Here is a 144,179-nt window from a genome sequence, read left to right as displayed (position 1 = left end):
GGTTAAGATTTAGTCATTTTATTATGTGCTTTTGCCATCTTTATTAGTTTTTGTTTTATTTAAATATTTTTATTTGGCTCCAATTAATATTTATTGTGGTTCTTCTACTTAAACATTTTATTTCAGTTAGTTGCCAAAGCAACATTTAGATATTTCATTTGTTTTTGAAGTTTTTTTAATCTAATAATGATATTTTATTTTATTTCAGCTTTATTTCAGTTAACGCAAACCAATTTTAATAGTTTAAGTTAACAATAACAACACAGATCCATAGACACAATGGCAATGCACCAATAGCCAATCACTATTTAGTCTCTGAATACGCCCTGGTGATCTCAATGTAGCCAGTTGTGAGTCTATACACGTTCACTAGTGGGCTCATGTTTGTTAGTAATTCTATCCTGTAGTGACCTCTAGTGGCACAGTCACAATATGCAAGCAGATCAATGGAAACCAGCAGGTAACTAGTCTGACATCCACACCATTCTCTTGAGCGAAGCGTGAGGCCTCCAGGAAGGTGACTTCACGGTCAGCATCCAGATCCTTCTTATTTCCACACAGTATGATCACTATGTTCTGGCTGGCCAACATCCTGGCATCTGTCAGCCAGTTAGTCAGTGCGTTGTAGGTTTCTCGACTACCATCCGGAGACAGAAAGTGTGAGAAAATAATACACTTAAAGAGCTATAAATACATATCAGTGTAGCTCTAGGCAAACCTCCAGAAATCTCTGAGAGAATAGAGCCACACACATAATATTATGCAGAGACACTGGATACACAAGTGTGACTTTACCTAGTGATGTCATACACAAGCAGAGCCCCTGCTGCCCCTCTGTAGTAGCTGCGTGTTACAGACCTGAGGAGAAAAAAACGTTTGTACAATTAAACCTCAGCTGATCAAATCTAGTGATAAACCAATATATCAACCAACCATATTTGGTCATTTTAGAGCTACCCGGCATTGGCAATTAGTCAATAGATAATGGACAATTTTTTTTATTTTTATTCAGCAGGGATGCATTAAATTGATCAAAAGAGACAGTAAATGTACATTGTTTAATATTATTTAATTTTTTTTAAATGCTGTTCTTTGGAATTTTCTATTCATAAAAGAACCTTGAAAGAAACTGCATCACGGTTTTTCAAACATTGTTAATAATAAGAAATGAGGAGCAAATCAGCATATTAGAATGATTTCTGAAAGGATCATGAGACACTGAAAAATGGACTAACGCTGCTGAAAATTCAGCTTTGCCATCACAGGAATAAATAAAATTTTAAAATATATATTATTTTTAATTGTAATAATATTACACAATATTGCTGTTTTACTGTATTTTTGATCAAATAAATTCAGCCTTGGTGAGCATGAGACTTCTTCAAAGAACATTTTAAAAAATACCTTACCAACCCCAACCTTTTTAAGAGAAGTGTATATTTAAGTTCATTTTGAGTATATGTAATTTCTATTATAGATTACAAATATTGTTAAAATAATTCCTTGTCATTCACAAACACATTTAATGTAAAACAGAATAATCAATGAGAAAAAAAAGACGTTTTTATTCATCTAGAATTGATTGGATTGTGAACAGCGCATGTACAGAAAGACGAATGCAAGTTTGATAAAACATTGACGTCCAAATGAGGTTAGTGACATTAAATAGTACTCTGGATTGTATACTGGTTATTATATTAGCAATCATCCACCCTGCTCTCAGTCTAGATAACGCCACTGGGCACTGAAGAATCAATATTAACTGACCACTAGTCAAATCAAATCTGCTCACAATAGCAGGACTATATAACTCAGGCCTGCTTCAACATCAGCTCCTGACACGTTTCTGTTCAACCTATAGCATTTGTTTCCTGAATGACTACAACATAGAATCTTATGTGAGATATTAGGCCTTGTAATTCAGAAATGAACATGTAGGGCAATGTTTTACTGCACACGACAGGCTACATATAACTGATCCAACAAATCAAAGGGCTCTTTAAATATATAATAAAATGAGCTGCAGTTTGAATATTGATAATTAAAACTATTTTTAATAAAAAGTTTTCATTCAATGAAATAAAGCTGAAAAAAATATTAATTTTAGATGAAAAACTAGAAAAGATGCCTTGGAAAAAAAAATAAAGTAAAGCTAAATTAAAAATACAACAACACTTGGTGCCCTATGCAAGATAAGACATGATTAAAGATATATATATATATTACATCAACTACATTAACAAAAAACAGTTTGTGTGACATTAGCATATTTTCATTCTAAATGTAGTTTGGCTCTAAGAAGAAGCTGCTGGCAAAAGTTCAGTGCAAATTAAGCATTATGTTGACAGCGCTGACAAATGAATCTGTGCAAGGAACTATAAACTCCTACATGCAATCTGGAGTTTAATCAATCCCTCACCAAATGCTCCACCATCTGACTGCCTGAGAACAAACCTGGAAATTATCATCATAAGTCATATCTCACTGTCAGTGGTCATAAAAAAACACGGCCTATCTAAGAAGGAAGCCGCTTTAGAAAAATAACACAGCTGTTTAAACACACCTGAAACGTTCCTGTCCTGCTGTATCCCAAATCTGGAGCTTGACAAACTTATTGACCACACTGATTATCTTTGAGCCAAATTCAACCCCAATAGTGTGATTCGAGTCATCTTTGACTGGAGAAACAGGGAAAAGACATTAGCAACAGAACATTGTCAGGTGTAACATTTCAAACTAGTTTCTTAATGTTTATTGGTAGGATAACAGAAAATTACATACATCTTTTTTCTATAAACTGATGAAGCAGGCAAGATTTTCCAGTTCCTGCATTTCCTATCACAAGAAACTTAAACAGGAAATCTAGAGGGGAGGAAAACAAAAACAAAGATTTTTGTGAAAAATGCATAGAAATTTTAAATAACAAATAGGATAGTATAGGAATATATCTTACTATATCATAACATTAACCAGACTATAGGCCATCAATAATGTGTCATGATCTAATCTAGAGACTAAAGAGATTTATCCTAACATCTACGTTATATCCAAATAAATAACGTTCCTTTTCTATAGTAATTATTGCTGTCAGAACTGTTTTGAATTATAACACTTATAAGACTGGCGTCGAGAGATGAAACATATGGCAGACAGATAGCTGCTGCCTAGCTGGCACTAAACACAGCTTGTAAGCAAATACTGTGATGAATGAGCTCGGGACACCTGCTAAAAACATGCTATGCTGTCGACAAGAAGAGTGGCAAGAGAAAATAAAAATTAGTCACCCTACCGTATGTCTCCGACATGACTGGCGCTGTGTTTCTAGTCTTTTAATACTGCGTTTTTCTCTTTCACGGCAATCAACAAGGATATCAAATAAAGGGAAATCCCTTACAGGTTTCGCGCATCCCTGTCGGAAGTTTGTACAGCGACTACTTCCTGTTGAGATTTTCAAAATAAAAGTCAAGGATTCTTTAAAAAGCCCAGCGACACAAAATGCATGACAAGAATCAGAATGAACTAACCCGTAGTATATAATAGTGCATGTATTGTGTATTTGCATTATTTGAAACTCTTTTATACATAATGAACGTTTAGACTTTGCTGACTGAAAATGTGCTTTCAAGTAACCACTTGGGGGTGGTAGTTAGTTGTCTGCATGCATCTGCTCTGAAAAACCACACTAACTAATGACAATAATTTGTACCAGATTTTATAGGGCTGAGCTCTTTGTACCTTTCACAAGTCAACTAATACATTATATTTTGTTTTTATATCCACATTTTATAATTGTGAGTGTGTTTTACCCTTACACTAACCCTAGAATTCTATAAAGCTCTGATTGCAACAGACTACACAGGATTGATCAGGAAAATTGCATGGTGATGAGTCAAAACTTTCTAAATGAAATCAAGATTCCATACATGAAAGGATATCATGGATGCTTGGGCAACAGTTATTTATGACTGAAGTAAATTGCCCTCTATAAATTGTAGACCACATGTCATTCAGTAATGACTGATGAATGTTATTACACACAAACATAATGTGGAGCATATGAAACAAAGGGTATTACATACATTAGCTTTGTTTCATCTTTTCGTGACGGTACAATCAGTTCCTGCTTTTCTTTTATTTATAAATTAGTTCATTTGAAATCAACAGGCAAAAGGGTCAAAGAGTTCTTGTTGGAAGGCCAACAGTCAGTGTCATCAAGGCATTCCAGCTGAGACACTTGAAGCTCTTCTATAAAATCTAAAATCATGTCAACACCCAAGAACAGGGCTTGCAGAATAAGCGCCATATCTTCTCCAGATGTCTGTGCATTGGTTCTGCGTTTATTGCATAATGCCTCAGGATGTATAGGCAGCAGATTTCTGTTCTGTTCACATGTCCTGTTTGTTTTAGATCTTTCCTGGCTCTCTCTATATATGTCAAAGATACATGACTAAACAATGGGATCTGATCTTAAAGAACTATGTCAACATAGAAATGCATACACTCAGTTAACATGCTTTTATGTATACAGCATAAGTAAAAAAACATTTGGACACACATACCGGTACTTATTATTTTATATATATACACTCTAAAAAAAAAAGAGTGAAATCCTCAGGGATGAATGCAACCCCCCCTTTTTCTAAACCACAAACTCACAATGGCTTAGGAAGAACTTTTACATGCAAGACACAAAGCTTCTGGGATGCTGTGGTACTAAGTATTGCTGTATTAAGCACACATTAAAAAATGTTCCATCAAACAATTGTGCAAAATCTTTTAATATTTTGCTTAAAGGCATTTGTAGCATATACTGTACACTCTAAACAAGGTTAGTAATCATAGGGGAACCACTTTTGGTGCTAGCACCATACACTCTCAGAAAAAAAGGTACAGTGGAGGTACAATATTGTTCCTTGAAGAACAAAACGTATAACTGTACCTTTAAAGGTACACAATTGGTCCTATATTAAACCATTGGCAGGCAAGTTCGATACTAGTGAGTCGCTGTCCTGCAGAGTTTGACTCCAACCCTGAAAGACATCTATAGAAGCTCTTATTAAGAATTAACAGAGGTTTAGATGTTGGTTTTATTGAAAATATTTGGACACCATTATGGTGTTGAGTGTTTTCTTTAGTTGGGCAGTTTGACTCTTAGATTTTTATGCAAGTTTGTGGTTTTTGTTAGTGTTAACAAAACACAAATTCTGTTTGTGTCAACAAAACCATAAACAAAAATTGTCATGAAGAAAAATGGTTGACTAAACTCATCACTGACTAAAAATATCAATAAATAATATTCACCAACAATACTTTCTCAAAGATCAGGCATCCTGAATTTTGATTTTTAAATAATTCTGGGGAGAAAAAAGTTTAGACGCACACAGATATCAAGAATCAACATATGAATCTCAACGATGGTGACATACTTAATACTGAAATGCATGCTGGGAGCCATGAGTTTTATACTGTGGTGGCTTAACTCTCCAGGACATCAGCTCTCTAGGACCGAACTTGCCCACCCCTGACTTAGAGGTACAAAAATGTACCCTTAAGGGTACCACCGCACCCCAGTGACGGACACTTGCACTTGTACACTTTGAGAGTGTATCTTAAAAGGTTCTGTATATGGTATAGCGGTGCTATATAGCACCTCAGTCATCCCAAAGAACAGCTGAAGAACTACTGAAGCACCAAGATTTGGTGCTATATAGCAGTAATAGTAATCGTGTAAAAAATAGTAAAAAATAGTAATGATAGTAATCATAGAGGAACCACTTTAAGTGCTGTATATCACCAAACCTTGGTGCTTCAGTGGTTCTTCAGCGGTTCTTCAGCAGTTCTTTGGGATGACTGAGGTGCTATATAGCACCGCTACCATATACAGAACCTTTTAAGATATGGTGCTAGCACCACAAGTGGTTCCCTTATGATTACGAGCCAAGAACCACTTTTATTGCCATATAGCACCATTTGTTTAGAGTGTATATACACAGTATATGCTACAAATGCATTTAAGCAAAATATTACAAGATTTTGCACAATTGTTTGATGGAAAAATGTTTAATATTAGTGTGCTTAATACAGCAATACTTAGTACCACAGCGTCCCATCAGCTTTGTGTCTTGCATGTAAAAGTTCTTCCTAAGCCATTGTGAGTTTGTGGTATAGAAAAAGGGGGGGTTGCATTCATCCCCGAGGAGCTCTGCTATCACAAGAGTACAATGGTAACCAGGAAGAAGGGAAGTTAACTGTCCTTGGAATCTAAAATTGTCATCACACTGTCTGCACCAGGATGTTATTTTGAAATGTGGGAGGTTTTTTCAGCTCAAACCAATGATTAGAAAGGCTTGCATCTGTGCCAGGTTAAACCTCAGGGCAGAGAATGTGCGATAGCACAAAAACAGTATCACAACTGCTGTCACGTCAGGGCTTGAAATGCTATTGTTTAGTTTGTTTTGCCCAATTTTCTGTCGGAAGGTTTAAATGGAGGCGTGCTGACACATTTCATTGAAGGAATGAGATATAAGTATTAAATGTGAATGCAACTATTTATTTGCAGGTGTTGAAGAGTTTGTATGCTATGTAGATGCAGGATACATATTCAACAGATGTTGTGGTACGTCATGCTGCAGTACATTAAGGGTTTTCAATTACAGGTTGTTTGGATCTGAGCCCTTAAATATGGAATCAATTCATTCTTTATGACACTAATAGCATAAACAGCACAGACACAACCAAATTCCTGATTTTTTTCCCCCTGTGCCTTGCAGAACAACATATGGCTTGTTAGTTTATGGTGACTGGGAAAGCACACCAGAGAGCCATGCATTCAGGGATCAGTGTGTCAGTGTTTCTGTATTTCAAATGCAGCATGCTGTTAAGCAGTTGTTTATCCTGTAGCACAGTATCCTCTATACAGACAAATGCTAAAGATTTAACTCTGGGACCAAGTAAAGTAGCACACTCTAAATCACAACCACACTGAATACTGCCGTTGTGTTGCGTCCAGAAAAAGGAGAAAGCTGCTCAGAGACTTGACAGATTAACGTGGTGAAAAAGAAGAAAAGCTTCACTAGACGCTAAGCTTACACGAGCCCTGTGTTGGATATGCAGGCCTAAAGTTGTTAGGCTTTTTTCTTTGCGAGTTTGGGTTGTAGTGTTCATTTTTTCTTGTTCACTCGGTTCCACAAACTGATTCAAAAAATGTTTGTTCACTGAAGTAAAAAAAAATGTATCACTTCTTCTCTCATTCACTTTATACAGTGAATGACACATATATTGCATTATGGGGCGATTTCACGGCTTCTGCCTTTAGAAGTACATGACTTTTCCGACAATATATCATTTGAGTGCATTCTGTAAAGGAGCATGCCATTGATTAGACCTAATGAACATAGTATACACACCATTCATTGAATTATTTTTTTAACAGACTGAACAAACAATGTTTTGACGAATTGCTTGTTGGGATTATTTAATAACTAACTTATGACAAAGAATTCACCTATCGCCAACTTACAATGTACCCTGACGAAAGGGTCTTTTAATTAACAGATTCAAAACAGTAGATTTGGGATGAATCAAAATACCTGCTTGTTTTTGAAAAGTCTAGTTTTGTTTTTCTGTTATTGTATTGTATCATTCTATACTTTAAATTCACTAAATATCAATTTGGGGCTTGCATTTATTTTGTTAAAGTTGCGATGTAACGAACGTAGCGACAGATCTTCTCTTCCATATTGTGCATCCATGTGAAACAGATTATCAAAAATGAAAAAAATGTAGGCCGAGACTTGATTCTATCCATCTGTTGTTGACTGGAGGTAGGCAGATCTGAATGCAAGCTTTTATGGTCATTTGTAAGAAAAGGGCGGGGGTTTATGCAGACTAAATGATTGGAGAAGTCCAGCACACATCATGAGAAAGAAGTCTGTTGTTTCTCCGGAAGATTGACTTTATATATTTTTATATATACAGTCTTGCTCAAAAGTTTACACACCCCTTGCAGAATCTGTGAATAATTTTAACAAAATAAATGTGTTATTTTTTATTTAGTACTGTCCTGAATTAGATATTTTACATAAAAGATGTTTACATATAGTCCACAAGACAAAAAATAGCTGAATTTATTAAAATGACCCCATTCAAAAGTACGTTGATTCTTAATATTGTGTGTCGTTACCTGGATGATCAATGGCTTTTTTTATTTTTTTATACTGGTGTCTGAGGTCAACTTATGACGTTCGCGTGGTTTTTACATTCAAAAACATCATAATGAATAAGTAATAGGCTATTTTCTGCCCTGGTTTTGAGGCTCTCTGAAAAACGCTCGGTTTTGATGGGCGTGCCGCACTGAAGACTTGGAAGTAAACGCCCATGGCAAGGATTGGATAATATTTGCATATTTAATGAGCTTCAGCTCCCCTCAGTTCATGTGGGGATTGTTTTGAAAGCGTCTGGGGAAATGCTCACAGGGCTTGCAAAATGCCTTTATCAAACAAACACAATGATTCATCTCTCATCCACCCGCGATTGATTGGAATGTTATTTTTTTATTACTTGGCCCGCCCGATCATCAGTGAATATAACCGCAAACCGTACACACACACACGCACGTGCAAGAAAGGAATATTATTTCACTATTTAAGATAGCCTGTCGGCAGGCCGTTTTGGTAGCCCGTCTGAAAAACACATAGCCCCGGGACGTTGGACTTTGCGAACACTGGTGTTACAAGTCCAAGTCTGAACACGAATGAACCAATAACACCTTCTCCAGCCTGTGACAACGTGCTAACCAGCGAACCGGCATGTTTATTGCTCAGTAGCGCGACCCGTTTAGCTCCACGAGTCGGTGGGCGGGCTTGAGGCGGTGCTTCTGCATTCTATGACGTCAGTGGTCAACATATTCTGAGATCTCTTTGAAACTTACAGGATATTCTTATATCACGATGAACTTTTATATATCAAAGGCTCAAGGGAAAGTTGATTTCTCAATTCATCACCCCTTTAAACTGCCCAATGTGCTTCAGAAAAATCCTTCAGGATCTGCAATTTCTTCAAGTGACTCTATGATTTTGAGATCCATCTTTTACGGAGAACAATTGAGGGACTCAAACACAACTATTAAAAAAAGGTTCAAACTTTCACTGATGCTCCAGAAGGAAACACGATGCATTAACAGCCTGGGGATGAAAACTTTTTGAATTTGAAGATCAAGGTAAATTGTACTTCATTTGTTTTTCGGGAAACATGTAAGTATCTTCTGTTGTTTCCGAAAGGCAGTACTAAATTATAATTTTTTTTAAATAAGAAAAATTTGGACATCATCCTCCTGTTCAAAAGTTTTCATCCCCGGCTCTTTAATGCATCATGCTTCCTTCTGGAGCATCAGTGATTGTTTGAACCTTTTTTATTAGTTGTGTTTGAGTCCCTCAATTGTCCTCATTATGAAAAAATGGATCTCAAAATCATACAGTCACTGCTGGAAAGGGTTCAAATATGCACAGGAATTGGCAGGACCTGAAGGATTTTTCTGAAGAACAGCAGTTTAACTGCTCAGGACAAATCAGGGACTCATCTATCTATCTATCCTGCCCGGGTGGCAATCCTGGTCTGAAAACATGGCCTGCGTTTAAAAGTGATTTGTGGCCAGCTCTCTATTGTCAGCACGGAGCAGCCAAACTCACTTAATAATCTGATGTAATATGAGGGAGCTTGGTCATTGGACATTCAACCTAAAGGTCACAGCTGAGCTCAGCTACATAGGAGTTGATGTTAGCTACCTACTATCTCAGTTATTTCCATAATGATGCATGGCACACTTGTTATCAAAACTTCTAACATGCAAACAAGCTGCAATATTTTAGCAGAAAAATGTCTGCCTTCCTTTCTAAAAGGCTTTTCATTGAAAGCACTCTTTCATGCGGCCCTGCCTCCATAGCACTTCATGGTACAAAGAGTTCACCATTGTTCCAGGCACATCACTATTGGAGACAGACAGCCTGGGAGGCAGTGGACAGACGAAAGAGAGGGAGAAGGAGAAGGAGAGGATGAAAAGAGAGGGATGGAGGAGGCGGGACTTGGCCTTGTTTTGATCACTTCAGCGTTCATTAACCTGGCACAAAGCTGGGATCACTTGGCATGTCTGCCTTGGGTCAATGTGATTCTATGATCGCTGCACTGCTACATCACTGCGCTCTGGGTCAGAACATGTTAAACATTCACCTTAAACACATGGCATGTCAGTTCTTTATGATATAACTTAAAGGGTTGGTTCACCCAAAAATGAAAAACTTGTCATACTCACCCTCATGTCGTTCCATACCCATAAGACATTCGTTCATCTTCGAAACACAAATGAAGATATAAATTAACTCGGAGCTTTCTGTCCCTCCATTGACAGTCCACGCAACTACCACTTTGTCACTTCAAAAGTTCATAAAGGTATCTTACTGGATCTTACTTATCTGACTAGATCGTGTTACACTGATCAGGCATAACATTATGACCACCTTCCTAATATCGTGTTATTAGGAACACTTTTGTGTTCCTAATAACTTTTGCTGCCAAAACAGCCGTCACCCATCGAGGCATGGACTCCACTAGACCCCTGAAGGTGTGCTGTGGTATCTGGGACCAAGATGTTAGCAGCAGATCCTTTAAGTCCTGTAAATTGTGAGGTGGGGTCTCCATGGATCGGACTTGTTTGTTCAGCACATCCATCCCACAGATGCTCGAATGGATTGAGATCTGGGGAATTTGGAGGCCAAGTCAGCACCTCAAACTCTTTGTTGTGCTCCTCAAACCACTCCTGAACCGTTTTTGCTTTGTGGCAGGGTGCATTCTCCTGCCGAAAGAGGCCACAGCCACCAGGGAATACCGTTTCCATGAAAGGGTGTACATGGTCTGCAACAATACAAGTGGTACGTGTAAAAGTAACATCCACATGCATGGCAGGACCCAAGGTTTCCCAGCAGAACATTGCCCAAAGCATCACACTACTTGCCTTATTCCCATAGTTTGTGATGGTTGTTCTTGAGTCACTTGTTTGTCCAGACTCCAGAGCAGTTCAACTGCCCAATGTTCTTCAGAAAATTGCTTCAGGATCTGCAAATTCTTCAAGTGACTGTATTTTGGATTTTGATGGATTTTGAGATCCATCTTTTCATAATGAGGACAATTGAGGGACTCAAACACAACTATTAAAAAAGGTTCAAACATTCACTGATGCTCCAGAAGGAAGCATAATGCATTAACAGCCTGGGGGTGAAAACCTTTTGAATTTGAAGATCAAGGTAATTGTACTTAATTTGTTTTCCGGGAAACATGCAAGTATCTTCTGCTGTATCATTCACAGGTAAGCGATGCACACGCACCACTGCAGACCGGGAACACACCACAAGAGCTGCAGTTTTGGAGATGCTCTGACCCAATCGTAGCCATCACAATTTGGCCCTTGTCAAACTTGCTCAAATCCTTACACTTGCCCATTTTTCCTGCTTCATCAACTTTGAGGTCAAAATGTTCACTTGTAATATATACCACCCACTGGGATATAACAGGTGCCGTGATGAAGAGATAATCAGTGTTATTCACTTCACCTGATAATGTTACGCCTGATCGGTGTACATGAACAGATTGAATAACCATGAATCAACATAGAAGAGTGGGATATGACTGAAATGGTTAATGAATAAATGAAATAAGCTAATTTTTGACATCAATTGTATGAACTTTGTTGCTGTCATTAGGTGGACATTAGATGGACATAATACTAAGATATTTTAAAAATATATACATTTTTCACTCCAATTGCTATGCAGATAATACCATTTGTGGTGAAAGATTTTGTATTAAATTAGAAAAATGTAAAACAAAAAACTGCATTTTCCCTAGTGGTCTCAGACTCAAGAACTTTATCAGAAATGTCATCTTTATCTCCTCATTCTCTCAATGTTTGCATCACACAGCCTTTGAACCAGACTGGTAAATGTTTGATGGTCTAGGGATGGTCAGGACCAAGGACACCGTGATAGATGGACTTGATCTGTGAGTTGAATGCGTGTCTCTCTAGGAAAGTGGTTGTATTCATCAGGCCTTGAATTGAATACTAATGAGGTTAGCCCAGCTGTCATGATGCAGATGCACTAGTCAATTGTTCCACTGCATGACCCTTTTTGAGTCTCCATGGGGACAGAGATTCTGTCAGAATGTTATGTGCACTCAAGAACACAGAGGCTAGGACCATCTCTCTCAAGGTACCAGTGTATGAAGAGAAAAAATACACACCAAAAAGAATGAGGGCAGATAAAGTCAAGAAGCATGCAACAAATGTTAATGTGACTCGTAACTGTTTTTTCTTCTCAACAAATTAGCCCAGCTGCTGTATCTATTACAGCTGCAGCCCTTATGGTGTCCTCGGCAGAAGACATCTGTGGGAATTTCAACAGTATTTTTTATTGTTTGCTCAAAATTAAACAATAACAAACTACTATAAACTTGCACTCTTCAAATCCTTCCAAATGAAAGGGAAGAAAAGATCACATTGTCTCAAAATTAGTATCAGATTATTCACACATGGATACATTCATACTTGAATTAAACAGTCTGTACTCCAATGTCGACTAATCTTCCACCTCCAATGACGTGGACCGTAGAAAAATAGTGATCTTTTATTCATTGTGTCTTTCATGCCGAAGGGGCGAAACACAATCGCTGATAATTAGAATATAATGAGTTGAGCTCTTGGTAGACTAGCATAGTGTGGACAAGAGGAGATGGAAATGTTTCCTTTGAGACAACAGGGATTATTGAGGATTAGATTGTCTACCACACTGCAACTTATTCACCAATACAACCTCCATCTCACTGGATCTCATGTCACACAGTCTGGCCATTCGGTCATGTGAAAGTGAAAAAGAAGTGATGTGTGGCCAAGTATGGCCATATACTTGGAATTTGTGCCCTAGCTGCATTTAACCCATCCAAGTGCACACACACAGTAGTGAACACACACACCGTGAACACACACCCAGAGCAGTGGTATTATTGCCATATTGCTGCGGCGCCCGGGTATTGAGGGTGGATGAGGGTGCTGGTTATTCACTCCCCCCACCGACAATTCCTGCCGGACCTGAGACTCGAACCCGCAACCTTCGGGCAAGTCCGACTCTCTAACCATTAGGCCACGACTGCCCCAACTATCATGTGGGAGTGACTATCATTGACTCCCACACTATCATGTGGGAGTGACAGTGAATAATTTGGACATTCACTAAAAATTGAATAATTGAATAATTTGGATTAAATATCAAATGTCATTTACATCCTTTCCCTATGCAACGTATACATTTAAAGCGTATTATGCTCAGGGTATTGAGGACTCGTCCACACCTAAAGCTAGGGTACACAATAACAACTTTTGTAATACTGATTGAAACTCTCTTCACATCCGGATGGCATTCAATAATAGAAGTGGTACCATTTTTTACATATATCTTCTGTGGAAGTTCCAGGACCAAATAAAATTGTCCAATCATTGCATTCAGTCTGAATTTAAATGAGTTGATAAAAAATTATCTAAAGTAACACATTTATAAATTTTTTCTAACTTAATGTCATTGGTTCAATCCACTTAAATATATTTAGTGTTAACATTTACTTAATCTATTTGTGTATGGATTACATGAATGATTTTAGAGAATTTTCTGTTCCCAGCATGTGTAATTTAACACCGTCTCTCTTGACGCTTTGTAGACTCTGCTGCGTTCATGTGTTTTGGAGAGTGCTCTGAAGGGAGGATGGGATCCTATGCTTTCAAAGTCAGCTTGCAATTGTTAACCTTTCCAGAATTGTCAAGCTTTAAATTATAATATAAACACATTGGAATCCATGCAACAACTTATCACACATAGGCATATAGAAAATAGTATGCTTAAATTATAAGCATATTTAATTTGATTATAATTTTAACCAATTCATTATCATAATATTTCAAAATGCAAACAACTGAGGTGTAAAGGTTCAAGTCCTAATATACACTACTGATCAGTAGTTTTTGGGGTCAGTAATACACATTTTGTTTTAAAGGAATTAATACTTTTTTTCTGCAAGGACGCATTAAACTGTTGAAAAATGGCAGTAAATACATTTATATTGATAAAATATATGTCTATTTTCAAATAAATGCTGTTCTTTTGCACTTTATGTTCATCGAAGAATCCTAGAGGGAAAAATGCATCATAATTTCTACAAAAATATTAAGGAGATATAAAAATATCAAAATAAAAACAAGTGTTTTCCACATCGATAATAGCAAGAAATGTTTCATGAGCACCAAATCAGCATTTCAGAATGATTTCTGAAGGATCATGCGATGCTGATGTGATGCTAATGGCTGCTGAAAAATCAGCTTCACTCATCACAGAAATAAATAAAAAAAAATGTTCTAAAACTACACACTGACAAAGGCAAAGCGCCAAAACATCTGTACATCTTTATCTCATATTAATAAAGTATTTTTAGACTACAGACTTAAAGGGTTAGTTCACCCAAAAATGAAAATTCTGTCATTAATTACTTACCCTCATGTCGTTCGATACCCGTAAGACCTCCGTTCATCTTCGGAACACAAATGAAGATATTTTAAATGAAATGCGATGTCTCAGAAAGGTCTCCATTGGCACAATGCACTTTACACTCTCAATCTTTAGTACCCATAAAAGGTACTAAAGATGTCGTTACAAAGTCCATCTCACTACAGTGGTTCTACAATAATTGTATGAATCGACAAGAATAGTTTTTGTGCGCGAAGAAAACCTAAATAACGACTTATATGGTGATGACCAATTTCAAAACACTGCATCATGAAGCTTCGAAGCGTTATGAATCAGCGAGTCGAATCATGATTCGGATGGCGTGTCAAACCGCCAAACTGCTGAAATCACGTGACTTTGGCGATCCAAACCGCTGAATCGACTCACTGATTCATAACGCTTTGAAGCTTCATGATGCAGTGTTTTGAAATCAGTCATCACTATACAAGTCGTTATTTAGGGGTTTTTTGCGCACAAAAATTATTCTCGTCGCTTTATAAAATTATTGTAGAACCACTGTGGTGAGATGGACTTTGTAACGACGTCTTTAGTAGCTTTTATGGGTCTTGAGAGTGTAAAGTGCATTGTGCCAATGGAGGTCTTTCTGAGCAATCGGATTTCAACTAAAATATCTTCATTTGTGTTCCGAAGATGAACGGAGGTCTTACGGGTGTCGAACGACATGAGGGTAAGTAATTAATGACAGAATTTTCATTTTTGGGTGAACTAACCCTTTAACTCTAAATAATATTAATATTGCATTGAAAAAAGAAGAAAACTAGACTGGTGGTATATGAGATTAAAATAACTGTAAAATACAATATCCCAATGAATCACCCATTTAAAAGAGCTGAAATTGTGCAGTGTTTTTACAAAGAAATGGGTGGAAGGAGGTAGGGACGGCTCCATGAGATAAGGCAGATAAGTGGAAAATGCAATTGCAGATTTATCTCATTAAGAACGTGCTTGGATCCCTGTCATAAGCCATTGCACAGGCCTCGCACATTCACATGAGACGCAAAAAGGGGAGGCAGTTCATGCATGACAGACAATCTGCTGTCTTCATTATACGCCATTTAGTTTCCTGCACATTTTGAATGTGAGTCAGGACTGAAATACTGTCTAAAACAACAGTGTGATGTCTTTATCATTTCCTTGTCTATGTGCATGTCTGTGACCCCTCAAAATGTTTTGGACACACTTATACAGTTTGATACAACACTGTATTTATTTGAAAATGCCATAAGCTACTGATCATATGGTTAAACTGAATAGTGGGTAAAATCATAGCCATAGATTAATATGTTTTCCCATGCAATGTAATGGATAGACCAGGGAATATATTTGAGGTTTCCATATGCTGACGTATTCTTCTTGGCTGTCTCGAGCAATTACATAACTTATTCCATATAGCCATAGACATTTTTATTCGCAAAAATAGTTGACTGATGGTCATTTTCTAAATTGAACTAAATTCACTGTAGCTTGCCTTGAGTATTCTGCTCAGGTAAAAAGACGTACCTACCTAAGAAGAACATTGGAAAGATGGCTACTAAGTTTTTAGATTTAATTATGATTGATTTGATATTGATTTGATGTTTTCTCTTAAATCTGAGCAGTTAAGCCAAAACCATCTGTCGCAGAACAGATCATAATCTCATTCTTATACATTTTCAAAATAAAACATTTGAACATAGATACCAAGTAAACACAATGATTATTGAATGTGATCCATACCATTTGTTTCTGTTGAACATGCCAAGAAATGGTGCATTTAGACTTTAGATTTAATGCGGCACAGAGCCGGCTTAAAGGCACAATTGTAAAAAATAATGTTATTAATGAATTTTGTTAATGTAAAATGATGTATATATAAAACATTTATGAAAAAAGTTATGTAAATCTATGAATCAATATCTCTGCACTAAATTAGCATCTAAAGCATGTTAGCATGTGTGTGTAGACAATGTGATATAATGCTTTCCTTGTTTATTGCATTTTATCACTCTCTTAGCACTCATAATGACAACAAATCTGGTCACAGCCGGTTCTGCGCTGCTTTTCCATGTTGTTGACTCTGATCTGTTCTTTTTCCCTTCTGCCTTCTTTTCTCCAAAACATGGCCTGGGCCCACACCAACGGATCCGCTTATGTCACAGTGCTATTATCACTGGAGATAACGGCTGCTGTTCCTCTCCCGCACAGCCATGGTGAATAAATAACGGATCTGGGCAAGGCAACACCAATATACAATTATAGATGTGACAAAAAGAATAAGACCCAGAAACCAAACAACATTTGGAGAATTTTGTGAGGCTTAGGCTAAAATATAGAGTTTAAAAAAAATAAAATTGAAGGCCTAAAAAAGTCAAACAAAGTATTGAGGTTGTAAACTTTAAGCAATATGGAAATGTGATCATATAAACACTTCCATATCCTGTTTTTTTTTTTTTTTGTAAAAAAATGTAGCATTTAATAATAATAATTTGTTACATTCATATAGTGCTTTTCTGGGTACTCAAAGCACTTTACATATGGAAGGGGAAATCACCTCAAACCAACACCAATGTGCAGCATCCACCTGGATGATGCGACGGCAGCCATTTTGCGCTAGAACGCACCACACACCAGCTTATGGTGGAGAGTGATGAAGCCAATCAGTATATGGGGATGATTAGAGGAGGTTATGGTGGACAGATGCCAGATGCTGGAGTTATACCCCTACTCTTTTTTTCGAAGAACATCATGGGATTTTTTTTTTGGTCACAGAGAGTCAGTTTAAAGTTTCATCTGAAGGATGGTGCTTTTTGACAGTACAGTGTCCCCATCACTATAATGGGGCTTCAGGACCCACACAGACCACAGGATGAGCACCTCCTACTGGCATCACTAACACGTCTTCTAGCAGCAGCCTAGTTTTCCCAGGAGGTCTCCCAGGTACTAACCAGGCTCAACCCTGTTTAGCTTCAGTGGCCAACCAGTCAACCAACATTATATCAGTTCATGAAAAAAAAGTGTTTTTTTTACTGTAAATTTAAGATAAATCTGTAAAACCAAAAATGTTGCTACCGTAGTTTTTACTGTAAAGTTTTGGCAACCACAGCTGTTTTTTATCGTAAATTTCACCGATTTTTTTTCTGGGTTTTCAGGGTTTTTCTTGTCAACATAATTTTGACAAAGCGTAAAGTATATGAATATCTAAATCACCTCAACACTAAATGAAATGCATTCAAAAGTTCTTTTGATCAGGGTGTTGAGGCAGAACTGGGTGCGTTCTGCTCTGGATGTGTGTTGATGATTAATGCAGAGAGGGTGGAGAGGTCAGAGAGGGAAGTGAGTGGGAGAGAAACCGTTGAGCTTCAACTTAAATGTCCTATCTGATCTCTCCATCCCATCTCCCCTTTGAGATTTCAACTGTGAAACGCAGCTTATGGTCAAATGGACTACTTGCGATGCGAAAGGGAAAGTTTTGGAGGACAGATTTCTGGTAACAGTTATAAAGCTTTGGACGCATTCAGTAATGCAACTCACCTGTTAACTCTGGTTTAGTGTAATGTCTTTAAATTGACATTACACAATACAAGCATAGTTTCGGTATTCTTTACACGCTTCAACTCTCCTCCTCTCATTGCTCATCAGCCTCTCTGTGCAGCAGTGACTCCTGTCTGAACTCTGTGATGTACTTTTGATAAAAGGAGGGTTTTAGGCTGAATATAGTCAGCTGATCTGCAGTCAGGGGAGGATTTCTGAGGAAGCCTCTGTTAATGGACTGTATATTTGTTCTCTGGGTGTGACCTGGCTGAATCCACAATACCCAATGGATATATTGGTTTTAGAAAAGTCTCCCTAAATTGAGATGTTGATGTATTTTGATGTATTTTAATGTCATTTTCTAGTACTTCTAGAATGCATAAAAACAACACGTTTTTTCCATATATAATTTAAAAAAAAATAATATTTGTTCTTTTTTTATTTTTATAATTAACAGTTGGCATATAGTTTTATTTTAGTGCTGTTCTTGTGCATTAACAACTAATAATTTTGGACACTTCCAATTCAGAAAATCTGGTTCTAAAGAGTTTCCCCACTAGTAATTATAACTTTATGATGGTGGTGGCTTTCATGGGCACTCAACACATAAAGACGGTCATTCTGACAGGACTTAAACACAGCTTTGGGGTAAAACACAAATGTGCTTTAGCATTCATTCAGCAAATTTGAAGAGAGTCAATAAAGAAATGCTGTATTCGTAAGTGAAAAGAAAGAAGTTCTTGTTCCCGAGAATTATAGCGCTGCTCTTTATGCTGATCATGAGGAAGTATAAAAAGCTGTTTTATTCTCCACAGCACATCTCAAGGGTCATACACAAACGGCTCATCCAAAATGTGTGTCAGGCTTGGTATCTGTTTTAATGGGAAAAATGATTTACTGTTCCAATAAAACACTTGCAGTTTTTGTGTCAGCAGAGAAAACCCAAAAACAAGACAAAACACTTTGGATTAATGCCATTCATCTGACTAAAGCAGTTGAGTGGAAAGAGTGGAAACTCCTAAAATAACACATACTACAGTTCAGGCAGTTTTATCATCATATTTTGGGAATGTCATTGCTAAAACAGCTGCTAATGTCCAATCCAGTTGGTATTAACATTTTGTGGGCGAAACGTATATTTGTGGCACAAAAAAACACCACAAGACCCCCCACAGACCAGATTTAGGGGCCAGCAGGGATCAACGGACTTAACAAAGAGCTTTCATTGCTCTATACCACAACATGAAGGTGTATTTGCAAACAGCTGTGTGCAATCATTTGTGGCTTTGGAGGCATGGCTAATGCTTTCTCCGAGCCTGTGCTTTGACTCATTGGCAATGAGTGCAGATAGTCAGAGCTTAACTCTTGTTTGGAAGACTCAGAACACCACCAAGCCTTAGGATACACATACGCATGCACACACACTCCATTCACAGCATGCCACCATTTTCACTGTTTAGTATTCACACGCCGACCATCAATCACATCAACTCTCAAAGAGCTCCAAAGCAGTTTTATAGAGCTCAAACTGGGACATAGACACTTTGGCTAAGTCACTCTTTGTGGCTCCACTCACAGTAAACTAAAGGAAGTCAGTAGATGACGTCATTGGCGTCTCATTAAATAGATACTAGGTAGGTGGAAATAAAAGACACTTTTTTCTTGAAAGGTAAATATTGACTGTAGGTTTTCATAATGCATTACAAACTCATTGACGTGTCGTGTATATATATTGTCTAATTTGAATTGGATTTAGGAAGAAATGTCATATGAGCCCCTTCCCATTTAAGGTTACATAACTAACCCTTACCTGCAGCAGAAGAGTTTTCTAAAAATTGTTTCCTGAACACTCCAAGCCAAATGCTCCTCGACCAGCTCTAAAGGTGGTAGTAATTTAATAGTCAGATTTGTTCCAGAGTTACTTTGAAGCCAAAGTATTAAAACAGTTTAGAGTTGGAGTGCAGTTTGCATGGTTAAATTGATGTGATTCAAATATGTCTTTCCATTTTGTTAGGAATCATATAATACTTTTACAGGAAAAAGTGAACATCTCAAGATAGAAGAGCCTTAACAATTCTGGTGGATTTTAGGAACACATGTTCAGTTCTTATAAATTCATCAGGATCCTGATCACATCATATTTTACGATAGTGAATGCAGACTGACTTTACATTATCTTGCTTGTTGCACAACTATAGATAATGGACATGAAATACTGATTCGAGTTAAAATGATCTTATCTTACCTTATTTTAAAGCTTCTATTAAGAAACATTAGTCCACAACGTACAAAACAATACGCCCAGAAACAAGGCAAACGCTGTGGTCACATTTCAACAAATATTTGCGTGCAAAATCCAGTAATTTCAATAGGAATCAATGTGATTGACAATTTCATGTGAGGATGAAGGATTTCCCCATGCAGAGTTCGCAACGGGTTCAAGTTGGTCACATGGATTCACCACTTTAATCAACAAAAATAGAATGCTTGGTTTGAGAGTGAGCTATGCTACTATTGAAAATAGACAATGGATGTTTTTTGCCAGCAACATTTCACACTTGGAGGGGTCACATTTACCATTATTCAACAAATTTTCATTGGTGAAATTCAGTCATTTCAGTTGGAATTTTTTTTCAAGGATTCGCATTGGTCAATAGAAAGCTACTTGGTTTGAAAGTGACTTTAGTGCAGGGGTGTCCAATCCTGCTCCTGGAGGGCCAATGTCCTGCAGAGTTTAGCACGTGACTGCTGTACCACCTGACCACTGCAGATTCATTTTGGCATTGAAAATGTTGCCATAGAAACACATTATTCCAGAGTCCGAGCTCAGAGTAGAACTTCACGGGTTGTCAATTACAACATGGGGTGAACACTAATGAATGTAACCTTATTTTAAAGTGTTACCCAGAATATTTATTTCATAAATTAACTTTTATTTAAAAAATATTTGATTTTTATATTTTATATATGTAGACGATGGGTGGGATCACATCATATTCTTCACATGTTGCTTTCCTGATTGCAAGCAGCTCCAGAGCTTACAACTGAAAGGCCTGGACCCAATTATAGTCTTGTGGTGTTTAAAAGCGCTGGTCTGTAGCCAGAACTGTTACACATGATGCTGGTCTCTCCTGACCCCCCCATCACAAATAGTCAAACACACACACAAACACAAGTGCCCCCTGGTTAACAGCCCTGACAAAAGAGCGCTTACATAAGACATGGGATCAGGGTGTATTTCCCCTCTTTACAGTGACATGACTGGCTCGCAGCTGTCCTCTATACTGTAATCACACTGTTTAGAAACAATGCTCCATAGTAACACATGAGTTTTCATTCACTTAGCACATGTTCTCATAAAGAGGCTTTCTTTTTTCTTCTTACGCTCTCCTCCCTCTTTCCAGTAACTAAGCACCTTGACTAATTTCAGTGAAAATTTGGGTGACAGTATGTGGTTATGCAACTTAATAAGTGTAGGGGGATTGTAAGTCTACCCTGAGCCATTTTGTTCTGTAGTGCCCTCCATTCTGCTCTGCCTCCAGTATGTGAAGCTGTTATAGAGAAGAAGAAAAAACATGTAGTGTAGAAGAACAGGCTGCATCCAAAATCGAATACTTCCCTACTATATAATATGCGAAAAACAGTACGCCAAAAGAGTATGTCCAAATACATAGTATTTGAAAGGAGAAAAGTCCCCGAATGACTTACTACTTCTGCTGAGATTCTGAAGTGCGCATACACTATCCCATGAGGCCACAAGAAAGGATTTATGAATGGAAGTGAAGCGACGCAACGCTGGTAGGTCATGTCTCATGTGACAGTTATAACATGGCGAATATAGTACATCCTAAATTCATTAATACTACACATATTCATACTATATGGAGCATACTTTTTTTAACACTCGCAAAGTAAATTTAAATTCAAATGTAGTACCTTCTCAGACAGTATGCGATTACCTGATGTCGGCTAGTTGACTAGTTATTGGGAAAGTGTCACTAAAGTAACTATTAGGATTTGAGTCAAAAGTCTAATTGCATAAATTATTGTTTTCTCTAGATGGTTTTTAACCCTTATAAGTTAGAATAATTGTTGTGAAATCTAAATTCTTATGAATTCTTGTGAACTAAAATTGGTTAAACAGATGGACACATCAAAACTAATCTGGAATACACACGCACACACACAAATATATATATGTATATATATATATATATATATATATATATATATATATATATATATATATATATATATATATATATATACATATATACATATATACATATATATATATATATATATATATATATATATATATATATATATATATATATATATATATAAATATATATATATATATATATATATATATATATATATATATATATATATATATATATATATATATATATATATATATATATATATATATATATATATATATATATATATATATATATATATATATATATATATATATATATATATATATATATATATATATATATATATATATATATATATATATATATATATCCTTTAAGTCCTGTAAGTTGCGAGGTGGAGCCTCCATGGATCGAACTTGTTTGTTCAGCACATCCCACAGTCAAGTGTTGTTGTGCTCCTCAAGCCATTCCTGAAGCATTTTTACTTTGTGCCAGGGCGCATTATCCTGCTGAAAGAGACCACAGACCCCAGGGAATACCGTTTCTATGAAAGAGTGTACATGGTCTGCAACAATGCTTAGGTAGGTGGTGCGTATCAAAGTAACATCCACATGGATGGCAGGACCCAAAGTTTCCCAGCAGAACACTGCCCAAAGCATCACACTACTTCCGCCGGCTTGCCTTCTTTCCATAGTGCATCCTGGTGACATGTGTTCCCCAGGTAAGTGATGCACACGCACCCGGCCATCCACGTGATTTAAAAGAAAATGTGATTCATCAGACGAGGTCATCTTCTTCCATGCTTGCTCCGTGGTCCAGTTATGATGCTCACATGCCCACTGTTGATGCTTTTGGTGGTGGACAGGGGTCAGCATGGACACCCTGACTGGTCTGCGGCTATGCAGCCCCATACGCAACAAACTGTGATGCACTGTGTATTCTGACACCTTTCTATCAGAACTAGCATTAACTTCTTGAGCAATTTAAACTACAGTAGCTCGTCTGTTTGATCAGACCACACGGGCCAGCCTTCTCTCCCCACGTGCATCAATGAGCCTTGGCCGTCCATGACCCTGTCGCGAGTTTGCAACTGTTTCTTCCTAGGACCACTTTTGATAGATACTGACCACTGCAGACCGGGAACACCCCACAAGAGCTGCAGTTTTGGAGATGCTCTGACCCAGTTGTCTAGCCATCACAATTTGGCCCTTGTCAAACTTGCTCAAATCTGCTTCTAACACGTCAACTTTGAGGACAAAATGTTCCCTTGCTGCCTAATATATTCCACCCACTAACAGGTGCCGTAATGAAGAGATAATCAGTGTTATTGACTTCACCTAAAGTCATAATGCTTTTATTATTTTATTCTTGTGAACTCTTGTGAACTAAAATTACAATATTAGGTAAACAGGTGAACAGTAAAACACATTGGAAAATGTATATATATATATATATATATATATATATATATATATATATATATATATATATATATATATATATATATATATATATATATATATATATATATATATATATATATATATATATATATATATATATATATATATATATATATATATTTAAATATAGTATAATTAAATATAATATAATTAATATAAATTATTTTTGTAATACTTTTATAATACTTTTATTATTGTAATTTATAGAAAAATAATACTTTTATTATTTTAATTGATTGAAAATGATCATTGCTGTTGGTTTAAGTGTGAGCAAACAAACTCTAAATGATCACAGTTTTCTCATTGTGCTTAGCTTTCACACTAAAACATGTCTAAAGAAACAATAGACCTGGTGTTATATAACATGGATTAACCAAAACTGCAATTATGTCCCATCACATTTTCCAAACTTTAGCTGATGTGATAAAATCAAGCTCATTCTATTGTCTTGTTTCATTGTTTTTCATCCACAAACAGAAAGACTTGCATCCTGCCGTCACTAAAGTATGCTTTGCTCACTGCACCCAGTACGATAACCTTCATGCACTGTGATAAACCCTCACTTAGCTTTATTCTTTTTATATTGCTCCTCTGAATTGCTGAGGTAAATCCAGCAACCTCCCATTATCCAAGGAAGCAAAAGCTATGCGTAGGAGTTAGAAATGATCTGTCAAAGAGCTTTTTCTGTTGTTTTTCTTCTTTTAAAAGAGGTTGAAAGTGAAAATAGTTTCTCGTGGCTACACGGGACGTGGCAATGGCTTTCTCAGACACTGCGGTACTCTGGAATTCCTCAGCCTGTCAGCAGCCGTCAAAAGCCTTGCATTCACAGTGCGTTAAGTGCTTTGTGGGAGCCCTAACACTGGCATGTAGATCCTTCAACCCTGACCCATAATCGCACAAAGCGTCAGGCCGAGTGGAATGGCCACCAGACTCCGAGATTTTTGAATTAACCCTCACCTGCATTGTCAGCAGTCACAACACAATATAGGCCAGCGCAGATCTCATTTCATTGTGTTTGGAATGAATGCGCGCACGGACCCTGATAAACAGAACTACTTTGTGAAGTGATGATGTCACTGAGGGAAGTAACACTGGAATTTTCCCAAGGTCTTGAGCACATAACAAGCACGGAAGATTGATTTACTTCACGGAAACTTCATAGATCAGTTGCTGTCCCTGCTACTTCTGTCCCTATTGATAACGTTGTGGAAGAGGTTACTTGCACCCATAAAGGTCTAATTATAACCATGCTCAGAGCAATAAATAACCAAACAGCACTGTGATCATCTGAGAAAAGATCAGCTCTCTTCCTGTCTGTCCTCTTCAGCACTGAAGAATATGACTGAACCTTCATTTCCTGTTTGATCGGGAGTCTCTGGGAGGCAAATCCTCCTGCATCTTGTCTTGCTGTGTCATTATATTCCTTTCATATACACACAAACACAGGTAGAAACTTTTTTGACTTTATCTTGCATGCAGAAATATATAGAAGTTGTAGCCTTAGAGTGAACCAAAAAAAGTTATAATAAAACAATTTTAAAAAGATATAAAAATAAATAAATCTGATGCAACTGAAATACATAAAATACATCTGATAAATGTTGGGATTATAAGATTAATAAATGCTTTAGACGTAGTTTTTATTGTTAGCTCATGTTAACTAATATAGTAAAAAATATATGTAAAGTGTTACCAAAAGTTGTAACATTATGCGGTAACAGTTTGAGATATATAGTCACTTTGTGAGACATTCGCAATTGTGATATATAATGATAACATGTTGCAGGATATAAAGTCATATTTCGAGATTATAAGGTCACAATTGCGTGATATAAAGTTACAAGACTCTTTTTTTATTTTTTTTATTCTGAGGCAGAAACAGGATTCCCCATAAAAGACCAGTTTAGACCAGCTTGAATTCCTATAATAACTTAGTTAGGAAGCTTGCTGGGAAAACCAACATGAAGACCAGCCTCCAAAACAGAACACAATCCGGTGACTAGCAATAAATATCTCACTTATCAAAACTTCAGATCAATATGAACATCATATGATGAGAATGCAGCTTTTCTTTCTACAATTCATATTTCGCTTGTGTCTCCACAGCTGTGATGAAGTCAAATCTTCCATCATCGTGTTGTCAGAATTTTGAATACCGTCCATCAATGGACACCGAGTTCCAGCTTCCCTTCTCTAGAGCTCCAGAGGAAACTATCAAAGGTTGATCAGTATAGCTGTCATGTTTGATTCATTCTGGCCCAAATGTTAAAAGCTATTTGTAGCATGAGATCTTTTGGTCGAGAGGGCTGCAATTTGACATTTTTCTTTGTTCATCTGCCACACAGAAACATGCAATATGAAGCAACTGGATAAAAGCGGCCGGAGTATGTCATTGTAAGCAGTTAAGGCGTCTAGAGCTCAGAGAGAGCATGTCAGCTGTTTAAGAAAGCAGCTCAATGGAGCTAATGAACCCAGACGCCACTTTAATTGTTTTGAGTACTTGTGGAAATGTGATTAAAAGCCAGATAAATCAAACTCTTGGCAATAAAGCAACCAAAGGCATCACAGAGCAATAGCTTTCCTGCTTATATTAGTCATTTAACGCCTGCGGCTAAAGTCTAGTCTGTTTACATGAAGTACGTACAGTAGGATCTCCATGATTTCCTTATTAACAATTGACTATAATTTAAGGATTTTAAATATAAAATCACATTTTGAGATAAAAGTTACATTGCGTGATATAAAGTCACCGATACAAGAAACAAATTTGCCAATGTATAATGTCACATTGCGACATATAAAATAATAAGATAAAATATCACATTTTAAGATAAAATGTCACATTACAAGATATAAAGGTCACAGTTATGAGAAAGTTGTCATCGCGACGTATACTGTCACTAGATATAAAGTCATATTTTGAGGTTTAAAGTCACATTTTGAGCTATAAAGCCACATTGTGAGATATAAAGTCACAGTTACAAGAAACAAAGCTGCCATTGCAAGATATACGAATGGTCATAATTGTGAGATATAATCACATTTTTAGATATAAGGTCACATTGCAAGATATAGTCAGCTTATGAGAAACAAAGTTGCAATTGTGAGATATAAAGTCCAATTTTGATACATAGTCGCAATTGTGAGATCATGTTTTGAGATAATTCAAAAATAAATACTACAGAAAAAACAAATGTAATTTCTACATGAAAAAGTTAGTTCAGGCAAAAGTTCAAAAAAGAAATGTAATTCTATTTTAGTACTCAATTTAAGCTTGTAGAAAGCGTAAATATCAACGTTATAAAACTAAGTAGAACCTACTTAACTTTTCTGATACTGGTGTTCCCATCATGTAGGCTACTGGGGTACGAATAATAAATAAGGTTGATTTATCACTGTTTTCCAGCTGTTTTTACACTATTTTATCATTGCTTTTGTTGTTAGGTTTAGTAATTTACCATTTTGTGACATCTGGAATGACACATTCATCCTCAAAAAGGATCCATTAAATGTAACTGCCATTATATAATGGTCTCTGCGTTCAGGGCCGCATTACTTCTATTATGTAGATATGGTGTCTACACAATATTTATTGTAGGGATGTCACAAGTACCGGTACTTCGGTACCAAGTCGGTATTGAAATTATAAAAATCTGATTATACCAACATTTCTGTAGTACCGACTCCTGAGTATATTTGGTACCCACGGCTGTGTTCAGTCGCTTCTGTGTTTATCTAAGCGCAGGGCTCCAGACTGTAGCCGAATATACTATTGTCTGTGAAAATCAAACTGCAAAATACTATTTAAATATTACTCCTGCGCGTGACACTCGCTCGCTGTCTTTGTAGTCTCTGCCGTCCGAGTGTCACTTTTTTACAGTCTATGGTCACTATATGAGGACACGAACGGATAAACCGTCACTTCATGCAAATTTACGTCATATCATGAACACAGACACTCAAAGGTCTTCACGGCAACACGTCAAATTAAAATGTTTGGTTTAAAAAAATTTAAATTGACCAAATATTTTAGGCTACTGTTGTAGTCTAAAGTAGATTTAGCTATGTCTCTATATAATAATAATATCTCTACTAATAATAATAATCATGCCTAGATGGTTGATTATTTTTTATAGTATAATTATAATGTTCCCTTTTAAACAGCATACAGCCTTTACATGTTTGTATTATTTACTTATAATGATTATCATCATAAATAATAAACTGCATACATTTAATAAAAAAAATTTAAAGTAGTTACTTTTTTTTTTAACATTTAGCTGTGGTACCGAAATTGGTACCGAGTACCGTACATTTTTTATGGTATTGGTACAGACTACTGGAATTTTGGTAGCGTGACATTGTATTATTTACTTAGATGTTTCTAAGTAAAGCATACACTTAAAAAGCGTGGTTTAATTCAGTGTTATATTGAGTAAGAAGTATTGCAAAGTAAACTTCAACTAAGTAGAAATTACTCAACAAACTTTTACTGGCCAAGATAGATTAACTTTTTATTTTAATTTTCTTTCTTAATTTTGCTTAACTTAGTTAAGTAGTTTATGTAAATACATATGTGAAAAAATCTGTGTGCAAAAACTTGCGAAAGAAAAATTAAGTACATTTTACTTATTATTTTTTTCAGTGTATAAGTTAACCATACAATGGTATAATTTAAGCATTTATGAAAAGAAAAGATTTTTCTCAATTTCGATGATAAGACAACATAGAACCCCAGACAGTGAACTGTACACAAGCTTCAATGAAAAATACACCATTAAGCCTCATTATTCCTGCAGGCCAGACACTGTTTACCAATTATTAACTATAAAATGCAACGATATTATGAAATTATCCTCTTCACGGATAGCTTTTCATAACATATCCCAAGAAAATGAAAGAAGACGCACACAGACAATAAGTAGACAAAAAGTATATTTATTCTGAGAAAGATAATAATCTACAGGGAGGTCTCTGTTATTGCATGTCGGCTTTATCTGAACGACCACCAGATCCTGAACAGTTCCGTCTGGTGGGACGCTGCAGCAATGAGCTCACTCACACAGTAAATATACAACACTGCAATGCAACTCGCGTGCAAATCAGAGCAGTGAATAAACACACTGCGTGTCCGAAGTCATAGTTTGGCGACTTGTCAAAAGCCTCACAGTAATTGATCCTGCCCTGTGAAAGTACACAGCACTGTGGCGCTCATATGCTTTGGTCAGTCTGAACTTAAGGCCTGTTGTTTGAAACGCATGCAATTCTTCGATTCACAATAAGGAATGCCACCAAAATACTTCTTGATAAATGATTACAATATCGTTTAAACATCTCTTTGTTTTTTGAGCATGCTTAAAGAGATAGTTCATCCAAAGGTGAAAAGTCTGTCACCGTCTTCTCACCCTGATGCCATTCCAAAAGTGTAAGTATATTTTATATAACTGTTGAACAATTTGTCATGACTTTCCCACTGATTTTCACTGTATGGACAAAAAAACTAAAATCATATAGGTTTGAACAAAACATCCGGGCGAGTAAATAATGACAGAACTCTCATTTTTGTGCAAACTATCCCTTTAAAATCAATATGATTGTTTGGTTTGGGGTTCAACTCTCACTATGCCACCTATAACACTTGCGGTTTACAGCACTGTAATCACTTGCTGAGAGCCATTCACTTCTTTTTCAACGCCTTGCCGTATTCTGGCACAATCTACCAGTACAAGTGGCAAGCATAAAGCTCATCTTGATTTCATTCTTGGTTCATTCTGTGCTCATGAAAGAAAAATATTTTCCACTAATGACGTTAGTGATTCTTCCTCTCCTAACCCAGTTTATGCAGTGAAACATTAACTTTTCCTTACTCTGTCATTCAGCTTAATACTCATTCACGTCGCACAGCAGCAGGCGACTTTTCCAGTTCGTCCAACGTGGAAGCCTGATAAAAAGTGCAGTTTGCCCTGGAACAACCTTCCACGTATTTTATATAGAATTTATTTATAGGACTACAATGCTTATCAACCCATGACGTAGCTGACATCATGGTTTAGGGGCGACAAATACACAACTAGTAGCTTAAACCTTAAAAGGCAATGTAAGTTGCTTTGGATAAAAGTGCCTGCCAAATGCATTCATACAATTATGGAAGATTTTCTGTGTAAATGTTTATGTTAAAGGTGAAGCGTGTCATGTCTGCGCCACTAATGTCCCCATTTTGTGAAATAATTGAATGAAATGAACTGAATTAATAATAGTTTTGAGAGAACAGAATTGAAAAAACAATAACACTAAAATCTCTACCCATTGGCTATTAGTTGAGCATACATATAGTCCAGCCCTCAAAGTACACCATTGTTTCTGTTGTTATTATGTCCATCTCAAACAAAAAGACCAAAAGTGGGGCAGAAATTGTACACTTCACCTTTAAAAAGTGCCATAAATAGCAAAAGCATGAAAACCCTAATTCGAAATTTCAGGCACAAATATTTTATCGGCTAAAACAGAAACTGGAAATCAATGTCAACCATTATTTCTGGTTAAAAACTCTGGTCCCAGAGTTTTTCCTTCATCCAAATGACCAGCATACACCACCATTTAAAAGTTTGGTTTAGTAAGATCTTTTTTTAAATGAATACATTTATTCATCAAAGAATCTTAGGGGAAAAAAATCACGGTTTCCATTTTAAGCAGCACAATGGTTTTTAATGTTGATAATAATAATAAGAAGAAATGTTTCTTGAGCATCAAATCAGCATATTAGAATGATTTCTGAAGGATCATGAAGACTGGAGTAACGGACAGGAGTAAAATATATTCAAATAGAAAACAGTTATTTAAATTGTAATATTTGACAATATTATTTTTTTTAACTGTTTATTTTTGATCAAATAAATGCAGCCTCGGTGAACATCCTTCACAAAAAAAATTTAACAACCCCAAACTTTTGAATGTTAGTGTATATTCCAATAAATACCCACGAATATGTGAGCCAATCAAAATCCTCCTGACAGCACTGAAATGCCTCACTCAAGACACCGTTTTTGATGAAGCTCCAGGTTCAATGACCAGATATATAATCTAACTGGCCTACTAAGTCTACTTACTTACACCCAAAGACCCTGACCTCACAGCGTGTTTGAGTCTGGACTTAACTCCAAATGTAAACAAGACAGCCAGAAGAGATGTGCCAGCGTCAAGCTGTCTCTGAAATGGACAATCATTCACCCTCACTAGACAACAAGGTAAATGTCAGTGATGTCAAGTTGATAGTGTGTCCAAACATCTGCTTGTACTCTACATCACACTCAAAGCTTTGACAGGTACATGACGTAGCCCTGGATCCCTCTGGAAAACAAAGGCAAGCAATCCTGTTCATGCAAGTAGGAGTTAAAACACCAATAAAACGCTATGTTTTTTTCTAAGGCCGACGAATAGGGTGCTTTTCACAGTGCCTGAATGAAGAAGGAAAATCTGGTAGTCTAAACTAGATCTTTGATAGAAAAACAGCCCTTAAGTCCACTTGAAACCCTCTTCAACAAGAGATAAGGTGAAAGAATGACAGATGACTCTTCACATGAGCATTCGAGGTTAACCTGGGACTTTTCCAAATGGAGAGCAGATCCTAAAATGTAACTAGTCTCAATGAATCTTTCCATTTTATGACAAAGCTTGCCGAGCTTTGCTAAACTGTCCCAATTCATTTCAGGGCCACCTGAAATGAATAGGTGTCCATGATGGATGTGTGTCCATTTCTATCCATAAAAGTCTAAACGAATCCACATCAACGGTATATTCTCGCGTCTACGCCAAACAGCAGTATTTCTTCCACCATGACTCGGAGAGCTTCCTCATTTTATCGGGCGTCCGCTTCTTCAGCCTTTTCTGCTGCTGGCTGTCCGAGTACTGGATGCTGGACACTATAGCCGTGTCAAACACCTCCTTTAGGTTCTTCTGAGTGAGTGCCGAACACTCCATGTATGAGACAGCCTGCACTTCCTCAGCGCACAAACAAGCCTCCTGTGGGTCGACCGGCTTCTCCTTGTACTGGGCCAGCTGGATGAGCACTTTGACGTCTTGCCGGAGGTCAGCCTGTGTGCCGACCAGCAGTATCGGTGCCCTCGGGCAGTGCCGGCGGATCTCAGGCACCCACTTCTCCCTCACATTCTGGAAAGAGGAGGGACTTACCACACTGAAGCAGAGCAGGAAGACGTCAGCATTGGTGTAAGACAGCGGCCGGAGCTTGTCAAACTCATCCTGCCCAGAGCAAAGAAAGATTCAGTAGTGATAAACATCAAGCAGAAACAAACACTTGTTATTGTTTTGGATTGTTAAAAGTAGTTGAATCCAAAATGTAACTGGCCCCAAGGGTTTTGTTCTGCTCGCTCTGTGTTTACATCATATATTTTCTTACATGAAAGGACTAACATACAAGTTGTTGCATATGTATTATATGTTTTACATTTATTTGATCAAAATACAGTAAAAACAGAAATATTGTGAAATATTATTGCAATTTAAAATAACTGTCAGCTGAATTTCAGCAATCATTACTCAGTCTTGTTCGTTGTCACACGATCCTTCAGAAATAATTTTAATATGCTGATTTGGTGCTTTTTTTTTTTGGAAACCATTATACTTTTTCAGAATTTGTATCTTTTGTAACATTATAAATGTCTTAACTGTCCCTTTTTAACGCATCCTTACAGATTAAAAGTATTCTTTAATTGTTGTTTTTCCCCCAAAATTGTGGTGGAAATAAAATTAGTACTGTAAAAACTGTAGTGTAAAAGCTTCTCCTTATCGTACAGTAATGGTACTTTAATATTTTAAACTGGCAACTTCAACGTCATGCTTATGATTCCATATCTCTGAAATATCAGAACCTGCTGTGATGTCAGCAGCATGAGAGATAAAATCTAGAACACAAATGTGAGATCAGTTGTTTATTACAGCTGCATTCCATCTCTGTTACTCTTCCTCATATTAGTCAACTGGACACATTCTAACCTATGAGAAACAATCCTATGCTACAGTATATTTTAGATCATTTATATGAAAGTATGTTGGTATCTGGTTTATGAAATAAAATTCTGGCTGATAGTTATGTTCATGTTATGACCGATACCCAAACAATGGCTGATATTAAAATGATATACCATTTTCTATAAATAAATGAAAAATAAAATAAATTAATTTAGGCATCACAACATTATATAATACAGTGTGAAGAACAAATATTCAATTTGAGATTTTATTAAGATTTAATTTACCAGTGTTATTAATTAACTTTTAATTATTGCTTTTAAAGATGAATTTTAAATAGTGTTTGATAAAGGGAGGAAATGAGCACGCACAAATTTATATATTAAAAAAACAAATCTCTCAAGTCTTTCTGTCTCTCTCTCTCTCTCTCTCTCTCTCTCTCTCTCTCTCTCTCTCTCTCTCTCTCTCTCTCTCTCTCTCTCTCTCTCTCTCTCTCTCTCTCTCTCTCTCTCTCTCTCTCTCTCTCTCTCTCTCTCTCTCTCTCTCTCTCTCTCTCCCTCAATTTCCACTGGCTTAAACAGGACTGATCCAAATCTATCTTGGCTTGCCTCCCTTCACTGTCTCCGCTTAGCTTGCTAAACTCATCGAAAACACACTGATCTCACGTTTCCAGTGACTAGCCCCAGCTGTACCCCGGCTGAAAGTAGGTCTCCCTTTCCCTCGGATCAAGCCCAATTCATCACAATTAGACTGCTTCCCATTTGTGATTCCCTAGAGCTGGTTTCCCCCTCCCACAAAGGGAGAGACACTGAATGACCTATAATAGTGTGTTCCCATAGGATAAAGCATATACGTCCTTATGCTGCCTCCTGGACAGCAAACTTCAGCTGAACTTTACCAGAAACTCTTATCATGAGTAAGCAAAACAACACTGAATCACTTTCTTTCTTATCTAACAGATAGGCAACCATATGACTAATTAGGACATGACTCAGAAGTCTGTTTACAGTTAAGAGAGAAGGGCTTTGACCAGCATGTGTTCGTGCAAACAATATGTCATCCTTATACAGCGACATGATGAAGTTGCACTGCCTTGAATGTGTTTGTGTGAGGTGGATTGTTTGGGTCTGGTGGTGCTGAGTGGGCTCACTGGACTGACCTGACCGGCTGTGTCACAAAGCTGAAGTTTCACAGGCTTGCCGTCCACAGCTACAACCGCTGCAGAGGAGAACAGATTCAGTTTTACTTTTTATATCTCTTTAAGTTGAAATGCACATTATTAAGAAACATGGACTGCGATACATATTTGAAAGCTACTTGCACTGACACATCTTAAAATATGTCAGTGGCATTGTTTTGTCTTAAGATGCACACCATTAATGTTTTTTTCTAGGGCACACTTGGAAAAGCTACTTAAATGTCCTAATTGAACTAAGGCTTAATCCTGGCTGAGTCTAAGCCCTGTCTGTGAAACTGGGCCAATCACTGTGATACATGAGATTGAAATGGGTTAATGAACCTGCTGGCCTTACAAAACTCACCATGCTAATCACTATATAAAACACACCGTATTTGTGATTAGCTAGTTCAATCTGGTTATTAGTTGGTTGACTAGACATCATTTTGCAAAAACCAGTTTGACCATGTTAAGTTGGAATGACCAGATGAGTAGCTGGTTTGTTGCTGGTCTAGATGGTCCATCAAGCAAATGACCATCAGTTTGGACAAGCTAATGGCCAGACCCGCTATAAACCAGCTACCAATACACAGCAGTACTAGCTTAAACTGGATTTCTAGCAGGTGGTTACAGTAGTTGTTTTTTTTATTTGTATTATTACTTTTAATTTAATCTTTACGTTTTGGAGTGATATTTACCTGCGAAGTTGTCAAACGCTGTTGGAACATACTCGGTGGGATATCCATTGGTGGTATAGCTCACAATGAGACTAGTTTTACCCACTGCACCATCACCAACCAACACGCACTTCACCCTGCGCTCCGCCGCAGACCCGAAGCGGCTCTTCACCGCGGATGACAAATCTTTGCCCCTGAATCTCCTCGGGGGTACCGGCGGCACAACTGTACCAGGGACAGGCTTATATTCTCCACCTCCCTGCGGAGGCATCGCTGAAAACACTGACCGTCCAGGAGTTTTATCGCCAGGTTCAGCGACTCATCTCGCTTGTGAATGAGAGATCGGAGCGCCAGTCTCCGATTTCACCGCGGTGTCCATTTATTTTAGAGGGGTCAAAAAGTCCGCTAAAAGCCGCATTTCAAATCAAAAAGTGTTTCCTTTATCTGGACATAAAACAAAGAAACTCTGAAGCAAAAATAAAGAAGGAGCCCAAACATACACTGACGTTATGCCCTCATGAGGCGAGCCATCCTCCGCCCTCTCTCAAACTGATCTGAGCACTTTACTCCTTTACTCCCAAACACTGTGGCTTTGTCTCTATACTAGTCAGACGCCTTCTAGACAGCGTTTTGAGGCGCGCGCAGCATCTTTGGCCGTGCCCTAGGGTAGGCAGCTGAGTAGGATTTGGGACAGAGCCCATGACATCATCCACTGTGAGCTGCATTCATCCGTGAACTGAAGTTCAGCAGACCTGTTGTCATTACTAATAAACTCAACAACTGAACTGGCGCGAATACACGCGTCAGCATTTTTATTAGTTATCAGGGATAATGCCGTTGAAAATAAAAATGGGCGACGTGCATATCAATTTGTGCTTGACAAATTGTAACAATATTTACACATTAGTGTTTAGCAATTACTTTTTTCCTAGAAGAACAATTTGCAATACGAATATCGACACCATCATTAATCTTATTAAATAAATATTTAAAGTATATATATATATATATATATATATATATATATATATATATATATATATATATATATATATATATATATATATATATATATATATATATATATATATATATATATATATATATATATATATATATATATATATAATTTTAAATAAATGCAGTAAATGGTTAAATATTTTTTTGTATTACATGGACCTATTCATATAAAAACTGCTTTGTCTTTAGATTTTTTGGAGCCAAACAAAATTGTCCTATCGTGTGACTGTCTCAAATATTACAACTTTTATAAATTAAAAAGAAAGCATACAAATGTTAATAAATATCTCAGGCATAATTTGACAAGTGTCTATTTTTGTAAATGACATTTTTTTCACACCCGATACAATCTCCCCTTTATACATAATGAATACCTGTTTAGACTTACAACTGAATGCATTGCCATTATGTAGGCTACTGAGTGTTTATGGATCAGTGTTGTTTTAACTAAAACTACTATGGAATATATATATATATAACTTTATATATGTGGAATGTGTGTCTCTAGTCAGGGCCGGCCCTGACCAATTTGCTGCCCTAGGCAAGATTTTACTTGGTGCCCCTTGTATCAAGGTTTAGCACTACATGATATCAGTCTAAGTTGCAGAAACACTGGTACTGTTTTATTTTTTTAATGCATTAATGTTTTTTAATTTTTATTGTTGTTGTTTTATATGATGTCCAGTCCATTCTACCCCGTCATTATGTTCATGATATTATTATTTTTATTTATTTTTTTAAAGGCTGATGATAGTTAAACTATACAAAAATAGCACCTATGCCACATTACAGCCTAAACACAAATCACGAGTAGCCTAATTGCATCTAGCACTCATGCACAAACTATTGAGAACTAGCAAAAGTGTTTGTTTTCCAGTAGATGGCAGCAAACTTCCACTAATATGCACATTCATGTTTTCACCATGAATTAAACTTTGGAGAAATTTAGATATTTAATGTGAAATTTACATAAAATGTAGCTATTTTAAATAAACCTGTATATAAATATCCTTACTAATTTCGGCAAATACATTTTAAAATGTCCATATGTCCCCTTAAAACTGCACGACTGTAGAGTAAAAACATTAGGCTATTAAAAAAGTCATATTACATGCGTTTAAAAAAAACAGATATGATTTTTTTTTTTTTTTTTTTACAAAATACACTGTCTGTGGCCACTGGAGAACCCAGAACAGCTGCTTGCATATAGTTTAAGTTAAAACTGGAATTAATTAGCGTACATTAGTATTTTACTAATATGCAATTAAATAAACTGTTCATTCATTACATCACTTTACCTCTGTCTTTACACTGCAAAAAATGCTCTTCTTATTTAGTAATTTTTTCTTGTGTCCAGTCCAAACATCAAAAAATTCTTAAATCAAGATGTATTTACTAGTAAAATGACATTAGATAATTTTTCCTTGTTTTCTGGGGGAAAAAATCAAAATGAAGTGAGTTTTAGCTTAAAACTAGCACAATTATCTGCCAAATGGGGTGAGAAGAATTATCTTATTTCTGTTTGGGACAGAAACAAGAAACAAGATTTCAATCAGAAACAAGATTATTTTTCTCACCCCATTGGCAGATAATTTAGCTTGTTTTAAGCATAAACTCACTTAAGAAAAAATATTATTTTACTTATCTAGTAGCCTAAATGCATCTTGGTTTAAGAATTTTTAGATATTTAGACTAGAAACAAGACAAAAATACTACATAAGAAGAGCATTTTTGCAGTGTTTCCCTTATCTTGCCTGCATTAGAGGGCTTCTGTTTTTTAAGACACTACAATTCGGCCATCCGTCATAAATTATCAGGCAACTTTCACCGGGTCTACACCTGGAGCGAGCGGCCAAGCACCCTAAAAAATGAAAGCAATCCTGTCTACATTAGATGCGGCGAGAGGCGACGCGACACAACAAATTCCATAAGTTAAACTGATCGCGCGTTATATTTCTGACGCACTTCAAGTAGCTCGGCGGGGGGAGATTGATGAGGCGGACCGGGAAGATGCGGCGGACTTAGTTAAGTTTTTTGCGCTTTATTTGGTAATATTTCAAATTAATATTAATAAAATAGTATCAGTAATAAATGTTGGCGCCCCTATGGATGAGTGGCGCCCCTAGCATTTGCCTATTCCGCCTATGCCACGGGCCGGCCCTGTCTCTAGTGTTTTCTAAGTAATGGCTAAGTGGAACGTGTAATTTATGAGCAATTTATGCAAAGCGTTTACAATTTGATTGAACTGTGACGCCATCTATTGGACACACTCTAAAACAGTTTAAATTCACCCAAGAACAAGATAAAGACGTTTGACTCTAGTTAATAGAGAATATTAGTTAATGATGTTAATTATTGATAACATTAACTGATATAATAAGTCACATATGGTAGGTTTCATCCACATTATATGTGCGTTTTTATTGCTCTGACAGCTTATTTTTGTGTGGAACGTTAGTTGCAGATCTTGTTTGACCCGAGCCCCGGTCTCAGATGAACAGACACCCGCACATGATTCTGAAACCCTTAGCTTTATTTGAGAGTTTGACAGATGGCTGCAAAAGCAGTAAAAGAATCTAAAACAAACAGTGAGGTCGTGTTGGGCTTTTTAGAGGAGGCAGAATCATGGCAGCTACTTAGCAACCAGTTTCCAAGTAAAATCGGAGGGAGACCTGCGTGGTTAAGCCAGGTGGATTTGCCAACTGTGTCTGAGTTACAGTGTGAGAAGTGCAAACTCCCAACAGTGTTTCTTCTGCAGGTGTATGCGCCTGTCACGGAATATGATCGATGCTTTCACAGAACAATATTTGTGTTCTGCTGCAAGACACCAGCCTGCTATACAAGAAATGACAACACGTGTTTTAAAGGTAATCCATGAGCTGTCAAAATGTGTTGAGTAGAATTTTCTTACTTATTTGCTCTTAGTATATATATTATATGTGTTTATATTATATTTTAATTAAAGAGGTATTCATTTGGGCATCATCACAATACTGTTTAGGAGATCAAGCCGTGTTAGTCCATGCAGATGAACTATTATTATTATTTGAACTATTATTTATACTAAAGTTTTGGGTCCTTATATATATATATATATATATATATATATATATATATATATATATATATATATTTACAAAAATGAACACTTATTTATCAAGGATGCATTAACTTGATCAAAAGTGAGCGTAAAGATGTTTACAAAATATTTCCATTTAAAATAAATGCTGCTCCTTTCAACTTTCTATTCATTAAATAATAATGCATTATGGTTTCCACAAAAGTAAAGCAGCTCAACTATTTTAAAGATTGATAAAAAAAAAAATATTAGTATTATCTGAAAGTGCTTTAGTCTTAATCATACAAGCTTGTAACAGAGACATAAAGTTGCAGTTTTCTGCTTTATCTCCATTTCCAGTGTTCAGATGTCAACTGCCAAGGAAAAATGACTTTTACCCCTTTGATCCACCTTCTGATGAGAAGCCAGACCACCTAGTGGAAAATCATCAGGTTCTGGGATCTGGGCTCAAATTGTGCCAACTGTGTGGCTGTCTAGGACAGAAAGCCTGCTCTCGATGTCACTCTGTCACATACTGCAGTAAAGAGCATCAGACCATAGATTGGAAACACCGGCACAAGAAAGAATGTTCAAATGAGGGTGAGCGAATGCCTTGATTATGCATTATTTCTAACGATTGCAACTTTAATGTAAGTGTGTTGTCTTCATATTTGGATCTACAGGTTCTCAAAGTTCAGACGAGCTTAATTCATTTCTCTTTTCTGAGTGGGAGCTGGTTACTGAACCGGAAGAGCTTCCAGCAAAAGACGAGGACCTCCATGAATCCCACAGTTTGGATCAAGAGAGCATGGCATACGTAAATAACGGTATGCCTTTCATAACAGATTTAGCAGCTTGATATTTCTACGTCTTGTCATTTACAGTTTTTATTTACTCTCTCAGGTTTGGAGGACAGTGAGCTAGAGAGTATGGCGCTTCATGAAACACAAGACACTAAAGTGTTTCAGAAGTTCAAGAAGCGAATTGCTAATGAACCACAACAGGTCAGTTACAAGAGCCCAAATAGCAAATGCTACCCATGCCAGAGCTGGCAACTGTCACGCTTTCGCCGTGTGACACACGGTTTTGCCTGCTTTCACACGCACTCACGCCACACATCCAATGTCTCGCGCGCAAAAAAAAAAAATATATATTTTCGTTCTTTTCAAACTCTATGCGCTGCTGTCCATAGATATGTAGCCTATAAGTAAATGCCTCATTAGCGACTGTTTCTATTGGCCGCTATACGTTTTCGAACTGTCAAAGCCGGTCATGAACGCGAAATGTTGCCTGTACGTCTGCAACCGTAGTTATACGCATGCATGTATGATTATCTATATCAGCAATAGACTGAAGCAGAGGATTGTAGCTATAGGATTTAGTTTATCATTAATGGTAGATAATTCTGCATCTGGTTAAAGATCTTAACATTATTTTAACATTGTTAATATTATTATCAGAGAATCTTACAGACACATTGCTCAGCTTTTAATGAAAACAGTGAACTCATTATAAACAAGTTAATTGGAAATAAATCATAAACCAATCAGCCATCAAAATAAATAAATTATAAAATTAGCAATAAATAAGCTTACGTGTTTAATAAACATCAATATAGACTATTTATTCAAACCAAGTTTTAAGTATGCCTAATCATTATAGGTATTATTTGAAAGCTTATTCTCAAAAATCACCCTGTTTTGCAATTGTTTTATAAAAAACATCATATAACTGAATTTAAACCATTTTTAAGAACAGGGAAAATGTTAAATTATGAGTCAAAATGATAAATTGTACATTTATTTAAAATATGATTATATATAATATTCTTGATACATTATTATTCTACAGTATTTGAATGCACATAGCTTATCAATCCAACAGTTAACAAACATTTACAACACTGTGTGTATGTGTAAGCTGTGTAAAAATAGCACAATACATGAAGAACACGTTAGCTAATACCATTCTAATCAAAATATCAATCAACCTTAAACACTGGTCTATTAATAAGTCATTTAGGCACAACAATAGTTTTCTGGTTGAATGTTTAGCTCAAGTCTAGAAGGCTCTGCAATGATGCTGAACATGAATCAGAATAAGTTCAGGTATTGCACATCTTTAGCAGACCACCCCAAAATCCACTAGAATGCAGGAAATCACATCTACTTAATCCAAAATTTGGGGTGGACCCTCAGCTATGTCTGTTTCACAGAATGTTGTCCATCTCCAGTAGGCTGCCCATATCAACGGCTTTGGGCCTCCCCACAAACCACCAGAATGCAGGGTATACATGGGTGCAACATCAAATTAATTCCAATTCTTTGATATCTGAGCCACCAACTTGTGTGGCTGCATGTGCGGCATAATTTTGATCTCCCCTGACAAAATCTCACTCCAAGGTTTTTTGAAAAGTTGGCAGGTATGCCATGCTTATGTCTGTTAAATGGCTCACCGGCTATGTGATTGTATATGCATTTTTTAAGGTTTTGCGGTATTGTAAAGAAGGATCTCCTCTTTGGGTGTCAGCTGAACATGTGCCACGCGACGAGGAAGTTCCAGAATGTCCATGTGGCGCTAAACGTCTCTTTGAATTTCAGGTAATGTTAAATATAAAAAGAACATTTAGTCCTTTTTACATTTCTACCATAAGAGAATCCTGGAAAAAAAACAACAATCAAAAATATATAGCATCACAACATTTTACAGAAGACTTCTTAAGCACCATGATATAATCATTTCTGAAGGATTATGTGAGACTGGAGTTACAGTAAAAGTTACATCTCAATTTATTATCAAATAAATCCAGTCTTGGTGAACAAGAGACTTCTTGCAATATTACTGAACCCAAATGTTTGTTTAAATGTCTAGTGTATCTCTTGCGTGTCATACCATTGGATTAACGCATTACATGGTTTAAATTGTCGCTGTGTTTATTTCAGATCATGCCTCAGTTACTTAATCACCTAAAAGTGGATAGGACAGATGCCAGCATAGACTGGGGGACAGTGGCCGTCTACACATGTGCTGACAGCTGTGACCAAGGCACCAAATATTCTGCCGAGTTCATCTGGAAACAAGACTTTTCAGGAGATCAAGCAGTGTAGAATTAGTCCATGCTACTATTATTTAGACTTGTGTATCAAATAACATTTGTAATAAAGAAATGTGAACAAAGGATTGGTTCTTTTGAGACACCATTTCTGTCCCTAACGGAAATTTAAAGATGTGTCTTCACCAGCAGTATCACCAAACATGGTAGTGGTTTAGACGCACTACAGTTTAAAAGTTGTCAGTATTTTTTATTTATTTACAGAAATGTATCATTTTATTCATCAAGGATGCATTAAATTGATCAAAAGTGAAAGTAAAAAAAAAGTTTACATTGTTACAAAACATTTCCATTTCAAATAAATGCTGCTATTCACCTTTATATTCGTTAAAGAATACATTGTTTCAACAAAAATAAAGCAAAAACTATTTTAAAGATTGATTAAAAAAAGTTGCATCAGATCAGCATATTAGAATTAATTCTGAAGGATCATGTGACACTCGAGTGTAAAAAATTCAGCTTTACCACGCGCTGCGTGTAGGGCACCACAAGAAAATAAGTTATTTTAAATTGTAATATTTCGTAATAGTTTTGCATTCTGGTTTCAAAATGTGAAGAAAAAAGCACCAACCCTAACCTTTTGAATAATAGTGTGACTCAAAGAGGCTGTTCTTGCATTAAATAAAACCTACAATTTCTAAATCAACATATTAAAACTATTTTCCTGCCTTGTTACTGTAATACAGTTGCCATTATTCAATATATTTGGCGTAGACCTGGAATGAAATCCAAATTAATCTCTAATTCCTAATTCTTTTGTTTGTAAAAACTGTCATCATTATATGACCAAAATGATGTCTTGCCATACCAGAAGAAAAAAAAAACATGTAGAATAATGTAAGAAGCTGAAGTTGGCAAACGTTTATTTGCAAAGTTAGTTACATAGACAAACAAATTAAATTAAGATGTCAGTGCTTTACAGGGGGCTATTGGGAGACCTACAGCACATCATACAATGAAATGTGAATTCAGTTGTTAGATATGCCAACCGTTACACCTTATTCAAAACTGTAACCTAAAGGTCAAATCCACATGATGATTTCAACAACTGAAGGATCCGCAAACTTGTTCGCAAAGCTTTTTTAGAAAACCTAAATGCTTTTTCAAACAATTTTTCCTTGCACTGGTCAACATGGGCATAACTTGCCACAGACTGATAGTCAACATAGACAATCAGAAATGCAATATACATAAAACCTGCTAATAAAAGGGAATGTGTAAAAATATTTATGAAACAATGAACATTTTAACATCATAAAACCATAAAAGAATTTGTTAAAATTATCAGACATGGATAAAACAGTATTTTGAAAACCAAATGGCAGGTGAGAAACATTTTTAAAAGGTAAAATAAAAGCATTTTATCCTTGGTTCATTTTCTGAGTGATGAAAAATGTGTCCTTCATATTTACAAGCTTATAAAAGTTAAATGAAACAGCGTAGGTCACCCCAGACATACCGGTGGGCTCAGCAAGTAATTCACCAGCGATAACAGAATGGTGCTCTCCACAGAGATTACGTAGTCTTCCTGAATCCTTTTAAGATTGGGTATATATTCTCAAATGCTTCATAGATTTCTCCTCTAACCTTTGCACCTAAAAACAAATGATGAAATTTTCATTATGAAACAATACTGCTCAATCTCGTATTGAAAGGTACTGTTTGTGCCATTTTAAATACAACAATGACCTCACCTGTGAGTACAACTTTGCCTGAAACGAATATTAAAAGGACGATTCTTGGTTTGATCATTCTGTAGATTAGTCCTGGAAATAACTCCGGTTCGTAGCTGGGGAAAAGTATCAGCAGGATGAGAGGTTTTATATCAAATGGGATTACAGGCCAGATCACAGCCAGAATGATTCTTATAACGAATTCAAAAGCCCAGGGGTCATACATACCAATAAAACAAACCAATAAGCATAACTTAAGTGGTAAAAACAGTAATGTAGAATATTCTAATTTATTCATAACAAGGCATAGAATAGCATTACATTTTTTTTTTTAGATGTACTATATAAAACTTTATGAATGATGAATAATAATAAAACAAATAAATAGACAAACCTGCTAAACTGCTGGTGTGTAAGCACCAGGCCCTCTAATCGGATGGGAAACTTGACGTCGCAGCTGCCCACCATGTTCTGAATTTTGAAGTCTAAGAATTTGGCAGGAAAACCCAACTTCTGCACCACTCTGGCATATTTTCTGGCTGCCAATCGGGACTGTTCCTCACTGCACAAGCGAGTGCATACAAGAAAGGCAAACATACACACTGTTGTTTGTTCTACAAGTGTGTGAGAAGGAAAAAAAAAAAAAAAAAAAAACAACAGGATGCCATTCGTACCTTTTTGCTCCTGTGCACACCATCTTTCCTGAGCTGAAGATGAGTGCTGTTGTTCTGGGTTCTCGTATTCTCATGATGACAGCAGCAAAACGCTGAAATAGTTATTAATGAATAATTGAGTTCAAATAAGGTGTCACATGAAATGTTATTGCTTAGAAAATATCATACACTTGCACATGTGATTTTGATTTTTATGAACTGTTAGACTAACAAAGTCCCTTTCTAGGAAAGTCAGTTCATCTCTACTTTAAACATATTTTAAATCAGAAAAATCCAAATCTGACATTACCTGTCTCATCATTTTTTTAATGGTCAAATGGCATTAAAAAGGTTGTAAACTAAGAAAATATTTTTTAATGCAAATCTAAGTCTTACCTTTGGATTATATTCAGCATTTCTGGCTCGAAGTGCTATCGTCTTCAAGTCAAGTTTGCAACCCAAGTTTACAGTGGACACAATGTTCCTTAAAAATAAAATTTCATATAATTAATTTTCAACATAACACATAGAAAATGGAAACAGTTATTAAATTCTAAAGTACAGTCGTGCTATGAGCTTCTAGATGATTTTTAATAGCTCAAAAAAAAAAAAAATCAACAATGTTTCTAACAGGATTGTGGAGTGATATCAGCCAGAAAACTCACTGTAACTGGGGAACGATGCCAGAGCTCTCTGAGGCCGGTGTAGCAGGAGTGATGGGGGTCATAGGGGTGAGAGGTGTGGTATAAAGTGGTGTGTTGCCTGGCAGTGCCGTGGTCGTGGAGACCTGTGAGTGGTACAGCTGGGGTGTCTGGCCTGAACCTCCCACCATCCCTCCCTGCTGTTGTGAGGCAGCCTGTTGCTGCTGCTGTTGCTGCTGTCGCTGCTGTTCCTCCAGGAGGGACAAGCTGTTGGTGTTCTGCACTGGCTGTGGTGTAAGACCCGTGCCATATGGCATCATAGGACTGAAAATGGGTATGCCAGGCGTCATGGCTCCCTTTGAATAGAGACGAGGAGAATTAACTTCAATGCATTTAATAATTTTGATTAAAATACCTCTTATTATGTAAGGCCTGGAATACACTACATGACTTTTTGCCCCGATTTACAGTCTGGAGGAGTCTGTAAGTAGTTGCCAAATCAATGTCAAAGCCAGTCTACACACACAAACACGGTGTATGAAGGGCACAGAATCAAAATTTTTAGGTTCTGTCTATGACTCCATCCAGTCAAAGGATATTAACATGTTTGATTCTTTGGGCCTATTTTATAACACATTTTCATTTGTTGTGCGTGTCCTAGCTACAAGGCACATATTTCTGTGTGAGTTTGTTGCGTTCAGAACGACTTTAAAGTCTAGTAGTGTGTGACCTACATCGTTTGCCCAGTTTTTCCACTGTAACCATTAACAAAGTTGGTAAGTGTAAGACACCTAGGTTTTAAAATCGGTTGAGATTTTTAAAGCTGCGTATTCCAGCCTTTACTATATTTACTCAACACTACTTTACTCACCTGCGGAGATGCCAGCCCTTGAGGGAAAGGAGGTAAACTGTTATTCTGCTCCATATTGACAGGTTATGAAGCAAAACAACCTAGTAGTGATTTCAAGACTAACTTGAAGACCTCAATGGCTTTAAAAGCACCTGTGCTGAAATAGAAGAACAAACAAAAAAACTTAACACACAACAATACTTCTGAAAAACTTGCGTGCATTTTAGACAGGTAAATATATAGATATAATAGATACATATGCAACATAATTGCAGGGTTTGGTTGTAGAATGAAAGTAATGCGTGTAATTATTCCAAGTTGATTAGGAAAGTACATTTTAAAGGTAAACTACACAACATATCAAACGTGTCAATACTTGTACACACCAAGAATAGGCTATAGGCAAAGACTGAAGCTTTTTTTTTTCATAGGCTCAATGTTTTATAACATTAAAAACACCCCTTAACATAACATGTCACATTCAATGGAAAGCGACAACAAGTAGTAGAGTTGACAATTAATCAGGTAACGTTAGTAGTTATCTGAACAGGACTAATATCTACGGAGCAGACTGAAGCTCAACGTGGCTAGCTTGTGGCGCTAATATGTTCGTTATAAACTCAAACAATTCATACTAAGTATATAACAGACATCTTTCCATATATAGTGTCATGAATTGTGCATGAAAAATGGCAAACAAACCGATAATTAACACGATCCCCTTAGGCTGGCTGTGAGTTTGAGTGGAATAGTTCCAGAAGCGCAGGGAGCGCGCACAACATGAAATTTCACATCAACTTCCGCCGATTTTTTTATGCACTTCCGGTGCAATATGGGCTATTTTAATTTAACATTGTTTATATGACCATTCATATAAACAATACCAAAATGTTGTATTTGTTTATCACTTTATAAAATATAAGGGGAAATTACTCAATTATGCAAAAAATAGTAAACGTAAAATAAGTGTAGTACAAAAGTAAAAGGGTGTTTCATCTCTGAATAAAATATTTAAGAATTATAATAATAATAATTATATTAGTAATATTAATATTAATAATAGACGTTTTGCTCCTACATTTATTCAAAACACTAATATTTGTAATGATATATGAAATTAAAACAATAATAGAAAGCCAGACCATTTAATTTTATGTATATAAAACTTCCACAGTAATATTAATAATTCTATAATACGTGTTTATTTTTCTCTCTTTCTCCTATGGCCATTAAAAAATAAAAACCATCACTTTCAATTAACGCCTTTTATTTTGAAATGTTGTTTTAACAACCCTCGGGCTAAAGCAGAGGTTCAAAGCATAAAACACCAGACATGATTGTGTGAGGGATGTGAAGAAGAGGAATCAGTAGAGCATGTAATCATGATTTGTAGAAAATATGAAACACAGAGGTGATGAGGGAAAAACTGTGGGGGAGGGATTCAAAAAACATTTCACAGAATCACAGGGGTTTTCAGTAGGATTTGAAGTATTATTAGTAGAATGTGAGGGAGGTATTGTAATGGGCTATACGTAGAGTACTTTTGGTACTTTTCGCTGTGGGAGCGTGGGTATGAGTGAATGGGTAAATTTGAGTGTATTAGTGGGGAAAGAGGGTAAGGAAAGTAGATTGTAAACCTATCTGATCCACACTCCGCAGCAGAAAGTGGCAGTAATGCACAAATAAGCTGGATGCCAATCGCCGTAAAACAAGAAAGAAGAAGAAGAAGAACCCTCGGGCTTACTGTCTATGGGGCTTACATTTGAACTCTCACTAAAGAGGGAAGTGAATGTTTCCCGTAGATAAGTACATGTATACATATTTTAATGCACTTAAGTGAAATGGCAGCTGTGGGGACATGGTCTTTCTCTCGTCCTGCAGTGGAGAGAATGAGGTGTATGCTGCTAGATGGACAAAATGCTACAGATGTTGTAGAAACAGCAATGGCAGGTAAATGGACACCTGTTGTGCTCTTCAACAATCCAATACTTTCACTTTTATTATTTTAAGGTAGCTAATAAACAGGTCTGGCTGGACCTTCAAATCATTAAAGCTGCAGTCCGTAACTTTTTGCGCTCTAGCGGTTAATAAACAATTGCATTGGTCTTGCGGAAGAACATTGCAGCCGGAGCTACTTCTCTCTGTTTATTATGTCAATGGCGAGTCACGCAGGGACTGTGCTCCTCCGCAGCGGTTCCTACCAATCTGGCCTGAAATAGTCCCAATATAAACATTTATTATAAGTGTACCATAATGATTCAGGGTAAGACAAAAACATGGTTTGGAAAATGGATTCATGTTGCAAATTCTCATTATATAATTTTTGTAAATTATGAACACAAAAAAAAGTTACGGACAGCAGCTTTAAGATAATTAATTTCCTTTTTTCATATTCATTCCAAGAGTATGTTGTAAATGTTAGCATACTTTGTTTATTTAAGGGATGTATAATTTGGAAGTTTTTAAGAAGAAATTAATTACTAAATATGCCATACATATTAAATAGTTTTCTATATTATGGCATCTTTCTTTAATAAATAAAAACAAGGCCTATATTCTTTTCTGATTAAGAATAAAAGGTCTGTTCTCTCAGAGGTTGAAGATGATGTAGACACAGGACGGCACATTGTTGGCAGAGGAGGATATCCAAATTTCAAGGGAGTGGTTGAGTGTGATGCTGCAATTATGGAAGGTGTGCCAGGGAGATTTGGGGCAGTGGCTGCCCTGCGAGGGTAAAATAAAAGTCTTTTGAGTATTTCTTCCCTCAGTATTATCTATCAAAATTGCCCTTTGGTACAATGCTTTCATTTGCAATCCACTGCTTGGAAAGGGGAAAAAACAAATCAGTTGTTTTTTCTATAACGCCTGACCCAGAACCATCTTGTATACCTTGTTTTCATTAGTATTGCACAGCCATGTCGCGTAGCTCGCAAAGTAATGGAGAAGAGTCCTCACAGCTTGCTTGTTGGAGATGGAGCAGAAGCTTTTGCTCAGGATCTGGGTTTTACATCTGAGGCCAATGACAAGATGCTCTCTCACCATACAGCTACTGCTTACCGGGTATTCACACACACTCTTATTATTACTTATTATTTCAATCCATAGAGATAATATATATATTTAATGATATTTTTCTGTTTTCTTTTTTTATATATACTCCAAAAGGAATTCCTTGAAAAAAATAAACCTGTTAGAGGTGGGCATGATACAATAGGTAAGAGATTAATATAACCTGAATTTTTTCTCAATGAGTGAATCATATATGGGTCTAACCCATTTTTTTTTAAGTGAGATGACTCAACCAGGTTGTGGTAGTTGTCACTTGGCAGGAAAACGTCTACCATGACTCAAATTATTTTTGAGCTGAGAATGGCCTAATGTAGTAAAATGTAACTGTGACATTTAGTATATTAGTGTTATTTCAATTTTATGATTATGAATGTAAATTAAAAAATATATAATTATGCATATTACAGTAAATCTAATTACACTGACTAATTGTAATAGGATAAATTGAGAATATTAAGAATATTAAACACTGGTTGGGTTTATGATGTACGTTTTTGGAGAGCTTTATAGTTAATCGTTGCATTTTGCGCAAATTCCAGATTAATTTTGTTTACTTTCTCATAGGACTTATTGCTCTCGATCTAAGTGGAAAAATAACAGTAGGTAAAGTTGAAAAAGTTTACACTTCCGGTTATCTTTATTTCTATTTAAAAAATATTGTTTTGATGTAGTTTATGTTCATATTTCATAATTATACAATGATACAGCATCTACAGAGTCTAATTATACAAATGTGATATTTGCCATGTATTTTTGTACAAATTCTGTTATTTAACAACAATCATTTGTATGTTCCTGAATTTACAAATATTGTGCAGGAGTTTCTACATCAGGAGCTCCATTCAAATCACCAGGGAGGGTGGGAGATTCTCCGCTTCCAGGCTGTGGTCTTTATGCTGACCATACAGTAAGCTTTTTCATTCAACTCATAGCCTGTTTCTTTACTGTTAAGTTATATACATTTTTAAAAGTACGACAAGTTTCAGTTTTATTCAATTTTAGTATGACAGCTATTCTCTGTATTTTCAGGTGGGTGCTGCAGCAGGTAGGGTTTTATTTATTTATTTGTATTTATTACGTTAGACGTTAACATTGCTTCTGAGCTTATTCCTCAAATGTATTGTTTCTTTATTAGACTAGATTAGATTTGACATTTTATTAGATTGTACTATTGAACAGTTTTGGCTATAGATATTTTGGAGACTTTAGACCTGAAGTACAATATATGTAAAAACGTATTTGTCTTAATTATTTAATTCAGGTGTTTCAATCAGACCAGTTGCCACAGATGCATAAAATCAAGCACTTAGCCATGAAGTCTGCATCTACAAACATTTGTAGAAAAGTGTCGTTCTCATAAGCTCAGGGAATTCAAGCATGGTACTGTGATAGGAGGCCACCTTTGCAATAAGTCAGGTTCGTGAAATTTCATCCCTGCTAGATATTCCATGGCCAACTGTAAGTGTTATTATTGGAAAGTAGAAGCATTTAGTAAAAGCAGCAACTCCGCCACAAAGCAGAAGACCATGTAAAGTCACAGAGCTCTCTGCTGATTTCGTAGCTGAAGAGTTCAAAACTTCCACTGGCATTAATATCAACACAAAACCTGTGTGACGGGAGTTTCATGGAATGGGGTTCCATGCCTGAGCAGCTGCATTCAAGCCTCACATCACCAAGTACAATGTCAAGCATCGGATGGAGTGGTGTAAAGCACACTGCCACTGGACTCTGGAGCAGTGGAGACATGTTCTGTGGAGTGACAAATCACGCATTTGTCTGGCAGTTTGATGGGCGAGTTTGGGTTTGGCAGTTGCCAGGAGGATATTACCTGCCTGACTGCATTGTGGCAAGTTAGGTAGAGGACAGATAATGGTATGGGACTGTTTTTCAGGGGTTGGGCTTGGTCCCTTACTTCCAGTGAAGGGAAATCTTAATGCTTCAGCATACTGAGACATTTTGGACAATGCTATGCTTCCAACTTTGTATAAACAGTTTGGGGAAGCCCCGTTTCTATTCCAGCAAGGTCCATAAAGACATGATTAGATGAGTTTGATGTGGAAGAACTTGACTGACCCGCACAGAGCCCGGACCTCAACCCCATCGAACACCTTTGGGATGAACTGCAACGGAGATTGCGTGCCATGCCTTCTCATCCGATATCAGTCCCTGACCTCACAAATGCTCTACTGGATAAATGGGCAAACATACCCACAGAAAGACTCCAAAATCTTGTGGATATCCTTTCCAGAAGAGTGAAAGCTGATATAGCTGCAATGGAGCACAAAGTCCATATTAATGTCTATGTATTTAGAATGCAATGCCATTACAGTCCCTGTTGGTGTTATGGTCAGGTGTCCCAATACTTTTGTCCATATGTATGTACTGTCAAAATATATATTCTCCTGTCTACAGCTACAGGTGATGGAGACAAAATCATGTGCTACTGCCCAAGCTTTCATGTTGTGCAGCTGATGAAACAAGTATGTAATTCTGTTTTGGTATTATTTAATTATCACCTTGCTGGATGAACAAACAGTTGTGTATTTATTTTGGTATCTCTACATGGGATTATATCAAAATGAACCCAAAGGTGGTGTAATTTGTCTTCAGTAGTACATTTCATGTTGAATACTAGGAGCATCTGGGTATCCTGATGGTTGTGTATATTATAGTACTATAGTGGTGGGTGAAAAGTGAAAACGATCAATGAAAATCTCATTAAACCATTAGCAACATGTTTGTACTTTAGTAAATTAGATCTGGCTCACATTTCTCTCATCTGTTGTCTGCTACCAAGGGCTCATCTCCTAATGAAGCCTGTCATGCTGTGCTTGCCGACATACAGAGGAGAATAGGTGACGATAAATGCTTTGAAATTGGGATTATTTCTTTGAATATGAAGGTAAACACCTTTTATATGGTCCACTGTATTTCCTTTACACAATATAAACATTGTTAATATTGTTTGCTGTTTCTAAATGTTATCATGCTCAAGGTGATTGCTGTACTTATGACTGAGATATCATTTTATATTTATTTTATAATAAAGTGCTTTATTGTTACTTTTAATAAAGTTGATTTCTTGCAGCTTAATTGCAACCGATTCCAATTTCTATCAGCCTAATTGAAATATGGTCTTCTCACAGGGAGAGGTCGGAGCTGCATCTTCAGTGGAATTCCCATACACATTCTGGAAGCAAGGGCTGGATTCCGCGGAGGAGCTAGTTGTTAACCAACCAAATCCCTAAACATTTTATTTCTACTCATTAATTTTATGGGTGGTCAATAACATCATTACTTTTACATTCATGGTTAACCTTTCTAAGCGTTCTATGAAAAAACACTTTGTTCATTATTGTTCATAATCAATAAAAAGTTGATGGTTTGGTTCACGGTCTTCTTTTTTGACGCGTATTGATCATTGACTCACACTCGCATTAGCCAATGCCACGTTTCACAAATGACGTAATTTTCTACCCCTCATGATAGGGGGCAGGATTTCGCCAGTCCTCGGCATGAACGATTCAAGTCACTATGAACTCATCGTGAACGTTTAATAAATAGATATGGGTATTGTAGTCCTTTACACATCTATATTCCATTCGCGCAGGCCAGATGATCTCTGAATTAAACTACAACTTCCGCACAAGTTCTGATGACGACATTGCCTACGCAATCTGTTTAAGGAGTTCCTATTTCCTGGTTGAAGAGTCAGCCATTTTGGGTTTCAACCGACTAGACTTTGCGGCTGCAGCTAGCCAGCTAGTTACTTTTTAATCGGGAGAAAGGTTATTGTTTCTAGTCTCTTCACGCCGCGGAGTTGTTTTGTTAGAAGACAAGCGGTTTCACAGTGTCCAGTCCACGATGAATCCCGAATAGTAAGTGAATTAGTTCTTACTCGGCTTGTATGTCGTTACTGTGCTCATAATTTACCTGTAGCTACGTTACTTTTGACAGGCAGCAGCAATGATGACTAGCTGTGTTCAATCTTACCAGCAACCAATATCACTGTATTTGATATACTTCACCGGTCAAAACCGGAAAGCTGCGTGATTTTCAAGACCAGCATTTTTAACTCATCACTTTGTCTAAAGAAGTAAAAACTTTTGTAATTAAACGGCTGTTGTATAGCGGAGCTCAGCCAAGTTAAATATCCATCCGCGTTACATTTATGACAAGTAGAGCGCATTATTTAGTCATACCACACCTTTACCACTTCTTATTTTGTGATTTATTTTCGTTTCCACTCGTTAAAAGCAGATGTTAGCTGTCAGACATCAGTAGAAATGAATCTGAAGGCTAACTTAGCTGATGTAAGCTAACGTCTAGAGGTAGCATTTTACGTAACGTACTTTTTAGACGTCTTGACGAGCTGGTTGGAGTATCGTTAACATCTTTAGTAACCTGTTGCTGATCCCCAATTTAATCAGAAAGAGGGTTTGATTTAAGTAACTAGGTTTTTTTTCAGTGTCAGGAAGGTGAACTTGTAAATTTACTCTGTAATCAGTAATCGGAGTCGCGTTTATTTATTTGCTAATACAGCTTTTAAAAAATATTTCCAATGTAGTTTATCTTTTTATTCATGCATTTTTATGACCTGGAGTTGCTGCACACAGAAATACAATCACGTGACTTGTTGTTTAACACTAAATTTTTAATCACAGGTGTATAATTACTGCACACTTTGACACTAAAGTAAAACCTAAAAGTCAGGGTTTCTATATCTGGTTCTTAGAAATAAAAGATGGTTTAGTAAGATTTAAAAGCCACGTTTCCACAACTCCAGTCTGCTATCTTTATGTCCTTATCAGTGCTTGTTACCATTATCTTAAAATGTGGTTTTGTCATTGATACCATGTTTCCTGTGTTAATTGGCACTGAATTGTGAGGTTTCTATACTCCTTTCCAAATGTATGAATGTGCAGATGTGAAGTATGTCTCAAGGAACTAAAGTGCCCAGCCCTTCCTTTTGCAAGGTAGTCATGTGTAGGTCACATGCCAAATGACAAGCTACACAGTCTATTACAACTATCACAAGTGTGAGTGTTGAGCAACTCCGTTACTTGACTAATATCAGCTATTGCATGTATTTTACATGTGCAGAATAGGGGTGAAATATGTTCTTTCATAGCTAATAGCTATTGCAATGGTGCTTGTTTAGTGGTTAACACTCATTAGTAGTTTCTCTTTCGGTTCTTCACGAATTGTATCAAAGATTCAACACTACATCACATACTTTATTGTGGATTCTTAAGATTACATGAATCTTGATTAAATAAAGGATAGTTCGCAAGTAGGACCTCATGCATATTGTCTGTCTTTTCTGACTCCAGTTTTTAACGTCCAGCCTAATTGTAGGACTTAATGTAGAATTTCAGATCTGCCTGACACTTTTAAAATGCACGACTCGTGGTCTTTCCTGAACCTGTTGCTCATTCTGGTGAAACAGAAGTTTGTTATTATAGTCATAATATTTAAACTACATATTATAAGTCCATACTTAACTGTAAAGGAACTTTTGCCACAGCTACTTATTCTCTTTGATAGAAATCAGTAAGTATTGGAGTGTGCAGTCCGTGTATAACAGAGGGTCTTTACATGCAGTTTTTTTGTGTAGTGGCTTCCCTACACAGGAGCGTTTGTTGCAGTCAACCTAACAAGGAGAGCATGACTTGAATTCAGTGGCAGGATAGAGAGAAAAAAACATCAGACCATTCTGCTGAGTCGTCGATGAGCTGGTCTTGACCAGGCCGATCCGCTGAATTTCCTTCCTATGGACTTTTCTTACTAGGCCATGTTGAATGGGGCCAGAGGATTTAGCGCAACGGGCAAAATTCTCTCTCTGTGGAATGCTTAATCAGCTTACTCAAGTTTCCCGACCTCAGAGGTCCTCAAGCACATTGTCTCTGTTAAACAAACATTTTATTTTCTGCATGTAAAACAAAAGTGGTCCAGTGACTGAGTTACATCAGTATCAACAAACAATAGTCATACAGTGCTAGATAGCAACGGGTCTGACCTATTTCACATGTTGCAGGCGTATATTTTAATGAGCTCATTGCTCATTGCTGTATACCCTCGAAAATAAACAATGTGAAATATACAGTGAAAGAATGCAACAGTTGGTTTCATGCAAGTCTTTTGAGATGTACGCCATATTGTTTAGATCAGTATAATGGGTACACTACCGTTCAAATGTTAGGGATCAGTAAGGCTTTATTTTTTTTTTTGGAAAGATATTAATACTTTTATTACAAGGATACATTAAAGGATTAGTTCACTTTTAAATAAACTTTTGCTGATAATTTACTCACCCCCCATGTCATCCAAGATGTCCATGTCTTTCTTTCTAAAGTCTAAAAGAAATTAAGTTTTTTGATGAAAACATTCCAGGATGTTTCTCCATATAATGGACTTCAATGGGCTCCAAACGGTTCGAGGTCCAAATGACAGTTTCAGTACAGCTTCAAAGGGCTTTAAGTAGGGATGCACCGAAATGAAAATTCTTGGCCGAAACCGAAAACCGAAAAAGAGGAAACCAAGGCCGAAAACCGAAAACCGAAACACCGAAATAAATTATGCCAATTATTAGTACCATTGGATTTATGGCTATGACTGTTTACTAACTTTACTAAAATCAAGGCATTGTAATTGCATAAATTAATATTAAAGTTTCAAAGAATAAATCAATTACAAATTATGCCAATATTTATTTAGCACATTGCAACAATGCACAGTATAAAATAAAATTCAAACTAAAATGTTTAACTTGACCCCACTCATTTGTGCATTAAATAATAATGTACAGGCCTACAGAAAGGTTTTCAAATTAAAAGTTCTCTCATAAAAACAAAGTACATTTAGGTCTAGTGCATTTAAAAATTTTCTCTGTAGGACTACTACAAGAAAGTGCATTCAGAACAAGTGCAACTGCTTAAAGATACAACTATTTTCTCTGTAGGCCTTCAACATAATAGTGTATCAAAGCAAAGACTGCCATAGCCCATATGTTAACTGTAGAATAGGGGTGTAGCGACACACAAAACTGACGGTTCAGGACAACAGTTTTACAAAATGACTTTTTATTTATTTTTATTGGTTTACTGAAAAAAAAAAGTATCTGTCCTTAAATGAATTAAATTATAACTAAAAGTGTATTGAAGATATTGCTGTAAACTATATGGGGAGCCCTTACTTGCACATTAATATTAAAGGTTAACAACAGAGCCCAAACTATTAGCCTAAATTCAGTTGCTATTTATTTTTAGGTCTAATAATCAACACTCAAATAACATAGTACGCAAACATGTAAACTTCACATAAGGCAGTTTTTGCAATAACTAATAATCTAATAATAAAATAGTTTTTTCTCCAATTCGTTGTTGAAATATAATCATTTATACACAGTGTCTGTCATTTTCATGAAAGGTTTATTTAAACATACAGGAGATAATCAAGATCTCATTAACAGGTTAAGTAGAATATAATGAATATAACGGCTAATATAGGTCATATATTTAGTGAAAGAGTTGATTTACTCTAGTGAATACAATTCTGTGGACACTGAATGACTGAGGTAAATGTGATGCTAAAGTTACATGACATTGTTTAGGCTAGTTTACAAGCAGTTATATTGACGTCTTTTCGCTGCTGAAACACTGATTGAGTGATTACACCACATATGATACGTGACAGTGAGTGTTAATGTATCCTCAACATACCTTAGATGTTCATTCATGTTTATTCTTAAGGAAGAGATGATCGATCGCGCTCACAGATATTCGCGTTCACGCGCGCGCGCCGCGGCTTGAACTGTGATGTGATCAGTGATGCCACATTAAAGAGCGTCAAAACGGCATTTATCGTTTGAATTTCGTGATACATGTGGATCGATTTTTGTGTGGGAACTCACAGTGAAGTCTGGTCATCTTCTCATCGAGAACATGAGCTCTGGCTGTCAGTGCTTATGCATGGAGCTGACGTGGGTGTTTCTCAAATATACTGCTTCAGACAAGCACGTGCAGGTCGCGGTTTCTGTTTGCGTCATCACAACATTTCGGCCGTGTTGTTTCGGTGATAAAAGTCTTTCGGCCGAAAACCGAAAATGCACTTTTGGGCCATTTTCGGCCGAAAATTTTCGGTGGCCGAATATTCGGTGCATCCCTAGCTTTAAGAGATACCAAATGATGAATAAGGGTCTTATCTAACAAAACGATCCATTTCTGCGAGAAACCGAGCAGTATTTATGCTATTATTTTACCTCTTATCAGACGAACGTGATCATCTCTGAGCTCCGCCATGACTTCCGCTAAGTGAGGTCAAAATACGAGCCTGGTCATAGATGTATACATGCCTCATTAGCGCTTGCACGGATCAGTAGAATGAGGCATCTACGATCGATATATCTATGACCAGGCTTGTATTTTGACCTCACTTAGCAGAAGTTATGGCTGAGCTCAGAGATGATCACGTTCGTATGATAAGAGGTAAAATAATAACATAAATACTGCTCGGTTTCTCACAGAAACTGACCGTTTCGCTAGATAAGACCCTTATTCATCGTCTGGTATCTTTTAAAGCCCTTTGAAGCTGCACTGAAACGGTCATTTGGACCTTGAACCGTTTTGGAGCCCATTGAAGTCCATTATATGGAGAAACATCCTGGAAAGTTTTCATCAAAAAAATTTATTTATTTTCGAGTGCAGAGAGAAAGACATGGACATCTTGGATGACATGGGGGTGAGTAAATTATCAGCAAAAGTTTATCTAAAAGTGAACTAATCCTTTAAAGTGCTCAAAAAAAGATTTATATTTCACATAAATTGTTCTTTTGGACTTTATATTCATCGAAGAATCATGAAAAAAAATAATAGGCAGCACAACTGTTTTCAACATTGATAAACAGTGTTATTTGAGCAGCAAATTAGCATATTAGATGATTTCTGATGGATTGTGACACTGAAGACTTGAGTGATGACTGGTAAAATATTTTACTTTGCCATCATAGGAATAAATGATTTTATAAAATATATTAACAAAGAAAAGATTTTACAGGATTACATTTATTATATTAATACTGTACAAAACTGTATCCTTGGTGCGCATAAGAGAGCTCAGATGTTTTAACGGTAGTATACATGCATCTAATGTAAATTATGTCTTACCAACTCAAACTTTTGTATGGTAGTGTATATTTCAGACAAATGCACTGTCAAATATTAATGATCTAATTTGTTGTTGCTATTTCTCTTCTTGCAGTGACTATTTATTCAAGTTGCTCTTGATCGGTGACTCTGGTGTTGGAAAGTCTTGCCTTCTACTCAGATTTGCAGTAAGTTTCCCTACTCTAGCCCTCATGGAGGCATTCCTATAATTTTTGCTTGAATCTACATAATATTTCAGGTCAGAGGTGGCAGAGGTTAAATAATCAGCCTAATGTCATGGATGAAATGATCTTGTATATTAAAATAATGTTGTATCACATTTATAGTGAATGAAATTAAACTGAAAAAGAAGCCATTTATATTTTACTTAAAAGCACTGTAGGGAGAGATTTGACTACTGAAACATTTAGTAATTCATCTGCTTTTTTACTTCTTTCAGGATGACACGTATACAGAAAGCTACATTAGCACTATTGGTGTGGACTTTAAAATAAGAACTATAGAATTAGACGGAAAGACCATCAAACTTCAAATCGTAAGTTCCTTTATATCCTTTAATGAAATGAGTGTTTGTGAATAACATGACATAAATTGAATATTCATTTTGTTGAACCAATATCAGTTCTTAAATCACAAGAATTGATCCTATCCTATGCTGTTTTCTGTTAATGCATGAAGAAAACTTCACAACAGAACATATAATGGCAATAACTTTGTGCTTTGTTACTTTTGAATTGAAACAAATTCTCGGTTTTGGAATTCTGTCAATTTTATCACGAAATTCAAACAATAATTGTAATTTTGATGCACTTTAATATGAAGTGACAACGCTGTAGCGTCTCATTTCAAGCCGCAGCGTGAGCATATGTGAACTGATCGTCACTTCCTCTTTATAGCATGAAATAAGCATGAATAAACGAATAAGCAAGAAAGAAACATTACAACCTACTGAAATGTATGATGTCCCATGTGACTGCTCAGTGTCTTAACCACAGAAAGTAAAAAAGCTTGTAACAGCAACATAACACAAGCAATAGAAAAATAGCTATAGCTTTGGAAAATGTTGTTAAATATATGCACTCTATTACATACCAATTATATTTGTACTTAACCTGTTAATTGTCTTATGTAATGCATGTTTGAATGAGTCTGTCAGGAAAACAAGCTTAAACGTTTATTTACACAGCAAATTTGAGTAGAAAACATAATGTATCAAGAAATGTTTGATATGGAATTCAAATTGTTTGTTTACAACTTCAGTTTTTGTTAGTGTTTATGATTTTTATATATATAGTTTGCTGTTAATTTTAACCTTTAATATTATAGTAAAGTTAAGAGAATCAAATCGATTTGTGAAATCTGTGTATCAATGTCTAGCCCTGCTATGGCTACTAAAGCTGAAATAATATTTAGTGAGCCTATTTTTGTGTTTAATTCTGGTGTCAAATTATTCCTTCTCCCTTACAGTGGGATACAGCAGGGCAAGAGAGGTTTCGCACAATCACATCCAGCTACTACAGAGGAGCACATGGCATTATTGTAGTCTATGATGTTACAGATCAGGTGAGCTTTTCTTAAGCAAGTGTCCTAATTTTACTTTAAACACCTGTGGAAATGCCTTGAAACAACTTTTTATTCATAATTTTTTTTAACTTATGCTCCATTGTATTTTGCATTAATGTTTTTTCCATTGTCCTCAGGAGTCCTTCAATAATGTTAAACAGTGGCTACAGGAGATTGACCGCTATGCCAGTGAAAATGTTAACAAGTTATTGGTTGGCAACAAGTGTGACTTAACGACAAAAAAAGTGGTGGACTACACAACGGCAAAGGTAATATTGCTATACTCCATATTACACCTGGCTGTCTACCCCCTACATAGCCAGCTGCCTTCTAACTAAAATGAGACCTCAAAACTGACTGATATAGAATGCTATGGGCAACAACAGTGCATTAGGAGACTTGTCTTGCTATGCTAACGTGATGTTGTAATAAGCACAAAAATAGAATTAACCTACATTTATTAACCCTAACTATTCTCCTCATTTCCAGTTTACACTCTTGGTATTATTTAGAGCGATTTGTAAAAACAAACAAACAAAACGCATTTTAAATAATACAAAATATATATAACTTCTTTTCATTTACTTCTCATTATACGTTGCTGTGTTTTGGGGGTTATGAAGTACCTATTTACCGCAAAACTACACCATTAACATGCGTATGAAATAATACATTTTCATGTAAGATTTTATTTTAGCTTTATTTCGATGAATGAAAATTTGTAATATTTTAGTTTTGGTTAACAATACGGGGGTGTGTTTCCTGTAGCCAACTATGGTCGCAAGGGCCGTCTTTTACAAACACAATTCATATAAAGGTTGCAACCATAGTTGGTTAATGATGCACTGATATGAGGCAATGATAATTGTACACAATGACGGTTGGAGGTGTGCTTTAAAGTCGACCTTATTTACTTTGTTAGCACACATTACAGGTCTTAGGGTGAACAATTAATCTGTGCAAGTTAATGCACAGAAAAAATGTGTTTGCCGTGGTAATCTTTAATCAAAATCTGAAAAGTAACTTCCGTTCTGGAATGGCGTTCCATTTCCGATGGCGGCAGTTTGACAGCTTGGGTTTGAATATCCTTAACCACTCCCCTCCAACCGTTAGTCTGCTATGAGCACGAGATGGAGAGGAGGTGCGCTGAAGTAAAAACCTGCCCTCTATTCAATATTCTGTTTCACAGCATTGACATAAAAATCAGTTGCAACTTCCGGTTCACTGGGACTTTAAATGTCTGCCTACATAGGCAGCTCACTGAGTTTTGGAGCAGAGCCTATATGCACACAAGACTTGCGATTTGTTCACTTTTCCAGTTTTCTAACAGAAGGAACTGCTTGGTTTATCTCTAGGAATTTGCTGATTCCCTTGGCATTCCTTTCTTGGAAACTAGCGCTAAGAATGCTACCAATGTGGAGCAGGCCTTCATGACCATGGCTGCTGAGATCAAGAAGAGAATGGGCCCCGGAGCCACAGCTGGAGGCGCTGAGAAGTCTAACGTGAAGATCCAGAGCACTCCGGTGAAGCCTGCATCTGGAGGCTGCTGCTGAGGACCCCTCAACCCTGACCCCCCCTCACCTCGGCCCATGGATCTTGGAGCAAGAGCCCCCACAATAGGAGAAAGAAAGGGGAATTGATCATTTGTTATGGAGCAAAGAGTGAATATGGAGAATAGAAAGAATAAAAGAGAGAGTGTGAAACAGGCAACAATTTAGGTTACCCAAGTTGTACTGTATGTAGCCGCACTACCAAAAACATTCAAAAATCTGCTGCCCCCTCCCCTCCCTTGCTTTTCACAAACTATAACTGATGAGATTTGGTAACGGTCAGTCCCCTTCACCCCTGCCGTCTGTCAGGGGCTGCTTTTAACCAACCCCACATCAAGAAAGGATGGATTTCATTTTCACTCAATGATTTTAAATCCTCTGTGTTGCTGGTTTCTAAGAATAATGTGTGTATTTATCTCACTGCATTCCTACTGCAGGGCAGGTCTGTGGTCAAAATTCAATGACATTTTGTTTTTCTGTCCTTTTTCTTACTTTATTCTTTCTTGTTGATTTATTTTACTGTTGATATTTGCATGTGTAGGTTTCTGTCCCCACAGATTGTTTTGCAAGTCTGTTGCGGTCAACCAGGCAGCGGTGGTTCACAGCCCAACATCTGTTTAGTAAAATATATGTACACATACATTATGTATATATAAATATGTAAGATCTGAATTGACAGCTCTGTAGAGTTAAATACATGATTTGAGTAGTTTTACCTTCTTTTTCATTTAAGTTGTGGATGCAGACTTGTAGTTTTGTTGCGCAATGTGTAACAGTTAACAAAAATCTAAATAAATATTGTACGACCATATTGTACAATATCAGTATGTCTGCAATTCTTGGTGGGACATGCAGAAACCCTTTGTGTTTTATTTATTCAACATTTATATGCAAATATATTGTTCCGATAATCTACAATCTCTCAATTTTGGCCATTTACCTGCGGAATACATTGAAAGCAACAATTTCACAATCGCATATGTGACAAACACTATGTTCTCTTTTTCATAATAAAGGCAAATGAATTCATTTTTTGAATGAACTTGAAAACCGTTCATGTCTAGTTTATAATTTCTTTGTTGTTTTTAGATGGATGTTTCACTTATTCCAGATATGGGACATTTAGTATATGTAGGATTAAAGCTTGTTGCCGTACACGACCCTTGCAACACCCCAAAAGAAGTTCATTCATATTTTAGTATTATTTATATACCATTCTAGTATTTAGTAATATTTAGAATTTTATTTTTATATTTTCAGTTGTCGTCGTAAATTAATTTTTGTTTTTTATTTATTTAATATTTTTGTTTTATTTTAATTCCATTTCAGTTTTAGTACTTTTAGTATTTCAGCATAAACTTATTTTATTCCAGATAGTTAACTTCCAATTTTAGAGTTTTTCAGCATATATGTGTGTGTGTGTGTGTAGTAAACTGTTCAATAGTCGGGAAACATTACTATTTTTAATGTTTTTGAAAGAAATTTCTTTATATGATCAAAAATACAGGGTAAAAAACTAATATTGTGAAATATTATGACAATTAAAATAATGATTAAAATATATTTTATGTCTATGATGCAAAGTTGAATTTTCTATAAGCCATTAATCCAGTCTTCAGTCACATGATCCTTCAGAAATTCTAATTTATGATTTATTATCAATGTTGGAAACAGTTGTGCTCCTCATTTTTTTTTAAACAGCATTTTTTAATAGAAATATTTTGTAACATATACACTACCGTTCAAATGTTTGGGGTCAGTAATTTTTTCTTTCTTTTTTGAAAGAAATTAATACCTTTATTCAAGGATGTACAAAATTTATTAAAAGTAATGGTAAAGATTTATATTTTGAATAAATGCCGTTTTTATTCATCAATTAAACCATTAAAAAAAATGTCAAAGGTAACAAAAAAAAAATTTGTTTCCAACATTGATAATAACTGAGCGTCAAATCATCATATTAGAATCATTTCTGAAGGATCATGTGACACTGAAGACAAATAATTAATAATTGATAGGAAGTAATAGTAAATAATTGTTCTGTATTTTTTATCAAATAAATGCAGGCTTGATGAGCATAAGCAAAATTAATTTAATTTCAAAAGCATCTCTCCCTCTATCTATCCATCCATCCATCCATATATATATATATATATATATATATATATATATATATATATATATATATATATATAGTTTTATTTTAATGAACACAAACTTTTTTAGTAGGTTTAGATGGAGCTTTAGTTAATAATAACAACACTGGTTAATGGATCCACCTTTTGAAATAACTGATTTACTGTAAAAAAAAAAAAATAACAACAACATATATACCCTGAATTAATTGAGGACCACTTTTAATACTGTCCCCCCCAGTTTCATAGACAAGGCTCAAGTCCCAGACAGAGCTGTTTTAACTGAAAGTAACTTTTAAAAAAAATATGTCAGTGCCATTGTTTTGTTTTGATGCACACCAGTCGTGTTTTTTTTCTAAGGCACATTTATAAAAGCTACTTAAATGTCCTAATTGAACTAAGGCTTAATCCTGGCTTAATCTAAGCCCTGTCTGTGAAATTGAGCCTATATGAATCTGTATGCATGAATGGTAATACTGCAGTACATTATGTGCATATTTGCAATTAAGTACTTTTAATCAAGTTCCCTCATTGAAACCAACAGAAAAATACTTTTAATCAAGTTCCCTCATCGAAACCAACAGAAAAATGTATGTTTAACCTATAAACTAAAAACACAAGAAAAAGATCAAAAAGGAGTCAGTTTATTGTTAAAAAGAGTTTTTTTATACATAAATGCAAAAACAATTACACATCAATCTGTGATCTCTACAGCTGAAGTTCTCCAAAACTTTCTGCCTCAAGGTTTTGTTTAGTTTTCTGTGACATTCTTTCAGCTGAATCCATTCCACGTGTATTATACACCATGATTTATTTTTTGCACTTTGCTCTTTTGTTAACATACTGATATTGCTTTCACAAGGTTTAGTTTAAACACAAATTAATATTCGGTCATCATCTACTCACTCACCCCTGTGTCTTTCTCTTTTTTTTGTAAAACACATACAATATTTGATCAATGGACTTATATTGTGTAGAGAAAAATAACAACAACAGAGACATTTCTCAAAATATTTCTTTATGTTCAACAGAAGAAAGTCATACAGTTTTAGAAGGACATGAGGGTGAGTAAATCATGACAATTTTCATTTTTGAGTGAACAATCAAAAATAGACTTCTTAATGAGAAAGATTTTTCATCCAACAGATTATTCACATTTTCAGTCATGATACCAATACTGACACTAATAATCAGTCAAAACTTACAATATATCTTTGAGGCACAGGTTAGTCAGAAGGGAAACTGAAGCTGCAGGGATACTAATGAAGGCTGGGCTGTCCTCCATTAAAATTGAATAGGGTAATAACCTGAGATCACAATCTCAGGTTAATACCATGTATGGCACCATGTACGTATATGTACGTCTTCAGCAGAGCCGAACAGTATTACTAAATTAGGGCCATCTCAGGACATTCCCTGACATGAATATGTTAAAATATATATAGACAGACAATCGTAAAGCTGGTATGTAAAAATACATAGTGAAAAGTTCAACACTTATGTTGTGACACATAACTCAAGCATGTGACGACAGCACATAACACCAGTTCTGGATACAGTAAACTTGTTAAACAAAGATAATGGCGACATGAGTCAAGTTATAAGTGTTTTTCATGTAAAAACACCAAAAAGGACTTCTCAGTGAAGACCAGTGTGCAGACCAGACATCCGCCTTCCCAAATTCCTAATAATTCTCAGGAAATTGCTTCTGGGGAGAAAGAGTGAAAAAAGTGATGCAGCACTTTTAATAATCAAAAGAGGCTGCATTCACTGGAAAAAATGTGAATAAGGAATTGTATATTATAGGGATTCCAATAGAGTGCCGCAGGGATGAAATCATTTTGTAGGCCAAAACACAGAAATCAGAATTTTAGCACATCGTCCTGAAGTCAACGGGTTTTGTGAATGGGTTTTTGGTTAAATGGCAGAAATAAAGTCTGTGGTAAATACAAGCTCAAATTACTTTCATATTTTATTCTACAACATAAAGTACATCAGTATTTCCCACTTGTGATTTTTTAAAGCTTTTACCTGTCTTGAAAAGGGCAGTTGCTAACAAGTGGCTAAATGGGACAACAGAGGTGGTCGGTTAAATTTAACAACATCACACAACACACAACACACTAGTCTGCTTTACAGCCTCATTGTGTTTGTAGTCGAGCTCTTGCAAACTATTCTAACTCAAACTATTATAGAAAATGTTCTTTAAATAAAGACTGAAAGAGTTATTGGAAGCCTAAAGGCTGATTTATACTTCTGCGTCGGACCCGTAGCGTCTACGGCATGGGCTACACGTCGATTTTCATTTATACTTTTGCGTCCTTGTCCGCATCGACATGCGCAGTAACCAAACATGCAGCACTCCTCTCAGAAACTGAAGCCTACGCGCCTCGGTCCCAGTATAGCTCATAAACCCCACCTCTCCATGTATTATAATGGACACGAGACAAACTAAACAATTAAATTCCACTTCAAATAACTGTTTCAAACAACTGTCGTCCATATTTTTTTTTACGGTCTATGGCAGTAACACATGCAGAGGGAGCATGTATACCCCTGAGGGAGAGGTTCTGGCAGACCAATCACAGCACATGCGGTCCGCGTAGAATTGACGCGTTGTTACATTTTTGGAGAGGTGCACGTCAGGGTACGTCCTAGGCTACGTGTGCAACACACAGCCTACGACGTAGCTACGGCGTACACTCAACGCAGAAGTATGAATTGGGCTTAATGGTGGAGACGTTAAAGTCATGTGACCATGGTGTACTTAATTTTAAGGTGCGTTTATGATTAATTTATGATTGATGAACTGTAAAATGCCTTCATGTGCCTGTAGAACTAGTAATTACAACGTGTAAACTCGTAATTTTCTGAGCGCTTTGACTTGTACCACGTGGTACAAGTTCGGTCGATGTGCAGACCGGTCGGTGTATGACAAGTCCCGCAATTAGAAAGCATACAGAGCTTTATTTATAGGATTTACGACATGGCTTGAAAGCAGCATTATAGCTTACATTTAGCTTTTTACCTCTGCCATTGTATTGAGGCATCAACATTCCTAAAAATTGTGTTAATTTGTGAAGATTATCATGATCATAAAGTGTTGTTGGTCACAGATCTTATGCAATTTCTGCACTAATCCTAGAAATTCTATTCAACTTCGAGGTTGGCCAACAAATAAATGTCATCACTGCAGCACTCATATTCAGTCATCCATTTATAGATATATAACCATGTGATGACACTAGAGGGCACTATAGATAGATCATTTACCCGATGCCTCCTCGGATCTGGGGTCAGTGAGGCAGTCCATGGCTGACAGAATAGAGGAGAAAAGATACTCTGAATGAGTTTCCAGTGTGTGAGACTGCCTCTCTATCAGCATCAGTGTGTCTTTCAGAACTGTAGGATCAGAAAGAAAAATATTAGCAGCAGTATGAGACCATCTAAAGACTAGTGATGTGTTGAAGAAAATAATGGTGTTAATGCAGAAATGGAGAATGCTAGGTAACAGCATGGCACTCTAATTCATGCATGCATGGCCGCATTCACCAAGCAGAGCGTTTCCTGTTTCTGTCCGATGTGACTGTGAGTATTGGGTTACACTGCACAACATGTCTAAAACCGAGAGGCTGTAGACACTTGTGGAAGTGTACTAAATGATCAAGAAACAAAGAGAACATTATAGTGCTTTGGAAGGTAAAAAGCTCTATATTGTAAAAAATGGAGCCATTACTGAGGGTTCAGTAACAAAATGCAGCTTTTCCCTTCCATTAAAAGGAGTCATGCTAATTCAGTATATTCAGTACAGCAGCTGAATTGTAGACAGATGTTTTTGCTTTAAAAAACAATGATGTTATCTTCATGTATTATAGTTTGATAGAGCTAATAAGACTCACACGGAGAGGCAGAATTCATGCAACGCAAAAGCATCTCTCCAGTCTGAAGAACATCTGCTGTGAGGGGCTTATGAGCCTGAACTTCTTCCTGAAAACTCTGAAAAATATCATGCGATGCAATTGAATGAACATCTTTTGGAATAAAATTATTATTTCTTATTGTTATATTAGATGCATATACACTACCGTTCAAGGGTTTGAGGTCGGTAACCTTTTTCTGCCGGGTTTCACAGACAAGGCTTAAGCCTAGTCCTAGACTAAATCTAAGGGCTTAATCTAAACCCTGTCTGTGAACCCAGGCCATTATGTATTTCAAATAAATACGTTTTTTTATGCTAACCATGGCTGCATTTATTTTTTTCATTGTAAAATATATTATTACAATTTAAAACAACTATTTTCTATTATATTTTTAAAAATGTAATTTATTCCTGTGGTGCAAAACAGAATTTTCAGCAACATTACTCAAAATCATTCTAGAAATCATTCTAAAATGCTGATTTGGTGCACAAGAAACTATTTGATTGATTTATTGATACATTATTAAAGGGTTAGTTCACCCAAAAAGGAAAATAATGTCATTTATTACTCCGCGGAAACGAATCCGAACCACCGAATCGACTCGCTGATTAGTTTCCGCTCCGAAGCTTCATGAAACAGTGTTTTGAAATCGGTTATCACTATATAAGTCATTATTCATTTTTTTTGGCGCACAAAAAATATTCTCGTCGCTTTATAATATTAATATTATACCACTGTACTCATATGGACTGATTTAAATATGTTTTTAGTACATTAATGGATATTGAGAGTGTAAATTACATTGATGCCTATGCAGGCCTCACTGAGCCTTCGGGTTTCAACAAAAATATCTTAATTTGTGTTCTGAAGATGAACGGAGGTTCATGAGGGTGAGTAATAAATTAAATTATTTTCATTTTTTGGGTGAACTAACCCTTTAATCGTGAAGACAATTCTTACAGTTGTGCCGCTTAATATTTTAGTGAAAACCATGATAATTCTTTTTCAGAATTGTTTGATGAATAGAAAGTGTAAAAGAACAGCATTAATTTGAATTTTTTATCAGAAATCTTTTGTAACATGATGTCACTTTTGATTAATTTAATGCATCCTTGGGTAACAAACATATTCTTTTACTTACCGACCCCAAACTTTTGAATGATAGTGTCGTTTGTAGTCAAACCTTGTAGTCAGCCAAGGAGGCTTTGACGCTCTCCAATTCAACCATGGGAGGAGATAGAAAATCTACTTTCTCTACCACCTTGTGCAGCCACCGAATCAGCTTTTCTAGATTGGAGCAAAATACCTGTTGAGAAAGGATGTAACAGTTCCCATAAGTTCTCGGCTGTCTCAGAACTCGGCAATCCCAAGAGAAAGTCTACTCGCCTGTATGTGCTGCATTAGTGACTCCTGGGTCGCATATTCATCCTGGTCTGTTTGTATTGTCCTCTGAAGCTCTGACATTGACAATCCACTCAGCTGATTCATAATAGCTTCCACCTCCCTCAGGCTCCTTCTATTCACATCTCGGCTAATCATCTGGATTCTGGCAGCAGGCTCCTTTGCTTTCTCTAAATGAACCTCAGGTGTGAGAGGAACTTCAGAAACAGATACCCTCTCCACTTCAATATCTTCATCGCTCCTTTCTTCCACCAATGGTTCATGCTTTCCCACTTGAACCGTTGGTGATCTGACAGAGGTAATCTCACTCTCCAGGGATTCCCAGCTGGCGATGACCGGCTGGCTCATCTGGTCACTAATGTCCCTCAGTTGCTGTGAAAGCACCTGAAGTTCCTGTAGACGTTCTGGTAGGCGAAGGAACTCTTCATCTAACTCGTCTTGCGAACTAGGACGGGGAAGGACGTGTGTTGAACTAATGAAAGTAGGGACAGATCTGAATGGCGAGAAGACGCCAAATTTACGGTAATGAACCCCTGGTTTCCCGTCACAGTCAAGACTTTCAATTGACAAGCCAGCTTGGTCTAGTGAGGAGTACAGGCTACTGGACATGATACCATCGGAGGACTTTGAGCGTGATTGGTTTAGAGTAGGAAACTCAGTTGACTTTCGACCTGTTCCTGGACTACAGCTTCTCTGCCGATTCCTTGAATGGGATAGGTCCAAACAGGACAGGGTGGAAGAGCTGCAAAAGCGATCCAACTCAATGCCTGAATCTTGCAACAACGGATCATTTTGTAAGAGAAGATCTCCATCTGGTGAACCCCATGTGCTTGTGATGTTGGGTCTCAGAGGATATGTGTAGTCTAGGAGTGCCTGGTATTCCTTTTCAGGATCCCAGCTGGGGGATTTGCGGTTTGGGGAGGGTGGCATGGAGTCTGGGATGGCACAGGCCCAATAGTTGGCCTGATAAGGCGACATGTGTTTGAACCCATGTTGATGGTTCTTACTGTAAAACTCAGAAGATCCTGTGTTAAGAAGAGAATCTCTTCCTGTGTCCGTCATCTCACCTGTTCTTGTTTTTACCTTTCTCGTGAAATGAGACGTATGATTGGACAAGTGAGAAGTGCTTCTAGGAGTGGACATCCACTTAGGCACTGGGGGTTCTGTAAGGCTCAAAGAAGCTGAAGGGGGACTGGACAGACTGCGTTTGGCAGCTGAAGAGTTAAAAATAGGATCCTCATCACATGACCATAGTCTGAGGTCCGATACATTCATGGAAGTATCCAGGTCTTCTCTGGATAATGCCGGAGAGGATTTATAATATGGAGGAACTTGTGTGATACTTTTGAATGACTCTTTGGCCAGACATTTGTCCTTTTCTTTAGAGGAATCTGCTGTGTAACTGATCTGAGGAAAAATGAACAAAAACAGGAAATGTTCAAAGGAAATGCAGGGATGTAGACTAAAACATGACCAGAAAGTCACTGGCTCCTATAATTAAGCACACATTAGTACCATGCAAAAGTTTGGGGCCGGTAAGATTTTTTTCATGTTTTTTATGTTTTAATCTCTTGTGCTAATAGAGGCTAGGATTTTGGGGTTAGAAATACAGTAAAAATAGTAATACTGTGAAATATTCTTACAATTTTAAATAACATTTTATATATTAATATATTCCTGTCATCACAGAAAATCATTACTCCAGTCTTCAGTGTCACATGATCTTTCAGAAATCATTCTGCTTTTTTTTTTGGTGTTTAAGAAACATTTCTTAATATAATCAATATCAAAAACTTTGGATCAATTTAATGCATCCATGCTGAAAAAAAAAATAAAATAAACAAATTCGGACAAACTTTCAAGCAACAAAGTTTCCAAGTTCCCACACATTATAATTGGACTGAACTATGTTAAACCATGACCAATAATATAGTTTTGGTAAATTTCTGAATATTTTAGAATACAATTTAGAACAGCAAACACAATTGTGAATATGTATCTTTCAGTAGAAGTTTCAATTTCTGGTTCATTTCGAATCAGACATAACCAAAAATAATTACTTGTGGCTCAGTAATAGCTCTGAACGATTCACTGACTAAATTAATCTAATTTAAAACGCTAACTCACAAGCAAGTTTGAAACAGATTAACAAATCTCATTGATTTAAAAAAAAAAAAGAACCTTCTGCAGTTTGCGAAATGGAATGGTTTGTTAGGACACAAATCTTTCCGAACTAATTTTAAATTCAGCCATTTTAGTTGCAGTCTGGAGCCCTATATAAGACTTGTATTTCAAAGTTCAATAAAAAAAAAAAAGCAATTTAATGCTATTTTATTGTTTCAGTTAGTAAATAGTGATAGTAAATAGTTCCTGGTTCAACATGAAATGGACGTAAAATCACAACCTTTCTATTAACATTCCACTAAGATACCATCGTTATGCGTCATTAGTTTCTTACCCTCTCCGAGTCTTCATGTGCGGATGAGTTCTTTAGGATGGGCGTCTGGCATTGTGTGGAGATCAGGGGTTTTCTCATGGTATAGAGGCTTCTCTCTGTCATATACCTGGAAACAGGTGCCATGGTGACTGTCTTTTTGCAGCCACTCCTCTCTTTGTCCAAGTCTTTGGCCCCCTGGACATTTGCAGGCCTTGTCCTCTCAATTGGCCTCTGACTGAGGGGTTTAGAGTGACCACTGTGAACGAACTCTGGGATCCTGGTCTTCCACCTCCCATAGCTCTTGTTCTCCATCTGCGAGGAGGTGTCCGATAAAGCCTTGTCAACTCCGAGAGCCATAGCACCACACACAGATTTTGTAGTTCCTCATTTGTCCAGAGCAACAGCTAAAAGGTCATAACAACACTGTGTTTTAAACACTGCAAAGCAAAGGCTTGAATGATCACAGAATGAGGCTCTGTGATATGTGTGGTCTAACATGGTGCAGGGCTCATTTACTATTATGTTTACTACTGATCTGGATATGTAATCTCATTATCTACATGTTCAGGCTTGCCTGAAATTCAAGAATGCTCTGTCATGAATGCTCAATGAGTGCTTTATTGTATGTATATATATAATAATAAACAAAATAGTAATAAAATAATGATAATACGAACTGTGCACTGACAAAATATATCTCATCTGTTGTGAGTATTAATATGTCAGATGAACTGATAAATGCAACATGTTGCAGACAAAGCAGTTTATTGTATTTCTCTGTGGAATACTAGGTTGGAACTCTTTTTTTGATTGGCTGATGCTTTTGGTTTACATGGCAACTGACAGAAAATGGCATGTCATGAGAGGTGATCACGTGGGTACATTTAAATCGTAGCCTGCTTGCAAACAAAGACAATCACGTGTCTTCACCACAGAACCCTCATATACTTCCTTTTACTTTTAATATAATAATAAGTAGTCGGCTCGCATAATTGTTACTGGCAATTTGCAAGACAATAAGTATGAAAAAAAAATTGCATCAATATATATAACATAAAAGCCAGCAAGATCCCGTAGGCTAAAATGGCACTAGATCAAATGGGATCCTATGGAAGAAAGTCATATAGGCTTGATTGGCGGTTACCATGGCAACCTAGTCATCAAACAAATGCCTAGCACCATATATATATATATATATATATATATATATATATATATATATATATATATATATATATATATATATATATATATATATATATATATATGCATGCATGTATGTATGGCACCGTGTCTGGACTATACAATCCCACTAAGAAACCGAAGAAGAAAACAAGGTTTTAAATTGATTAAAATATAATGCACACAATGTATAATTCATAACATGCAATCTACTTGTGAGCCACAATCTGCAACCAGTACCTGTTTGCTTCGAATAAAGTAAATATCCTTAATTGAGAACTGTTGCACACATCGATAATGGAGTGATGAAATGTATTTGGGCATCAGTCACAAACAAGCAGCGGCAGGAAACAAAGTGATTAATGTTATGCTATTATGTATCAGGCAGGAATATTGATCTGTCATGTAGCTGCTTCACACCTATGTCGACATTACTTTCACTTGGCTTTCATGGCTAAACACCATGCATAATTGATCTTAAACTGTGTTTACGTACCGTTTTGGGCTATGGAAAGTCCATCGACAGCTCGATGAACTACGTGCCAGTGATATAATACGGTAAATGCAACACCACTGTGCTGCTGAAGAATCCCATAGACAGTAAAAGAAAGAGGAATCCAAGCGGTTAAGGAAACGGTTCATAACAGAGGCGGGTCAACTAGCGTAGACTGTCGCCTCTCCAGCCAATAGCGATATAGAACGAGAGAGCGACACGCACGAGCCTAAATTCAGTAATACCACTCAAGTTTCTTATTAATACGCATGCATAACAAATACTAGTTATTGTGGAGAGACTACTGGCTGACACATTAGAATGTTTATTAAAAAATTGCCGCTGCTGAAATAGCCCATTGTCATGTCATGCGTGATACATTTTTCGGCGCTGGTCAGAACCAACCAATCACAGACAGTAGTTTGTGATTATTTGATTGGGATTTAAAAGTCGTGTTATAGAAATTGTTTGAATTGAGTTCGATTATTACCTATAAATCTTTGCAATTAAAATAAAGTCTCCAAATGTTAATTAAAGTTACATTATTACTATCAAGAAAAAAAATATCACACACGCAGGATAATGTCTATGTATGTAAATCAGAGACACAAATGCTTTTAATTTAATTGTAAGCAGAGACACACAGAGACATCGGTAACAAGAAGACAACTTACAGTTAAAGGATAGTGGAAAAAGTACATGAGGTAAAATGCATATAAAAAACACACTAATCAACTGCTGATTAATAGTTGTTAGAGTTCATCTAAATGACAACAGATTAAGAAATATATTTTTCAATGCGGTACAAAAGGCTAAACCATTAGAATAAATTAAACTCACTCATACATATCAAATTGTCGTTTTAAAATGGTTTACTTCTTAACTAATGACCAAACTTAAAAGTTGGGCATAAAATGTATAAATAAAAGTCACGCCTACGTTGCTTATAATCCCACGTTCCACTAGATGTCACTAGATACCAAATGAGTGGTGTTCTTTTTTTGTCAAACAACAAAATAAAACTTGTATGTAGAGAACGGAGGTCTATTCGGAAATGTTTGACCCTGTAGTGTCTCATCATCAGGTTTAATATCATATGTGACCCTGAGTTTTGTCTCAATCTCTGAGCTTGGTATTCACTTAAATCAGATTTGAAAGTACTGACACCATAAAGCACAAGCTCTGAATCAGCTAGAATTCACAGGAGTACTTCACAAGCACACATGCACAGTTTTGATATAGTCCCAAATAAATCACCAGACTATACCAACAGAATTTGCCATTAGGGGCACAAATATTTACAGCAAATACTTTCCGGCCTATCTTTGAAATAGTTAATGTTTCCCACAGTCAGACAAAATATACTAAACAAACAGAGCAAAAGGTCAGTCTGTGAATGATTTTCAGTAGCCTACTACCCATCTCTGCTCACAGACTGGAAATATTCCCTTTTAATCTGGGACATTTTCTCAAACACAAAAAACGATTATAAGATATCATTTTGGCACAGTTGGATAAGATTAAAATAACAAAACCTGTTCTTTTGTAAAGTACTTCAAACTAAATGTAAAACAGCAAACTGACCATTAGTGTTCCATTCACAGGAATGAGTAAACTTTACGTTTGACGTAAACTTCACACTGGTGGTGACATCATGTGTGTAGTGGTTTTTAAAGAGTGAAAGAGAGAAAAGAGTGAAGAAAGAGATGGGAGACCACAGTCAGCCCTTTACAGCACAGACTCCACACCGTCCTTTTCGTTGAGTGTTTCACGTGAGGAGCTTTCTCCTTGGTTCTGGTGTGTGACGAGCGGGGAGGTCTCTTCTTCTGCCTTGACATTAGCCACCACCTCCACCTTCACCTCCTGCAGTTCCTGCTCCTCTTGATGCTGCTGCTGTTGTCTCTTCATCTCTCGTTCATTGATGTGGTGAAGGATTCCGGCACCGAGGGCATCCCCTTCCACGTTCACAACAGTGGTGGTGCGGTCGCTGATCACACATCAGACACATTTTGTTAACTCAAGGGCTAGAAAATCATAAATCTAAGCTATATTGTAAATCATAATTCTATGTCTTCATGTAGCTCAAACAGAAGAGCATGGTGCTAGTGAGTGCTATGCCAATTAAGGTCATGGGTTCAAATATGAGTTCAAATCCATTCAAATGTTTGGGATCTGTAAGAAGTCTTTTATGCTCACTAAGACTGAATTTTTTAGATCAAAATACAGTAAAAACAGAAATAATGTGAAATATTATTATAATTATTAATTATTATAAAGAATAACTGTTTTGTATTTTAATAATTTTAAAATGTAATATATTTGTGTGATGATAAAGCTCATTACTTTCTTCAGTGTCACCTTCAGAAATATGCTAATATGCTGATTTTCTGCTCAAAGAAACATTTCTTATCATTATTACTTTTGAAAACTGATATAATATTTTTGTGCAAACCATTTTTTCAGGATTCATTGATAAATAGAAAGTTCAAAAGAACAACATTTATTTGAAATAGAAATCCTTCATCATATAAAAAAATCTTTACTGTCACTTTTAATGCTTCTTTTAAACAATATTTATAAAAAAACTTACTTAAGTGTTATTAATAAGATACTTTTTTATTAATAAGAAATTAATAAAATAATTATTTGAAAAAATGAAAAGCAATTAATCATATCATTTTCCCAAATGTAAACGTGTCACTGATATGGCATCTCAAAAACACAACACTTCGCAAATACTGATCTACAAGGTTACTTGTAATTAATCAGTGTATTAATTACAATATCGATATCATGTATTCATTTGTTGGATGATTTCAATATATTTATATGAGTAAAATAGTAAAAGCTGTCTTACACAATCCAGTCCACAGCCAACATGAGTGACAGGTCATGGGTGGGCAGACCAATGGCCTCCAGAATGATAGCGATGGTGATGATCCCACCGGCTGGAATACCTGCTGCTCCCACGCTGGAAGCGGTGGCTGTCACCCTGTGAATAAGCAAGTGAGCAGTCATTTATCCGATACTTCATCCAAAGCGACCAATGGTATACTTCCCTGGAGAAAAGCGGATACTTAAAGGGGCACTTCAGCGCTGGGAAGATGACTGTGTATTTAAACTGGGTCATTTATGTAGTAGAAATGTGAAATTATTAATCTAGACTGAGAAAAGACAGAAAATGTATTTTTGTCTCATGTGAATGAAGAATGCACTTGCTTTGCTGCCCTACGAGGCCACTCCCTACACCGGCGTTTTGATCCCTCTGCTGTGGGCGCGTTGAAAACATACGGAACTAGCTCCTTCTACTGGCTGTAGTTTCTAGCTTCTGGCCAAAAAATCTTCTGATGACGCAAAATGACGATATTTGCATCATCGGAGGATTTTTTCCAGAAATAAATTGCATAATTCTCTCGTCTCATGGGGATATGAGGGGGGAAAGTACCATAATTTGAATATACTACCGGGTTTCTACTGATACAAAGCTTAATGCTAAATCGCTGAAGTAACCCTTTAAGTGCCATAATGCTAAAAGCTATCACCTTCCATCCTTTCATTAGAGCCAAAGTTCTGTATCGCCCATTACAGATAACCTGCCACACTGGGACAGGCTCCAGAAAGTGAGTGTGCGTTGCTTGTAAATTTAGATCAAGCTTAGCATCTCTGCCTTGTTTAGATACAGAGCGCATGTTGCATGTAATCAGTAAGATACAGGAATGTTCACAGTATCTATGAATACTCCTTGCTGATTGAAGAAAGACCTCGTAGGGATGTACACTCACAGGATTGTGAAGATCTGGCCTGCATTGAGTTCAACATTGTTGAGCTGGGCAATAAACACAGCCGCAACGCACTGGAAAATGGCTGCTCCGTCCATGTTGACAGTGGCTCCAATCGGTAAAATGAACCGACTGATTCGTTTGTCAACACCGTTGTTCTCCTCTATGCATTTCATCATGGTGGGCAGGGTCGCTGAACTGCACAGACACAGAAAACAGACAGGGTTTGAGTGTGTAATGACAAAATAGATGTAATAATGGTCATAGCCATTCTATTGGTGGAAAAAAGGTGTATAACCAACTTTTAGTAACTTCATGACCATTACATAACTTTGAATCAGTGTTATTTTAAGTATTACTTATTTACTATTATAATATTTATTGCTTTGAATTAGCTTTTATTTTATATGTATTTTAATTTGAGTAATTTTGTTATGTGCTTATGTTTTATTATTTCAACTTAAACCTATTTATCTCAGTTAGTTGCAAAGGCAACATTTCTAACTTTCATTTAAGTTTTTCAAAATGTATTTCTTTCATGTAATATTTACATTTAACTTTATTTCAATTAACCAAAACATTTCGCAATAGTTTTAGATTTAGTTAACAATAACAACACTACTTTGGATTGGTCTAAAAGGACTGAGACTGCAAATGAACCACCAAATTATGGAAAAGACCATTCAAGAACCTGATAGACCCTTTTCACATTTCCGGGTTTCTCAGAGCGGAAGTCGTCATAGTTGGGTTAACTATTAGTTGTGAATGAGAGAATACATTACATTTTTTGTGTGCGCCCATTTGCTTAAATGGCAAAAGAAAAATGTCACAATAGTGATTTCACAACGTTCAAAAAGGGGAAAAAATAGAGTGGGATTGATAACGGCAGTGAAAAGAGAGAAATAGGTTAATTTTTACCATCACTCCCATATACACTGTATTAGAAACACCCTCACAGCAGCGGTAACTTGTTTTTTGTAATTTGATGCAAAAGTAATAAAATACAAAGTATTAGTGTTATAAATGTACATAAATAAAAATAAAAAAAATAAAATACAAAAAATATTGCAGGATTTACCGTTAAAACACTTCTGTGAAAAGGGTCCATTAAGGTCCCTTTGCCAACAAATCAAGATTTTGTATTTCCAACAACATAAAGTTTAAGTAAGATTCCAGAAAGCAGGTTATGTGACATACCTGGGTATGTTTAAGGGTAAGCAAGCGGATAACCTCAACTTTCGGTTTCAAAAACAGAGGTAACTTTCAGGGTATGTAACTAGCCATAGCAACTCACTCTCTGAACACTCACTCTCCAGAGCAGGTTATGATCCATGGTTAGTTTGCTGAAGAGGTATTCAGATGTGTGTTATATAATTAATATAGTTATATTAATATATCCAAATTTGTTATATAGTTACAGTTACATAATATCCAATATTATACATTAATTCTAATGGACTATTATAACCAGTTAATGTTTAAATGTTAATTCAATTCAAATATGTTTATTATTTATTTTATTGTCATCTCACACATGGATCTGCATTAAATTAATTAGCATCAAACAAACAATATAATCCTTATTCACTTATTAAACGAAGAGAATGAAAAAATGATTGCACAACCACCAAGGTGGCGATGTTTAAAGGGATAGTTTACCCAAAACTATCATGGTAAAAATACATCATAATCATATATCATAAATAAGGATTCATATGTCTATGTGTTTTTACTCTCGTTGCTCTCATACTCTAAATATCCCCATTGACATGCATTATACGACTATCACACTTCAACGGTTGGAGTTAAAAATATTAATTTGTGTTCTACTGAAGAAACAAAGACATCTACATCTTGGATGCCCTGGGGGTAAGCAGATAAACATAAAAAAAAATGTTTTGGGTGAACTATCCCTTTAAGAAAGTTATGTAAATCGGCATTGAACAAAAGAAGGCCCGCTTTATCTTAGCGTCTGTTTCCATGGTGAATCATCGATTCGTTGCTCTGTTGAGAATGTCTTGTGTGTTCACGGTTAACATACTCTTAGTTGTCTGAACTTACTCCCAGACTTGTTTTTGGAAACAGCATACCTCGAGTAAGCAAGGTTTGGGTTAATCAACCGAGAGTTTATCAAGGTATTTGTGACGGTAAACCTTGCTTTCTGGAATACCACCTTGGTGGTTCCAGGAAACAAAAGTAAACAAAGCTTGTTAGTCACATTCTGGGAACCAAATTAAGCCAAACATTAAGCTGCATTATTGACTGCATTAAGCAATTTTTTCTTATAGAAAAAAAGGATGTAGTTTAGCTCACCTAAATTTGCTTTTAGGACTACATATGAAATAAAACAAATCACCTGGAGCAGGTAGCAAAGGCTGTGGTGAAAGGTGTGATGAGGCCAGACAGGAAACTGAAGGGGTTTTCACGAGTGAACCCAAAGTAGATAAGAGGCAAGACAATGCCACCATGGATGATGTGGCCCAGGATAGAGGCAAAAATGTACTTCCCCAAACTAGTGACCAACAGAACCACATCTTCCATTTCCACGATCTTACTGCCAACCAAGAACATGATGCCAAATGGCACATACCTGAAGGAAAAAAGAACAGAATGTATCAGACATCATAGTGCAACTTAAGATTTTAGAATGTAAAGTTTTGCTTTCTTTAAGATTTGAGTGTTGAATATTAATAGAATGTTTTAGTATTTCGAAGTTACACATACTGCACTTGCAAATATTGAAATATTTTATAGGAATATAAGTGTATATATATATCTCATGACACATCTCATGTCCCTATTGTATATCATGGGGACAATATATAATGTTATAAATCATTATATTATATTATATTATATTATATTATATTATATTATATTATATTATATTATATTATATTATATTATATTATATTATATTATATTATATTATATATTAATGTTCAACACCTTAGACTGGATTAAATGTCAATTTGATCAAAGACCTTTACTTACCACATGATCCACGACACCAATACCATAGTGGCTTCATTGAAGGCATTGAAAAAGCGAATGAGCTCCTCTCCTTCTGTCCCAAGCTTTCTCAAAGCAACTCCAAAAATCATAGCAAAGAGAACAAGGCCCAAAATATTCATTCCATCTGCATCTGTTCCATAGAGAACCTGAAACCCACCAAAACATGTTTGTCTTTGTTATAAAGTGGCTTACATAATTAGACATTCAAATATTAGGATATTACTTCTCACCCTTTTTCAATGTTTTCTTTGCAGCACACAGTTGAGAATTGGTTAAAGGCGAACAATGCAACAGAAAAACAAGTCTGATGATAACATTGTTTTCAGCAACGACATGTGACATATTCTGATAAATTCTGAATTTGCTAAGTAACCTATATGAACTAATGTTCCCACTCACTGGTGCAATGTCATATTTCCTGTCACTGAGCTTAATATAATTGTGCATGGACAAGTGACTTTCAAAAGCCAAAACGTCATGAGGCTTGGCTCTCAGACAGACTTTCCCTCAGCGGTTGTGGCACTGTGGTCACAGGTGATGAAGATCTGACGGGATTGAGCTACTGTTCGACTGAATCCCTCTCTTGTTCTGGGCTTTATCACACATACAGGCATGGCTCATCACTTGGCACACAGCACTGGTTGTTCTGTAAGCCCTACTTAAGCAATTATGGATCTCAAGCGTTCTGAGGGATTGCCCTCATATTTGCCCATGCACCAGCAGATACGAGACATTTTAGCTGAGCCAGGATGTAATGAAGACCCAATGATTTATACAAAGGCTAATCACACACTAGATCGTTTGCATCTGTGAATGCTTTTATTTTTGCATATTTTACACTGAATTTGAAGGAAACACTGATGGGATATATTCGAACATGAAAGTGTTAAATGGATCAAATTAGATAAGTGGCGAGACATATAAACTTTGTGAATGAAGGTCATTCTAATTCTGTGGAAGTCTGCATGCATGTGGGTCTGGGTGTTCCTATTTGAGGCATTAGAACATTATTTGAAATCTGAATATCTCTTGGCACATTCTGTGTCATTCTACAAGCACATTGATGAGACTAGAACGCAGACACATGGGAGGCACATAGGGAAAAAAGCCCTCTGGGAAAGGCTTGCCATCTCCAGCTGCTTGAGTGCTCAGTAGGACAGGAGCAGTAAAACCGGCTGCGTCAACCCTGGTCCTGTGCAAACAAACAGCAAGCTCATTCAAGGCTGCCAAAGAGCCAAACACTATTGAGCGGCCTGGGACAAAACCAGCCAAGAAGCCCCAACTGGACTTGAGTTAAAAAAAAATTCAAAACTAAGTTCAAAACTAAGGTTAAATTGACATTTCAGCAAATGACATGATGCGTGTTGACAATTGTTGACAGTGCATGCCTAATATAGAAAAAGGAAGGACCTAATGCTACTAAATATTATATATTATATTAATTCATATTAATAATATTTATTATTATTAACAATCATAATAATGTTATATAATGATTCAATATATTATTATTGTCATATAAAAATACTTCAATCAAATTAATGTAAATAATTAATTACAGTTTTTCTCGATTGCTGCTACCACTCTATAACTGAATCATTTGGCACAATTTCCCAAACCATTTATTCAATTCTCACACTCTTAAAAATGCTCAAAGCAATTGGGTTGTTTTAAGCAAACATTTATCCCAACCGCTGGGTTAAAACGACCCATTCACTGGGTTAACACAACCCAATTAGATTAGATTAGATTAGATTCAACTTTATTGTCATTACACAAGTACAAGTACAAGGCAACGAAATGCAGTTTAGGTCTAACCAGAAGTGCAATAGCAGCAAGTGCAGGATATACAATGGATGCGTAAGTGCAGGACATGGATATGTACTGAATATGTATAAATATGTATAAATAGAGAGACGTTATTACTATAAACAGAACTGAATTTACAGGTGAATATGTACAGTGAATAAATATACAGATGGCTATTACTATAAACAGAATTTACAGGTGAATATGTACTATGAATACAATATACAGATGGCTATTACTATAAACAGAATTTTACAGATAGAGGTATACAATAATATGTTAGGCTAATATGAGGAATAGCAGTGGATTAGGGTAGTGCAATAAATTATGGACAGAGCTATCCGGAAAAAAAGTGTAAAGTGCAGTGGAAAGTGGTTGCATATTACATTTAGAAGTACAGTGCAAAAATGCAAATGTAAACATTGGTACTATAAATACAGTCGGCAGTGCAAATGAGCATAATCCAGTTAAGATATGGCAGTGCAAGATGCATATGTAAACAGTTGTTACTGTGATAAACAGTCGGTAGTGCAAATAACAAAGTGAAGGAAGATGTGAGGTAGGAGAGTTATCAGTTTATGAGGGAAGTGGATCAACGGGGGTTTGAGTTCAATAAAGAGACAGCTCTGGGGAAAAAACTGTTCTTTAGTCTGCTGGTCCTGGTCCGGTGGATCCTGAAACGCCTGCCGGAGGGCAGGAGAGAAAACAGTCTGTGGGCTGGGTGAGAGGAGTCCTTGAGGATGCTGCGAGCTCGATGCAGGCAGCGTTTCCTCTGGATGTGCTCGATGGCAGGCAGTGGAGTCCCTGTGATGCGCTGGGCAGTTTTCACCACCCGCTGCAGTGCCTTGCGCTCCGCAACAGAGCAGCTCCCATACCACACTGCCACACAGTTGGTCAGGATGCTTTCTATTGCGCAGCGATAGAAGTTCACCAGGATAGCCGAGGAGAGCTGATTCTTCCTCAGTGTCCTCAGGAAGAAGAGGCGCTGGTGAGCCTTCTTGACCAGGCTGGAGGTGTTGGTCGTCCACGACATGTCCGCCGAGATGTGGGTCCCCAGGAACTTGAAACTGGAGACACGCTCAACAGCCATTCCATTGATGTGGATGGTGTCGTGTGTGCCTCTTGACTCTTTCCTGAAGTCCACGATGAGCTCCTTCGTTTTGGTGGTGTTGAGGAGCAGGTTATTATCAGCGCACCATGTGGCCAGGTGCTGGATCTCTTCCCTGTAGGCAGTCTCATCGTTGTTGCTGATGAGCCCGATCACCGTAGTGTCGTCCGCAAACTTGACGATAGAATTAGATCCATACACAGGCTTGCAGTCGGCGGTGAAGAGGGAGTAGAGAAACGGGCTTAGCACACAGCCCTGTGGTACACCAGTGTTGAGTGTGATGGACGTGGAGCAGGTGAACAGGTGAACGAACATTCTGGTGTCTGTCAGTTAGGAAGTCCAAAATCCAGTTACACATTGAAGTGTTGATGCCCAGGTCTCCAAGTTTGGCTATTAACTTGGATGGGATGACAGTGTTGAATGCGGAGCTGAAGTCAACAAACAGCATGCGTGCATACGTGTTCTTATGGTCCAGATGGGTGAGCACAGAGTGCAGTGCCATGGAAACGGCATCCTCTGTGCTCCTATTGCTGCGGTAGGCAAACTGGTGTGAGTCCAATGTGGATGGTAGAGAGTCTTTTAGGTGTTCCAGGACCAGCCGCTCAAAGCACTTCATGACGATGGGTGTGAGTGCTACAGGGCGGTAGTCATTAGGGCACCTCGGGCTAGAGTGTTTTGGCACTGGCACAACGGAAGTGCGTTTAAAGCATGAAGGTACAGCTGCTTGGGCAAGAGACAGGTTGAAAATGTCTGTAAAAACCCCAGCGAGCTGCTCCGCACATGCCCTGAGCACACGTCCAGGGATGTTGTCTGGTCCAGCAGCCTTGTGTGCGCTGATCCGGCTCAGTGCCTTGCAGACATCTGTGGAGGAGAGTGTGATTGGTGGGTGGTCAGCTGAGGGTTTGAGCTTGGTGGCAGTTTCTCTGTTGTCTCTTTCAAAACGAGCATAAAAGTAATTTAGCTCGTTCAGGAAGTTGACATCAGTGGCTGCGGGGGTGGAGTGGGTGGGTTTGTAGTCACTGATAGCCTGAATGCCCTGCCACATGCGTCGAGGGTCAGAGTTGGAAAAGTGACCCTCTATCTTTAGCTTGTAGCAGTGCTTGGCCTTTTTGATGCCCCTCTTCAGGTTTGCCCTGGACGTACTGTAGGCTTGTGCATCACCTGATCTGAAGGCAGTATTGCGTGACTTCAGCAGGAGTCGAACTTCCCTGTTCATCCAAGGCTTCTGATTAGGGTATGTGGTGATCTGTTTCTGGGTTGTAACACTGTCGATGGTGGTATTGATATGATCCAATACAGAGGAAGTGAATGAGTCAATGTCCGTGTGAGCGGCACTGGTGGCTTGAGAAGCAAACATACTCCAGTCTGTGTTTAGAAACCTTTCCTGGAGTGTGGAGTCTGCCCCCGCAGGCCACACCTTGATGGTCTTTACTGATGGCTTCACACGGTTGATGAGGGGTGAATATTTGGGTGATAGAAACAAAGAGAGGTGGTCTGACTGTCCCAGGTGGGGGAGGGGTGTCGCAACGTAAGCTCCAGCCATGTTTGTATATACATGGTCTAAGGTTTTGTTTCCTCTGGTGTGGCAGGAAACATGCTGGTGAAACTTGGGTAGCACTGACTTTAGGTTTGAATGATTAAAGTCACCTGCAACAATAAACGCAGCTTCCGGGTGATCAGTCTGTTGTTTACTGATGGCTGCGTGAAGTTCTTTCATAGCAAGCTTGGCATCAGCATCCGGGGGAATATAGGCTGCAGTTATAATGGTGGAAGTGAACTCCCGTGGTAGATAAAACGGTCTACATTTAACCATGAGAAACTCCAGGTTAGCTGAACAATGACTCCCAACAATAGCAGAGTTTGTGCACCAAGCTTTGTTAATATAAATGCACAATCCACCCCCTCTGCTCTTCCCGGAGCCATCTAGTGTTCTATCCGCCCGGAGTGTGTGGTGTCCCGCTAGCTCAATAGCGGTGTCCGGTATTCCGCTGTTTAACCAGGTTTCAGTGAAGATTAGGACGTTACAGTTCAAAAGTTTCTTACTGTGTGTAATGCTGAGTCGAATCTCCTCCATTTTGTTCACTAGCGATCGTACATTGGCAAGGAAAATGCTGGGTAAAGAGAGCCGGTAAGGAGTTAGCCTTAGCTTAGCTCTTAGACCTCCACGCTTACCCCGCCTTTGTTTACGATCACAGCGCCGCCTTCTAGCACTTCCGCCCGGCCGGGCAGAGCGCATCGCCTCGGGCGTCCTAGCGATCTCAGGAAGGAGTTGAAGATTGTCCATAAAACTGTCGGAAATTCGCAAACCAATATCCAAAAGCTCACAACGGGTGTACGATGTAAAAGCACAACTGTTCTGTACGAACAGACCCGAGATGAACAAGAAAAATACCGCAAAATTGCAGAATCTGGAGAGACGCTGAGCCTCGCGATCTACTCGCGCCGCCATCTTGGTCGTTTTTTTTTTCAATTGCTGGGTTAGTCCATTTTGAACCCAACATGGGTTGTTTTTAACCCGGCATTTTTTAGAGTGCAAAACAAAGACACATTTCTCAAAACTATAAACACATTTCACATGTTTTCAGACACATTCCAATTTTCTTAATGATTTCTGCAAAACTCTGCAATAGCAGAAAACTCAAAAAGCACACATTTAGCCATTGTCACAGACACGTCAGGTTCCACCCTCCACCAATCACAGCGCACTCCTTCCCCAGAGTACTGATCACCATCACCTGCACCTCATCACCACACTCATCACCAGCACTACAAGACTCACAACCACACAGCACTCCACGTCCGGTCTCGTTCGCATATACTTCAGGCTATGCTTACCTCAAGGACTCTACTACTGATACTTACCTGTCTCCAGCGTGTCTCCTTCATTCCGTGTTCCTTGTCTGCTGTGTGGGTGTGTTCCTGTCCGTCCCTCAGTACTCCAGCGATCTCCAGTCTCCAACGATCTCCAGTCTCCAGCGACCTCCAGGCTCCAGCGTCCTTCCATCTACAAAACAAAAGACAGTAACTCTCTCTCTCTCTCGTATCACCTTCTAATCTACCAACAACCGGTTTACTCACCTGCTCCACAACACCTGCTCTACTGTGGTCTAATAAACTACCCTTACCTGTTAACATCTGTGTCTGCCTCCTGTGTACTTGTAACAGAAGACCGGACCATACCGAAGACCCAGTATGAGCCAACCGGATCCATTCCAGGAATTGGTAGATGCGCTTCGGCGTACATTTCCTCCACAACCCACTCCAGCTACTGTTCATTCACCTGCACCAGCGAACACTAACCCATCTGTCAACAACCCTCCTTCACTACCTCTGTATGCTAGTCCCATGGCCAAACCGGCGCCCTACTCAGGATCGGCGGAGAATTGCAGCGGCTTCCTGCTGCAATGCACACTGGTCCTGGAGATGCAGCCGCACTTGTACCCGAGCGACACTTCCAAGATCGCCTTCATTATCTCTCAGCTCAGCGGCAAAGCATTAATGTGGGCCGATTCCATCTGGTCACAACAGGGTGCGGTAACGCAATCATACGCAGCGTTCATTTCCCACTTCCGGGAAGTGTTTGGAAAACCGATCACAGATTCTTCAGCTGGTGAGAAACTTTTTAATTTAAAACAGGGATCCATGTCTATTTACGATTATGCTTTGCAATTCAGAACGCTTGCAGCAGTCAGCGGATGGAATGAACAGGCGCTGATAACATTTCGGCAAGGATTGGAACCTCGGGTACGGCTGCATCTCGCTGCATGCGAGGACTCCATCGGCCTTGAGAAGTTCATCCAGCATTCCATTCGCTGCGCCACTCGCATGCAGGCGTGCATCCAAGAGCACCAGGACCAGTATCCCTTCAACGTGCCCTTCCGCCGATCCGAACCCGTCAGCACCCCAGAACCAGCCCACGAACCCATGGAGTTAGAGAACTCCCGACTAACCCCTGAAGAACGCCGCCGTTGGCTGACCCAACGTCTCTGCCTGTATTGTGGTGAGCCTGGGCATGTCATAGCTGCATGCCCCACACGACCTCCGCAACCCATGGTGAGTGCCATTATTCCTGCTGATCATAAAATGAAACCACTCACCACTGTCGTCACCCTTACTGCCGCTAATGTCTCACTTTCAGTGGTCGCGCTCCTCGACTCGGGGTCAGCCGGCAACTTCCTCTCCGGTGCCATCTGCCGCCAGTTACGCCTCAAGACCACTCTGTCTCCGACCACCTACAGGATCAGCTCAATAACCGGAAGACCCCTCAGTCGCAAGCACGTCCGTACCGTGGCTGGACCAGTCACTCTCCAAGTAGGGCTTTTACACCGGGAAGAGGCTCACATACTGGTTCTGGAGGATTCGACTGCTGACGTGGTTCTGGGGCGCCCCTGGTTGGAGCAGCACAACCCTACCATCTCCTGGAAGACGGGCGAAATCCTGAAGTGGGGCGACACTTGCTTCTCTCAATGTCTAACTGAACTTCCTCTTCCAACCTCGTCTCTGGCTGATCTGACTCTCTGTGCCACATCCATCGAAAGTCCAGTTGAACAACGCTCTGTCGATGTCCCCAAGTGTTAGCTTTCCTATAGCTCAAACAGTAGAGCATGGCGCTAGCAACGCCAAGGTTATGGGTTCGATTCCCAGGGAAAGCAAGAATTGACAAAAATGTAAAAATGTGTATCTTGAATGCAATGTAAGTCGCTTTGGATAAAAGCGTCTGCCAAATGCATAAATGTAAATGTAAATGTAAAATGTTACGCCCCCTTCAGTGATGTCTTCTGCCCGCAACGGGCTTCCAAGCTGCCTCCACACCGGCCATGGGACTGTGCCATCGACCTGCTTCCGGGTGAACCAGCACCAAGGGGTAAGATATCCCCACTATCCATCCCGGAGGAGAAGGCCATGGAGGAATACATCCAGGAAGCCCTCGCCCAAGGTTACATCAGGCCGTCTACTTCCCCTGCTGCATCCAGCTTCTTTGTGGCAAAAAAGGACGGAGGCTTGCGGACATGCAATCGATTATCGTTCCCTCAACAAAATCACTGTTAAGTTCCGGTATCCCCTTCCTCTCGTCCCAGCAGCCCTCGAACATCTCCGTGGTGCCACTGTGTTCACCAAGTTGGACCTCCGCAGCGCGTACAATCTCATCCGGATACGTGAGGGGGACGAGTGGAAGACTGCCTTTATTACCCCTACTGGACACTATGAATACCTCGTCATGCCGTATGGATTGGTAAACGCCCCCTCCATATTCCAGGATTTCATCCATGAGGTGCTCCGGGAGTTTCTCCATCGATTCGTCCTAGTCTACATCGACGACATCCTCATCTACTCCCGGAGCCAGGCCGAACATCGCCAACACGTTGCGGAGGTCCTCAACCGTCTACATCAGTTCCATCTGTTCCTCAAGGCCGAAAAGTGTTCTTTCCACCAAGCATCCGTTTCCTTCCTGGGATACCACATAGATCACAGTGGCATCCGGATGGACGAGAGGAAGGTGGAGTCCATCACAACCTGGCCAGAACCCACTACCATAAAAGAACTCCAACGCTTCCTAGGTTTCTCCAATTTCTACAGACGATTCATCAAAGGTTACAGCTCTATCACTCATCCACTCACCAGTATGTTACGCAATAAGCCCAAGTCTCTGTCCTGGACCCCGGCAGCCACCAACGCCTTCAGCCAACTCAAGAAAGCCTTCACCACCGCTCCCCTACTAGTCCATCCAGACCCGGAAAGGCCCTTCGTCGTGGAGGTGGATGCTTCCACAACCGGAGTGGGAGCGGTGTTATCGCAGCAGCAGGGGACGCCCAGTGGACTCCATCCATGCGCCTTCTTCTCCCGCAAGCTCAGCCCGGCGGAAGTCAACTACTCCATCGGTGACAGGGAACTCCTTGCAGTCAAGCTTGCATTGGTTGGAGGGAGCCAAACATGCGTTCCTGGTGCTAACAGATCACAAAAACCTTGAGTATCTTCGATCAGCCAAGAGACTAAACCCCAGACAAGCCCGTTGGGCTATGTTTTTCTCCCGTTTCAATTACACCATCTCCTATCGTCCCGGTACCAAGAATCTTAAAGCTGATGCTCTCTCCCGTCTGCATGCTCCTGACGAACAGACCGAAGAACCAGAACCCATTATTCCAAGCTCCCTCATCGTAAGTCCTATTACCTGGTCTGAAGAAACCATCCCCTCCTCCTATGCCTCCACAAACCCTCCGCCGGGCTGTCCACCTGGCTTGCTGTACCTCACTCGGACACGACGCACTCCCACCATTCACTCGGCTCACACGTCACTTGGTACTGTTCACCCGGGGGTCAATGAAACCCTCTCGTTCCTAAAAGAACGCTTCTGGTGGCCAGGGATGGCTAAGGATGTCAGAAGGTACGTGCAGGGCTGTAGGGAGTGTGCCATTTCCAAGTCTCCACGTCATCTTCCAGCTGGTAAGCTCCTTCCTCTGCCCGTTCCAGAACGCCCATGGTCACACCTAGGAGTAGATTTCATCACTGACCTGCCGGTCTCAGAGGGTAATACCACCATTCTAGTAGTGGTAGATCATTTCTCTAAATCTTGTCGTCTGATCCCACTCCCAGGTCTGCCTACTGCCATGGAAACAGCTGAGACACTCTTCAACCAAGTTTTTAGTTACTTCGGAGTACCAGAGGACATTGTATCAGACAGAGGTCCCCAGTTCATATCCAGAGTATGGAGATCGTTCTTCTCACTCCTAGGTGTGGCCGTTAGCCTGACGTCGGGGTAACATCCACAGTCAAACGGGCAGACGGAAAGGAAGGTACAGGAAATTGGCCGCTTCCTACGTACCTTCTGTCATGACCACCAGGACTCTTGGAACCTGTTCCTGGGTTGGGCCGAGTACGCCCAAAACTCTCTGAGACAGTCGACCACAGGACTCACCCCGTTCCAGTGCGTACTCGGCTTTCAACCTCCACTGTTCCCCTGGGATGGGGAACCCTCCGACGTTCCTGCAGTGGACTACTGGTTCCGAGAGGGTCTGGGACTCAGCCCACCATCAGTTGCAACGGGCCCTGTGCAGACGCAGGATGGTAGCTGATCTCCGACGTTCTGACACCCCTGTCTTCCAGCCTGGTCAGCTGGTGTGGCTATCTACCAGAGATATCAGAATGCGTCTGCCTTGCAAAAAGCTGAGTCCCAGGTTCATTGGCCCATTCCCCATCACCAAGCAGGTCAATCCAGTCACCTATCAACTGCCACGTCTGCCACAAGGGTATCGCATACATCCCACTTTCCATGTCTCACTGCTGAAAGCTCACCACCCCTCTGTTTCTCCCACAGGACCTGACGTAGTTCCCGCCGAACCCCCCCTTCCACTCATCCTGGAGGACGGTACGGCCTACAAGGTCAATGAGATCTTGAACTCCCGACGTCGTGGTGGTCAGCTGGAATATCTAGTGGATTGGGAAGGATATGGTCCCGAGGAACGCTCCTGGGTCCCAAGGAACGACATTTTAGATCCCAGTTTACTCCAGACCTTTCACGACAGTCATCCTGAGAAGCCAGCTCCGCGGGGTAGAGGACGTCCACCACGGCGTCGGGGTTCTCGGCCCTCTGGAGCGGGCCGTGGAGGGGGGGGTACTGTCACAGACACGTCAGGTTCCACCCTCCACCAATCACAGCGCACTCCTTCCCCAGAGTACTGATCACCATCACCTGCACCTCATCACCACACTCATCACCAGCACTACAAGACTCACAACCACACAGCACTCCACGTCCGGTCTTGTTCGCATATACTTCAGGCTATGCTTACCTCAAGGACTCTACTACTGATACTTACCTGTCTCCAGCGTGTCTCCTTCCTTCTGTGTTCCTTGTCTGCTGTGTGGGTGTGTTCCTGTCCGTCCCTCAGTACTCCAGCGATCTACAGTCTCCAACAATCTCCAGTCTCCAGCGACCTCCAGGCTCCAGCGTCCTTCCATCTACAAAACAAAAGACAGTAACTCTCTCTCTCTCGTATCACCTTCTAATCTACCAACAACCGGTTTACTCACCTGCTCCACAACACCTGCTCTACTGTGGTCTAATAAACTACCCTTACCTGTTAACATCTGTGTCTGCCTCCTGTGTACTTGTAACAGCCATCAGTAAACATTCAGTAGCAAAAATGATGACAGACCAATCAGAATCTCGGGATGATATAAACAGGAGCACAGCTGATTGTGCTTTAGAAATTGCATCCTAGAATCATCGACAGGGTTTTATACTTTAAACACAGTTACAGTACACATACAGTACAGTACTTTATATCGGAGAAATTTCACTCTTCTGTGTCCAGTAAACTGTAGCACATGTACACCCTCAAATTCGTCAGACTACCAAGAAACTCCTATTGTACTGTATACTGTAATGAAATTTGGCCAAAGGATGGCAAATTTATTTCTTTATTTATGTGTTACTGTAATTGACAGTATACTGTACTGTGTTGCATACACAGTTCATATTAAGTTTTTGAACTGTTCTTCTCTTGTAAGATCAACTATTTAATATACCTTCATCTACTGTAAGATCACTTTACTCTCCTTTTACTCTCATCTCTTACAAGCTCATTTTACTCTATCTGCACTCTTTCATTTATGTTGTATACTGTAATAGACACTGAGCCGTTAAATTATTCTTTAATCCCAATAAGAGGTTTTTGTTACAGCGTTATGAATTGTTCTGGGCAGGAAAGTAGTCTGCATTTGCAGGTTGTGTTTGTCATCTGAGGCCAAAGTTTGATTTTGACAGAAGTGAATACGTTTTTGACTGAAATATTTGATTTTGACGTGGAAGAGGTTTTTACAAGTTGGTGTGTAGATACAAGATTGTGCATAGTTGTGAGAAAATGGTGAATTGTTTCATGAATTGTGTGTTAGTAATTGAGAAAAACTGTAATATAATAATAAAATATTCTTAGAAAATAAAGAGATCATGTACCTTCTGGTAGTTGAGGGTTCCATTTGTTCCATTTGTTCCATTTGCAACAAGAACCATCTTGTAATCAGTGGCATACTGTGAAAAGAGTGAGAGACAGAGGAGGAAAACATCATGAGCTACATGCAGTGCTTATCAAAGAGCTATTTTGGACAATTTTAAACCATTCCAGTGTTTGCCTTCATGAACTGTGATGCATTTGATTATTTCTCTGCACTGAGCGTGTTTCTGTGCATGTCTAGTGCCAAAATACTCACAAAAGCAGCATTTAAAGTTTAGCTGAAGAGGACTTTGAGACTGGTACACACAGAGACAATGACAGTGATCCCCAGCTATTCAGAACCCCTGTTACTCAAAAACTCCAATTATATGAGCTAAGCCAATCAGTTTAGTTTTCGCCTACTTCCTATTTTAAAAGTATGAACGGAATAGGCACATTTCGCACAGACTGCGTTCTTGCGTTAAAAGCGGGAGACGTGGCAGTGGCACTGAACTATGGAAAAATGCCTTAAAGGGTTAGTTCACTCAAAAATGAAAATTATGTCATTAATTACTTACCCTCATGTCGTTCGACACCTGTAAGACCTCCATTCATCTTCGGAACACAAATGAAGATATTTTAGTTGAAATCTGATGGCTCAGAAAGGCCTCCATTGGAACAATGCACTTTACACTCTCAAGACCCTTAAAAGGTACTAAAGACGTCGTTACAAAGTCCATCTCACTACAGTGCTTCTACAATAACTTTATAAAGCGACGAGAATAGTTTTTGTGCGCAAAAAAAAACAACTAAATAACGACTTATATAGTGATGACCGATTTCAAAACACTGCATCATGAAGCTTTGAAGCGTTATGAATCAGCGAGTTGAATCATGATTCGGATCGCGTGTCAAACCGCCAAACTGCTGAAATCACGTGACTTTGGCGATCCAAACCGCTGAATCGACTCACTGATTCATAACGCTTGGAAGCTTCATGATGCAGTGTTTTGAAATCGGTCATCACTATATAAGTCGTTATTTAGGGTTTTTTTGCGCACAAAAACTAGCCATCGGATTTCAACTAAAATATCTTCATTTGTGTTCCCAAGATGTCTTACGGGTGTCGAAGGACATGAGGGTAAGTAATTAATGACAGAATTTTCATTTTTGGGTGAACTAAACCTTTTCGGCTATGTAAAAAAAACTGCGAAATCGTGGCGGAGTGGTGTTAAAGTCACCATGAAATCAAAGTTGACAACTTATTTTTTATGGAATGTTGCAGTATTTATTATAAATTATTTATCCGTGCACATAATTATATTTTTTTTAATTCATGTGCCTTTGTAATCTTTAATCAAAATAACTTCCCCTCCCTCTTGCAATGATATCTTTTCCCTTCTCTGCTGACGTGTTTACTGCGGGAGTGCAGGAAAACCTGTCATGGGATCACAGCAATAGCAAATGACAACGATCCAATGATCCAATCAATTCCTGATGAACAAAATCAAGTCCCGCCCTACATTTGATCTTGTTCGAGTAGCCGTTTCAATCTGTTATATTATATGCCACAATAGGGTAGACCATCAATACTTCTGTTTCATGCTAACTTTAATGAAAGTAGCATTTGTTCACTTTTTGAACAGTTTAGAAGAGTGGGACGCTGTTTACACAGAATGCATTGATTCTGCATTTTAAAAAAGTGAAGCGTTGTGCTGAGGAATAAGTGAACGCATGAAAGAACGCAGGGTCTCATGATACATTTTTGAAAGTTAAACTTCGTAAAAAAACAGGTCTAGATCTCGCCGCAGTGGTGATAGAGGTCCATGTGTGTTTCTATGATTACATAGAAAAACATATGCTTACATACAAAAAATATCGATACATTGATCAAATGAGCGCTGTGTGAAAACACACATCCATAGTGCACACACAGAGAGTGAATTCTCTTTTGCTTCTTTTGTGGTTGAGCGAACAAATACAGATACAATTATTTCAGAATGCCAGTCTTGGCGAATATCCTAGTAAACACAGCCAGTTATGTCCTCTCTCTCTCTCTCTCTCTCTCTCTCTCTCTCTCTCTCTCTCTCTCTCTCTCTCTCTCTCTCTCTCTCTCTCTCTCTCTCTCTGTTACTTATACGACTTATAGTTCATAGGGCTGGAGCCTATCCCAGTTTCTTAGGTTAGCGGCAGGGGAAAGCACCCTGAACAGATGGCCAGTCCATCACAGGGCACACACTCAATACATTTTTGACTGCCGGTTATGTCTTAAGTGAATGTAAACAACAACAAGAAAACACATGTGTATCAGTATATTCATGGATCAGGGCATTCGCTCTTAAATTGACGTGTCATTAAAGGAGTAGTTCACTTTAAAATGCAAATTACTCCATGATTTACTCTCCCTCAAGACATCCGAGGTGTATGTGACTTTCTTCTTTCTGATGAACACAATCAGAGTTATATTAATAATTATCCTGACACTTCCAAGTTTTATAATGGCAGTGACGGGCCCATTGAGTTTGAAGCTCAAAAAAGTGCACCCATCCATAGTAAACGTACTCCACACAGCTCAGAGGGGTTAATAAAGGCATTCTGAAGTGAATCGATAGGGTTTTGTAAGAGTAATATCCACATTTAAAATGTTATAAAGTAAAATATCTACTTATGAAAACTGACATGATGTAAATTTCTGCATAAGTTGAATACGAAAGGTGGTCTGGCAGAAGAAAGTCACATACTCGATGGCTTGAGGGTGAGTAAATCATGGGGTAATTTTCATTTTAAAGTGAACCCCTTTAATCAAACAACAAAAGACAAAGAGAAAATCTCTCATGGCTCTTTACTATAACTTTTAAATATTATAAATCTATATTTAATTTATACATTGAAGACTAAGCAGGGTTATTGTACATTTGATTACTTTTTTAAATTTCAGTGCCTGAAAAGTTTTTGCTCGCTACTGCTTGTAATTTAGTTATCTTTAGAAGATGTTCTTAGCATTGAGCCCAGCAAGTCTGCATGTGCCAATGTAGCTTCAAGTAGCAGCCAAAAAACTAAAATAAAATAAAAAATAAATATAAGTTTTAACATCTTACTTTTTTTATTCAACTGGAGTTTTGGTTGTTTTCTGATGAGGATTTGCACTGGATTTTACACATTGCACATTTTAGCACAGAAGCCTGACAGACTTTCTTGACTGTTGTCAATGTTAAAAAAATTTTTTTTTTATTATTATTTAAAAATCTAAAGTGTATTTTTTTGTTGTTTATGTCCCAGTTGGGGTACAGGGTGTGCAATTTTCAGATAAATGTTCATGTTACATGTTTTTGTTGCATTTGTGATTTAACAAAAATGTATCTGGTTGTGTAAAATAGGCACATACAATTGTATCACTGGTATCGGCAAATATCATATCGCTGGCTATGAGAATCGATATCATATCATATTGTGATGAACTATTTACACCCCTGTATCAGTAATGGTCTTTAAATCAGACTGTGTTTGCATAATCTGATGTTTACTTTCCTGTGATAACAAAATTTAATCCACAAACATATTTCCATTAGAGATAATAAAAACAACCTAGAATAGATCTACACAAATTAGTTTAGACAAGTCCATATTTAACAGGCCATTAAAATAATTCCCAGGCATTTCTGTATTAATCCTGCTAATCTGTCTCTTCTTCTTTAAAGACTATATGGACTCTATGGAAATCCCACTGGATAGAGAAACATTCTCCCACTGGATAAAGAAACATCCCATTCGCACAATGACCCTGTTTCTCTTTTTAAAGCTACTCTATCCTTTAGGAAAACATTTTTTTTAGCAAATAGATAACTTAGTTTGTGTCAATGAGGTTGTGCACAGATGTTATATGTTATATCCCACCCCGACCACCGAACCCCCTGACCTTATTTTGAGCAGAGCGTGCTCAATGTTGAGGAGCTGACCGTGTGGTACAACTAAGTGAACTAAGCCAGGTTGCCAGGCACCAAGGAATGGAATCAGCTTTCTATGGTAACTGCCTGGTTGCTTAGTGGTGAGAGAGGATGGGAGGTATTTATTGAGCAGGGACAAAAATGGTTACTCCATTTTGTGACTCTCTCAATTGGAGATGAAGGGGCTGTTAACATGGAGGAAGTGATCCACAAATATTCATTTTGTGTGTGTGTGTGTGTGTGTGTGTGTGTGTGTGTGTGTGTGTGTGTGTGTGTGTGTGTGTGTGTGTGTGTGTGTGTGTGTGTGTGTGTGTGTGTGTGTGTGTGTGTGTGTGTGTGTGTGTGTGTGTGTGTGTGTGTGTGTGTGTGTGTGTGTGTGTGTGTGTGTGTGTGTGTGTGTGTGTGTGTGTGTTTTGGGGACAGCTGGAGAGAAAAAAGTAACTCACTGAGCGGAAAGCTGCAGCCACCAGGTTGGATGGAAACAGGTTTCTGAAAAGGAAAAACAAGCAAGAAAGATAAACCAGTGATGCAGACATGTGTAAAAATGAGCTCTTATCAACACAGATGGACACCACTGGTGTTCCATTGCTAAATTCCCACCAGTTTTCATCATGATGGACCTGTAAAGGAAGTTTTCCATTGATCCATGCAGATAAAGAAGTTATGCATTGATCCATGCAGATCCATATTTTTATCTAAACAGACATTCTTTCACACAGGCTACAGGATAGATTATTTTAAACTAAAATGAGTTTTAGCTCTTATTCACCATATGACCTGATTTAAAAGAGGATTAATCTAGTAACCCTGTAAACTATGAGGCAAAGAGGAGTGCATTTTTTTCCAGGTTCATGCAAGCCTATTATATAGTCATTCCTCAAGTTCTGATTATAATTGCATAAGATTTATACTTCAACAAGATAAACTTTCAAGACTTTTTTCTAACAGGTTTCAGGTTTCAAGATATGTGCACATTTGGTCCACTTGGGGTGAACAATACCCCTTTTTTTTGTTGTTTTTCAAATTTTGTGATTAAATTTGATGTAATTTTGTAAAATATAAATTACAAATTAGTGGATGTTAAGTTAATAGCAAACATGTTTGCTGGAATTTACAAAAATCTAATTTCCTTTGTCTGTTTCAAAAACAAATAATCATTTTTTTTGCAACATGGTTATCTATTGACCCTAACTAGCTTGATACAGATCTACCACTACCAGGTCGATTGCGACCCCACCAACTGGTAGTCCATCCGTTTTGTCCATCATCTACATCAACTTGGATGGATGAAGACCATGTATGTCCTGCAAAAAATCATGTAAAACCATCAGAAAGGTAACTCATGGGCAGCCACCTTATTCCGTCCTATAGCACAGCAATGTTTTATGTACATACGTACATAATGTAGTACATAATGGTCAAAATCAATCAGAGTTTCAGAAAGTGTCACAAAGTATATTCCTTGACATGTTACGGAAAAAAAGATACGGCACTTAAAACAGACAACCAATTAAATACAATACATTTGTGTAATTGTCCTTCCAATCATCTTTTAAAAACATAAAAAATTTAGTATCAGTGATTTGTAATATTTATAGATGCTTTTAGAGGATCGGTTGAATTTGTTGATACATTTTCATGTGTTCACAGAGATGTTGAAACATGATGATGTGCATTATGATGATACCAGGCAAATAATAACATTTTCAGAATGACAATGACCCTTATTAGTGACAGTTAAGAATGTTTCCTGATCTGTAGAAGCTTTTTCTCCCACTTTACTTGATGTCCCACTTTTGCCAAACTCCCACTATGCTTTCTGTCTAAAACATTCTCCTTTTGCCAGAAATATGAGATTTTTTCCTGCTGTTTTTCCAGCTCTTCTTTCCCTGTCTGAGGCAATAAATGCACTGCAGTAGGTGAAATAAATACCTAGAAGAAAAGAATATATAAAGAAAAGAAAAGAAAAGAAAAGAAAAGAAAAGAAAAAAAGATATAAAGTATGGAATTATTGTCACATGATCTGCAAGTAAAGGGTGATTTAAATCTCTGCATGCCTTTTGCATTCTTGTATGTGGCACATACTGTAGGCTACAACCGGCAACTTGCAGGAGGAGTGGATTAATTGCTGCCATAGTTGACTGCTTTCTTTCTCACGTTGAATTATTTTTTTATCACAAATGTCTACTATATTATTATTAGTAATTTTCATAACCATAATGATACCTTGCAAGGTCTAAAAACGAATCCGCTGTCTCTTTGTTGGCGCTTACACCTTCCAGCCCCAAGTTGGTGTTCAGCGCTCCGGCTCCCACGCCGGGTTTGATGATGAAGGCGAGCGCAATCCCGATGGATGAAGCGATAAGAGTGGTCACCAGAAAGTAACCCACGGCGATTCCTCCGAGCTTGCCCAGCGAGCGCGTGTCCAGACTCGCAGCGCCAGAAATCAAACTGCAAACCACTAAAGGAAGGATGATCATCTTGAGCATCCTCAGCAGCATCTCCCCGGGGAAGGCGAAATAAGTCATCTGCGCTCGGGTTAGGTTCATGTTCCGGACCATCATCCCGAGCCCTACGCCCACCAGAACCCCGGAGACCGTCAGGATCACTAAGAGGTTTCTTTTGAAGAAGCCCATCAACCTGTCTTTAAAGCTTTTCTTTTCTGAATTTAGTGAGACCGCTGGCAATGGGCTTTTGTGCCCGGCGTGTCCATTGATTTCGCTTTTCTTCTCCTCCTCCATGATTTTCCCGCTCAGTCTTTCCACCCGTTTATAAGAGGTACCAGGCTTTTCTCATCAGCAGCGTGCGCGCGCTTGGAACGGAGCGGAATGGAGAGCGCTTGTAAAAACCGGCCGGCACTTATAGACATGTGCTGCATCTACCAATGACGGGGGGTCTTTTACAGATGAAGACTCAGGGCATGCGCACTCCCGGACCACGATGAAATGATGCAACAAGGCAAGAGGTTGCTGATATCTAAAAACCAATCAACGATTATTATTATCTAAATCTATCATCGATCGATCGATCTCTAAAGTAGGCCTACCTACTGGATTTCTGTGTATGTGTTAAGAACAATGACTATAATAAGACATAGTGAGTGTCCAATTTTCATGGTAAAGTCAGAATTTACACATATTTTTGTGTAAATATAATAATATTTTATAATATTATTATAATGTAATACTATTATATTATAATCTTTTATAATAGCTATAATAACATGATAATAAGTGTTAAATGATAATAAATAATGAATAATAAAATCATGATTTTAGACTCCCACCTACCCACCTACTGTACATCCCCGGTTAAAGTGCCTAATATATGAAAACTTAAGTTTTTTTTTAGCTGTCTGTAGTTGCTTTCCCCTGAACCTCAACTATACTGTTCCAAAAATAACATTTCACAGCTGCCAAACCAGGAGCACAGGAAGCTGAGTTTGCTCTCCAGTCTTTGCTATAATATACTGAACCCCACTGTGAGGAGGCTTGGACAGAACAAGGCTGTGAAGATTTTAGGCCCCAATATGTCTTCTTGTACACCTAAAAGTATCTTCAAAAGTAGCTTGCATTAAAGGTATAATATTGTACAAATAAATAAATAAATATTGCAGTAATACAACAAGAAAGGGGGTAAACAAACATCTGACTTTATGTAAAACCAGAATACATCTTGCAGCTGCTGTAATGCCAAAGAAAGATGAGCTCTGTACACGAGACCCCCTCCAAATCTGGTTTAAAAGGTCCCTCCTCTTCTTTCTGTGCCGGGTTTAACTGTTTTCTGTGTAGAACAATTCGATTAAAATAGACTTCCATCCCAAAATATGGCTTCCATGTGTAATTTAGCAATGTTAAAAAATAAACATAGGCCTACTTCAGCACTTCACAATAAGGCTTCATAGATAATACTATTAGTTAACTAGTTAACATGAACTACTGAACAATATATACAACCTTGGACTTATAGTTAATGTTAATTTCAACATGTTTATTAATAAAATCTAAAGGTTTATTTGTTAGTTAATCCTCTGTGAACTAACATGAAGAAACAATGAACAGCTGAATTTTATTACGGCAACTAACAATAACAAAGATAAATAAATACAGTAACAAATGTATTTCTCACTGTTAGTTCATGTTAGTTATAACTAATGTTAACCAATTAGACCTTATTGTGAAGTGTCACCCATACTTGTATATTTTAAGTTTTTCTCAGAACAGTAGGCTAATCTGTACTTTATAAGCACGAGTCTATTAAGAAATGGTTCAAAGCAGCATTTGTTGACAAAAACAAAACAAAAAACTAGATATAGAAGTGAACAGACAGGCGAAATATGCCTATGTTTAAATAAGAAAAATTGACGAGGACCAAGAGTATCAAGACTGTAATAATGTTTTCCAACCACCAGATGGCATTCTTTTGTCTTGTAAAGTCCTCTCTCTGTTTGAGAAGAATACTGGGTGTGATAAACCACCAGGCACTACTGACCATTGCTTATTCGACATATAAGCAAATAATCTTGTAATATTATATTGATTCGTAGCAAAAATTGATTCTTCTTCACCTCTCTATTCTTATAAAAGCAATATGAAAATTTTTTGTGCGTTATAGTGGTGAATTCTCTCACTGAGAGAGAATTATGGCATTACACTTACCTTTACTATACATTATATCATAACAATTGTAATTTTTAAAAGGCCTACAATCTAATAGGGAGGTTATGGTTAGCAGATAATGAGCAGTCAGTCAGGGCAGAAAGCTTTACCCTGAAAACCTGAAATGAAATGTCAGACTCCCAAGATTAATGACTGTTTGCTCTTATTCCATCAGACCACGCTCCATCAGCTGTGGCACACGCGCGCGCACACACACACACACACACACACACACACACACACACACACACACACACACGTGTAGGTACACTTTCTTGGCTGTGTCCCATTTAGTCAAACATTAGAGTAAACACTCCATATTTTCCTTTACCGGTGAATTCACTGAAGAACAAGAGAAAACACATCTTTCACCACATTCCCTGCTTTTTTTTTTTTTTAGTTAATGCCTATTTTCCGCAGTGGCAGGATTTTTTGAACACTCCATTTCCTGTTATGCAGAGATTGAACTTGTAACAAAAAAGATTGAGCCAAGCTGTCGGTGGGCATCTTGCCAGAGCATGCTGCCTTTTCTCGGTTCCGCCACTTGAAGAACTCCACTCTGGCCATTTAAAGTCCGCTAGAAATAACCATTGAAGTAGGCTAGTACAGTAGGCATTGCAACGACGCATTAAATATATTAAAATTTACAATTTAAAGTGTAGATATGTTCCCCATGCACAATTTGTCAGTATGGCATGACTTTTAGGCTGATTTGTGAGCTCACATTTTGCTCCGTCACTTTTTCACCGTGCTGTAAATATCACATTACTAGACTGTTAGGCTCTTTAAATAACATGTCGAGCAGCAGCCTGTTCTGCATTTTGATTTGTTGATTCTACCAGAGGGGGCGGGACATACGAACTGGGATTGCCTCGACTCACAGTCTAGAACGACCTATCATACAAATCCAATGTCTTGCAACTGCGACCACGCGCAGAGTCACCGAAGGCAACCTGCCTACTACCACTTTTGTGGGCACTTTGAAGTCTGACTCTCATATGTGCAACTGTTTACTTTTTTCTCAGGCTGATGAGGCACGGGACGCTTAAAAAGTGCCATGTGAATTCATGTCGACTGGCAAGGCATGCAGAAAGCACTGATACAATGTAAACGCATTCGAGAATAAATCCGCTGAGCACTCAGTAATTTACACTCATTTAACCGGATCGTACAAGTCCTTCAGAAGGGTGAGTGGACGTTCCTACTGAATTATCAACATAAATTCGTGTGTTTTGACAGGTCAGTTTCGATGTGGGTCGGTTCTGGAAGATTGCTGGCTTGCATGTACTGACCCCAGCAGCAAACCTGTTTGCATACAGTGTAGGCATAGCCTACTCTACAAACTTGGCATATCTGTAAACACAACCTGCCAGCTCCAGAAGCCCGTTCTCTGGATGCAATAGCCTATAGTTAATGATTTAAACGAGGAGAGCCACGCGATATTCTTATGATTGCTGCGTGTTGATAGTTTTCTGTAATCGACCCGAGTGCAATGCATTTTTTGTTTTGTTTTGGTGTAATAATGTAACGGTTTTAGTCCATACTGCGTACAGTATTTGATGTTTTGTACAGTATTCCTACTAGATTATTATCAACCAAAGATTTAGAGTTTTCTCTATTTTCTTTTTGGTTACAGTGGCTGTCAAAGGTTTTTTTCTGATAATAAAGGGCCTAAATATAGAAATGAGTGGTGCAAAGCTGTTGATACAGTCTGTTGCAACTTTCAATGCTAAAACGTTTTTTTATGGAATCATTAATGCAATAATATTAGAATAAATGTATTTAATCATGACCCCTTAAGTAAGGCTTGAACACCCACAAAGGAGGTCAAAGGTAAGGGTGGTATTAAAAGTATGTATCTTTACAAGCAAATATGCATTTCAACAGAGTTTTCAAACAACTTTTCAGACCTCAAAAAGTGCAGTCCCATTAGCGAGAAAAAAAAGAAGTCCATTGCCAATATTGTAGAAATTCATGAAGCACAGCTCACACAGACGTCACTTTTAAACCAAGCAGATTTCTACTGGTCAATAGTATTGACTCAATACTACAAATTCGAGGGATTAGCTTGAACATGAGCGAAATCTGTGGTGGGAACTTTTTCACCCTTTGAAACTTCAGATTGCACAAGGAAAATTTGGGTTGGTCAAAACGTACCCCAATCCTTTGCGGCTAGAACGTTGAATTAATTTTGTTGTGATGAATGAGAAGTAGAGACAGATCTTTTCTTATTTTTTGTGACGTACATCTGAGTGTAACGGATTATCGAGGGCAGGGAGTCCAGGGACTTTCACTAGTTAAATTCACTGGTTGTTGATTGGACTTTGAGATGTGGGTGGGGTTTAAACGGACTAAATCAGGGGTTTTCGACCCTGGTCCTGGAGTACCCCAATAAGTACACATTTTGGATGTCTCTCTTAGTGGTTCTCAATTCGAAGGCTGCATCTTAGTAAGGCTGCATATCTCGTCATCAAGCTCTGTCAAATGCCATCTCAATGGGAAGGATCCTTGGAAGGCAGCCTTCCTTTTGCATCCTTCAATCTGCTTATTTTGAAGGATGCATCAAGTGTATCCTTCATGTCCTCCAGTCACCCACAATCCTTTGAACACATTCCTATTCATGAAGAAAAAAAATTGCGGAAAATGAATCAGCACTGAGCTTGTCCAATTTCATTATTTAATGCAGGGCTCTCAACTCTAGCCACTTTCCTGCAGAGTTTAGCTCCAACCCTAATCAAACACATCTGAACAAGCTAATACCAATGTCTTCAGAATAACTATAAAGTTAAAGGCTGGAGCTAAATTCTGCAGGAACATGGATCTCGAGGGCCAGAGTTGATGAACCCCACATTTCATGTGATTGTTTTTTGTTTTTGTGCCATTCACACTTGCTAAATGATATCGTATTTCAATTGTATACACAAAAATTGGATTTGGACTGACAGCTTCCCTAGGATGAAGAATTTGAATTGAGAATTACGATCTTTGCTGCATCCGAAATCGCATACTTTCCTATTATATAGTAGGTGAAAAACGGTATGTAACAAAAGAAGTACGTCCGAATTCGCAGTACTTATAAAAGAACAGGCAAAAGTACACGGATGACCTACATCTTCCAGCGAGATTCTGTAGTGTGCATATGATGGACACTTTACTATCCCATGAGGCCATGGGAGAGGATTTATGAATGGCAGTGAAGCGACGTAACTGACGCTGGTAGGTCACATGATAATGACAACATGGCGGATGTAGTACGTCCAAATTACATTCATACTACACACATTTATACTATATAGAAAACTTTTTTTGCGCTCAAAAGTTTGCGCCTAGTTACACTACGCCCTAACAGTATGTACTCTTTTTGTGAAGAAAAAGTACATACTTTTGAGTGCGTAGCAAAAGAGTAGACAAGCTTTGGGACTTACTATCACGTCATACAATTGCGTTTTTAACGCTTGCTCTTTCTTTCATCCTGACACGCATCTTGTCACTAAAACGGGCCTGTCAATCATCTTGACTGCAGTCACGGGTCTTTCACGCGGATAGCTCTTTTAATGCATAATGATGCTTTTAAAAGTTAATGGTCAAACGGATCTTTATAAAAGTCCATATTGTTATTGCAGGTAAAATATAACACGGATAACATTTAAATAAATATTTGTTATCATGTTAAACTTTGATTATTACTCAAACCTTTATCTAAACCTCTCACCGTCGGTCACGCATATCCGCCATGTTTTGTAGTTTAAAAAGAATTTTTTTTTTTACTCGTGTTTGTTGTTCTGAACCAAATCCTCCTCCAAAGCATTGAGAGCAATATTAGCTTTTTGAGTGTGCACGGATCCACACTTCGAAAGACTTTTGACATAGCCTACTCTTTTCCACATACTATGCTTTGGGAAACATTTATTCTAATCTCACATAATATTTAGAATGGATAGTATGGACATTGGGACGCAGGGCATAACCAGAGTTGGGAACCACTGGACTAAATAGGCTTGTTTGAGATGGAATTCAGACAAGTGTAGGCGGCTGCAGTGAGGGGAGGAGTGAAATAAGTGCAGACAAGATGGACACTTCTCTCTTCTAGTAGTGGATCGGGGATATCGTGTGGATATCGTGGGATTCACACTCGTGCTAATAAACTGGGTTTAATTGAAGTTCTCCTGCTTTTATATGAATGTAAATGTGATGAACAATTACATACTTATTTAATGCTTATTTAATTCCATCCGAAAGATGCAAACTATTTTTTACTTTAAAACAGAAATGTAATTTTTTTTTTGTTTAGAAATATAACAACAATCACATCCCATACAGAGATCGCATTTTCACAGAGTTTGGGAATAGTCACACATAATTAATATACATAAAAACTTTAAACCAATGAGCATAATGCTGTGTCATCAGCAAGTAATTTCCCATCAAGCTTTAGAACAGCGCATTCAGTGAGAGCAACTGCGCCTGACTCTGCAATTTGCTCATCTCAAACAAACCTTGTGATTGGAGAAGTTCTGCATAGGTCACCAGAAGGTTATGATGTTTTAATTAAAGAATACAAGGCCAAAAAATAAATAAATCATATACTTGAATGATTCTTTCTCAATAAGATCAATACAATTATGGAAGACATACTGGTTTGTGTGTCCCGCCGGTCTGGAATCAAGTGGTTAAGGCAAGAGTTTGGCAATTGCGGATTAGAGACGCATCTAATTTAGTTGATAATCCAGATTAGGGTGTGTGTGCGCTGTGTACAGTGCTTTGTTGGGTCAGAGAGCTGAGAGTTCAGACTCGTCTCCTCATTAGAGGTCATTTTTGACAAATGAATATGCTTTCCAGCCAGCCTATATTTTAACAATATTTACATTGTCAAACTTTAACAATTCGTTTTTATGCAATATTTGATTTTAAAGAGATCGTTCACTGAAAATGACAAGGTAGAACACAAAAAAATTAATTTAGACTTTTTTCTATACACCGGTGGATAGCGAAATTTGAAAAGGATGCAAAAGTATATTTATCCATTGACTGCCGCTCAGAAGTGAATTTGGTTATAGAATACTGTTGTCACACTCATAAATAACCAAACGCTGTGTTTACAGAGTGGGATTAAGCACTCAGAAGACAAGTTATAACTGTATTTAGCTGCATTGTGTAGCTTGCATGGATGTGATATAGGGACCCAAGCGGTCACCAGGAGAATCACATCCCGGATGTAAAAACGGAAGCGAATGTTGGAGTGCAAAAAGGTGTTTATTAAAGCAGTTATGCAAAATATGTAAATAAATTGGTGGGGAAAAAATGGTTAAGAGATATAAAAGCAGGTTATCAATAAAAGCTGTCTAAAAACTAGAACTGCTGTGTACTCAGTAGAAACTCTCCTCTGCATTTGAGGAGAGTTTCAATATGCTCAATCAGCGTTTCAATAACCTGGTTAAAATATCAAAACCATAATCCGTCCTCCCATCCTCTAGTGGTGGCTGCCTTACACACACACACACACACACACACACACACACACACACACACACACACACACACACACACACACACACACACACACACACACACACACACACACACACACACACACACACACACACACACACACACACACACACACACACACACACACACACACACATTTATTTGCCCAAACATTTCCTTAAATAGCCAAGATGAGCGCTTCCATTGGTGTTTTCTTTGAGACCACGCCCACTCAGCTAAAACAGGAAATTTAAATCAGCAAACCACGTGAATATTATAAAATGTATAGGAACCGTACAGTAAAGACACAGTAAAAACAGTGATGGAAGACAAACTCTGGGTCTCTCCATCACAATTGATAAAGGCAGTAACTTTCACCAGTTTGGAGCAAGTGGAGCTCATAGTTTCATTAAGCACTTTTCGTAACTGTAATTCCATAGTCTGTTTTGTATTCCTTTAACACGTGCTCAGGCTAAGCCTGAGTAAGTTTCCTATGGAAGACTTAAATCCATAACATGGTCGTAGTTAAATTTTCTGCCAGTCTATAATGTTTTAATGTGCTATAAATTACGAGTCCAGTGTTACTGAATTGCTCAAATGCATTTGCATTGAATACTGTGTAAATGAACTGCCAGTGCCTGGGGCAGTGACCTGCTTTTCATTATAATGTACAGGAAGCACATTCACTATATTGAACTTTGAAGTGTCAGGCATACTGACGACCTGGGGATTTTTGAATTCTCTAGAAAGATGTCAGAAGTCCCCTTAAGAACTTTATAACCTGTGGCCTGCATCTTGTTGTATTGGTGTATTGTATTGCTGTTTTATATCAATATAGTTTGCTCAGCACCAGATTTGTTTGTTATCCTGCCGTTACCTTTTATAATAGTGATTGTACAAAAGGTGTTTTTCATGTATATTTTGTGTTAATTTTCAAGATCAGTTTCTGATTGGCTATAAAAACAGAGCCTGCTTCAGCAACCCGGTAAGAACTGGAAACAGCATTAAGCTAACACACCACTTAGGTTGCCTGTTTGTTTACGCTCTTGTTTCTGGATGTCAGTCACTAGTTTTAACTTATCGAGGATATCACGCACATCGTTAAAGGGATAGTTCACCCAAAAAAGAAAATTCTGTCATATTTACTCACTCTCAAGTTGTTCCAAACCTGTATGAGTTTCTTTGTTCTGCTGAACACAAAAGAAGATATTTTGAAGTATGTTTGTAACCAAGCAGATAGAGCAACCATTGACTACCATAGTATTTTTTCCCCTACAATGGTAGTCAATGGTTGCTCTATCTGCTTGGTTACAAACATTCTTCAAAATATCTTCTTTTGTGTTCAGCAGAACAAAGAAACTCATACAGGTTTGGAACAACTTGAGAGTGAGTAAATATGACAGAATTTTCATTTTTGGGTGAACTATCCCTTTAAAGATGGCAAGTGATGATTAGTCAGGAAGCAACGTGTAGGCTGAGATGTTTCTCGTAACAGAGAAAAATATTGTGTACTCTGAACCTGGCATAATAAAGAATTATTTTCATTGGGTTTCTCGCACTACTGTTATGACCTCAAAACACGTTTACCATAGTCTATGATTATTATATCATATTGATAGTCTATCATATTTAGAAATTTGCCTTTTGGCCTTTCTGATAGGCTATAGTAGATTTGCTCGGGAGCTCACCTGACACAGAATTTCACTTGTGCCGTGGGTCGAGTCATGATAAAAGAGCAAAAAGATAAAAGCAAGCTAAAATTTGGATGGTTACTGTGTTTTATCTCACATTTGCTCTTGTTATCGGTTATGTTTAGTATAGGCGGTACATTATTTTCAAAGCATTAACCTTTTAGCGCCACTCACCGGACACCAAACTGGTGCAATATATCCAACTTAATTAAACATGCACAGATTAAAGTTAATCTGTTTCAGATAAAACTGAACATGCATTTAGCACCATTTAGTGGACATTTCATTTTGATACTTTTAAGAAACATGCAAAGAAGCAATGTAATATCATTTTGAAGAAATATTACCACAGGCACATTTTTCCAATGATCCTGGTTTGGTTGATTTTCTCATCTTCAAAGTTAGTCTGCTGATTCAAGTGGCTCTAATACATTTGAAAGAATATGCATATCCCGACACATACAAGTAGCACTTGAGACCTACTGCTTATACTTGGTGTTCAGCGGTTATCTAAATGCCATTATAATAAAGTGCTGATACAGAGTCAGTGTTCTCGAGTATTTACTCTCAAATGATCTGCAGTAGCAGCGGTAGCAGCGAAGGCCCCAGCAGGTTGTGGAGCCTTGTAGAGATCAGGTGTCACTGGAACAGCAGCAATGCCAGAGTTAGCCGGCTGTCTCTCTAACACACACGCACACACATTAAGAGAGAGGCCGCTCTCCTACAGCCAGTTGTACTGCAGCATTAATATTTCATACACCCACCTTTAAAGAAGGCTGAGAGAACGAGCCGGAGAGGGGCCTTGGAAAAGCATAGCTCAGAGGGCATTCTCCATGGCTCAGTAAAGCATGCTAAGCATTTGCACACACCATGACAATGCATGAAAGCTTCACATGCTTTCCAATACTAAGTTCATTCTCACTTAAATTTGACTGTTCTGCCTTTGTGGATTTAATAAGCTGTATGTCCATCAAGCCTGATATGGGAATATTGAATGTTTTTGTGAATTTTCCGGTAGTTTATGGTAGATAGACTTGTTAGTTGATTACTGTAAATAATTGCAGACGATTACTATTTAACATAATTATATTTTTTTATAGTTATTGTTGATCTAAGCATCTTGAACCTTTTGAATTTGACACACAATTTTGTACTTCCAGCTTATTTACAGTATGGGCTATTTAAAATGATCCGACTAAAGCCGTGCATGAGCATTCATCCTGATTATCAAAACTCTAAACTTAATCTATAAACTGCCATACTTAAATAAAGTAAAGCAGACTTCCTCATTCCCCTGACTGATTATTGAATATGAGTTTACCACAGTCGATGCTACGTTAATTGACATAGTTGTTCCTCTTTCGTCATTGTGGTTCAGAATGTTCAGTTGAAATGTTTATTTTATTTAGTGTTTTAAAGTATAAAATTCTCGGTAGAGTTCAAATATGTCACTCAGGTCTATACATTATGCAATGGTTCACATACGTAATCTGCTTTGCGATATCTAGTCATACACACTATGGTTCACTTAGGAAACGCATTTAGTGATTCCCACGTAAAAACACAGATTATGTCAGATATTACACAAAAATCACTTGCAAAAACTGCAGGAAACCCCCTGATAAAGAATCTCAGTCTCTCTTGCACTCTGTTTCTCTATCTAGCTTATTTTTAATGCAGCCTTCCCCCCTCCAGCATGAGAAATATTTGTGCAGCATGCGTACGTTGTGCATGAGAAAAAAAATGCCTTCTGCTTTTGTATAAAATGTTTTTTTTTAATAAGATTTTTGAATGTTGGTGGTGAATGAATGATGGCATATCCATGATCAGTTTTGAACACATTGTCTGTAAACACCTCTTTCATTTGGATTGTTTCATATGTTTTGGCATCTGTCAGTGGTTTGAAAATGAATGCCAGGAATCAACATAAGCTCATTTATAATGTCTCAGATAATAGTTTTTGTTCATCAGTTTTTTTCTTCTCCCTGAGGTTTGGTTTGATTTGCTCCTGTGTGTATTGCAGAAGGCAGGGGAATTCTGATGACTAAGCATTGAAGCACACATCTTCTGCTGGACATACACAATCTCTGACCTGCAGTGAACATGTCTTAAAGGGACAGTTCACCCTGAAATGAACATTCTGTCATTATTTATTCACTCTCATGTCATTCTTTATTTCTTCCTTTGAACACAAAAATGAGAAATTTGCTGGTTGGGCTATCTATACAATCCATGGATGTTGATTTAAAGGTTTGTCGTATTCCAGATCTTCGAAGTAACACTATAGCTTTGGCTGAGAACAAAATCGATGTAAAAAAATAAATTATTGGACTTGTAAACAAAATCACATATATTCATACTTTGTGATTTGTTTTAATATATATTGATATATTGAACTTGCCATGACAATAGCCACAGATGTTGATATGGCAATACAAAATAAAAAAAGAATTGTGTGATTTGGATCAATGGCTATTTTTCTTCATGAACTGTCATGAATGTGCCAAGGAGGGTTAGATTTTCAATGAATACCTCAACAAAGTTTGTGGAAAAAATAAGTCATGGTTGTGCTGTTTTCACCGTTGATAATAACGAAATATTCCTTGAGCAGCAAATCAGCATATGAGAATGATAGAATGATTTGTGAAAGATTGTGTGACAATAATGACTGCTAAAAATTCAGCTTTGCCATCACAGGAATAAATTACATTTTAAAATATATATAAAAAAGAAATCCATTATTTTAAATTGTAATAATATTTAACAATATTACTGTTTTTGCTATATTATCATAAAATAAATGCAGCCTTCTTAAATTGTTTTAAAATGACCCCAAACTTTAGAACTGCAGTCTTTATAAAAACATTTTTTTAAATTTAATTGCTTGAAATTTTTTGAATCTATAATTGCAATTGAAAGAACAGCCAATACATTCTTCACACTTTTTTTATGTGTGAATGATGACAGAATTTTTATTTAAATACATACTGTATATTACATGGATTTACTTCAAAATTTGTCTTCCCATAGAGTGCCACTTTGAAATCATTCTTACTGTAATGTGTTTATTGATCTACTAGCATTCGTTATGCAAAGTAACACGTAGCCTACTAGGCATTAATACTATTGCCTGATCTCTTTGTATGTCAGAGGCATCGAGTTGTTGTTGCTTTCAAATGGTCTCTTCCCTAGTCTCATTGTGCTGTGAATTGTTGGTATTATTGAATAATAGATGAGGAGAATCCGGGGGTGTGTCTGTCTCAGGGATCTTATCAGACAGGCAGCAGGACACTGAGTACAGTAAGAAAGATCAAGCCCCTACCTCTCAACAACTAGTTACACACCACCACAGCTTATTATTTTCCGCGAGTCTGCGACCAATACCAGCTATGTCATGATGTGCAGTTTTTGTTACGATTTATACCATGTTTTCATAAGGTGTCATTACTCTGCACGCTTGGTGCCTTATCAGAATTCTCTTGTCATTCTTTACACCAGTGGGATAATTATCAGCTTATTAACTGCTGTGGGCTCATTGCACAGTGTGCACCATGTGTTAACATCTGAGACTCATATTGTAGTCAAAGACGCAGAACCGGCGCTGGTTTGGTGCCCTGTGTCATAAATGTATGCCAGGCCTGCACAACAGAGGCTTTAGTGAGGCTCAGAGCTGCAGGAATAAAGGGTGCATTCTCACATGTCTGGCCCTCTCGTCCAACCTCATCATTATGTCTGTGGAGTGGAGCAAAGTCTACTCGACTCTTATTATAAAACTGTCTATTATCACACCGCACTGAGCCAACTTCTCTTCTCCCACCGCCAAAAGCTGTAAAATAACTATCTTGTACAAAAACGCCTCTCACAGTACAGTAAGTTAACACAGAAACAATGAACCTGACGTGTTGAAGCAAGTTCACTCTTGTAAGCAGTGGTCTTTCAAAACTTCTTTATGGTATGATGGCTTGTTTTCTTAATATGATAGTTTTTTGAACAGCACTGATACTGACACTTTGATTTAAAGGTACAGCGTGTAGGATTTATGAGGATCTTTTGACAGAAATGCAATGTAATATACATAACTATGTTTTCAGTGGAGTATAAAGACCTTACACAATGAACCGTTATGTTTTATTACCTTAGAATTAGCCATTTCTATCTCCATACACTGCGGGTCCCCTTACAGTGAAGTCAAGAGTTTTGCGCCGTCATGTTTCTACAGTAGCTCTAAACGGACAAACTTCTCTACAAACTTATCTTTGTCAGCCACCGTAGCTTCTTTATGTACTTCGAAAGGGAGGGGTGAGCGGTGGGCGCTAAAAATGACACAGTGCACCTTTAAGAAAAGAGTCCAAATGTATAGATCAAAGGTCTTCAACAGGTAGTTCTCCAAGTATTTCACTAACCCCCCACGGTGTATGGAGATAGAAATGGCTCAATCTAAGGTAATAAAAACATAACGGTTCATGTAAGGTCTTTATACTCCACTGAAAACATAGTTATGTATATTATATTGCATTTATGTCAATAGATCCTCATAAATATTACACACTGAACCTTTAAAGTCCCCATGAAATCAAAATGTAAGGTTTTTTGGCTTTTAGTATGAATATGTTAGCCTTACTGTTATCTATAAGCTAGTGTGCTCCAAAACAATGACAAAATTAGCATTTTGAAGATAAAAGCATTTAAAACTTACAGTCTCTCACTTCCGCCAATATAGATCAATGATTTTGATTACATCACTTTGCAATTCAGTGGGCCTTTAACATGCAACAGTTTGTTTTACGGGGGTGTCTGATCTAGCAAAAGTCCCATGGCCTGAAAAGGTTAAAGACTACTGATATAGATGGTTATTGAGAGAAACTTTTTTTTATTATTGTGTTCAGTGTTGAGGTGTGAACCAACGAACGGAGTAACTAGCTCTAATAGCACAGCAGCTGTCTCAGAGAGAGGCAGGCCATGCAGACGCCTTCACCGCTTCATCAAACAGATGCTCGATATCTAATCCGACTCATTCACGTAGCGTGTCAGGGTCAAAATCATGGCTGAGTGTGAGAAACGGCTTTGGGCACTGTGTGCCGTATGAGATTCCCGCCCTCCTGCTCGTGGTGATTTGGGTGGGTTGTCAGCGTTGTGACCTGGTGTTTGACAGACACTGCTCCTCCCTATTGTCAGCTGGCGATTAGGAAACTGAGCACCTAAAAGCTCTGTTAGGAGGCACATATTGTATTTCTGTTTAATCCTCATCACGGTAGCCAACATAAATAAAGTTTGGAAGTAAGAGATAGACAGCTACTTACTGTCCTGCCTGAGTACAACATACAGAGAGAGGCACCACCAACCTCCTTATACCAGTCTTATGTTTTTTACAAACTTGCAGTGGGGTTTAAAAGTCAAAGTTCATATTCTGGTCATTCTAATCTGGAATTTAAAGACTAATTTAAACCTGGAAATAAACCAAAAGTTGTATAGCATTTTCACTTTGGATTAGGGGTTTATAAGATGCATTGTCTAATAACGCAATCATTCAAGATATAATCAAAATTCAAGATATGGATGCAAAAAAATGTTCCAGTTGTTTTATATGTATATCATATGCTATAACAATATCACACGAGCAAGAGTGCTGTTTTTTTAACGTAAATATCATCACAATTGCAAATGTGATATTGATTGACAACAGTGCAGTAAACAAGTTAATATGAATTGACTGACATTTTGGTCACAATATTGTCATTGTCAAACGTCTGTTTATACAGCGGCGTTTGTTTACTGAATAAATCCATGTTTTTGAACAAATCGGTTAAGTCAAAGATTCAATGACCCATTCTTAAAGACAGCCACTTGCTTCGTTCCTGAATAAATCTATCGTTTAAATGAATCTGTGAAACCTATTAACGGTTTCATATTTAAAGCACAATTTTCTTTCTTTTTAAAATAATCATTTCAATATTTCAATATCGAGATGTGTGTGTGTGTGTGTGTGTGTGTGTGTGTGTGTACATATTATAATGAAATTTAATATTGAAATACTAATATTGGCCGAGTTTGGACCACTTATATATTTGTTTATCGGCCTCCCTGTGTGACTAGCAATAAGTCTGCCTTAGGGAGGGCTAGAAACCTTAAAAATGCCTTCAATGTTTCAAGCCAATGTTATATTTACCATGTCAGTTAAAATAATGCTCTCCGAGTTTACATTTAGCCGGGGCCTACGCATTTGCTGAATATATGTGATTTTTGCAGCCATTGTCGGGATGTAGTCCATATAAAGTTGCATATTTTTTTTTAGCCTCATATACTCAGTCTGTCTTTCCCAAACTGATTAGAACTATGACAATGTGTTTACCTTATGAAGTTATTCAGCAAGTGAAACACAACAGCAACAAAAATAAGCCGGAATGGAGATTTACTTTGATTTGTTTAGTTATTGGTTTGCTTCAGCAGAACATGAGTTGTCTACTGTTCCTACTACTGTTCTGGCTAGACTACTAATCACTGTTAGTGCAGAATATATATATTATGCCAAGTGAATGTGGACAAAGGACTTGGTGTTTGTGTGTGAGTATGGTGGGAGGGGTGAGGGTATGAGGACAAGAAGGGGTGTGTATGTGTGTGTGAGCAGGGGCAGAGTGAACGGTTTGTAATGTGGCAGTGGTGCTGGAGAGGATGGGAGGAGATGGAAAGGGTTGGAGGGGAGGGATGTGCTTTTGTTTTGTTCTCTGTTGCTGAGCAATGGGGACTAAAGCATTGGGAACAGCTGTGATGGCCAAAGCTTTTCTCTTTCACTCTGCCGGAGAAGCCCTGAGGCACATACACAGATACAGCAGCCTAATGTGTGTGTGTGTGTGTGTGTGTGTGTGTGTGTGTGTGTGTGTGTGTGTCTGTATCAGGGAGAGGGAAAAGGAGGCTGATATTAACCGAAGGAGGCATTAGTGCTCTTATGAAGGTCAGGTAATCACTGTGTAACAGTAATGATTCAATCAGTCATGTGGCAGGATAGACCAAAGTCTGAACACCTCACAGCCCTCGTGACTTGTCTAATCAAATCATACTTAAACAAAGGGCCTGTGTGTTACGCTGATTAGATCCGAACCGCATCATGTAGCCGCAAGAGATTGGACCGTTGAACTCTTTGGGCGTCGGCCTTCCCCTCTATAAAAACTGGAACCGACCGTCAGCTCTTTGCATTCTCGCCACCACAAGGAACGGACCTCTTGGCATTTAGCCATGGAGGGGAAGACCCTGGTCTTCCCAACCCTGAGAGAAGACCTCTCCGCACGGAGAGAGAAACCGGCAGACTTCTGGAGTGACTTTCCTAAACTTCAAAGAAGTTCACCTGGGACTCACAAAATCCTTAGCGAACTTCCCCGACGATTCGAACTCAGACACTTACACAAGAAGCCGTAGTAATGCAAGTATTCTATTTCACAATCAAACTGCTTGAAAACGGTTGTCTGAATTATGAATTTATATGAATTTCTTGTGGGCTCTTGGGAAAAGACTGAAGCTGTCTCTCCCTCTCTGTCCGTCTGTCTCTCTCTCTCTCTCTCTCTCTCTCTCTCTCTCTCTCTCTCTCTCTCTCTCTCTCTCTCTCGTTAATTCTTCTTCCCTTTTTATTACTCGTTAAGTTTCATGTTTCCTTGTTTGGACCATATTGTTTGTTTTCTCCTACATATATATGCATATTTCCCCGTATGAATCGTAGCTTTGTAAACTGTAGTTGTTTTATTAAAACCCAATGATTGCATTAAATTGAATCTGTATTGTTTTGCTCACAAATTCGAAGTCACTGAAGCGTAAGATCTAAGCTACCCATTTAAGCTTGATTTTCATGTAGTACTACTTCAGTAGTGCAGATCGTACAAACATAAGAGATATTATTTGTCCTGATCAAACAGATCAATGTTTCTTAAGGTTTGTAAGATTGATAATTGATGAAGAAATCAATTTGGATAAAGGTTACTTTTAAATGATTAAAGGTTCCGTAATACGTAAATTTTGTCTGTACAACAAGCAAATAATATTCATAGACTCATGAATATTAATACCATTTGAGTTAATTATTCCCCAAAACTCATTGTTGCTACAGTGGTGGAGAATGCGGGCAGTTTCAAACTTTGTTTTTGTGAGCAATATTAATATTCATATTCATGTGTATTTTTGGGTATTAATATTATGCACGCGCGTTTTCGTTCGTTTGTTCGAACTGTGAGACAAATCGCTCAAAGCGAACTCACTCACTGACTAGGCACAACGCCGAGCTCAGCTTAAGCATATTAACAGATGCTAATTTAGCAATATTAGATGTCCTGCAGAGATAAAGAAATCTCTGTACAGTCCGTACATGCGTAATATTGTTTTATCCCGCTTGACTTGAACGAAGAAATCTTCTTTCAAGCGGAAGATTGAATTAGAGCGAGTTTCCTCTTTTCAATAATAGGCCTAATATAATATTAAATCGTTAAGATAAACGATAACTCCTGGTTTAACATTGGATTAGCTACCCAAATCGGAGACCTAAAACATTTGACTCATAAATGCTGACTGACCGTCAGCCAGTTTGATAAATGTCTATTGGAGTTCTTTTAAATGTGACGTAAGCAGATGTTTATTCCTGTATCCACATTTTCTTGTGCAGCGAATGAATCCTGCCAATTTGTTTGTGCCAATATAGCACGAAAAGATCCGACGTGGTCTAAAAAAGTAATTGTGATTTGTGTTAATCCTGTGCGCGGCCATCATTTGATTTTTGGTCTTCAAGTCACACGAGCAGGTGCAACTCTGCGTGCTAGACACCAGAGGGCGCGACCTAACAGCTCTCGAATTGCACTTCACCAAAACTTTATCCCGAGCGGGCGCAACAGCGCCATCTGGTGAGCGTTCCTCCTAACTAACTCTAGTCTGGGTGGACTCGACTGCGCCATCTCGTGGGCATTTTCGGATAGTTCTACTCTCCGCTATAAATTTTGTTTTAACAAACTTAATTTCCTTCCTAAGAAGAGCATGTGAATTGTTTATTGATTACTTATAGAAAGGTTTTCATTTATGCAATTTTACTAGCATTAGGCAGCAACCAGGTCTCCGTTCTCGCTGATTAAACACACTTATTTGAATTTGAGTTTAAAAGGAAAAATGAATTTCCTCTAGCTTAAATTGAAATTAGGTTCTTAAAGTTACTGACAGTCCACTTGGAAGGAAGGACGCCACCGTGTGGCCATACCCTGCTAAGTCAGCTTACAGCTCTTTCTCTCTCTTTTCCCACTTCCTTTTCACCTGCAACCATAAATCACTTGATCCGGTAAACAAGCGAGTCTTAATTAATTTTTGATTTCACCTGTTTACCCTCTTTGTGTATTTATTGTAGGGCTCTCAAGCATCGGTGGTGAATTGAGAATCGTCTCAACGTGGTCTCCACGAGCAAGGTTGTCCAACCGACGTGACCTGCACCGGCTGTGTGTGAATCTCGGTTTCTTTTACCTCTGTCCGCCGTTGCGGCCCGCAGTGGCGACATCAGCAATTTGACACTCCAAAGCCAGTCAACCAGTTCAGCTGACACACAAGGCAATGTCTGGCACCTGTATCTAAACCATGGCTTAATAGGGAGCCACTCTTGAAAAAGAGGGTTCTAGGGAACGTGCCGATTTTGCTGTGCTAGCTGGCGGTTGACAGGTGGGTGCTGTCAGGTTGTGTTTAAAGTCTAAACTGTTTGAGTGGGCGTAACGCGATACAGAGTAACGAAGGACCGAGGACACGGCAGTTGGGTGTTTGGGAACGCCCGGAAGGCCGACTGCGCTGCTGGTTTCCACCTGAGCGACCTCAACTCGCCCCGGATAAACTAAATGTGATAAAATCCACATTATAAGCCGAATATTAGATACTCCCCGAGTATAGCCTAAACGTTTGGCCCACCTTTCCTCTCTAAGCCGCACCCTCTTCCTAGGTTTCCTAACCCGATAGCCACACATGCTGTAGGCCCCAGAAACTCTCACGAAAGGTAGCAGGCTTAGCCCCTTTAGTGTTTCTCTAACACTCCCAGCGTTCGCGCTTATTTTCCTTTTATTGCAGACCAATTCATTTTTGTGTTTGTTTCTTTCCTACCTTCACTGTCCGGACTGTTGTAATCTTGTTTCTCTCAGTTCACCAAGAGACCCCAAGGAAAGCTAAGTAATAGAGTGACAACCAAGCAGCCGGCGTCACCAGGTGACCCACAGGGCTACCACCTGTCAAAGTCTCTATTTCAGGCCGACCCAAAAATTGGCCCGCCTAATTGCCTAACTGTCTAACTGTTTACATCAGTTAGCCAAAATTCTTGTCGACGGCATAGTCCGTACAAGAGCTCGTTAACCTTAGAACAAACTTGCATTGGCCTCTTTGTGTGTGTGTGCTGTGTTTCTCTCGCCCACAGTGACCCAGTATGCCCCGTTCATCCAGTCCCGCTGTCCCTTGGGATCGCCTAGCGGTATGGCTGGAAGCGATGACGAGCACTGTTCCGTCGGAGGACACCAGTGATCTGCAACAGCTGAGCCAGGAGGAACTGGACACAGAGCTAGACAAGCTGACGGCACACGACCCGACGCAGAGTTACTCTCACAAAGAACTGGCCAAGATCCTCGGGAGCCTCGCCCACAACCTTGTCGCCCAGGCACGGCTAAGAGAAAAGAGCCACACCGACCTGGAACAGGAAGCGGCAACATTAAAGCTCCAAGCCGAGGAGGCCCGGAGAAACCAGGCCCTCACCCAGCGTCATCTAGACCAGCTACTTCTAGAGACCGAGAAAAAGGGTGAAACGGACACAGAACGAGAGAAAGAAGTAAAAAGACTTCCAAAGGCCCTGAAAGATCTGCGTCTGGACACAGACCGCAGAGAGCAGTCAGAGAAAGACACCAGGGAAGAACTCAACGAACAGCTCCGGCAAGGCGAAGTTCTCCTAGAGAGAGCCAACACTGCACTCAAAGACAGAGATGCTAAAGCCAAAGCCTCCGAAAACCACTTGCAGGCTGCCCGAGCCGAGATCAATGAGCTTGTCCAGCAAAGACATGAGCTCCAAGATGAACTTGACCTTGTTCACAGAGAACTGAAACATTCCTATAAACTGCAAAGTGACCGGGAAGGGGGAACGCACCACACAAAGTTTCCCCCGACCAGCTGGTCCGCACCTTTTAGCCAAGAACCAAGAGCTAGAAAGGGGGGTGACAACCCACTGCTAAGACTGTCACCCGCTAGCCTCCACGAACCCCCGCCAGCAGCGGAGGAAGGGAAGCACTTCCAGGAAGTCAGGGCCAGCAGCCACGTAGCTCATAAAGACCTTGACAAGCTGGCCAGAAATATCCCTACGTTTAGCCCAGACCCTGCAGGAGGAGACGACGTTGACGCCTACTTGCAAGACATAGACTTTCACCTGCAGACTGTCGCTAACGCGAACACTTGGGACAGATTGTTCCTACTCAGAATCACTTCTAACCGGGACGTACGCAGCTTTCTAGACCGTCAACCAGAGACTGTCAAAGCAGACTACTGGCAGCTACGACGAGTTTTAATTCACGAACACTCTGATCCAGAATCAGACCAGGGGCTAATTGCTGCTGTGGACCTCAGGCAAGGTCGACTTGAAACCCCACTGACTTTACAGCCACACGTCTCCATCAGTCATGACAACCTCATGGCAGGACAGACCATCCCGAAGGTCTGCACCCTAGTCAACGAACAGGGAACGGTGATACCAGCATACACCAAAGGGGTCGCTGTTCGGCTCAACATGCGATGTGGCCAAACCTTAAACCACACGCTGGGCTTCTTCCAACCCTCACCTGAATGTGTGGAACTCGGACTCACACTTGAAGCCACACCCCTCACTGAAATGTCATCTTGTGTAGTCTACATCCTCTTCAACAACTGCACAGCAACTGACATCAACATTCCCAAGGCCTACCCGCTGGGATGGCTAGTGAGCCATGACTTTCATGATTTTGAACTTGAACCACCCATCATCGGGCCCATTCCACCTGCACTGATACCAGAAGGGAGTACAGATAACACGCTGTTCACTGCACCCTTCAAATTCATTGCCATCACGTCTGTCATGCCAATGACCAAAGACCAGGTGTGCCGAACGGAGCTGACTGAGGACAGTCACCTCGCAGTATACACAGTCTCCCACCAGCCTGTCGGTGAGACTGATGAACCTGCTACACCTCTCAAGACCAACCTGATCTATGTAGACGACGTTCTCATGAAGAGCACAACGGTGGCCGACCACCTGAAAGAAAGAGACTATGTTTTGAACCAACTATCCGCAGCCGGTGCCAAGATCGCCCTCCACAAAGGACAGTGGTGCCAGGCCAAGGTCAACTACGTGGGCCTGCTAATCGGATCCCAAGGCATTGAACCTCAGTCAAACTGTATTCATGCCATTCAAAACATCAAGCCTCCTACTAACACCTCTGAGTTGCGCAGTTTTCTAGGGGTATGCAATTACTCCCGACAGTTCATGGAAAACTACTCAGACATGGCCAGACCTCTAACAGCCCTGCTGAAGAAAGACTGCCCTTTTGTCTGGTCGGATGCACAAGAACCCCAACAACAACTGACCTGTCAAAGACACTTTGAACCGAATGCGTGCCAGGGCATGCCCACGGCCTACGTCGAGGGGTGCTCCTACAACCACGACGGCATCCTCAAGGCAGATGCAGGAGTGCTGTGGGTGAACGATCAGCCGTGCCCACCACAACACTTCAAGTTGGGTCCTCAGTCATCGCAATATGCAGAGATAGCAGCTATTCTCATAGCCCTACAGATTGCATCAGCACATGACATCAGAGAACTGCTCATCCGCTCAGACTCTAACTATGCCAGACTCAGTTTCGTGTGCCACCTTCCAAGCTGGAAACAGAATGGTTTCAAGACCGCTAACAACAAGCCAGTCAAACGCCAACACCTGTTCCAGGAATGTGACAACATCACAAGAACACATGACCTGACAGTGTACTGGAAGAAGGTAAAAGCACACTCGAAGCTACCAGGTCTCGACAAAGACTTAAATGACCAATCCGACGCCCTCGCCAAGTCGGGCGCACTACACGGCGACATGTGGGTACCCCCAAACCCCACATCCAGCCCCAACGTTGCAGTGCTAACCCGCAGCAAGCGACCGGCCCCGGCTACAATGCCCACATCGCAGCCGCTATCGCTAACTCCGCAGATGTCCAACAATGACATTGCGGATATGCAAGCCTCTGACACTGCGCTATGTATCTCCATGATCATCAGCAATACCCTAACCCTAGGCATAGCCTTTCTCCTGTACAGGAAGTTCAACGAGATGAGAACCCGCTACAGCCAAACTCACGACAGCTGTGTCTGGAGGTCTCCGATGGAAACCCCGGAGGGAGGGTCCCATGCCAGAAGCAGATGCGAACCTCATCGAGCTGGCTCCTCAGCCACAACGAACACCTGCTATCCAACCGTCCCGATTCACCTGCCATCCGACCATTGTGATGGGGGTTGTCCGATAATGACCATAGGACATCATCTGACAAAAAGGGGGACTGTAACAGTAATGATTCAATCAGTCATGTGGCAGGATAGACCAAAGTCTGAACACCTCACAGCCCTCGTGACTTGTCTAATCAAATCATACTTAAACAAAGGGCCTGTGTGTTACGCTGATTAGATCCGAACCGCATCATGTAGCCGCAAGAGATTGGACCGTTGAACTCTTTGGGCGTCGGCCTTCCCCTCTATAAAAACTGGAACCGACCGTCAGCTCTTTGCATTCTCGCCACCACAAGGAACGGACCTCTTGGCATTTAGCCATGGAGGGGAAGACCCTGGTCTTCCCAACCCTGAGAGAAGACCTCTCCGCACGGAGAGAGAAACCGGCAGACTTCTGGAGTGACTTTCCTAAACTTCAAAGAAGTTCACCTGGGACTCACAAAATCCTTAGCGAACTTCCCCGACGATTCGAACTCAGACACTTACACAAGAAGCCGTAGTAATGCAAGTATTCTATTTCACAATCAAACTGCTTGAAAACGGTTGTCTGAATTATGAATTTATATGAATTTCTTGTGGGCTCTTGGGAAAAGACTGAAGCTGTCTCTCCCTCTCTGTCCGTCTGTCTCTCTCTCTCTCTCTCTCTCTCTCTCTCTCTCTCTCTCTCTCTCTCTCTCTCTCTCGTTAATTCTTCTTCCCTTTTTATTACTCGTTAAGTTTCATGTTTCCTTGTTTGGACCATATTGTTTGTTTTCTCCTACATATATATGCATATTTCCCCGTATGAATCGTAGCTTTGTAAACTGTAGTTGTTTTATTAAAACCCAATGATTGCATTAAATTGAATCTGTATTGTTTTGCTCACAAATTCGAAGTCACTGAAGCGTAAGATCTAAGCTACCCATTTAAGCTTGATTTTCATGTAGTACTACTTCAGTAGTGCAGATCGTACAAACATAAGAGATATTATTTGTCCTGATCAAACAGATCAATGTTTCTTAAGGTTTGTAAGATTGATAATTGATGAAGAAATCAATTTGGATAAAGGTTACTTTTAAATGATTAAAGGTTCCGTAATACGTAAATTTTGTCTGTACAACAAGCAAATAATATTCATAGACTCATGAATATTAATACCATTTGAGTTAATTATTCCCCAAAACTCATTGTTGCTACAACTGTGTAAGTGAGCGCAATTAGTACAAAGAAAAAGTGACTGCTGAAGCAAATTAGTTCAGATGGCTTTGTGTTGAAGAGGATGTTGGGAAATGTAGTCGCACAGAGATGGAAGGAGATGTAGAGTGTTAAAGGCACATGTATACACTACCATTTAAAGTTTGGGGTCAGTAAAATAAAAAAAATAAAAAAATACATTAATACTTTTATTTATCAAGTAAGGATGCATTAATTTGATTATTGGTGACAGCAGATATTTATAATGTTACAAAATATTTCTTGTTACAAAAAAGTTATTTTGAACTTTTTTTAGTCATGAAAGAATCCTGGGGGAAAAAATCATGCTTTCTACAAAAACATTAAGCAGCATAACTGTTCAACATTGATTATAATAATAAATGTTTCTTAAGCAGCAAATCAGCATATAATGATTTCTGAAGGAGCATGTGACACTGAAGACTGGAGTAAAGATGCTGAAAATGTAGCTTTTATATCACACGAATAATGCAATTATACAGACAACCGGTATGTCCCAATAATGCATTGAGCTGTACATTTCATTGCTGATTGTTAATGTTAACCTCTCATATTATCAGACTTCGCAAAGAGGCTGTTATTTGAAGGAATTAGCAGTTCAAATTCTAAACTGGAAGCTTGTGTGTTTACATAGAATTTTTGTGCAGTGGTTAATATGCTGTCAGACCTGATTCACAGAATGTATTTTAGTCACATGACTACTACTTGATCATGCTGATTTTTTTGTACAGTTATACACCACCTGTCAGATGCATGTGCTGCTTAACGCATTTGAGACCTGTTTTCCTCAGTGCATATCGGTTGTCATTCTCTGTAAATGTTAGAAAGTCCAGTATTTACATTTTGCTTAAAGGTTTGCCCTGACAGCAAGTGAGTCTCTGTTAAACTTTACTGATGGAGTGCTAGAATGAGAGCACACTAATTCTGATTAAATTTTGCATTCAAATCTCCTTCCCCATTTACAACAGTACTGTAGTACAACGAGTGTTGCAACTAGTTGCAGGAGTATTGTCATAATTTTTTTATGTATTTAAAGACAGAGCCATTTTTTTTTTTTTTTTTTGTAAATCACTGTTTGGGGAAGAAATGTACCCTTAAAGGTCCCATGGCATGGATTTTTTTTTTATTTTATAATGTATTCTGAGGTGTACTGATATTGTTAGTATGATTTTTACATCATAAAATGTCATCATTTAGAAATAAAAGGCATTTTTTCTATACTGATGTTTGCCCTCTGGCTGAATGCCCTGTTTCAAGGGGCGTGTCTGCTGTGAGACTTCAGTAAAAGCGCCCACTGTTGTGATTGGCTGACATCTTTGCATTTTAAATGAGCGGAGGGGGCGTGGTTTAACGAGGTCTACAAGGCACAAGGCTGCCAGAGAGACGGATGTCACTTCTCATCAGTTCTCTCAGCACGTCTCAGTTCAGTGAACTGTTGTAGTTACTAGCATATACTTCAGGTTATTAGTTTATTTCTAGTTGGAGACACTGTCACTCATGTCAGAAAGTTAGTAACTTTAGTAAATGATGGATCAGCGCTGACTCGAGAAGCGAACCGTTTAGAACGATTCAGTCCGATTCGGTGAACTAGTTCGACCGGTTCACTAAAAAGGACCGGTTCACTAAAAAGAACCGGTTCAAAAGAACGATTCGTTCGCAAACCGGACATCAATGGACCAGAGACGGAGAGATTGCTAACGAAGTGATATTGTACTGAGTTATGAGAGCGCTGTCAGTGCAAGTTTCTGAATAAACACGAGTCCCAGTCACGCCGAGCCCACCTTCCTCCTTATTCTACCAACTTTGTAACACATGTAATGTACCATTACAGCTGTCGAGATGAACGAGTTACGAGTAAGTGTTGATTATAGCATTATTTTTAGATATTTTCCTATCATATGAAAAGCGTCAGTGAGTACATTGAGTACACAGCGCAAAGAAAGACACAACAGGGCAGTAATCGAATGTAATCCAGTTTATTGTGGGGATAGCTGGCTAACCTAGCCCGGATATGCTCACGCTTACCCCCCTTTTGCTTAATCTCGCGCCGCGTTTGGTGCCTCCGCTGTGGGCAAGATGCAGTACTGGGGGTCGGTGATGTAGAAGGCCGACCGGCCAGTGCAGCCCGAGCTTCGGCGTGAGTGAGGTTTATCTCTAAAGATCTGGCTCTGCCGATGTTGAGCAGAAACTCACGACTGTATGCACATTTTAGAACAAATTGACGCGACGAGGACGTACAAAAACACTGACTCACAAGATAGAAAACTCCATTCTGTCGGGAGAGAGAGAAGCCGCAGCATGAATAATAAAGTTCTGTGTGAACTTGAATAATTAGCTACACATCAGAAATCACTGATCACAGATCAGAAGGAACTTAAAAAAGACTTCTGTTTTCATTTGTACATCCAAACACTGAGAAACTGCCAGCATTCACTCATTCACAAGCCATGATCTCTCGAGGACAAACAAATATGGTGCTCGCACGGGCGTGCCAAATTCTCTGGGCGGAGGAAAGGGAGGTAACCGTTCCTGTTATGACATCATAACAGGAAAATTCAAGATCAGCTCGTCTGGGTTGTCATTTTCTCAAAGGCAGAGAAAGACAGCCAGAACTCGGTTTACAACGATCAAAATTTCTAGCCACTTGGGGACAATATTCAGGCTAGGGGAACTCATATTAATGTTGAAAAACCTCATAAAATGAAAATGTCATGCCATGGGACCTTTAAGATACTACAATAAACCTGGACATTGTATAAGATACAAAGTTGTCCCTTTAAGGGACAAAGTTGTTGTGCCCCTAAAGGTACAACTTTTGCAAAAAAAAAAAAATCTGAGAATGTTCTGTGCACCAACACAGAGTTACAAAACATATGGTCAGCACAATGTTCTTAGTGACCTTAATATTATGTTTGTGTTGTAGTGAGTCTGGACCTTAGTTATTGGAGCAGCAAACTCTCCATAGGGGTCTTCCTCCATCCATTGTAAACAGTCTCCACATACGCACCCGCCGCGAAGATCACTCCACTGTGCTCCTCGAAACAACCGCATTGACCAGGCTTAACAATGTACCCATAATGGCCTGGCTCAGGGGAGTCTGGACTACAAATATGGAATTATTGTGTCATTTTTCTCTTTTACAGGACATAAATTGGGTCATGAAACTCTGAATTTGGCTAATACTGATACCGGCATGAAAACATCACACTGTTATTAGTGATTATTGGTGTAGCTCTTATCCCAAGTGACATATATCAGCTGTGGCTTTAGTCCAGGGTCGTCCAATCATTTCATTACCCACAATCCTAAGCACTCTGGTGCCTTTCATTTCTCTGTGTTTGATGTTCTTAGTGACATCTGTGGCTTCATTCTCTTCAACAGGCCATTTCAGAGAGAGCAGACACAGCAACAAATGCTGTAGTGTTTTCAGCAAGTAAACAGAAACTAAAATAACTGAAGCAGTCAACCACAAAATACCAAAATTAAATGGGGGGAAAAAAGAAGAACATGGAAATTGGGATTTGAGACATTCTTTAGGAGCCCACAATTTTGAAAACACTAGAGACACGTTGAGTACGGAGGTGCTGGCGTACAGAAGCCCTAAATACCAAAATGATTGCTTTTTGCTATGAGTTGTTTTTCATCAAGACATTTGATCTTTTTCATTTGAAACCTGCTGCTTTTCTCGTCTTCTATTATGCCTTTAAGTTTGAAGCCATGTAGCAGAAAACTCTTGCCATGTGGGTGAAAACGTTCTTTTATGACTCAGACCAACTTCAACTATGACTAATATATTCAAGCCTTTTTAATCAGCGGTGCTGCATTGTCAACTGTACCCCAACAACTTCTTGATGTGAGGAAGACAGACAGATATAAGATATGTTTAGAGAAAACAGTTTCACTGTTCGTAGATGGTGCAATGTCCAATGCTGGAAAGATTATTGAATTAGTCAGCCTGAGGGAAAAAAAGCAAGTCATGATAGGAGAATGTTTGCCGTCAAGTGTGACCGGACCACTGTACAAAAGTACCTGTTTTCTGCAATTACAGTCTCTCCCAACATGGGTTTGGTACTGTTAACATTAGTCGCGAGTCTATGAATAGCACACTAGGAATGTAATAATTCATTAAGCATTAAGTGCACAGACACACACCAGAAAGACTCACTCAGTTTTTCGTGCTCGCCCATGTAATTATGCTTTATGACAGATTACTCACATGCATGCGTGATAAACTTTGGATGGCACCAGTGGACATAGAAACACTGAACGTGTGTCAGTGACAAATAAGTGTGTCCACAACAATAACAACAAATCTTAGAAATCTAAGTGATTTAGAAATGCACTCATGTTTTTTAATTTAGACCAAGAAAAGTTTACATGTAATGTTTTATGTGGTGTAGCCATATCAAATAAAAAGTGTTTTTCTTACACCTTGAATACCTTGAAAGCACACATCTTAATAATTTTTTTCAATAAAGTTTTAAAATATATTTTCAAAGTAAAACTTATCAAATGCCTTGAATTTTTAATTAATAAATAACAGTATAAGTTTTGGGTGAATTGCGCCACATGAGTTTTTACAACCGGAACTAACTTTGCCTTTTTAAAATTATTTGATATTTTAAGAGACTTAATCATTTTGACAGGGGTTCTCTTTATGATATAATTTCCTGTTTTATGTTGTTTTTCTGCATTTTCTAAGAAATCATAATAAACGATTATACCCAACTTCTTTACTTTTCATGATTTTCATCTTTATAATGAAGCCTTTTCTCTTTATTATGATATCAGGATCAGTCATTTTAGATGTCATGCCCCCAAAAATGAATCAAAATGACTTTTTATTTATTCACATTAAAAATATACTCATCATATAAGTAATTCAAGTCATTGCATGAGTTATATTTTTAAAGTATCTGACTATCTGTGAATAAATTAATAGATGTGGACAAAAAAAGAACGGCATTGGCCCTTTTACTTCATATTCCTGTTGAATTATTATCTTTTTATCCTCCCATAGAGAATTTCCTTTTAGTCGTGGCACCAGCCTTTAATGAAATATCTTCCGTTTCCTGCAGGATTTTATTGAGGATACTCTGTGCCAAAACGTTATGCTGTTAATCCAAGACCTTTCCGCTCTTTCTGGGTCTTTGTGTCCACTCAAAAATTTGGCTCCCAATAAACACATCTTGAGCGTTTTGAAGTTCTCCAGCGCCAGCCAGGAGAGTCACAGAATGAAAAAGAAAAACAACATGATGTATGATGTCCTGTCATATATGGAGTCCACTTCCAAAACCACAACCATCACTGCATTGGTTTAGCTCCAGCCGGGGTGTGTAAGTGTATTTATGTGAGCGTATGTTCATGTGAGACGTGCAAACCTACTAATGTCTGGAGGAGGGTAGGAAAACCCTGCGCTATATCAATATTGTTCTACATAATCACCATGGAAATGGGATAAAACACAAACGTGTGTACACAAAGTTCAGCGTTCGTTCATTTTTTTTTTCGTAAAGCACAGCATGCCTCATAGAACAGCCTGTTTTTCTTTGCCTTAATACACAGCACCTTAGGGAGAGCAGTGATGGATGACTTAAAATAACCCTTTTTCATTTATCTTCTGTTCCCTTGCTGTTGAGATGATGATTGTTATCAAGCTATCACATTTTCTGCTTATTTCAAAATAACTGTTATCAGCAAATTGATAGGCTTACTTGTAAATTCCCCGTATTTCTCATGTTAAGATGATCCCTATAATTAAAAATCTGTTTTCTTTGTGTTTCCGCTCTTTATCTTGTCCTCTTTTATTTACCTGCCCACTATCTGCAAGGCAAGAGCGCTACATTTACACACACTCTCATTTCTCCCAGTTTTCCCTCCTGTTTTCTCTTTCTGAAATGTTGCATGACTCAAGATTTGTCATTGTTTCGTACATGTATGCAGTAAGAAGAGGTGGGTCGTGAGGGTCTGAGTGATTCTGATGTGGAGAATCACAGTAGGGAAATGCTATAGGGAAAGTGGGCAGCTGGATTCGCATGGGGGAGAATCATGTCATGCTTGTCCGATGGCTTGGCACACGGTGCATCTCAGACATGGCAGACCACGGCAAATAATAAATAAATGAGGAACAAAAAAAGGGTCAGATTTCAGACCGGCTTTAACTTTTCAACTTCCTTGGCTACAATGGTTGGGTAACATTTTTGCATTCAGAGGAAATATGATTTCAACCAAACAGATATTGTTGACAAAAAACATCAATAATCTTTAAATAAGTAAAACAATAAAATCTATCAAAGCTTGTTTTACACTAAATGAAACAATTATTTTTGATTATTTTAATTTATATTCATCAATATAGTGCATGGTAATAAACAGCAATATTTACAAAATATTATATATGAACAAAGTCTCAGAAAATTTTGAGTGATTGTCATTGGAATTTTTTTTTTAAACTTTATTATTTATTTATTTATTTATTTAAGGGACAATGTACATTTATTAACATGAGCACTTGTACAAGTACATCATGTAAATCTGCTAGATTTAGCCATACAGGCTAATTTTCAACTGTAGTCCCTGGTAGGTTGATGGTAAAAAGAAGAATCCGTTTTAAAGTAATTCACTGAAGCCGACTATTGGAACTGATTTTTTTCCTTCTTCTATATTACATAGAGAAATAAATAGTAATTTTTTCAATCCCAGTGCTATGAAAGCATGTTTCAACATGCTCATACTCATGAATAACAAGACAAGGAATGATATGCAAAACTTATGTAACTGCACAGAAAACTAATGGCCAAATAAAAAGCACTTAGATCAATGTAATTTTATATCGCCATCAAATAAATTGTGAATATATATTTAGAATATTACAGATTAACTATTGTTTGGGGTCAGTTAGATAAAAAAAAAAGAAAAGAAATGAATGCATCGAGGATGCATTAAATTAATCAAAATAGTAAAGACATGTTACAAATGATTTCAAATAATTGCTGTTCTTTTGAATTTTGTTCACCAAAGAATCCAGGAAAGTTGTTTCCAAGAAAAATATTAAGCAGCACAGCGACAGTCACAATTCCCTGTCTCTGTGTTTAAGGACCTTTATTTTGATGTTCTTTTGTCTTGAAGTTTCTTTTTTCAGTTTGTGTGATTTTCATTGTCATCTTTTTGTTACCATGTCAACTAATTACCTACACCTGTCCTTCATTTAGCCCCTTGTCATCTTGTGTATTTAAACCCTCAGTCTTCGGCTGTGTCCGAAAACCTAGGCAGCTGACTCGTTGCCTCATCAGACAATGGCTTGTAAGGCAGTGTTTGTGCATGAAGGCACCTCACGAAACTAATTTCGGACAGACTTCTTAGGCAGTGTAACCGTTTAATGATCTACAGCAAAATAGAGAGAGCTTTGGTGAGAACTAAACAAATATTTCATTACCACATTAGTAATTTCTCGCTAGATATGACATCAGAAGATAAAAAAAACGTGTATTTACACACAAACTGACCAGCAAACGCAACTTTCGGATGCCATCGTTTTCCCCCCAGCTCAACTGTCACAGAATGGAAAAGCACAGGATTGTGGGATATCAAAGGCAGCGAAGGATACAAATATGCTGCCTTCGAAAATCGATCAGATGAAGGTATCTCAGGAGACAGGAAGTGAAGCTAACATTAGATTTGGATGTGCCTTGGTGCCTTCCTGCCTTGAAATGTGTGCTCCGAAGGCAGCATCTTCCAGGTTTTGGACGCAGCCTTCGTCTGTTTGTCTTGTGATAACGTTTCGTATCTCTGTTTGGTTCCTAGTATCCTCATTGTTGTGGATGATCAAGTCATACCAGTGCGTGATGCAACCATTTCAACAATCAAAGAAATGTTTCTTGGGAACCAAATCAGCATATTAAAATGATTTCTGAAGGATCATGTGACACTGAAGACTGCTCAAAATTGAGCTTTGCCATCACAGAAATAACTTTTGAAACGTATTTAAATATAATTATATTTAATAATAATTTATATTTTAAATTATAATAATATTTCACAATAGTTCTGTTTTTACCATGTTTTGATCAAATAAATGCAACCTTGGTGAGCATAAAAAAATAAAAAATAAACATAAAATCCCACTGACTCCAAATTTTTCAATGCTGATGTACAGCCACTGATATAAGCAACTATTTATCGCTGGCCGCAATCAGTTATGGCGTTAAGATGAGGCAGCACCCCCTGCTGAAGTGTTTCTGCATAATAATGAGCCAAATTAGATAATGAGGGAGACAGACGTGCCAAGGGTACTCGACGGAGTGAAGAGGAGGAGTGGAGTGGACTGTGGTGTAGAGGGGAGGGTTTAGCAGGAGTTTAGTCAGGGCCATTTCTGTTGGCACCAGAAATCTGTGTCTGTGTCACACAGACCCCAAAGAGCCCAGTAATTAGCAGCACTGCAATCAAGCGGCTCTTTTGTTTGCATTACTGTGTGTAATAGAGCAGAATGATTTCACACCACTTTTGGTGATATCAACACCAAATATCTGTCATCATATCATGGAGTAGAAGGCTTCACGTTTACTTCAGTTAGACATGACCTGTTGAGCTGGTGCGTTTCACTTAAAGCGACAGTACACACATACATTTAAATTCTGGCATTATTTACTCACCCTCATGTTGTTCCAAACCTGTTTTTAGGGGCTTTCATACTGGGTAGGAACTAGCCACAAGGGCGGTCCCCCAAGAACAAAATTTATCCCTATATGGCCATTTTCCTGGTTGCATTCGCACCACCAGTAGGAACTTTCACCAGTAGAAAGTTATGTTGTGTTGTGCATTGGATGCTACTTATAATATGGACAGTCTGTTGAGCAACAAGAGCGCATCTCAATTCTCGCAAGGATACGTTCTGTGTCTATGCGTCCTTCTGAGTTTGTTCTTTCAAGGTAACCTGGCAAGACCGGTCTCCACGAGAACGCAAGTCCGTTCTTTGCGTTTTTCGAATTGAGAATCAGCCTTAAGGCATTCCTATAACTAACTCTCGCCTTGCAAACACGTCAAAATGCAGGTACTTCCCCCAATAGTTAAAGGAACTATTAAAACATTCCTCCAGTGCGAAAGCCCCAAACCTTCTGTGGAACCATACAGAAGTTTTTTTATTTTTATTTTTTAATTTTAATTATTATACGTAAGGAAAGTCAGTTGAGGTCCAGTGTTGTTTTGGACCCCATTGACTTTCATTATATGGACAAAAACTGATCTTCAAAATTGCTTATTTTTTGTTCTACAGAAGAATTATATAAAGTTTTCACTTTTGGGTGAATTATCCCTTAATACTTGTTAACACCCTGTATAAAAATAAATTAAAAAAAACTGTGAAATTTACAGTAAAAACCTGACAGCTGTGGTTACAAATGTATCGTTAAAAATATACGTTAACAACATTTTAGGTTTTACAGAATAAATAGAATTAGTAAAAACCTGTATTTCATTAACTGATATATTGTTTAAATGCCAACCTTCTTAAGTACTAGTTATGTTTTATATACCTTTATAATAAACATAGAACCACCAAAAAACACAGGTGGTAATGAGAGAGCCTGAAAAAAGCCTTTTGAATCAAAGCTCATCACAAGCTTTTCCACAAGCTGAGGTAAATATTAATATGAAGTTTGTCATGCACACAAATACAAAACACAATCATGGTAACACATGACACTAAAATAATGTAATAAAAACGAATGTAACAACATAAGATGTAACATAAAACCAATAACTGATAAGAAAAAAACTTAGAAGAAATTGTTATTTGAAGTTTCGCGCAGGGAATTCTGGGTATGTCAATTTCTTTTTCACTTGCAAAAACTGTAATTTAATTTAACAATGTTACTGTAAAATTACATCAAATGTCCCATTAGATGTATTAGGTTTTTTTGTACTGTATAGAGTAAGGGAACTTACTGTTAACCAATTAACAGGTTTTTACTGTAGCATTTTTTACCGTTAAAATTATGTACCTCTTTATTTTTTACAGTGTACATATTTGTGTGTGTTTTGTTTCTCATCTTAAATATGAAAGACTTGCACATCATAGTAGGATTAGTCCAGGAAATAAAGCAGTTGCTCATTATTTGGTAGTGACTCATATGTTTTTTGAACGGATGCCCACACTGTTCGTGACATGTTCAGTGCTCCTGCTGAAGGAGCAATTGTTGAGATGTTCCCACAACAACTGATCACACTGTCACAATGTATAAGACAGGCTTCATAAAGGAAGGCAGGAGAGATCCGGAGGGATAGAAAGACAGCGAGAGAGAAAGGGAGGGGAGAAAGAGAGACAGAGGGGGAGAGAGAGAAATGGGACGGGCTGCGTTTCCTTGCTTATAGTGTGGGGGAACAAAGGCGATGTTGTAGATGCCGCCCAGCGGCCAGCACTTCTCCGTCCTACCTCGACTGCTCACTGAGCCATTTCCTGTTTTTGACCTGAAATCTTTATTTAGAACCACCCTTCTGCTCAGCACTCTCCTCCTCATTTATAACAACTCAGAGATAGGCACGGGAACATGGATTCACACCGCTGCTTTTTTTTGTCTCACATCTACTCCAGTGATGTTTCTGTGCTATCTGAGGGCTGTATAGCTATAGTGTAAGATGTGTACGTGGCTTTAGATGTTGAAAGAGGACCTATATGCTTTATACATTTTCAACTTTCTTCAGTGTTACTGTTTGAGCATGAAAAAGCCCACTCTAAAGAGATTTATTCACTAGTAAGCACTGTTTCTGAACTCCCTGAAATGCCTCAATTATAGTCTTCAGTTTTCTTTCCGGGACCGTACACGTCACAATATTCCTCATTTAAATAATTCCCGCCCAAGGCATTCGCAAAAAGTGTGTTTTGAAATCAAAGCACTTTTGAAAGGAGGGGCTTCATAGAACTAAACAGAGCATTACAGACAGACTGGAAAAGAGGTAATGCAACAATGTGAAATATTTTAAATGTGTGTTTTTTGACCATTCACCTATTCTAGTAAACCCCAAAAACAAAATCAAGCCTTTGTAAAAGGGCATAATAGGTCCTCTTTAATAAAGTTTTTCACTGTTGTTGTTGTTTGTACAATATCCAAGGCTTTTTAACTTTCGAACAGGCAACATCCTAAACTGTCTGGACTTAAAATCGGTGGGTGTTGTGCCCATCATAATGCCTCATTACAAAATGCACTGGCAATGGTAAATGAACGGAGCACATATGGATACATGCCCTGTGTTATTGCAGTGGTCGCAATAAATCACACTGCATTGCTGAACAGTGCAAACGGTGTTGGTTTGTTCCCTCAGGGAGTTTATTTATGTGTTTTGGATTGCGTATTTATTTTGGAAATAATACTTAATTGCCACATAAATACAGTGGATCATGTCTAAAAATAAGAGCAGACAGTGAAGCATTTTATTCTTAGATGATGCATTGCTTAAAACAAGTGTGCCACTTTTATGATCTCATGTCATCTTGTGTCCAGTTTAAAATTATGTGTATTTATATCTGGCGAAGCAATCATTTAGGCAGTTTTAAACTTTTGCATAAAGGAGGACTTTTTGCATCAGATATATGTTCTCTTTGATGTTGCATGTAACCCTCCTGACAGAATTGACATTTGAGCTTATACAAGGCATGATGTTGGCAACACATTTGTGAAAATGCTTTCTGCATTTAAGCTGTTTATTATAAATCTGAAACATGCAGGCTATTATTTAATGGTCTGTTAATATACAGCTGGAGTTCTAATGTACAGGAATACATAAGGTGGTCATGAGCCATGCAGTGCTTGTCCTTGCCATGTGGTGGCAGTTTGATAGCTTGAGGCCTCTGTAAGAGCATCATCAGTGAGGTCTTACAGTATGCAGCTGTTGTGAACTGGAGTCAAGCATGCATATTGCTCTCTTCACAAAGAAACCATTTTCATTACATGAAATCTACTGAAGAACATTTTCTTTTATCAGCCTTAACCATTTGCATGACAGTACACTTTGATATCATCGCGACTTAAAAGCATTAAAGCATCTGTTGAAAATTGAAACAAATTTTAATGATCAAAATGCAATATTAAGCTGTTTCCCACATTTTACAGCATGATTTCACCCCTATTACAAAAAAATTGTATGTGAAACCACATAATTTCAACTTGCATGGTGGGGAAGACAAGTAAATAATCTAATTTCATGTTCTCTGCCTTAAAGGGATAGTTCACCCAAAAATGAAAATTAGCCCATGATTTACTCACCCTCAAGTATATGAGATTCTTTGTTCAGACGAATAAAATCTGAGTTATATTAAAAATGTTCTGGCTAATCCAAGCATTATAATAGCAGTAATAGTTGCTCTGTTTTTGAAGTCCATAAAAAATGCATCTGTCTGTCAAATAACGTGCTCCACGCGGCTCCGGGTGTTAATAAAGGCCTTCTGAAGCGAATCGATGCGTTTGTGTAAGAAAAATATCCATATTTAAAAATGCATTTCATTTTTTTCTATGGCTCTGGATCAGCCGTCCCCACGCCATCACTTCCGGCGAATAAGGTCAAAATACATACAAAATACCGGCGCGATCATAGATATATACATAGATTCCTCATTAGTGCCTGCGCGGAGCGGTCGAATGAGGCATATACGTGTATATATCTTTAATTGCGCCAGTATTTTGACCTTATTCGCCGGAAGTTATGACGCTGGGAATACTAGATGACGTTCGTCTGATAAGAGGTTAAAAAATAACAATTACTGTTCGGTTTCTCAAAGAAACCGATCGTTTCGTGTCTTAAGACATCAATGTGTCGCCACGAGCCGCTTGGTTTAATAAGGATTCGTATGTCTATGTGTTTTTACTCTCATTGCTCCATACTCTAAAATATCCCCATTGACATGCATTATACGACTATCACACAGCAACGGTTGAAGTTAAAAATCTTCATTTGTGTTCTACTGAAGAAACAAAGACACCTACATCTTGGATGCTCTGGGGGTAAGCAGATAAACATAAAAATGTTGTTTTTGGGTGAACTATCCCTTTAATAGACTGTCATGTTGACTGCATTCTACATGCTCAACCTTCAGCCCTTTTACCAAAGTAAAAATGATCAAACAAGTCATGTCCTTTGCTAGCTAGCCTGTACTGATTACAGGCCTTCTAGCAAAACTACGGTTTAAAGGGATAGTTCACCCAAAATGAAAATTCATCATTGTCATCATTTAGTTACCCTCAAGTTGTTCCCAACCAGAATTAATTTATTTCTTCTACTGAGCACAAATTATATTTTGACCAAACAGTTGACTGGACCCCATAGTAGTATTTTACAATGAAAGACAATGGGGTCCATCAACTGCTTGGTTACCCATATTCTTCAAAATATCTTTTGTGTTCAGCAGAAGAAATAAAATGCATACAGGTTCGGAACAACTTGAGGAATTTTCATTTTTGGGTCAACTATAGCTACCTTTAATTTAAGCTTAAATTGCCACCTACCCATTCTTATGTTTTTTGTATTTATTTATGTCATGTTTGTGTAAAGAAAATTGCTAAAATCACACAAATATGTGTTTTAAACTGTCACAAATTAAAGTAAAAATAGCTACACTCATAGAAAATCAAATAAAACCACTCCTATGAAATGTAGTTTGACCTCCTGAAGTTGTCATTAACATTTTCTGCAGACTAAGCACCTCCTTTGACTGACCAAAACCTACATCATATTTTAAGAGCTTCGGCCCTGGTTAAGTTCAGAAGAAAAAAGGAGATGTAGGCTAGCTAGATTACAACTTTTGTCAGTCTTATTGTTACTGCCTAGTTGCTATATAGAGAGACAAAGGCTGCGTCTCGAAACCTATTGCGCTGCCTGCTTCATGTAACCCATTCGGCGGCGGTTCAACTCACGCAAGTGTCTCGCAATGCGCCCGTGACGCTATCTAGGTAGGCAGCACGCTAGGTTTTGAGACACAGCCCTGGAGTTAGTGGGTGGACGCGTGGAGGGAGTGCTTGCGTGTGTAGGGGTTGGACTTTTCCGAGGCCAGGCTCTGTGTAGTCGAGCACAAGTCTCACTCGACGTCATTCGCTTTCGAAGGCGATTGTCGGTCATAGTGACCGACTCGGGCTCGCGGATAGTCTCCCTCTCCCGTCCTTTTCTATCTATCTATCTATCTCCCTCTCTCTCTTTCTCTCTCCACAAACTCACTGCCGACCTTCCTCATCAGCTGGGAGAGTTTTATCGGTACCGACTGTCTACAATAAAACAAAGATCCATCCCGATGCTTCAATTTATTCCTCCACTTGAAGTAGACGAGGTAAGCGTGCGGCTTATTCATAAATAACTGAGATCATGTAAGTGGCGTGGAAACGCTGCGGCGTCACTGATGTTACACATTGCAGAGGCAACAGTCATACATGTATTCGTGCATTGTTGTCTGGCGGTCGGTGTGATCTTCGGAAAGTTCAGAGGCATGTCGCAACCCAAGGCAGAACCTCTCCGTAGCCGAACCGAGTCTTCATACATATCAAATTAAACATCTTGATGTTTCTAAATGTTTATGTATTCGATTTGTTTTACTGATATTAAAGATACAGATCCAATTGTCTATAGTCCAGCTCTGGGACAGAGGTCCACTCCAGAACCAGACAGACACTTTACACTATTTTTTAAAAAGCATAAAACATGATGTTGGGCCCTAGTGTAACTGTAACTGGAAAGTTTTTTATTTTTATTTTTAGGTAAAATCAAAGTGACAGCCTGTTCATTGCACTTTTCGACCACTTTTAATTTAACTGCTGATGAAGTTGTAACTGAAATTATTGTGACAGGTTAAATGAATGAAAACAAAGTATTCATATAATATAATGATGATTTTTACATGCTCATTTGTGTATAAAGTTGCACTTTCACTTCACTGTTGAATTAGACATGGCTTGTAAATGGATTTTGATTTGTTGGTAAATTGACATTGAATATCTTTGACACAGTAGATGATTTTATTTGTCATCTGATTAAGGTCATGGAACAAATTCACATGCTGGAAAATGGCAGTGGGGGGATTGGGGGACGGTGTTTTTATGTCTCAGTGTGTGAATAAAGTCGTTTGTCTTGTTTTTTGAACATTTGCTTAAAACTACTGTAAAAAGAAAACCTGCAGAGTTAAACTTAAGTTTAAGTTTTAAAGTAAAATCTCAAGTCACAACCTGCAGTGATAAGTTCATCACAACGTACTAAAAATACTACATTGTTTTCATAACTTAAACTGATTATACTTTATCTTTATTGTAAAGTCGTCTGTGAATCAGTGGCGACTCAGAGCAGCAGTTATTTTGCAGTTGCTATCCTTGTCAGACACACTGGCATTCAAAGTCCGAATAACTCGCATGCACGCACATACACACACGCTCAGTAAATTCAGAGGATCAAGGTCCAGTTGGATTTTCTAGTGAATGCACGGTTCACATTAAGCAAAGTAGATTACAACCCCTGCTTTCGCCAGTCTGCTCATCATATTGCTGTCTTATTTCCTTTAAACAAAAAACCTGACTCTCTGACATTTACATGTTGTACTCTCTGTCATCTTTAAATGTGCACTTCCTTCCTGCAACTGTCACAGAAGTAAAATGAGGTTTTGTCCCTCAATTAATCGTAAATGTCAAATAGTGGGAGTATTCAAGGTCCAGAGAATTCACCTTTTTGACTTTTATAGTGTTGTGTGAGTGGACAAAGTTATTCTGTACCATTATATATTGATGGGCCACTCATGTTTTTTTATATAAGGTTTATGTGGCAAATTAGACTTATTAGTTAGTCTTGTGATTTGGATATTGATCCAGAGATGATGTCTGTCTTTTAAAAACAAGTTTCAGTTACATATTGCTATTTCAGTTGCAAATAAAACAGTTTGTCTTACAATCTAGTCTCTTAAAATGAGATATGACTACCTGATTAGTCAAAACAGGAGGACTAGTAATGAATGTTTATTAGTTTCATTTCACATCACCTGTTGCTTAAGTTTTATTTTCATTTAATACTGCGTGTATTTGTGTGTATATGTGTGTGCCTATCTTACGCCTTCACATAGTGCTCTAAGACTTCTGCCCCTCTGGTCAAACCGGTTTGAGTTGCGTTCCTCTCTATGCTACTGTTTAGCTGTTTTTAACAGGAGTCTGACATTTAGGAGAAGTTTAAGGGAAGCTTTTTATCTTTCCTCATGTTTACTGCACACATTTTTTGCTGTTTTTGTTGAGCATATACAGGTTAGAGTACTCCAAAAACTTGTTTTTTTTTTTTTTTTTTGGGAATGATTTTAGTGCGCCAAACTACTGTGTATTTTCTGTTAAAATAAGCTTTCATACATTCTTCCTTAATGTATGGACAAGGTGTTAAACAAAGTGAACATTTCCAATTTAATGTAAAAAGTATGTATATGAGTGCATGATACAGTGCTTTCCAACATTCAGTGCCTGTGGAAATCTGTAATGTGGGTTGTCTTGTTACTCTTGCTGACGTAAAGAAGCTTCTCAGAGTATGTGCCGCCTCTTTGCTGCTCTCTTAGACTCAGACCCACAGCTCTGCCTGCCCTGAAGTGTCATCCACTTCATTTAGGAGAGACCTTCGTAAAGTTGCACTTTTATGCTGATTGATATATATCACGCCTATTAATCGGGTGATTTTGGCCATTATGACTTATGCATTCAGTGACTGTTCATTTAAATTCAGCCTTTTTCCCTATGATTAATACACAATGAAGACAGAGGGGGATGCAATAATTTGATCAAAAGTGACAGTAAAGATATTTATAATGTTACAAAAGATTATTCTTTGGAACTTTGTTCATTAAAGACTCCTGAAAAGTATCACGGTTTCCACAAAATTATTAAACAGCAAAACTTTTTTGAACACTGATGATAATTAGAAATGTTTCTTGAAAAGCAAATCAGCACATTAGAAATAATAATTTCTGAAGGATGATGTGACTCTGAAAACTGGTGTAATGATGCTGAAAAATTCTGCTTTGCCATCACAGAAATAAATTACATTTTAAAATCGATTAAAATACATAACTTAATGAATTAATATTAATAATCAATAATTTTTTAACAGTTTAACACTTTTTCTGAAACATATATGTATCAGCATTATACCAGTCACTAGGAACTCTCTTTACATATCGTTACTAGACATGACTCATAATAGTCCAAAAAGCTGTGACAAGCAGACATCTTATCTGCTAATTTGAAGAACATCAGTTGCAGAATGAGTTTTCATCAACTCTGACAGACACTCTGAAAGTAAAGACAGGCAGCTCTAAAGTTTTCTGTGGCCACACGGCTCATTTGTCTGTCTATTGCTGTTAGCTTTTATTACTTCTCAATTTTGGGCAATACAAGCGAGATCCCATTCTAATAAACAGCAGTATAGCCACAGATGCATATCTGTCCACTTGTTTGACTATCTTTAGCTACTCTTTAGTATTGTAAGACTTTGCTGTGCAGTAAAGACTGTAAAGCAGGCACGGATGAAGTACAGTACAGATTCAGCATGTGACAGTTTTATAGACATATTATTTTGTTAGTTTTTAAGATGTCAGACGGTTGTCTGACCCCTGCAGCTTTCGCTCGGTGCTGTGTGAGAATGTGGTGTCTGGGCCTTCTCCATCTGTCTGTCTCGATCGCTCTATGTTTACCGTCTCACACATCCCTCTCTCTCTTTCTGTCCTTTCTCTCACTGCCTTCTCTCTGTCTGTCTTGCCTTTCCCCCCGTTTTTTTTTAAGTCTTTTTCACTTATTTGCTTGTTTGTTCAGTGTCATTGAGCCTTCGTCAGGAGTTTAAATTACACTCCAACTTTGCACAGCAACAAATTACACTAAGTACAGAGCCCAAGTGGAGAGGATGGTGAAACATGTATACCTGAAATGTTTCTGAACAATAAGACGACAGAATTTAGTGTCTCTCTGTCTCTCCTCTATTATCATCTGCCCTTAACACTAGAACCACCGGAATTCTATAACTACTAGAATGGCCATTCGTACTTGACTGCACCGAATAAAAAAATTTTCATGTCATATTTACATTCAAAGCTTCTTTTGAGGTTTAAGAATTAAGCTTTATATGTCTGTCATCATATTTTATGACGGCATCACCGTAAAAAGTGTCAAAATCCTCAATTTGAATAATATCGAACAACATGGATTAAATGGAGCACAGAGTGCCAAATGGACACAGATAGGTCTACATATTACATTTTTTTTAATAATCTATAATTGTGTAAGAGCTACTAGATCTACCTCGCTTTGTATGGCAAGCGGGAGAGCAAAGTTTTTTTTCATCCCAGTAAAAATTGTGTTTTTGAAAGTCTAAATGCCAACAAATATGGACTGAATAAGAATATATATAGTTAGATGAAAACATGTTGTGAATAATGGAAATTATTAGATCTATCTTTATCGTTTTTCAATAAATTTGGACTTTACAGCACTCTGGAGTTATTGGAACTGTATGGATCACACAAATCGGAAACAATCCTATGCACCCACCAGCATCATCAAGGCTCTGAAGCAAGGCTAAAACCAGACAATCACTTTCTTGCTGACATTTCAAAGGTAAAGCTACGTTTTAGCTTAGTAATAGCATATACGGTAAAAACAACTAGAAAGTTGCTAGGCAACAGTGAGTGACACATCTTCATTGGTGAGGAAAACTAGCAAACTGAAATAATACGCAACGTACGCCTTCTGTAATGTGTGCAGTCAATTTGACCGTCAATGGCCATTCTAGGTAGAAATACTCAGAACTCTTTTGTAATTTAAATAAAAAAACAATATTAAAACAAAATATACACACATTTAGGAAAAGTCAGGGTAATCTATATGGGTTTAATTTCAACAGTTATAACATTGCAAAATGTAAAAACCTTGGTAGTAGGCATGTGAAGGTATCAAATGTTCATGTTGCGTTTAATTGCTGAAGCTTTTATCACACACTGTAAACCCGAATAAGTTCCCAGAACTCAAAAAAATTGAGGCAATCGATTGCCTCACATTTTTTAAGTTGGATAACTTAAGTCACAATTTTCCAGAACTTAAAAGGTTGGATTACCTGCTACTTGTACCTTTTGATAACAGTTAAATTAAAGTGCTCATTTAGCTCAACTCAAATATTTGCAGTTAATATGACTTACAGTTTTCTGTTAAGGCAACTCAATTATTTTCAGTTATTATAACAAAGTTTTCAGTTTTCACAGAACTTTAAAAAATAAGTACACAACCACACCATTTTATGTTAACAAAACTAAATTTTTATTGCTTTGTGTTGGCATTGCTTTAAGTACACGGTAGTCAAATATGTTGAGTTTGTTTACTTAAAAACATGTGACTCAAACTTAAAATTGAGGCAATTGATATCCAGCACGGTTTTAATCAGAAAGGCTGAATAAGTTATAAAATAAATTGTATGTTGAGTACTTTGACCTCCTGTGAGATTTACTCACACACAGACATCAAGAATCAGCCTATGAATCTCAACCATGGTGACACGCTTCATGCCGCAATGCATTATGGGAGCCATGGATGAGTTTCGCATGATGCACCCAGAATGCATTGCATTAAAAGTTTTAGTGAAAAACAGTTATTTTACAGATTTTTTTCCCTTGTTTAAATTAAGATATTTTACTTTAATTTTACGGTTTTTGTTTGGCAGCCGTAGCTGCCAGTCATTTACCATTTTTTATACAGTTTTAAACTGTTATTTTACTGATTTTTCCTTGTTTAAATTAAGATATTTTACTTTAATTTTACGGTTTTTGTTTGGCAGCCGTAGCTGCCAGTCATTTACCATTTTTTAACAGTGTAAAACTGATTTTTCCAAGATTATTATGATCAAAAATCTTAAATAAAGTGACAGTACTAAAAATTCTGCAGAAAAACAGTTATTTTGTTTTATTTTGGAAGACAAATACAGTCTGTAAACAATACAATACATAATACATTTCAAAAACAGATAACAGCGGAACAGTTTCATCAAATTTTTAAAGTTGAATAAAATTTCAAACTGAAAAAAAAAAAAGTATAAAACTGATACATTTACAAGATTGTCACGGATTCACTATTGATTCTAAAACTTGTATTATTGTGATGTAAATTTATGTAAACAAATTCTTCAGAGCCCCCAGGAGGAATTGAAAAACTAAAAATTGCATTTATTTTGTAAGTTAGGGTTACTAATATCATGATGAGGTCATGATTTCACCTTATAACAAAATAACAAATTGTGCCATTTACTGTTTTGTATTTACTTTGTATTTTCCAAATAAGTTTGTTCTTTTCCTCTATATTCAACTGACCCCCGAGGGCTCCATATAGCTCTGATAATATATGTGAACAAACATTTACCTTTTAATTCAGAATCCAAGCTATATAGTGTTATAAGAAATATAAATCCAAACATACAACAGGTCCATGATTCTGCACAAGAAGGGACAGACACAGCAGATAATGAGCAATCCTTTTCCAAATCTCCAATAATCAGCTAGATCTGTAAAAGAAAGAAAGAAAAAGACATTGATTCACTGAAAAGTCCTTAAAAAGGGAGTTTTTGTACCTTTCCTTTAAACAGCATTTGACATTGAGATATTCTGGCTATATGAACACAGAGTCCGCTCAGCTTTGAGATGGTTATTGGTAATTATTATGTATAAAATTTGGTCCAATGTAGCTTGGTTACCAACATTATTCAAAATATTTTGTTTCACAGAAGAAAGTCATACAAGTTTGATAAGATATGAGGGTGAGAAAACGATGAGGGAGTTTTCATTTTGAGTGAGCTATGCTTTTAAACTCAAGAAGGTACGTACCGTAACAGTATTAATGTTGGATATGACATGAATACTCACTTCCTCTGAAGATCATGTGGCAGATTTTCATTCCCAAAACTTCAGGATCATAAGGGGGGAAGAAACATACACACACACAAATGAATATTAATTTATTTGATAAAAACATTAATATTAATTATCAACTTACTGACAGAGACATGGACTTGCAAAATGTACTCACCAGGTCCATACAAAAACTTCACAGTAGATCCAAAATCCTGGTTTGCCTGTAATTCTTCAGAGTCCAAGGATGGTGGATTCCTGTCCTCTCTGTTGAATGAGTGTACATGACAGTGTTCTCCGATTACTCATTCCAAATCTCCTTTACTTTTATGACAAGCTTGATCTTAAAACTAGCTGACAGTAGGGATGGGCATTATGACCATATTATTCTACATACATGAGAAATTTTATTTCACAATAACAATATCACAGTATAGTTATTTTATAGATATTTTATTAAGAAATACTACAGAATAATACTGCTTAGTCTTCACTGTATGACATTCTATACATTAATATCACTTGATTCTTAAAAACGCAGAAGGTCTTCTCTAGTCTTTTTTTGTTTGATTCAAATTATGAGACGGCAGTTTAATAAGCTGCTGCCCCTTTAAGAACGAAAGCACACGCATCCAGGATTCCCCACGTTAACTTGAACTGTTTAACTCTAATGGTGCGTTCACACCGGACGCGATTCGCGCGATTCGCGCGAGTGATTTACATGTTAAGTCAATGCAGAGACGCGAAATGGCATTCTGCGGCGCGATTCGCGCGAATGAGGCGGCGCGATTCGCGCGATTGAGGCGGCGAGAAGGACGCGACTTGAGCGTTTTGAACGCGCGATTCGCGCGAATCGCGTGAATCGCGCGAAACGCTCAAGTTGAAAAATCTGAACTTTGGCGGATATTTCGCGCCGCGTTAACCAATCAGGAGCTTGCTCTAGTAGTGACAACAATGAAGAGAAAATATGTATATTGATATCTGGTTCAGACAATATGATTATCACTGTGATAACATTAAATTACATGAAACACAACCCAGTCTCTTTTTGTTAAATGCAAGTTTATGTATGATCAATAATACAAAAGTATCAGTAATGTATAACAAGCTATACATGAAACAAAGCAACAATGCAGTCAAACATTCAGAGTCAGTGCTAGTAGGCTAACGTTACAACTGCAACGTACAGTTATAGCCTAAAAATATAAAGTAATGAAACTTATCTTTGCCCTCAGCCTAAACGATTTGCCAGGGAACAAATTATAGATCCATGAGACCAAAGATCGGCCGTTACAAGACGAATTATAGCTCGAGACACACGCCACAGAGACATCAGAGCCAGCGGGAGACGGCAGAAGGACTGGCCGAGGAAAGGTTGCCCTCGCCGGCTTTCACGTGCGCTGAGCGCGCTGTCCACTGGAGCTCACAGCTCCGACAACGGCAGATCACATGTTCAAATAGGCACTGTTTATGTAAATAAACCACAGATTTGAGCTTTAAACAACTACATTATCGACTGAAAAAGTCTTAAAACTACGTTTTGTCACACATTAACAGTAGATATGAACAAAAAAAAAGACATGTAAACACAGCCCATGTCAGCCATTTCTCAACGAGACGAGCTGCTGGCGGAAGCCCCGCCCATGACGCGAATTCGCATCTG

General features: G+C 38.1%; 9 protein-coding genes across 15 annotated transcripts in view; 4 read left to right on the top strand and 5 right to left on the bottom strand.

The window, feature by feature from the left end:
• Positions 1 to 3,545, bottom strand: part of rab4a (RAB4a, member RAS oncogene family) — a 10,546-nt gene extending 7,001 nt beyond the window's left edge. Inside the window, exons 1-5 of one of the 3 annotated variants that reach the window (XM_079843432.1) lie at positions 3,395 to 3,545; positions 2,782 to 2,862; positions 2,564 to 2,678; positions 796 to 858; positions 483 to 637 (exon numbers count right to left, since the gene is read on the bottom strand). In XM_079843432.1, coding sequence (XP_079699558.1) covers positions 483 to 637; positions 796 to 858; positions 2,564 to 2,678; positions 2,782 to 2,862; positions 3,395 to 3,407 — 427 coding nt within the window. In that variant the 5' untranslated portion in view covers positions 3,408 to 3,545. Of the gene's footprint in view, positions 1 to 482; positions 638 to 795; positions 859 to 2,563; positions 2,679 to 2,781; positions 3,047 to 3,289 lie in introns of those variants that run through there. The other 2 variants (XM_079843431.1, XM_079843430.1) reach the window with 2 other exon arrangements.
• A 25,134-nt stretch (positions 3,546 to 28,679) lies between these two features.
• On the bottom strand, positions 28,680 to 35,334 carry rhoua (ras homolog family member Ua). The gene is made up of 3 exons (XM_079843428.1): positions 34,618 to 35,334; positions 33,902 to 33,960; positions 28,680 to 32,013 (listed from the first exon to the last, which is right to left on the bottom strand). The coding sequence occupies exons 1-3, from the start codon at positions 34,865 to 34,867 to the stop codon at positions 31,561 to 31,563; spliced, it is 762 nt and encodes a 253-aa protein (XP_079699554.1). The 5' UTR covers positions 34,868 to 35,334; the 3' UTR covers positions 28,680 to 31,560.
• A 2,243-nt stretch (positions 35,335 to 37,577) lies between these two features.
• pdcd2 (programmed cell death 2) lies at positions 37,578 to 42,595 on the top strand. The gene is made up of 6 exons (XM_079843653.1): positions 37,578 to 38,483; positions 39,035 to 39,274; positions 39,358 to 39,501; positions 39,578 to 39,678; positions 41,161 to 41,274; positions 41,617 to 42,595. The coding sequence occupies exons 1-6, from the start codon at positions 38,168 to 38,170 to the stop codon at positions 41,779 to 41,781; spliced, it is 1,080 nt and encodes a 359-aa protein (XP_079699779.1). The 5' UTR covers positions 37,578 to 38,167; the 3' UTR covers positions 41,782 to 42,595.
• tbp (TATA box binding protein) lies at positions 41,959 to 46,419 on the bottom strand. The gene is made up of 8 exons (XM_079843654.1): positions 46,306 to 46,419; positions 45,625 to 45,760; positions 44,778 to 45,109; positions 44,509 to 44,596; positions 44,134 to 44,225; positions 43,854 to 44,021; positions 43,481 to 43,575; positions 41,959 to 43,381 (listed from the first exon to the last, which is right to left on the bottom strand). Exons 2-8 carry the CDS (start codon positions 45,676 to 45,678, stop codon positions 43,302 to 43,304), a joined length of 909 nt encoding a protein of 302 aa, XP_079699780.1. The 5' UTR covers positions 45,679 to 45,760; positions 46,306 to 46,419; the 3' UTR covers positions 41,959 to 43,301.
• Positions 46,420 to 46,932: 513 nt separating this feature from the next.
• Positions 46,933 to 52,069, top strand: LOC307141659 (N(4)-(Beta-N-acetylglucosaminyl)-L-asparaginase). Of its 2 annotated transcripts, XM_079842027.1 has the most exons (11): positions 46,933 to 47,014; positions 47,263 to 47,553; positions 48,197 to 48,335; positions 48,507 to 48,663; positions 48,769 to 48,817; positions 49,237 to 49,275; positions 49,491 to 49,579; positions 49,702 to 49,717; positions 51,085 to 51,152; positions 51,470 to 51,574; positions 51,819 to 52,069. In XM_079842027.1, the coding sequence occupies exons 2-11, from the start codon at positions 47,430 to 47,432 to the stop codon at positions 51,918 to 51,920; spliced, it is 888 nt and encodes a 295-aa protein (XP_079698153.1). In that variant the 5' UTR covers positions 46,933 to 47,014; positions 47,263 to 47,429; the 3' UTR covers positions 51,921 to 52,069. The 2 variants fall into 2 exon arrangements, with proteins under 2 accessions (XP_079698153.1, XP_079698154.1); XM_079842028.1 differs by lacking the exon at positions 48,197 to 48,335 and having other exon boundaries at positions 46,933 to 47,553; positions 51,819 to 52,068.
• A 291-nt stretch (positions 52,070 to 52,360) lies between these two features.
• Positions 52,361 to 61,991, top strand: rab1ab (RAB1A, member RAS oncogene family b). Its single transcript, XM_079843652.1, has 6 exons — positions 52,361 to 52,550; positions 57,931 to 58,003; positions 58,276 to 58,371; positions 59,304 to 59,399; positions 59,537 to 59,668; positions 60,755 to 61,991. The coding sequence occupies exons 1-6, from the start codon at positions 52,537 to 52,539 to the stop codon at positions 60,950 to 60,952; spliced, it is 609 nt and encodes a 202-aa protein (XP_079699778.1). The 5' UTR covers positions 52,361 to 52,536; the 3' UTR covers positions 60,953 to 61,991.
• Positions 61,992 to 63,707: 1,716 nt separating this feature from the next.
• cep68 (centrosomal protein 68) lies at positions 63,708 to 72,675 on the bottom strand. 3 transcript variants are annotated; one of them, XM_079842348.1, is made up of 7 exons: positions 72,521 to 72,675; positions 70,864 to 71,246; positions 68,391 to 69,812; positions 68,188 to 68,310; positions 66,984 to 67,080; positions 66,358 to 66,486; positions 63,708 to 64,792 (listed from the first exon to the last, which is right to left on the bottom strand). In XM_079842348.1, exons 2-7 carry the CDS (start codon positions 71,197 to 71,199, stop codon positions 64,779 to 64,781), a joined length of 2,121 nt encoding a protein of 706 aa, XP_079698474.1. In that variant the 5' UTR covers positions 71,200 to 71,246; positions 72,521 to 72,675; the 3' UTR covers positions 63,708 to 64,778. The 3 variants fall into 3 exon arrangements, with proteins under 3 accessions (XP_079698474.1, XP_079698476.1, XP_079698475.1); XM_079842350.1 differs by having other exon boundaries at positions 70,864 to 71,186; positions 72,517 to 72,669; XM_079842349.1 differs by having other exon boundaries at positions 63,711 to 64,789.
• Positions 72,676 to 72,823: 148 nt separating this feature from the next.
• On the bottom strand, positions 72,824 to 97,982 carry slc1a4 (solute carrier family 1 member 4). Its single transcript, XM_079842347.1, has 8 exons — positions 97,329 to 97,982; positions 95,549 to 95,591; positions 91,182 to 91,256; positions 79,291 to 79,457; positions 78,653 to 78,886; positions 76,300 to 76,494; positions 75,375 to 75,509; positions 72,824 to 74,504 (listed from the first exon to the last, which is right to left on the bottom strand). The coding sequence occupies exons 1-8, from the start codon at positions 97,841 to 97,843 to the stop codon at positions 74,246 to 74,248; spliced, it is 1,623 nt and encodes a 540-aa protein (XP_079698473.1). The 5' UTR covers positions 97,844 to 97,982; the 3' UTR covers positions 72,824 to 74,245.
• A 2,659-nt stretch (positions 97,983 to 100,641) lies between these two features.
• The window catches only part of sertad2b (SERTA domain containing 2b), a 61,856-nt gene continuing 18,318 nt past the window's right edge, over positions 100,642 to 144,179 (top strand). Inside the window, exon 1 of one of the 2 annotated variants that reach the window (XM_079843205.1) lies at positions 100,642 to 100,947. The gene's annotated coding sequence lies outside the window, so the exon portion shown is untranslated. Of the gene's footprint in view, positions 100,948 to 135,708; positions 135,953 to 144,179 lie in introns of those variants that run through there. The other variant, XM_079843204.1, reaches the window with a different exon arrangement.

The sequence above is a fragment of the Gobio gobio genome, assembly GCF_949357685.1.
Source record: "Gobio gobio genome assembly, chromosome: 18".
NCBI classification, from domain to species: Eukaryota; Metazoa; Chordata; class Actinopteri; order Cypriniformes; family Gobionidae; genus Gobio; species Gobio gobio.
Note: the sequence above shows the minus strand (reverse complement) of the source record. Positions and strands in the feature narration are given on the sequence as shown.

Bases quoted from the DNA above. Each gene is read 5' to 3' on its own strand.
- rhoua (XM_079843428.1), bottom strand. From the start codon at position 34,867: ATGCCTCCGCAGGGAGGTGGAGAATATAAGCCTGTCCCTGGTACAGTT. The intron at 33,961-34,617 runs GTAAATATCACT...TCTCCTCTGCAG, and splicing joins AGCGTTTGACAACTTCGCAG to CGGTTGTAGCTGTGGACGGC. The intron at 32,014-33,901 runs GTCAGTCCAGTG...TGCTCTGGGCAG, and splicing joins TTTGTGACACAGCCGGTCAG to GATGAGTTTGACAAGCTCCG.
- pdcd2 (XM_079843653.1), top strand. From the start codon at position 38,168: ATGGCTGCAAAAGCAGTAAAAGAATCTAAAACAAACAGTGAGGTCGTG. The intron at 38,484-39,034 runs GTAATCCATGAG...CTCCATTTCCAG, and splicing joins TGACAACACGTGTTTTAAAG to TGTTCAGATGTCAACTGCCA. The intron at 39,502-39,577 runs GTATGCCTTTCA...TTACTCTCTCAG, and splicing joins CATGGCATACGTAAATAACG to GTTTGGAGGACAGTGAGCTA.
- tbp (XM_079843654.1), bottom strand. From the start codon at position 45,678: ATGGAGCAGAATAACAGTTTACCTCCTTTCCCTCAAGGGCTGGCATCT. The intron at 44,597-44,777 runs GTGAGTTTTCTG...TTTATTTTTAAG, and splicing joins GGCATCGTTCCCCAGTTACA to GAACATTGTGTCCACTGTAA. The intron at 43,382-43,480 runs GTGAGGTCATTG...ATTTGTTTTTAG, and splicing joins AGGCAAAGTTGTACTCACAG to GTGCAAAGGTTAGAGGAGAA.
- LOC307141659 (XM_079842027.1), top strand. From the start codon at position 47,430: ATGCACTTAAGTGAAATGGCAGCTGTGGGGACATGGTCTTTCTCTCGT. The intron at 48,664-48,768 runs GTATTCACACAC...ATACTCCAAAAG, and splicing joins ATACAGCTACTGCTTACCGG to GAATTCCTTGAAAAAAATAA. The intron at 51,153-51,469 runs GTATGTAATTCT...TCTGCTACCAAG, and splicing joins TTGTGCAGCTGATGAAACAA to GGCTCATCTCCTAATGAAGC.
- rab1ab (XM_079843652.1), top strand. The intron at 59,400-59,536 runs GTGAGCTTTTCT...CATTGTCCTCAG, and splicing joins TCTATGATGTTACAGATCAG to GAGTCCTTCAATAATGTTAA. The intron at 59,669-60,754 runs GTAATATTGCTA...GTTTATCTCTAG, and splicing joins TGGACTACACAACGGCAAAG to GAATTTGCTGATTCCCTTGG.
- cep68 (XM_079842348.1), bottom strand. From the start codon at position 71,199: ATGGCTCTCGGAGTTGACAAGGCTTTATCGGACACCTCCTCGCAGATG. The intron at 69,813-70,863 runs GTAAGAAACTAA...ATTTTTCCTCAG, and splicing joins CACATGAAGACTCGGAGAGG to ATCAGTTACACAGCAGATTC. The intron at 67,081-68,187 runs GTTTGACTACAA...GATATTTTTCAG, and splicing joins CCTCCTTGGCTGACTACAAG to AGTTTTCAGGAAGAAGTTCA.
- slc1a4 (XM_079842347.1), bottom strand. From the start codon at position 97,843: ATGGAGGAGGAGAAGAAAAGCGAAATCAATGGACACGCCGGGCACAAA. The intron at 95,592-97,328 runs GTATCATTATGG...TTTCCTTTTCAG, and splicing joins TCGTTTTTAGACCTTGCAAG to AAACCTGTTTCCATCCAACC. The intron at 91,257-95,548 runs GTGAGTTACTTT...CTCTTTTCACAG, and splicing joins TGGCTGCAGCTTTCCGCTCA to TATGCCACTGATTACAAGAT.